Below are 144179 nucleotides of genomic sequence, written 5' to 3'. Positions count from 1 at the left end.
GCCCCCACAATCAAACTCTAAGTTTGATGTTGGGAGGCCACAACCAAACTCTAAGTTTGGTATTGAGAAACCCCCACATTCAAACTCTAAGTTTGGTGTTGGGAGTCTACAACATTGACCTGATCACCTGTGAAGCTCCAAGAGAGCTCACTGTCAAGCTATTGACATTAAAGAAGCACTTATTGGGAGGCAACCCAATTTTTATTTATATATATTTTTATTGTTCTTTTATGTTTTATTAGGTTCATGATCTTGTGGAGTCACAAAACAAATACTAAAATTAAAAGCAGAATAAAAAACAGCAGAAGAAAAAGCACACCTTGGAGGAAGAGCTTACTGGCATTTAAACGCCAGTAAGGAGCATCTGGCTGGCGTTCAACGCCAGAACAGAGTATGAATCTGGCGTTGAATGCCAGAAACAAGCAGCAATCTGGCATTCAAACGCCAGGATTGCACCCTGAGGGAAGCTGGCGTTAAACGCCAGAAACAGGCATGGAACTGGCGTTCAACGCCAGAAGCATGCTGCAGACTGGCGTTGAACGCCCAAAACAAGCATAGAACTGGCGTTTAATGCCAGAAACAAGCATCAATCTGGTGTTAAATGCCAAGATTGCATGCAAAGGGCACTTTACACGCCTAATTGGTGCAGGGATGTTAAATCCTTGACACCTCAGGATCTATGGACCCCACAGGATCTCCACCTACCTCAACTTACCCTTTCTCTTATTCACACAATCCAATAACACTCTTCACCAAAAACCCTTCACCAATCACCTCAATCTCTCTCTTCCCAATTACCCCTTCACCACTCACATCCATCCACTCTTCCCCATAAACCCCACCTACCTTCAAAATTTAAAATCCCTTTCCCACCCAAATCCACCCTAAATGACCGAACCTACTCCATCTCCCTTCACTATATAAACCCCTCTATCCTTCTTCATTTTTACACAACACAACCCTCTCTTCTTCACCTTGGCCGAAACCACACATCTCCCCCTCTCCTTCATATTTTCTTCTTCTTCTTCTCTTCTTTCTTTTTTTGCTCGAGAGCGAGCAAAATTCTAAGTTTGGTGTGGTAAAAGCATAGCTTTTTTTTGTTTTTCCATAACCACTTATGGCACCTAAGGCCGGAGAAACCTCTAGAAAGAGGAAAGGAAAGACAAAAGCTTCCACCTCCGAGTCATGGGAGATGGAGAGATTCATCTCAAAGGTCCATCAAGACCTCTTCTATGAAGTTGTGGCCAAGAAGAAGGTGATCCCTGAGGTCCCTTTCATGCTCAAGAAAAATGAGTATCCGGAGATCCGACATGAGATCCAAAGAAGAGGTTGGGAATTTCTGACCAACCCCATTCAACAAGTCAGAATCTTAATGGTTTAAGAGTTCTATGCCAATGCATGGATCACTAGGAACCATGATCAAAGTATGAACCTGAATCCAAAGAATTATCTTACAATGGTTCGGGGGAAATACTTAGGTTTCAGTCCGGAAAATATAAGGTTGGCGTTCAACTTGCCTATAATGCAAGAAAACGCACGACCCTACGCTAGAAGGGTCAACTTTGATAAAAGGTTAGACCAAGTCCTCATGGACATATGTGTGGAAGGAGCTCAATGGAAAAGAGACTCTAAAGGTAAGCCGGTTCAATTGAGAAGACTGGACCTTAAGCCTGTGGCTAGAGGATAGTTGGAGTTCATCCAACGCTCTATCATCTCCACTAGCAACCAATCCGAAGTGACTGTGGATCGGGCCATCATGATCCATAGCATCATGATTGGAGAAGAAGTAGAAGTTCATGAAATTATCTCTCTTGAATTCTACAAAGTAGCCGAAAAGCCCTCCACCTTGGCAAGACTAGCTTTTCCTCATCTCATTTTTCATCTATGCTACTCAGTTGGAGTTATCATCGAAGGAGACATCCTCATTGAAGAGGACAAGCCCATCACTAAGAAGAGGATGGAGCAAACAAGAGAGCCTACTCATGGATCTCAAGAGACGCATGAGGAAGCTCATCATCAAGAAATCCCTGAGATGCCTCAAGGAATGCATTTTCCTCCAAACAACTATTGGGAACAACTCAACACTTCTCTAGAAGACTTGAGTTACAACATGGACCAATTAAAGGTGGAACATCAAGAGCACTCCATCATTCTCAATGAAATTAGAGAAGATCAAAGAGCTATGAGGGAGGAGCAACAAAGGCAAGGAAGAGACATAGAGGAGCTCAAGGACATCATTGGTCCTTCAAGAAGAAGACGCCACCATCACTAAGGTGGACTCATTCCTTAACTTCCTTGTTCCTATTTCTCTGTTTTTCGGTTTTAAGCTTCATGTTTGTTTATGTTTTGAGTCTTTACTACATGATCATTAGTATTCAGTAACTATGTCTTAAGGCTATGAATAATTCCATGAATCCTTCACCTTTCTTAAATGAAAAAATGTTTTTAATACAAAAGAACAAGAAGTACATGAGTTTCGAATTCATCCTTGAAATTAGTTTAATTATATTGATGTGGTGACAATACTTTTTGTTTTTTGAATGAATGCTTGAATAGTACATATTTTTGATCTTGTTGTTTATGAATGTTAAAATTGTTGGCTCTTGAAAGAATGATGAACAAAGAGAAATGTTATTGATAATCTGAAAAATCATGAAATTGATTCTTGAAGCAAGAAAAAGCAGTGAAAAAAAAAGTGGCAAAAAAAATATAAAAGAAAAAGAAAAAGCAAGCAGAAAAAGCTAATAGCCCTTAAAACTAAAAGGCAAAGGTAAAAAGGATCCAAGGCTTTGAGCATCAATGGATAGGAGGACCCAAGGAAATAAAATCCAGGCCTAAGCGGCTAAATCAAGCTGTCCCTAACCATGTGCTTGTGGCATGCAGGTCCAAGTGAAAAGCCTGAGACTAAGTGGTTAAAGTCGTGATCCAAAGCAAAAAGAGTGTACTTAAGAGCTCTGGACACCTCTAACTGGGGACTCTAGCAAAGCTGAGTCACAATCTGAAAAGGTTCACCCAGTCATGTGTCTGTGGCATTTATGTATCCGGTGGTAATACTGGAAAACAAAGTGATTAGGGCCACGGCCAAGACTCATAAAAGTAGCTGTGTTCAAAAATCAACATACTTAACACTATCTAAACTCTGAGTTCCTATAGATGCCAATCATTCTGAACTTCAAAGGAAAAAGTGAGATGCCAAAATTGTTCAGAAGCAAAAGGCTACAAGTCCCGCTCATCTAATTAGAACTAATATTCATTGATAATTTGGGATTTATAGTATATTCTCTTCTTTTATCCTATTTGATTTTTAGTTGCTTGGAGACAAGCAATAATTTAAGTTTGGTGTTGTGATGAGCGGATAATTTATACGATTTTTGGCATTATTTTTAGGTAGTTTTTAGTAAGATCTAGCTACTTTTGGGGATGTTTTCATTAGTTTTTATGCAAAATTCACATTTCTGGACTTTACTATGAGTTTGTGTATTTTTTTGTGATTTCAGGTATTTTTGGCTAAAATTGAGGGACCTGAGCAAAAGTCTGATAGGAGGCTGACAAAGGACTGCTGATGTTGTTGGATTCTGACCTCCCTGCACTCGAAATGGATTTTCTGGAGCTACAGAACTCCAAATAGCGCGCTCTCAATGGCGTTGGAAAGTAGACATCCAGAGCTTTCCAGCAATATATAATGGTCCATACTTTGTTTGAGCTTAGACGACGCAAAGTGGCGTTCAACGCCAGTTCCATGCTGCATTCTTGAGTAAAACGTCAGAAACACGTCACAAACCGGAGTTAAACGCCAAAAACAAGTTACAACTTGGTGTTTAACTCCAAGAGAAGCCTCTACACGTGTAAAGCTCATGCTCAGCCCAAGCACACACCAAAGTGGGCCCCGGAAGTGGATTTCTGCACTTAGACTTATTTTTGTAAACCCTAGTAGCTAGTCTAGTATAAATAGGACTTTTTATTATTGTATTTTCATCTTCGGACGTCTAGTCTTTGATCATTCGGTCTTTTGATCACTCATGGGGGCTGGCCATTCGGCCATGCCTGGACCACCACTTATGTATTTTCAACGGTGGAGTTTCTACACACCATAGATTAAGGTCTGGAGCTCTGCTGTACCTCAAGTTTTAATGCAAAGTACTACTATTTTCTATTCAATTCATGCTTATTCTTATTCTAAGAAATTCGCTGCCATTCAACCTGATGGATGTGATGATCCGTGACACTCATCATCATCCGTCCTTATAAACGCGTGATTGACAACCACTTCCGTTCTACCTTAGACCGAGCGCATATCTCTTGGATTCCTTGATCAGAATCTTCATGGTATAAGCTAGAATTATTGGTGGCCATTCTTGAGAATCCAAAAAGTCTAAACCTTGTCTGTGGTATTCCGAGTAGGAATCAAGGATTGAATGACTTTGACGAGCTTCAAACTAGCGATTGTTGGGCGTGGTGACAGACGCAAAAGAATCAATGGATTCTATTCCGACATGATCGAGAACCGACAGATGATTAGCCATGCTGTGACAGAGCATTTGGACCATTTTCACTGAGAGGATGGTGATGAGCGGATATTTTATACGCTTTTTGGGGATAATTTCATGTAGAATTTAGTATGTTTTAGTTAGTTTTTAGTATAATTTTATTAGTTTTTAGGAAAAATTCATATTTCTGGACTTTACTATGAGTTTGTGTGTTTTTCTTTGATTTCAGGTATTTTCTAGCTGAAATTGAGGGAGCTGAGCAAAAATCTGATTCAGGCTGAAAAAGGACTGCGAATGTTGTTGGATTCTGACCTCCCTGCACTCGGAATGAATTTTTTGGAGCTACAGAAGTCCAATTGGCGCGCTCTCAATTGGGTTGGAAAGTAGACATTCAGGGCTTTCCAGCAATATATAATAGTCCATACTTTTCGCGAAGATAGATGACGTAAACTGGCGTTCAATTCCAGTTCCATGTTGCAGTTTGGCGTTCAGCGCCAGAAACAGGTTGCAAGTTGGAGTTCAACGCCAGAAACAGGTTACAACCTGGTGTTCAACTCCAGAAACAGCCCAGGCACGTGAGAAGCTTAAGTCTTAGCCCTAGCACACACCAAGTGGGCCCCAGAAGTATATTTCTGCACTATCTATCCTAGTTTACTCATTTTCTGTAAACCTAGGTTACTAGTTTAGTATTTAAACAACTTTTAGAGATTTATTTTGTATCTCATAACATTTTTAGATCTGAATTATATACCTTTTGACGGCATGAGTCTCTAAACTCCATTGTTGTGGGTAAGGAGCTCTGCAGCGTCTAGATGAATTAATGCAATTATTTCTGTTTTCCATTCAAACACGCTTGTTCCTATCTAAGATGTTCATTCGTGCTTCACTATGAAGAAGGTGATGATCCATGACACTCATCACCTTCCTCAATCCATGAACGTGTGCCTGATAATCACCTCCGTTCTACTTTAGATTGAATGAGTATCTCTTAGATTCCTTAATCAGAATCTTCGTGGTATAAGCTAGAATCCATTGGCGGCATCCTTGAGAGTCCAAAAGGTCTAAACCTTGTCTGTGGTATTCCAAGTAGGATTCAAGGATTGGATGACTGTGACAAGCTTCAAACTCGCGAGTGTTAGGCGTAGTGACAGACACAAAAAGATCAATGGATCTTATTCTGACATGATTGAGAACCGACAAATGATTAGCCGTGCTGTGACAGAGCATTTGGACCATTTTCACTGAGAGGATGGGAAGTAGCCATTGACAACGGTGACGCCCTACATACAGCTTGCCATGGAAGGAGCCTTGCGTATGTGAAGAGGAGGACAAGAGAAAAGCTGAAATTCAGAGGACAAAGCATCTCCAAAACTCCAACGTATTCTCCATTACTGCATAATAAGTATTTATTTCATGCTCTTTTATTTTTACAATCGAGGCTAAAGAATCCTATTGGTATCCTGACTAAGATTAATAAGATAACCATAGCTTGCTTCAATCCAACAATCTCCGTGGGATTCGACCCTTATGCACGTAAGGTATTACTTAGACGACCCAGTGCACTTGCTGGTTAGTTGTGCGTATTGCAAAAGTGTGATTGCAATTTCGAGCACCAAGTTTTTGGCGCCGTTGCCGGGGATTGTTTGAGTTTGAACAACTAACAGTGAATCTTGTTGCTTAGATCAGGAAATTTTTTTTCACTAGAATTGCATCTTTATTATCCCTTTTAAAAACTTGTTCAAAAAAATATTATTTTTCTTTATTAATTTTTAGTTTTTCTGTGAAGTTTAGTGTCATGTTTTAAGTTTGGTGTCCAGTGCATGCTTTTCTTTGTCTTTCAATTTTCGAATTGCATGTTCTTTGTTTTTCCTTGATCTTCAAATTGTTCTTGTCAATTTTTCTTATTTGATCTTTGGTTTTTCTTGTTCTGTGTGTTTTCGTGTTTTCCTTGTACTTTTTCAAAATATTAGTTTTCAAAAATATTTTTTATACAATATTAAAACACGTTACATTTATAGCTCAGTTGGCTAAAGCGTTGGCTTATGTTCTTGGCAATTGGGTATCTTCTTTTTTTAAATATTTTCAAAATAATTTTTCTTTGATTGAATCATGTGCTAAACTTTAAGTTTGGTGTTCTCTTGTTAATTTTCTTTAATTTTCGAAAATTTATTGTGGTTTTCTAAAAATTTTAAGTTTGGTGTTTTATTTTTGTTCTTGTTGTTCTTGTGAGTCTTCAAAGTGTTCTTGAGTCTTCCTTATGTTTTGATCTTAAAACTTTTAAGTTTGGTGTTCCTTGGTGTTTTCCCTCCAAAATTTTCGAAAGCAAGGAATATTAGATCTAAAAATTTTAAGTCTTGTGTCTTTTGTGTGTTTTTCTCTTTCATCATAAAATTCAAAAATAAAAAAATTATCTTCTCTAACTAATTTTAAGCCATATTTTCGAATTTTTTTATATAAAAATTCAGATTTCAATTTCAAAATTTTTCAAATCTTATCCCTTTAAATTTTTTTTAAAAAAAAAATTTATCTTTTTCGAAAATATCCTAACCACTTTCTCTCTCCTCACTTTTTCGAAAATCTTCATAAAATATTTTTAAATTCTTTTTATTTTATTTTTTATTTTTATTTATTTATTTTTATTTTTATTGTCGTCTTTATTTTATCTTATTTTATTATTATTATTTCAAAATTTTTATATAATAAAATAAATAAAATAAATTCACATCATCTCCCTTTCTCCATCATGGACCTAAGTGGAAATGAACAGTCCAGAAGGACTATGGGGTCATATGCTAACCCCACTACTGCTTCATATGGGAGTAGTATATGTATACCCTCCATTGGAGTTAGTAGTTTTGAGTTGAATCCTCAGCTCATTATCATGGTGTAGCAAAGTTGACAGTATTCCGGTCTTCCACAGGAAGAGCCTACAGAGTTTCTGGCACAATTTTTACAAATTGCTGACACAGGACGTGACAAGGAAGTAGATCAGGATATCTACAGATTATTACTGTTTCCATTTGCTGTAAAGGACCAAGCTAAAAGGTGGTTAAATAACCAACCTAAGGACAGCATAAAGACATGGAAACAGCTATCAGAAAAATTCCTGAATCATTATTTTCCTCCAAAACGGATGACACAGCTAAAACTGAGCATCCAAGGCTTCAAACAAGGAGATAATGAATCCCTTTATGATGCTTGGGAGAGATACAGAGAGATGCTAAGAAAATGCCCCTCTGAAATGTTCTCAGAGTGGGTGCAGTTAGGCATCTTTTATTATGGGCTTACAGAGAAAGCTCAAATTTCTCTAGACCACTCAGCTGGTGGATCTATACACATGAGAAAGACAATTGAAGAAGCTCAATAGCTCATTGATACAGTTGCCAGAAATCAGCATCTGTACCTAAGCAGTGAGCCTTCCATCAACGAAGAGGCTAAACCAGTAACTGCTGAACTCAGTCCTACAGAACAAGTTACTGAATTCAATCAACATCTAGATTTTCTAACAAAACAGCTAGCCAAATTCAAGGAGATACTACAAGAAACAAGAATGGCTAATATGAATATGGAAATACAGTTGAAGCAAACAGAACAACAGTTGTCAAAACAAATAACAGAAGAATGCCAAACAATTCAATTAAGAAGTGGGAAAATATTAAATACCTCACTTCAAGGCAGCAGGAAGCCAAGAAATGAACAGACTGCTACCCAAAATCCCTCTGAGGACAGTCAGAGCCCAGAGAGGAAAAATTCTGGCGCTCAAACGCCAGAAAATGGGTGGGAAGCTGGCGTTGAACGCCCAACCCATGCTCAGTCCTGGCATTCAACGCCAGAAACAAGCAAGGAATTGGCGTTGAACACCCAAAGGAAGCACAGTTCTGGCGTTTAGACGCCAGAAACAGGTAAGGAGTTGGCGTCTAATGCCACTCTAGCTTCCACCCCTGGCATTCAAACGTCAGTGGAAGATCAGACACATACAAGTGCTGATAGCAACCCCTATTTGTTCAAGAAGTGTGCTGATGGAATCTTGAGAAGGTGTATCTCCCATGAAGAAGGACAGAAAGTGTTGTGGCAGTGCCATAGATCCGCATATGGAGGCCACTTCAGTGGAGAAAGAATATCAGCAAAGGTGCTTCAATCCGGATTTTACTAGCCAATAATGTTCAAGGATGCTAAGGAATTGGTGTCAAGATGTGATGAGTGCCAAAGAGCTGGTAATTTAACCAAGAGAAACGAGATGCCACAGCAATTCATACTAGAGCTTGAACTATTTGATGTATGGGGAATTGACTTTATGGGGCCCTTCCCAACCTCCTACTCAAATAGTTACATATTGGTGTATGTCTCAAGATGGGTAGAAGCCATAGCCACTGCGATAAATGACAACAAGATTGTGATAAGCTTCTTGAGAAGGAACATCTTCAGCAGATTTGGAGTTCCTAGAGCCCTCATTAGTGATGGAGGGATACACTTCTGCAACAAACAACTTGAGACATTCCTTCTCAGGTATGGAGTCAAGCACAAGGTGGCAACTCCATACCATCCACAGACCAACAGGCAAGCCGAGATTTCAAATAGTAAACTAAAAAGAATTCTTGAAAAAACTATTGGAAGCTCAAGAAAGGATTGGTCTAAGAAGCTGGATGATGCGTTATGGGCCTACAGGACAGCCTACAAGACACCCGTTGGGATATTCCCATACCAACTGGTATATGGCAAGGCTTGTCACTTACCAATTGAGCTTGAGCATAGAGCATTTTGGGCTCTAAAAATGCTAAACTATGATGAGCAAGCTGTTGAAGAAAGAAGATTAATGCAACTTAATGAGCTAGAGAAATATAGAAATCAAGCATATGAGAATGAAAAAATCTACAAAGAGAACACAAAAAGGTGAAATGATCAGAGGATAGCAAGGAGAGAGTTCACTGAAGGACAAAAGGTGCTACTGTACAACTCAATACTCAAGTTCTTCCCTGGGAAACTCAAGTCTCGATGGTTAGGACCCTTCACCATACTCAAGGTGTTTCCCTATGGTCATGTAGAGCTCATGGAGGACAAGACTCAGAGAACTTTCACTGTCAATGGCCATAGACTCAAACATTACTTGGGAGGCTCCTTGGGGGAGCAGAGAGTGAGCTACAAGCTCAACTAAAGATGGAGGAGTGTCAAGCTAGTGACAATAAAGAAGCGCTAGTTGGGAGCCACCCCAACACTTTATCCTTTTGATTTATTATTTTCTTAGAAGTAGTTTAAAATTCATTTCTTTAGATAGTTTAAGTTTCAGTTTCACACTTGTGTTGCATTACCATTTAGCATTAGATTGCAATTGGTAGGTTAGGAATTTTAAATATCAGTTTTGGTAATTAGGATACCCTGGTATTCTTTTGTCTCTTTTATTCCGGAATTGCAACTTGATGAATACATTTACTGATGATGAGTAAGTGGGCTGAGAACTAGATAAAATGCTAAGTTTGGTGTGGCCACTCACCCACTTAATCTAGGCTTACAACTATTTTGATAACTTGATTTGTAAGAGTAAGCCCAGAGATTAAGTTTGGTGTGACCACCACCATACAAGGATTACCTAGCAAGCCCAATTCTACTCAATCTGAAAGCACTTAATATTTTGGCAAGAGCATGAACGTGGTTTGATGTGTTCAGAAGAGGTTAGAAACAAAAGAAAATGAAAAGATTGGAGTTATTTCATCCTTATGAACACATTAAATACACAATGATGAAACCAATTTATTAAGATGCAATAGGATTAAGTTTGGTGTCCCAAGGGACACCCATCAGTTGCAATCCCACTTACCCATGATAAGAAGGAATGTGAAGGATTCTTTTGTCATTACTAACGGGGTTTCAGTTTCATTTTCAAGAGAAAAGATGAGACCCACATGGTGAATAACTCATAAGAAGTCAAAGTGTACATACACTTTGGAACTCAGCACATGCAGGAGGCACAGTGAGATAAGGGTTGGTGCTTCTTCCCACGCTAGGCGCCACTCCCCAAGTGGGAAAATATTGAATTCCTTTTATTTCCAACCATTCAAACCTCACTCTTCACCCCCTATAAAAAGCCTCACTTTCCCAACTCTTCTCCCACTTTAAACCCCTAATCACACATGAAAAAGAATCCAAACACTCTTCTTTTTCTTTTCTCTTTTTGTCTTCCATTACCTCTCTTCCCCTACTTCTTTTCCATTTTCTTGATTGGGATAATCAAGTCCTAAGTTTGGTGTTGGAGCAAACTCTGTTTTGCTTGCATTTTCTTGCAACATCCCACAAAAAATTTTTTTTCACAACCTCAAACACACTCTCTCAACTCAATGGCACCACCAAAAAGCTCAGCCTCAAAGAAAAGAAAAACCAAGGAACCAACTTCTAGATCCTCAAGCACATCTTTCAATGAATACAAGTTTCTCTCCGCATTCAACCAAAATCAATTCTATGGTTGGGTGAGTGAGAGGAAAATTATCCCAGAGGTTGGGTTCCAATTATGGAGGAACGAGCATCTTGAGATCAGCATTGAGATTAACAATAGGGGCTGGACACTCCTATGCAACCCACCAAGGAAGGTAGTAGAGAGCTTGGTGAGGGAGTTTTATGCTAACGCTATACCTCAGCCAGGACAACCCTATGGCTACATTAGCTGTGAGGGGGAAGTCCACTGACTATAGTCCCTCCAGCATAGAGAGGACGCTAATGGTAAAAAGAACAAGCTTCACCCGGAGCTATGAAGAAAGAATGAAGCAACAAGACCCTGGATTTGATAAAATCCTGAACGAGATTTGCGTGCTCAATGTGCAATGGATAAATGACAAGGATGGGATACCCAACCAATTGAGAAGAAGGGATCTGAGCCCCCAAGCTAGAAGGTGGCTGGATTTTTTGAGAAGATCCCTAATCCCCACATCCAACACTTTAGAGGTGACCAAGGAGAGAGCTGTGCTCATATATAGCATCATGAAAGGTGAAAATGTCAATGTGGGGGAGCTAATTGCTAACAACATTAACAAAGTGCTGAAAATCACCAGTGACAACACAAGGTTGGCATTCCTCAGCATTATACAGAGGTTATGTGATGAAGTTGGAGTTGAGAAAATTATTGATGAGGTGCTAGTGAAACAAGACAAGCCTATAACTTCCAAGAAGATGGCCAAAGTGTTGGCTGTCAATCCACTTCAGAGGGCCAGAGAGCATAGAGCTCATGCTTATATGCCACAAGAAGAAGAAAAAGAAGAAGAAGAAGAGGCAGAAGAGCAACCACACTTTCTAGCACTTCAACCACCACCACCACACTACCAATACCAATAATTTCCTGAAGGATTCAACTGGGAATAACTGTAAGGAGATGTACACAAAATGAAGGGAGACCTGCATTACTGATGAGCGGATAATTTATACGCTTTTTGGCATTATTTTTAGTGTGTTTTGAGTATATTTTAGCTAGTTTTTATTACATTTTTATTAGTTTTTAGTTAAAATTCACTTTTCTGGGCTTTACTATGAGTTTGTGTATTTTTCTGTGATTTCAGGTATTTTCTGGCTGAAATTGAGGGACCTGAGCAAAAATCTGATTTAGAGGCTGAAAAGGACTGCAGATGCTGTTGGATTCTGACCTCCCTACACTCGAAGTGGATTTTCTGGAGCTACAGAAGCCCAATTGGCGCGCTCTCAACAGCGTTGGAAAGTAGACATCCTGGGCTTTCCAGCAATGTATAATATTCCATACTTTGTCCGAGATTTGATGGCCCAAACTGGCGTTGCAAATCAGCTTCAGAATTCCCGGCGTTTAACGCCGGAACTGGCACAAAAATTGGAGTTAAACGCCCAAACTGGCATAAAAGCTGGCGTTTAACTCCAAAAAAAGTCTCTACACATGAAAGCTTCAATGCTCAGCCCAAGCACACACCAAGTGGACCCCGGAAGTGGATTTTTACGTCATTTACTCATTTCTGTATACCCTAGGTTACTAGTTCACTATTAATATGACCTTTTGATATTGTATCTGTACCTCATGACACTTTACACGTTTCTCATTGTATCTTCTACAGCATGAGTCTCTAAACCCCATGGTTGGGGGTGAGGAGCTCTGCTGTGTCTTGATGGATTTATGCAATTACTATTGTTTTTCATTCAATCATGCTTGCTTCTATTCTAAGATATCACTTGTTCCTAAACCTGATGAATGTGATGATCCGTGACACTCATCATCATTCTCACCTATGAACGTGTGCCTGACAACCACATCCGTTCTACCTAAGATTGAGTAGATATCTCTTGGATTCCTTAATCAGAATCTTCGTGGTATAAGCTAGAATTGATGGCGGCATTCAAGAGAATCCGAAAGGTCTAAACCTTGTCTGTGGTATTCTGAGTAGGATTCAAGGATTGAATGACTGTGACGAGCTTCAAACTTCTGAAGGCTGGGCGTTAGTGACAGACGCAAAAGAATCACTGGATTTTATTCCAACCTGATTGAGAACCGACAGATGATTAGTCGTGCTGTGACAGAGCACGTTGAACATTTTCACTGAGAGGATGGGAGGTAGCCATTGACAACAGTGAAACCCTACATACAGCTTGCCATGGAAGGAGTCTTGCGTGCATGAAGAAGAAGACAGTAGGAAAGCAGAGATTCAGAACATAGAGCATCTCCAAAACCTCAACCTGTTCTCCATTACTGCAAAACAAGTATTTATTTCATGTTCTTTTACTTTTTACAATCAACCCTGATAATTATTGATATTCTGACTAAGAGTTACAAGATAACCATAGCTTGCTTCAAGCCGACAATCTCCGTGGGATCGACCCTTACTCACGTAAGGTATTACTTGGACGACCCAGTGCACTTGCTGGTTAGTTGTGCGGAATTGAAAAAGTGTGATTGCAATTTCGTGCACCAAGTTTTTGGCGCCGTTGTCGGGGATTGTTTCGAGTTTGGACAACTGACGGTCTATCTTGTTGCTTAGATTAGGACTGTTTTATTTTTGTTGGTTTAGAGTCTTTTATTTGAGTTTAGTTTCATATTTTAAGTTTGGTGTCAATTGCACGGTTTTGTTTTCTTTTAATTTTCGAATTTGCATGTTCTTAGTTCTTTCTTGTTCTTTAAAAATTCTAATTTTGGTGTCTTCTTTGTGTTTCTCCTTTAAAATTTTCGAAAATTTGTGTTTGATTTTCTAAAAATTTTAAGTTTGGTGTCATTTTGTTGTTTTTCTCTTTCCTCATTTAAAAAAATCAAATCTTTTTCAAAATAATTTTAATCATATATTTTCAATTGCTAATTCCAAAATCTTTTTAATTAACTAATTGATTTAGTTTTCAATTTGCTTTGATCTTATTTTCTTTTAGTTTTCGAAATTTGATTTTATTTTCCATTTGTTTTATTTTATTATTTTCGTCAATAAAAAAATACTTTACTTGTGAATCCATGTCATATTCCCTTTCTCCATCATGGACCTAAGTGGAATTGAACAGTCCAGAAGGACTCTGGGGTCATATGCTAACCCCATTACAGCCGCATATGGGAGTAGCATCTGTATACCTCCCATTAAAGCAAGCAGCTTTGAGCTAAATCCTCAACTCATTATCATGGTGTAGCAAAATTGCCAGTATTCTAGTCTTCCACAGGAAGAACCTACTGAGTTTCTGGCACAATTCTTACAAATTGCTGACACAGTACGTGATAAAGAGGTGGATCAGGATGTCTACAGACTATTACTGTTTCCATTTACTGTAAAAGATCAAGCTAAGAGGTGGTTGAATAACCAACCTACAGCAAGCATAAAGACATGGAAACAGTTATCAGACAAATTCCTGAATCATTTTTACCCTCCAAAAAGGATGACACAGCTAAGGTTGGACATCCAAGGCTTTAAACAAGAGGATAATGAATCCCTTTATAATGCCTGGGAGAGGTATAGAGGTATGCTAAGAAAATGCCCCTCTGAAATATTTTCAGAGTGGGTACAGTTAGACATCTTCTACTATGGACTTACAGAAAAAGCTCAGATGTCTCTAGACCACTCAGCTGGTGGATCTATACATATGAGGAAGACGATTGAAGAGGCTCAAGAGCTTATAGATACTGTTGCTAGAAATCAACATTTGTACTCTAGCAATGAGTTCTCTACAAAAGAAGAAGTTATGGCAGTAGCCACTGATCCTAATCCTCAAGAACAGATGGTTGAGCTTAATCAGCAATTACACCTGATGACAAAACAGTTAGCAGAATTTAAAGAGATGCTCCAAGAAACTAAAATTGCTAACAAGAACATAGAATCACAGTTGAATCAGGCAAAACAGCAGTTATCTAAACAGATAACAGAAGAATGCCAAGCAGTTCAACTGAGGAGTGGGAAGACATTGAATAACACTACTCAAAGTAGCAAAAAGCCAATAAAGGAACAATTGACAGAGGATAACCAAACCACTATCCAAAATCCCTCTGAGGACAGTAAGAGCCCAGAGAGGAATACTCTTGGCGTCCAAACGCCAGAAAGGGGGGAAAAGCTGGCGTTAAACGCCCATTCCATGCCCAGTTCTGGCGTTCAAACGCCAGAAAAGGGGGAAAAGTTGGCGTTAAACGCCCATTCTTCACCCAATCCTGGCGTTCAAACGCCAATGGGGAATCAGACACCTGAGAGTGCTGATAGTAACCCCTCTAAAAAGGCTTCTCCAACCACCTCTGTAAGGAATAAACCTGCAGCAACAAAGGTTGAGGAATATAAAGCCAAGATGCCTTATCCTCAGAAACTCTGCCAAGCGGAACAGGATAAGCAATTTGCCCGCTTTGCAGACTATCTAAGGACTCTTGAAATAAAGATTTCGTTTGCAGAGGCACTTGAGCAAATACCTTCTTATGCTAAGTTCATGAAAGAGATCTTAAGTCATAAGAAGGATTGGAGAGAAACTGAAAAAGTGTTTCTCACTGAAGAATGCAGTGTAGTCATTCTGAAAAGCTTACCAGAAAAGCTTCAAGATCCAGGAAGCTTTATGATACCATGCACATTAGAAGGTGCTTGCACCAAGACAGCCCTGTGTGACCTTGGAGCAAGTATCAATCTAATACCTGCATCCACTATCAGAAAGCTTGGGTTGACTGAAGAAGTCAAACCAACCCGGATATGCCTCCAACTTGCTGATGGCTCCATTAAATATCCATTAGGCATAATTGAGGACATGATTGTCAAGGTTGGGTCATTCGCTTTTCCAACTGACTTTGTAGTGCTGGAAATGGAGGAGCACAAGAGTGCAACTCTCATTCTATGAAGACCTTTCCTAGCAACTGGACGAACTCTCATTGATGTACAAAAAGGGGAAGTAACCCTGAGAGTCAATGAGGATGAGTTCAAGTTGAATGATGTAAAAGCTATGCAGCATCCAGACACACCAAATGACTGCATGGGCGCTGACATTATTGACTCTTTGGTGGAAGAGATCAATATGACTGAAATTCTAGAATCAGAGCTAGAGGACATCTTCAAGGATGTTCAGCCTGATCAGGAAGAACCAGAGGAAACAAAAGAATTTTTGAAAATTCCTCAGGAGGAGGATAAGCCTCCCAAACCTGAGCTCAAACCACTACCACCATCCCTGAAGTATGCATTTCTGGGAGAGGGTGACACTTTTCCAGTGATCATAAGCTCTGCTTTAAATCCACAGGAAGAGGAAGCACTGATTCAAGTGCTAAGGACACACAAGACAGCTCTTGGGTGGTCTATAAGTGATCTTAAGGGCATTAGCCCAGCAAGATGCATGCACAAGATCCTATTGGAGGATAATGCCAAACCAGTGGTTCAACCACAAAGGCGGCTAAATCCAGCCATGAAGGAGGTGGTGCAGAAAGAGGTCACTAAATTACTAGAGGCTGGGATTATTTATCCTATTTCTAATAGCCCCTGGGTGAGCCCTGTCCAAGTTGTCCCCAAGAAGGGAGGCATGACAGTAGTTCATAATGAAAAAAATGAACTGGTTCCTACAAGAACAGTCACAGGGTGGCGTATGTGTATTGACTACAGAAGGCTCAATACAAACACCAGAAAGGATCATTTTCCTTTACCATTCATAGACCAAATGCTAAAAAGACTAGCTGGTCATGATTATTACTACTTTTGGATGGCTATTCAGGTTACAACCAAATTGCAGTAGATCCTCAAGACCAAGAGAAAACAGCATTCACTTGCCCTTCTGGCGTGTTTGCCTACAGGAGGATGCCTTTTGGTCTGTGTAATGCTCCTGCAACCTTTCAGAGATGCATGCTATCCATCTTCTCTGATATGGTGGAGAAATTCCTGGAAGTCTTCATGGATGACTTCTCAGTATATGGAGAATCATTCAGCTCCTGTCTTAACCACCTAGCACTTGTCCTGAAAAGGTGCCAAGAGACTAACTTGGTTTTAAACTGGGAGAAATGTCACTTTATGGTGACTGAAGGAATTGTCCTTGGGCACAAAATTTCAAGCAAGGGAATAGAGGTGGATAAGGCAAAGGTAGAGGTAATTGAAAAATTACCACCACCTGCCAATGTTAAGGCAATCAGAAGCTTTCTGGGGCATGCAGGATTCTACAGAAGGTTTATAAAGGATTTTTCAAAAATTGCAAAACCTCTGAGCAACCTGCTGATGTGCGGAAAATGATCCGACACAAAACTCACCGGCAAGTGTACCGGGTCGCATCAAGTAATAATAACTCACATGAGTGAGGTCGATCCCACAGGGATTGAAGGATTGAGCAATTTTAGTTTAGTGGTTGATTTAGTCAAGCGAATCAAGTATTGGTTGAGTGATTTGTGTTTAACAGGAAGTAAATAACAGTAAATGTAAAGGGGGAAGGGTAGAATTGCAGAAATTAAAAGAAACTGAAAGTAAAAGGACAGAATCTTAAAGAACAAGAAAGTAAATGACTGAAACTTAAAGTGCAAGAAATGTAAATTGCAGTAACTTAAATTGCAAGGAATATAAATTGCTTGAATGTAAAGGGGAATTGAGGACAGGGATTTCAGAATTTAAGCAAGAGAATGTGAATTGCAACAATCAATAGAGCAGAAATTGAATTAGAAACAATTAGGATTCAAACAGTAAGGAAATAAAGTGCAGCAGAGGTTCACAGAGGAACCAAAAGTAAATTGGGATCTCAGGTCTCCAGAGACTAGGTAGCAAAGCCTAGATCTCAATTGCCTTCCCAGATCCAAGTTCACAAAGCAATTGACAAGAAATTGAGGAAGAAGCAATAAAGGAAATTGAAATTGAATTTAATTGTGCAGAAAGGAATTAAAGAGATTTTGAATGGAGGTTGAGACAGAATTTCCTCAACTCTTCACACCCAAAACTCAAAACAAGAAAAGTAAAAATGCCCAAGCAAGAACGAGGAAGAAGAGAGATCAATTCTCCTCCCCAATTCTCTGAAATCTCAGTGAAGTCACCAAGAGAAGTTGCCAAAGCTCAAAATAAAAGTCAAGGTTCAAAGGAAAATTCAAAATTCAAAAGTAGTGTAAAAGGTGAAAGTCCAGGTTTTAATTACATCAAACTAACTCCTATTTATACACTTTCTATTCTTGGATCTTGGGATTTGGATGGGCTTTTGATTTGGTGAAGAAATGAATTAAATTGGATTTTTAATTCAATTTTTGGCCCAAGATCAATTTCTTCCAGGAGGCTGCCCTGCCCTTGTGGAGGGCAGGGCAGGATTTGGTGCTTGGTGCGTGCGTGGTGCGGGCGTGGTGCAGGCTTGGTGCGCAGGATGCTGCCCTGCCCTCGCGGAGGGCAGGGCAGAAAAAGTTGGTGCGCCAGATTGATGCCTTGGTGCGCTGCTGGTGCTGCCAAATGATGCTGTGGTGCGCCAGAATTGTGCCTTGGTGCGCCAGATTCATGCCATAACAAAATGCTGCCCTGCCCTCACGGAGGGCAGGGCAGTGTTTCCACTTTGACGTCTCGAGTTCGAAACTTGGATGCTACACACGCTACCCATTTTCCTTGGCTTTCTTGGTACCAAAGTGAAGCTTAATTCCTTACTTCCTCATGGTCCCGTGTTCAACTCTTGTGGCAAGCATTGTAGGCATTTTTCTTTGATTTTCTTCCCTTGGTGAGCCCGATACTGCCCTTGTGGAGGGCAGGGCAAGGTTTTGTTCTTCTTGATTCCAAGGCACAAATTTGTGCTCTGCCCTTGTAGTGGGCAGGGCAGAGTTGCCTTTCATGCTTTGTTCCCTTATGTTGCCCTCCTAGAGGGCAGTGTGCCCTTGTGGAGGGCAATGCTTGCCTTCCTCATTTTGTGCGCCACACTTCTTCTCTCTTTGACCACATTTTCTTCTCCTTGGGCCACACTTCCTTAGGCCACGCTTTTCCTTTTTTTTCTTTTCTTCACCTACAATAAACCAAAACAACCACTCAAAGTATCACTAAATTCAATAGGCTTATAAATCAATTAAAAATCAATTAAATTTAGCTTAAAGCTCATGAGTTAACATAAATTTCATGGTGGTTGTTTGATTTAAAGAAGTTATGCATTTTCACTCCAAATCAATTACTTAGGATGCAAGAAAGTGCATAAAGACTAACAAAACAAGTAAAATTAGCTTGAAAAATGGGTATATGATGACTTGTCATCACAACACCAAACTTAAACCTTGCTTGTCCCCAAGCAAGCATCAAAACTAAGAGAAATTGAAATGAACAAGAAAAGAACACATATCCTTATTAGGCATATAGCAGAACTTGATTTTTGGGGTCTTCATGCAGACAATGATAACTCAAGTTATTGTTTGCTGTTACATAGTATACATTTTTCATCAAAGGTTTGCTAAACTTGCTGTTATAAGACTTGCTCTTTAATCACTCCCTTGCTAACTTTTCTTTCTTATAATGCTTAACAAGCTTATTCTTTTGGAGGTTTGGTGTCAAATGTTGCAGTAGTAGCCTTTGGCTTTATTGTTTTCTTTTTTTTACTCAACATCTTTCCACCACAGACACTTGGCTCACTATTTCTTCCTAGGATCATTGATGCCCAGCATCTCTTTGGATAACTAAATGTTCTGTATCTAAGTTGCTCTTTATTGTGGACTTTCAATTGGCCATCCCAAATCAGTTGATCTAAGTGACCGGGTTTTAAAATACCCCTTAGAATTTACTCATCCAAGCATATCTTAGTACAAGAACACCACAGGCATATGTCCTAGGGTCCAAGCTATTGGTGTCCAACCTTTATTCTTTGTTTTTCTTGCCACTTTGGCTTTTTCTTCCTTTTCTTTCTGTTTTTGTTCTCAAGGGCTTATTGATAAGGGTCTTTATAACAATAAGCTAACTCACACTTGAATGAAAATGATATTATGCAGCAGTTATTTCATGAGTTATGCATTTGATCAAACACATATACCACCATTAATTTCCATTCTCCTTATGCAACATTGGATATTTCACTTTTCAATTCAAACCAAATCTCTTTTATTCAAGCATATGGGAAACAAAACAAAATTAAAGCTAAGTGATGAATGACAAGCATTATGTAAATCATTTCTCTAGCTACTTATTGAACAACAGAAAGTACAAGAAAAGGAAATAAAAAGGAAATAAACAGTGGAGGCATATCATGTTTTAGACATGCTTCTCCTTGTTAGAAGAGTGAAAGAAGGTGAATGAAAGAACTTTGCCACCTTCTATTGGTCGTGGCTGCTGCTTGATTCTCCCTTCTTCTTCTTTCTCTTCCCTAGTTTGGAATAATCTCGGATCTCTTCACCAGGACATCTTCTACCCCAGACAGAATCTAAGAGTCCTGAGAGCCCAACATCTTCCAATCTTTTAAAGGTTGCCTCCGTATAGTGACGAGACCTTGCTTGTTGCTTGGCTTCAAATTCAGGGCATTGCTCAAATGGCTTGATCTGAGGATTGAGTGTTGGCAAATTGTGGGTCAAGTACTCCAACCTTGCTTGCATGTTTTCATCATTCTCCATTCTTTGTGCATATCTCACTTCTCCCATGGTGTAATGAATATTCTTCCATTGATACAAGTTGTGACTGTATTCCCCTGCTTTAGCTTGACTAAAATACAGCTTATCATATGATTCTTTGAATTCTTTGTATTGCTCTTTTTGTCCTTCAAGAATCTGTGCTTGAAATTCTTGCTGTTGAGTCATCATTTGCTGTTGCCATCTCTCTTGTCTCTCCTCTATTTGACGCTGCCAAGCTTCTCTCTCCTCTTTGTCTTTCAGATATTGCTCCCTAAACTCTAGATGGGGCTCTAGATATTGCGCTTGGCACCCCTGATTTTGCTCTTGTTGAGTCTGCATGAGTTGTTGAGATAGTTCTTCTATCGCCCTGTGTAGCTGGCTCATGTCTATGGCATCATGGGCTTGATTTCGTCCTTCCTCTCTTTGTGATCTCCTTTGCCTGGGAGCTACCACCCCCTCTGGATCATCTTCTTCAATTATTCCTTCCATACTCTTCTTAGTGATCCCTTTTCCCTTTTTCACTTTTTCTGTGTCCTCATCTTCAAAGATTACTCCAGCTTTGTCACAGAGCCTGAGGATGGTACTTGGATGTCCAAGACCACTTGATTTGCTTGTGCTATTGGCCATCTCTTGAATACTGTCGGCTATGAGTTGTGCGAGGTTGATCTCACCTCCATGCAAGATGCAGTATGTCAAGAGTGCTCGTTTGATTGTGACCCAAGAAGCGTTTCCAGTAGGAAGGATAGATCTCCTCACTATTTCATACCATCCCTTAGCCACAGGAGTGAGATTTATCCTCCTCAAGTGACTTGGAACTCCCTTTGAATCTCTTTCCCAATCTGTATTTTCCACACATAACCCCTGTAAGATCTCATCAGGATTGTTTTCCATCTGCAATCTGGTTTCATAACTGGGCTCTGCATAAGTTATGGTTTTCAACTTGAGGGCCCTTGTGATGGCAGCTGGGCTAAAACTCACTTCAACTCCTCTGACATAACTTGTGTAAGGAGCACTATCTTTGTTTTCTTTTACAGCATTTGCATAGAACTCCCTGATCATAACTGCACTGATGTCAACAAGAGGAGCACATAAAAGTTCCCACCTTCTTTCTTTAGTGATTTGCCTCATGATGGGATATTCCCCATCTCTCAACTCAAGGCCTTTCTCATAAATGACATTCTTTGTCTCCATGAACCTATGATATCTCCCTTCATGGAATTGGGATCTAAATTTGGTTGCATCAAATGATGGAGGTTCGGCTACCATAGGTTCCTTTCCCGGCCTTCTTTTTGAACTTCAGGAGGCCATTGGATTTGAGGTAAGAAGAAAGAAAAAGTGAGAATAGAAGAAGTATGTGTTGTGTTTGGGATGAGTTTTGGTTCGGTTTTGTTGTGTGAGATAAGGGAATTATGTTGGTTTTGGGAGTGGAAGAGATTATGGCTTTCATATGAAAGTGGCTTGAATGAGTGTGTAGACCGTGTTGGTGCCAACGGCTATTTATAGGTGGATTCTTCAAGCTTTCCAACAAAACCATAATGAGTGAGAAAGGGACTCGTTGGTGCTCATGAAGGGTTAAGATTGAGTTGTTCATCTAAGGGATTCATGAAATGGACGGCCTGCATGTATTGTTGAGGCTTTGACGAGGATCCTCCTCCCATTGGCTGCATGCATTTAGGTGTTCAAGGATGCATGCATGCAAATTCTGTTTCCCCATGAGCGCGTTCTTCTAGGCACATGTGACCATCCTCACATAGCTTATCCTAGCCGTGGCCCCTCCTTTCTTTTGTCTCAATCTTTTTCTCCTGCATGAACCAAAACAACTAGCCTTAGATCATCAATATAGTCGTTGGCAATTGATTTGTACTAAAGGAAAAGAATTGTTTTGTTTTGTTTATTACTATTTATTATTTAAAATTTTTTTTGTCAATTGTGTCCTTTAATTAAAGATGCTAAAAGTTGGTGAACACCAAACTTATCTTTTATTGAGGGGACGGCTTAGCAATGCAAACCATTCTTCACAATTGATATATTTTTTAAAAAAAATTTGATGCATGATCCCTTTCTGTATGGTTTTGATTCCATGATTGGGAAATGATCTTCTGAACATTGTTACACATGCAGACACCAAACTTAGTGTTTGGTCATATGCTCCATCAAAAGAATTACGCATATGTTCTAAGAATAGCTCCCTTTCTTTTGAAAAGCAAAAATTAAGTGTGCCTTAAGGGACACCAAACTTAGAAGTCTGACTTATGCTCTAAAATATGCATTTATCAAATATGAAAGTTCAAAATCATACTCAGGAAATCATAGCTTATTAAAGAGAAGACAGAAATCTTAAATCATGGGTTGCCTCCCATGAAGCGCTCTTTTATTGTCACTAGCTTGACATTGGACTCCCTTTAGGGTGGTTGATGCTGGTGATGTCTCAACTTGTCACCTCTCACTGTAAGCTTTCTCTGTGTGCCTTGATGCTCAATTTCAATGTGCTCAAGAGAGAGTACTTGGTTGACAGTGTAATAATCTTTTGTTCCCAGCTGTTGATACACTAGTTGCACCTTGTCACCTTTGGCAAATCCTTCTGTTGGGATTTTCTTATTCTTCCACCCTTTGTAGGCCTTTTTCTTGTTTTTCTTCTTTTTCTTCCTTGTTGATATGCTTCCTTTGACAGTGACTTGAGTTGTGATACCTTCCTTTTTGTTTATTATCCCAGCTTCTTTTTGAATTCCTTTTTCTTCTTGTAGATGCTTGTTTTCCTGTTCTACTACCTTGTCGGTTGTTTGCTTTGGAAGGAAGTCACCACTTGTCTTGCTTGTTTCTTCATTCCTTTGTAATTCTGGAAAGACTTTCAAGGTGATGCTCTCCTCATGCATCCTGAGGGTTAGCTCTCCCTGCTCTATATCCACAATGGCTCTAGCAGTGGCCAAAAATGGTCGACCAAGTATTATGGAGTCATTTCCATTTTCTGAAGAGTCCAGGATCACAAAATCTGCCGGATAGATGAACTTGTCAACCTTAACTAAAAGGTTCTCAATCAGCCCTTTAGGATATACTACTGATTGGTCCACCAACTCCAAGGATATCTGTATTGGTTTCACCTCCTCTATGCCAAGCTTCTTTACCAAAGAAGATGGGATTAGATTTATGCTTGCTCCTAAGTCACACATCCCCTTGTTGATGAATAGGTTTCCAATAGTGCAGGGTAGGAAGAAACCTCCAGGATCTTCAAGCTTGGGAGGGAGTCCCTTTTTGATGAGTGCACTGCATTCTTCAATAAGCATTACAGTCTCCTTCTCATTCCAACTTCTCTTCTTGTTGATGAGCTCCTTTAAGAACTTGGCATACAGAGGCATTTGCTCTAATGCCTCAGCCAAAGGTATGTTGATTTCCAGCTTCTTGAAAGTCTCAAGAAATTTGTGGAAGTGCTGATCCTTTGTTTCTTTGTGGAATCTTTGTGGATAAGGTATTGGGGGTGTCAAGTTTTTCTCCCCTTGAAGTTGTCTTGGAATTGGCTCTTCCATGATCTGCTTTCCCTTCTTCAGATTTTGTGGTTGGTTGTTTTCTTCTGTGAGTTCTTCTGGGACATTCTTGGTTGTCATGTCCTTGTTGATGGCTTCAGCATTCTTTGTTGGCTCATTGTCATTCTCCATAAGTTTCCTGGTTGCTCCTTGGTTACCATCCACTAACATCTTTCCACTTCTTAGTTGCACGACCTTGCATTCTTCCTTTGGGTTGGGAATGGTGTCACTTGGTAGTGAGCTTGATGGTTTTTCAACAGAAATCTGTTTGGAAATTTGCCCAATCTGCCTCTCTAGGTTCTTCATGGAAGCTTCTTGGTTCTTTGTTGTCAATTCTTGGTTCTTCATCATTTTCTCCATGAGCAGCTCTAGATTAGTGATCCTCTGAGAATCTTGTGAGATTGGTTGATTTTGGGATGTTGATGGATGATGGTAAGTGCTTTGGTTAGTTGGGTGGTTATTGGGTAGGTGATGGTTAGAATTGGGGTAGTTATTTTGTGGTTTTCTGTATGTGTTTTGGTTAGTGTTTGGCTGGGGGTTGTGGTTTGTGTTTTTCCAATTGTTCTGACTTGAGTTTCTTTGCCATGGTTGTTGGTTTTTATTGTGGTTGTCTCCCCATCTGAGGTTGGGATGGTTCTTCCAAGATGGATTGTAAGTATCACCATAGACTTCATTTGTTCCAGGATTTTGGTTGTGCATGTATTGGACTTGCTCTTGCTGTTGCTCCTCTTGAGTTTCTTCACTTTGCACCCATGTGGTTGATGGTTGACTTGTGGTGCTCACTGCTGCTACTTGCAGGCCATCAATTCTTTTGGCCATTTGCTCAAACTGTTGTTGAATCTGCTGCTGCATCATTTTGTTCTGAGCTAGAATTGAATCCACTCCTTCTAACTCCATTACTCCTCTTCTCTGTGATGGTTGGCGTTGTCTTTGATGTGCAAAGAAATATTAGTTGTTGGCCACCATATCAATGAGGTTTTGAGCTTCCTCTGTGGTTTTCATGAGTTGTAATGAGCCTCCAGCTGAGTGATCAAGTGCTTCTTGAGCCTTTAGAGTAAGTCCTTCATAGAAGTTCTGCAACTTATCCCATTCAGTAAACATCTCTGGTGGACATTTTCTCAATAGAGCTTTATATCTTTCCCATGCTTCATATAAATTCTCAGCCTCCAATTGAGTGAATGTCTGCACCTCAGTCTTCAATCTTATGATTCTTTGAGGGGGATAAAATTTGGCAAGGAACTTGCTCACCAAGTCATCCCAAGTGTTGATGCTTTCCTTTGGGAACGTTTCTAGCCATTGAGTGGCTTTGTCTCTGAGAGAGAATGGAAAGAGCAACAACTTGTAACTGTCAGGAGGCACACCATTGGTTTTAACAGTGTCACAAATCCTCAAGAAGGTAGATAGATGTTGATTTGGGTCCTCCAATGGTCCTCCTCCAAAAGAACAGTTGTTTTGAACCAAAGTGATGAGCTGTGGCTTTAGTTCAAAGTTGTTTGCATTGACATTGGGGGGAAGAATGCTACTCCCACAGTGTCTAGCATTTGCAAATGTGTAGGAAGCTAGTACCCTTCTTTGTTGTTGGTTATTATTGGCTCCTCCTTCTGGTTGATTGGGATTTGATGGATCTCCTTCTATTTCTTGGAATTCCTCCTCAGATTCTTCCTCTCCAATAACGTTCTTTCCTCTTTCAGCTCTTCTTATTCTTCGAAGAGTTCTTTGGTCAATTTCAGAGAGAATAGGGGAAGATCTTCCTGTACCTGACATACAAACACACAACAATAACACACAGATCCAGAAAGTCAATAAAAACTTCAATCTATGGCTAGAATGAAGTTTCAGTTAGTTTAAGCAAAATTTCAAACAGTTAGTGTGTTAGAAAAACAGAAAAGAAAAAAATGCTTAATCTAGACCTCCACTTCACTTAATCATTGTCAATCTATTTCAATCCCCGGCAATGGCGCCAAAAACTTGATGTGCGGAAAACGATCCGACACAAAACTCACCGGCAAGTGTACCGGGTCGCATCAAGTAATAATAACTCACATGAGTGAGGTCGATCCCACAAGGATTGAAGGATTGAGCAATTTTAGTTTAGTGGTTGATTTAGTCAAGCGAATCAAGTATTGGTTGAGTGATTTGTGTTTAACAGGAAGTAAATAACAGTAAATGTAAAGGGGGAAGGGTAGAATTGCAGAAATTAAAAGAAACTGAAAGTAAAAGGACAGAATCTTAAAGAACAAGAAAGTAAATGACTGAAACTTAAAGTGCAAGAAATGTAAATTGCAGTAACTTAAATTGCAAGGAATATAAATTGCTTGAATGTAAAGGGGAATTGAGGACAGGGATTTCAGAATTTAAGCAAGAGAATGTGAATTGCAACAATCAATAGAGCAGAAATTGAATTAGAAACAATTAGGATTCAAACAGTAAGGAAATAAAGTGCAACAGAGGTTCACAGAGGAACCAAAAGTAAATTGGGATCTCAGGTCTCCAGAGACTAGGTAGCAAAGCCTAGATCTCAATTGCCTTCCCAGATCCAAGTTCACAAAGCAATTGACAAGAAATTGAGGAAGAAGCAGTAAAGGAAATTGAAATTGAATTTAATTGTGCAGAAAGGAATTAAAGAGATTTTGAATGGAGGTTGAGACAGAATTTCCTCAACTCTTCACACCCAAAACTCAAAACAAGAAAAGTAAAAATGCCCAAGCAAGAACGAGGAAGAAGAGAGATCAATTCTCCTCCCCAATTCTCTGAAATCTCAGTGAAGTCACCAAGAGAAGTTGCCAAAGCTCAAAATAAAAGTCAAGGTTCAAAGGAAAATTCAAAATTCAAAAGTAGTGTAAAAGGTGAAAGTCCAGGTTTTAATTACATCAAACTAACTCCTATTTATACACTTTCTATTCTTGGATCTTGGGATTTGGATGGGCTTTTGATTTGGTGAAGAAATGAATTAAATTGGATTTTTAATTCAATTTTTGGCCCAAGATCAATTTCTTCCAGGAGGCTGCCCTGCCCTTGTGGAGGGCAGGGCAGGATTCGGTGCTTGGTGCGTGCGTGGTGCGGGCGTGGTGCAGGCTTGGTGCGCAGGATGCTGCCCTGCCCTCGCGGAGGGCAGGGCAGAAAAAGTTGGTGCGCCAGATTGATGCCTTGGTGCGCTGCTGGTGCTGCCAAATGATGCTGTGGTGCGCCAGAATTGTGCCTTGGTGCGCCAGATTCATGCCATAACAAAATGCTGCCCTACCCTCGCGGAGGGCAGGGCAGTGTTTCCACTTTGACGTCCCGAGTTCAAAACTTGGATGCTACACACGCTACCCATTTTCCTTGGCTTTCTTGGCACCAAAGTGAAGCTTAATTCCTTACTTCCTCATGGTCCCGTGTTCAACTCTTGTGGCAAGCATTGTAGGCATTTTCCTTTGATTTTCTTCCCTTGGTGAGCTCGATACTGTCCTTGTGGAGGGCAGGGCAAGGTTTTGTTCTTCTTGATTCCAAGGCACAAATTTGTGCTCTGCCCTTGTAGTGGGCAGGGCAGAGTTGCCTTTCATGCTTTGTTCCCTTATGTTGCCCTCCTAGAGGGCAGTGTGCCCTTGTGGAGGGCAATGCTTGCCTTCCTCATTTTGTGCACCACACTTCTTCTCTCTTTGACCACATTTTCTTCTCCTTGGGCCACACTTCCTTAGGCCACACTTTTCCTTTTTTTCTTTTCTTCACCTACAATAAACCAAAACAACCACTCAAAGTATCACTAAATTCAATAGGCTTATAAATCAATTAAAAATCAATTAAATTTAGCTTAAACCTCATGAGTTAACATAAATTTCATGGTGGTTGTTTGATTTAAAGAAGTTATGCATTTTCACTCCAAATCAATTACTTAGGATGCAAGAAAGTGCATAAAGACTAACAAAACAAGTAAAATTAGCTTGAAAAATGGGTATATGATGACTTGTCATCACCTGCTAGCTGCTGACACACCATTTGTGTTTGACACACAATGTCTGCAGGCATTTGAGACCCTGAAAGCCAAGCTGGTCACAGCACCAGTCATCTCTGCACCAGACTGGACATTACCATTTGAACTAATGTGTGATGCCAGTGACTATGCCATTGTTGCAGTGTTGGGACAGAGGCATAACAAGCTTCTGCATGTCATTTATTATGCCAGCCGTGTTCTAAATGATGCACAGAAGAATTACATAACCACAGAAAAAGAGTTACTCGCAATAGTCTATGCCATTGACAAGTTTAGATCCTATCTAGTAGGATCAAAGGTGATTGTGTACACTGACCATGCTACTCTTAAGTACTTACTCACAAAGCAGGATTCAAAATCCAGGCTCATAAGATGGGTGTTGCTTCTGCAAGAGTTTGATATAGAAATAAGAGACAGAAAAGGGACAGAGAACCAAGTAGCAGATCATCTGTCCCGAATAGAACCAGTAGCTGGGGCGTCCCTCCCTTCTACTGAGATCTCTGAGACTTTCCCAGATGAGCAACTCTTTGCCATTCAGGAAGCTCCATGGTTTGTAGATATTGCAAATTATAAAGCTGTGAGGTTCATACCCCAGGAGTACAGCAGGGTGCAAAGAAAGAAATTAATTTCAGATGCCAAGTACTACCTATGGGATGAGCCATATCTCTTTAAGAGATGTGCAGACGAAATGATACGCAGATGTGTACCCAGAGAGGAAGCACAAAGGATCCTGTGGCATTGCCATGGATCACAGTATGGGGGACATTTCGGAAGTGAGCGAACAGCCACTAAGGTCCTCCAATGTGGCTTCTACTGGCCTACTCTCTATAGAGATGCCCGGGAGTTTGTGCGTAACTGTGACAATTACCAAAGAGCTGGTAACTTGCCTCATGGATACGCCATGTCTCAACAAGGGATCCATGAGATTGAATTGTTTGATGTATGGGGCATTGACTTTATGGGTCCATTCCCACCATCATACTCAAACACTTACATTCTGGTGGCAGTGGACTATGTATCTAAATGGGTAGAAGCAATTGCTACACCCACTAATGATACTAAGACCGTGCTGAAATTCCTCCAGAAATACATCTTCAGCAGGTTTGGTGTTCCCAGAGTACTAATCAGTGATGGGGCACTCATTTCTGTAATAAACAGCTGTACTCTGCTATGGTCCGATATGGAATTAGTCACAAAGTGGCAACCCCATATCATCCACAGACAAATGGGCAAGCTGAAGTCTCTAACAGAGAGCTAAAAAGAATCCTAGAACGGACTGTAATTGCCCGTAGAAAGGATTGGGCAAAGAGCTTGGATGATGCTCTGTGGGCATACAGAACAGCATTCAAGACTCCAATAGGAACCTCTCCATACCAACTTGTGTATGGCAAGGCCTGTCATCTGCCCATGAAACTGGAACATAAAGCCTACTGGGCAACCAGATTCCTAAACCTGGATGCTAAGTTAGCTGGTGAAAAAAGATTGCTCCAGCTAAATGAGCTAGATGAATTTAGACTTAGTGCCATTGAAAATGCAAAAATTTATAAGGAAAAGGCAAAGAAGTGGCATGACAAGAAGTTGTCATCCAGAGTCTTTGAGCCAGGACAAAAAGTTCTGCTCTTCAACTCTAGGCTCAGACTGTTCCCAGGAAAACTTAAATCCCGCTGGAGGGGTCCGTATGTGATTACAGGAGTATCACCATATGAATATGTTGAGCTTCAGGATACTGATTCTGACAAAAAGTTCATCGTTAATGGACAGAGGATCAAGCATTATCTTGAAAGCAATTTTGAGCAGGAATGCTCAAAACTGAGGCTTGAATGATTCTCAGTGAAGGTCCAGCTAAAGACAATAAAGAAGCGCTTGTTGGGAGGCAACCCAGTCATTAGCAGGTTATCTGTTTTGTTTAATCAAAGTTTGATACATATTCTCAAAGGGCAATTATCAAAATTGAAGGAATTCACAGAGTTACAGAAGGATTCAGTGCAAAAAGCAAAGAAAAAGAGCTTGCTGGCGAAAAAACGCCAGTAAGGGGTACTTTGGGCGTTAAACGCCAGAATGGGCACCATTCTGGGCGTTTAACGCCAGGTGTGCAGCATCCTGGGCTTTTAGCAAAACGCCAAGTGATGAAGGGAATTCTGGCGTTTAACGCCAGCCAGGGTACCTGGCTGGGCGTTAAACGCCCACAATGGCCAACATTTGGGCGTTAAACGCCAGAATGGATACCATTCTGGGCGTTTAACGCCTGAAAGGTGGGGGACAGAGATTTTGCTTTCTAATTAAAATTGTTTCAAACTTTCCTGTTTTGATCCATAATTTTCTACATAAACACATTTTAAACTTTCATCATTCACCTTCAAATTTTCAAAAATTAAAATCATTCTTCAAATCTCTCTCAAATCCTTCCCAAATCTTCTTCAAAAACTCAAATATTTCTCAAATTCTTTCCATATCTTCTCAAATATCCTTCAAAATTTTCGAAATCTCTCCCCCTCCCTTATAAATACATGTTCGGCCATCCCTTTCTCCCCACCATTTGAATTTGCTCTCCTCCTCTCTCCCCTCTTTCCTTTCTTTTGCTTGAGGGCAAGCAAACCTCTAAGTTTGGTGTGCTTTTCTGTGATCACTAAGCTAAGAATCATCAAGATCATGGCTCCTAAGGGAAAACAAACCAATTCAAGAGGCAAGAAAGAGAATAATCCAAAGAGTCTTTGGATTCAAGAGAAGTTCTTAACCAAAGAACATGAAGACCATTATCACAAAATAATGGGTCTGAGGTCAGTGATCCCGGAAGTCAAATTCGATCTAAAAGAAGATGAATATCCGGGGATCCAAGAGCAAATTCAAAATAGAGGATGGGAAGTTCTAAACAATCCTGAGAAAAAGGTTGGAAGAAATATGGTTCAGGAATTCTACTCAAATCTGTGGCTGACAGATAAGCAGAGAATGACTGGAATCGCTTTCCATACTTACAGAACTGATGAGCGGATAATTTGTACGCTTTTTGGCATTGTTTTTAGTATGTTTTTAGTATCTTTTAGTTAGTTTTTAGTATATTTTTATTAGTTTTTAATTAAAATTCACTTTTCTGGACTTTACTATGAGTTTGTGTGTTTTTCTGTGATTTCAGGTATTTTCTGACTGAAATTGAGGGTTCTGAGCAAAAATCTGATCCAGAGACCAAAATGGACTGCAGATGCTGTTGGATTCTGACCTCCCTGCACTCGAAGTGGATTTTCTGGAGCTACAGAAGCCCAATTGGCGCGCTCTCAACGGCATTGGAAAGTAGACATCCTGGGCTTTCCAGCAATATATAATAGTCCATACTTTGCCCAAGATTTGATGGCCCAAACCGGCGCTCAAAGTCACCTACAGAAATTCCAGCGTTAAACGCCGGAACTGGCATAAAAATTGGAGTTAAACGCCCAAACTGGCATGAAAGCTGGCGTTTAACTCCAGAAAAGGTCTCTACACGAAATTCCTTCATTGCTCAGCCCAAGCACACACCAAGTGGGCCCGGAAGTGGATTTTTCTGTCATTTACTCATTTCTGTAAACCTTAGGACACTAGTTTACTACTTATAGGATCTTTTGACATTGTATCCGTACCTTATGACCTCATAACATTTCTTACACGTTTCTTTCCACAGTATGAGCCTCTAAACCCCATGGTTGGGGGTGAGGAGCTCTGCTGTGTCTTGATGAATTAATGCAATTACTACTGTTTCTTATTCAATCATGCTTGCTTCGATTCTAAGATAACACTTGTTCTTAATCCGGATGAATGTGATGATCCGTGACAATCATCATCATTCTCAACTATGAACATGTGCCTAACAACCACCTCTGTTCTATCTTAGATTGAGTAGTTATCTCTTGGGTTCTTTAATCGGAATCTTCGTGGTATAAGCTAGAACTGATGGCGGCATTCAAGAGAATCCGGAAGGTCTAAACCTTGTCTGTGGTATTCTGAGTAGGATTCAATGACTGGATGACTGTGACGTGCTTCAAACTCCTGAGGGCGGGGCGTTAGTGACAGACGCAAAAGAATCACTGGATTCTATTCCGGCCTGATTGAGAACCGACAGATGATTAGCCTATGCTGTGACAGAGCATCAGGGACGTATTTTCACTGAGAGGATGGGAGGTAGCCACTGACAATGGTGAAACCCTACATACAGCTTGCCATGGAAGGAGCCTTGCGTGTTTGATGAAGAAGACAGTAGGAAAGCAGAGATTCAGAAGATGGAGCATCTCCAAACCCCAACCCATTCTCCATTACTGCAATACAAGTAACCATTTCATGTTCTTTTGCTTTTTACAATCAATCCTGATAATTTCTGATATCCTGACTAAGAGTTACAAGATAACCATAGCTTGCTTCAAGCCGACAATCTCCATGGGATCGACCCTTGCTCACGCAAGGTATTACTTGGACGACCCAGTGCACTTGCTGGTTAGTTGTGCGGGATTGCAAAAGTGTTATTGCAATTTCGTGCACCAAGTTTTTGGCGCCGTTGCCGGGGATTGTTCGAGTTTGGACAACTGACGGCTTATCTTGTTGCTTAGATTAGGACTGTTTTATTTTTGTTGGTTTAGAGTTGATGCAAGTGCATATTTGCTATATTAGTTAGTTAGTTTAGTTGGTTTTAGCTTAATTTCACTCATTTTCTCTAAATAAACAAGTCCTTTTATGAGTTTTGTATCCATGCATGAGAATGCCAAGGAACATGTTGATTCTAGCCAAATTCATGCAAATGATTTAAGGAATGCATATATGAATGAGTATGAATGAATCTCATGAAATTTATTGTATGAATTGGTAAGACTTTGAAGCTATTTCCATTGTTGATGATAGGTGATGAAACAAGAAAGCATGGAAGCAAGAATGGTGCAAGCTGGGCAAGAAGAAGTTGGCGTTGCCAACTTGGAAATAGTGGGCGTTGTTCATGACAACGCCAGGCAGCCTTGCAAGAAGAAGTTGGCGTTGCCAACTTGGAGATAGTGGGCGTTGTTCATGGCAACGCCAGGCAGCCCTGGAGAAGCAAATTTGGGCGTTGCCAACTCTAGAAGGGCGTTGCCAACGCCAATTTGTGAAGCAAGCTTGGCAGCCTTGGAAGAGCATAAGTTGGCGTTGCCAACTTGGAGAAGAGGGTGCGTTGTTGAAGGCAACGCCAAGGCAGCCCTGGAGAGCAAATGTTGGCGTTGCCAACTTGGAGGAAGGAGTGAGTTGTTATGGGAAACGCACACAAGCAAGGAACTTGGGCCATGAAGGAGTTTCGAGGGCGTTGCCAACGCCAAGAACTATTGGCGTGTCTCAAGGCAACGCACATGAGTGAGCTTGGCCCAAGAGGGGAAGAAGCTGGCGTTGCCAACGCCAGGAACCATAGGCGTTATTCAAGGCAACACCAAGCAACAAATGGAGCCTTGAAGAGGAGCTCGAGGGCGTTGCCAACGCCAGGAACCAAAGGCGTGTCCCTAGGCAACGCCACACAAGCAAACTTGGCCCAGGAAAATGAGATGCACGTTGCCAACTCCAAGTTATGAAGGCGTGTTCCTTGGCAACGTAGCAAGCAATTTTGGCACCAAAGGGGAGCTCGAGCACGTTGTTGAGCTAGGAAGCATTGGCGTGTTTGGCAACAACGCCAGGAATGGTTGCTTGGCTAGGCACCAAGTCTTGGTGCCAACCAAGTTGTCAATGCCCATAAGCCGCACCAACCAAGTTGCCAACGCCCATAAGCCATGCCATGCACGTTGCCAACGCCCATAAGCCTTGCCATGCACGTTGCCAACGCCAGGAAAGGCACCAATCAAGTTGCCAACGCCCATAAGCCTTGCCATGCACGTTGCCAACGCCAGGAAGCAAACATGGAGCCTTGAGAAAGGCTCGAGCACGTTGCCAACGTGCTGAAGAGAAGGAGTGTTCATCAACAACGCCAGGAAAATTGTGATGCACGTTGCTAACTTGGAATATGGGGGCGTTATCCACAACAACTCCAACAAGACAGCCTGACCATGTCCCCTTCAATGGAAGATATCTTGAGCTACAGAGATCCAAATTGAGTGCTTCCAGTTGCGTTGGAAAGCTAACATTCAGAGCTTTCCAACCATATATGAGAGTCTATGGTGGAGCACAAAATTGAAGCCAAACCAGAGTCATCTTTAGGCCCTAAAAACAAGAACATGAAGTGAAATTCAAGAAGGCTAAAGATGAGCCCTGGAGGGGGGGCACGAGCACGTTGCCAACGTGCTAGAAAGGGGGCGTGTTTTGCAACAACGCCAGCCCCAAGCCCCTGCCTTGGGAGGCTAGGCACGAGCACATTGCCAACTTGGGAGTGAAGGTGCGTTTTTGGCAACAACTTGGCAGCTTAACCTTACCCTCTTTGAGGAAGCATAACTTGAGCTAGGAAAGTCCAATTGAGGTGATTCCAGTGGCATTGGAAAATAGACATCACGAGCTTTCCAATGATGTATAATAGTCCATATTGAAGCAGAAGGTTGACACTCAAATTCTGGGCTACATTTAGCATGAAAGTAGAGCCAAGAAGAGGAAAAGCAAGTTGTTAGCAACAACTTGGGCTAGCAACGCCCAAGTCTCAAACTCACTTCCAGGAAATTGTGATGCACGTTGCCAACGTGCATTAAGGCCAGCGTTATTGACAAAAACGCCAAGCCAATGGGCCAGAAGCATGATGAATGAACTCTTCCTTTCCGAGTCTAGCAACACTTCTTCCAATTGAGCCAAGAATTCAACAAAGAGAAGCCCACATTGCTAACCCAAATTGAAGATCTCTGAAGAAGTTTTGGGAGTAGTATAAATAGAAGAGATTGATGTACTTGTGGAGGACTTTTTTACTTTACTTTTTGACACTTAGAGTTTTAGACTTTTAGCAATTTTATTTTGAGCACTCTTTGGTACTTCCGGGAGGATAACCAGAGAGCTATTCTTGGTGTTTCTGGGAACTCTTCTTCTTTATTTTCAAAAGCTTTAAGCATTTCATTATTCTTCTTCTTCTTCTCTTTACACTTAGTTTAATTTTGGTTTATGGTAATTGTTGTTGAAATTGGAGCAATGACTCACTAAACCCCACTTTCATTAGGGGGAAGAGCTCTGCTAGTTGAAATGTATTGGTGAACACATCTTCTCCTCCTCAATTCTAGTGGTTGATCTAAAGAGGAAACTCTTGTTCTTCAAAGATTCAACCACCATCGAGAGAGGGGTTAATCTATATGAATTATGTGGTGAATTTGAGGAATGAGCCACATAATTCAGTTTAGAGTTCATCCTTTCATGATTTCTTTAATCAATACACCTTGGTTAGTAAGGTTAGTATGTGAGATGTAACTCTCCTTGGTTGAGATTATGGAAATTGTGTGGCTGGATTAGATTTGAGCATCATCTCTTCTCATGAACAAATAGATCACGAGAGTGGCATTTGGTTATGTTGAGAGAAATTGAATCACCAAGAGATTGGGATTCAATTACCCACTTGCCATGGATCTATGCCCATGATTGAGAAGGATTTGACTAACATCAATTCATGAACACTAGCATCTCTGATCCCTAATGATCTTCTCTACCATCAATTCTTATTTCTATTGCCTCTAGTTGTTTAATTTCCACAACCCAATTCCCTTTTACATTCGGTCATTTTATTCTTCTTGTCTTTTACATTTTGTTCCTTTAATTCTTGCTATTTACCCTTATGTTCTTTAAATTTCTACAACCTTTAAATTCCTTGCCCTTTTATTTTTGATGTCATTTAAGCTTCCTGCACTTAAAGTTTACTTTCATTTTATTTCTATATTCATGTCCTTAAATTCCTTGCAATTTAAATTCATGTACTTATGTTCAAAAGTCACAATGCTCATAAAAATCAAATCATATTTGCTTGACTAAATTTACCATTTAATTAAAGTTGCTTAATCTACCAATCCTCGTGGGATCGACCTCACTCTAAGTGAGTTTTACTACTTGATACGACCCGGTATACTTGCCGGTTGTACGTAAATCTTAATTTTTACGTATCAAGAGTCTTTTAGTTGAGTCTAGTTTCATATTTTAAGTTTGGTGTCAATTGCATGCTTTTGTTTTTCTTTTGATTTTCGAATTTTGCATGTTCTTAGTCCCTTTTTGATTCATAAAAGTTCTAAGTTTGGTGTCCTCTTTGTGTTTTTCCTTTAAAAATTTTCGAAAAAAAAATTAGTGTTTGATTTTCTAAAATTTTAAGTTTGGTGTCTTTTTGTGTTTTTCTCTTTCCTCTTTTCAAGAATCAAATCTTTTTCATAAAAATTTTTCAATCATATCTTTTCAATTGCTGTTTTCAAAATCTTTTCTTTTACTAATTGATTCAGTTCTCAATTTGCTTTAGTTTCATTTCCCTTTTTGATTTTCGAATTTTTTTTATTTATTTTATTTTATTTTATTTCATTTTAATTTTTTTCGGATATTTCAAAAAAATATATATAAAATAAACAAAATTTATCTCTTTGCAATCATTATCATTTCCCTTTTGTCCATTATGGACTCAAGTGGAATTACTCAGTCCAAGAGGACTCTGGGGTCTTATGCTAACCCCATTACAGCTGCATATGGGAGTAGCATCTGTATACCTCCCATCAAAGCAAGCAGCTTTGAGCTAAACCCTCAACTCATTATCATAGTGCAGCAAAATTGCCAGTATTCTGGTCTTCCACAGGAAGAACCTACTGAGTTTCTGGCACAGTTCTTACAAATTGCTGACACAGTACATGATAAAGAGGTAGATCAGGATGTCTACAGACTGTTACTGTTTCCATTTGCTGTAAAAGATCAAGCTAAAAGGTGGTTAAATAACCAACCTACAGCAAGCATAAAGACATGGAAACAGTTGTCAGACAAATTCCTGAATCATTTTTACCCTCCAAAGAGGATGACACAGCTAAGGCTGGACATCCAAGGCTTTAAACAAGAGGATAATGAATCCCTTTATAATGCCTGGGAGAGGTATAGAGGTATGCTAAGGAAATGTCCCTCTGAAATGTTTTCAGAGTGGGTCCAGTTAGACATTTTCTACTATGGGCTTACAGAAAAAGCTCAGATGTCTTTAGACCACTCAGCTGGTGGATCTATACACATGAGGAAGACAATTGAAGAAGCTCAAGAGCTTATAGACACTGTTGCTAGAAACCAATATTTGTATTCTAGCAATGAGTTTGTTCCAAAGGAGGAAGTCATGGCATTAGTCACTGATCCTAATCCTCAAGAACAGATGAATGAGCTTAATCAACAATTGCTCCTGATGACAGAACAGTTAGCAGAATTTAAAGAGATGCTCCATGAAACTAAAGTTGCCAATAAGAGCATAGAACTACAGTTGAATCAAGCAAAACAGCAAATATCTAAACAAATAACAGAGGAGTGTCAAGCAGTTCAATTGAGGAGTGGAAAGACTTTGAATAACACTGTTCAAAAGAGTAAAAAGCCAAACAAGAAACAAGTGACAGAGGACAACCAAACCTCTGTTCAAAATCCCTCTGAGGACAGTAAGAGCCCAGAGAGAAATATTGGCGTTCAAACGCCAGAAAGGGAAGGAAAACTGGCGTTAAACGCCCATTCCTTGCCCAGTTCTGGCGTTCAAACGCCAGAAAAGGGGGAAAAGTTGGCGTTAAACGCCCATTTTCCACCCAATTCTGGCGTCCAAACGCCAAGGGAGGATCAGACACCTGAGAGTGCTGACAGTAATCCCTCTAAAAAGGCTTCTTCAACCACTTCTGTAAGGAATAAACCTGCAGCATCTAAGGTTGAAGAATATCAAGCCAAGATGCCTTATCCTCAGAAACTCCGCAAAGCGGAACAGGATAAGCAATTTGCCCGCTTTGCAGACTATTTAAGGACTCTTGAAATAAAGATTCCGTTTGCAGAGGCACTTGAACAAATACCTTCTTATGCTAAGTTCATGAAGGAAATCTTAAGTCATAAGAAGGATTGGAGAGAAATTGAAAAAGTGTTTCTCACTGAAGAATGCAGTGCAGTCATTCTAAAAAGCTTACCAGAAAAGCTTCAAGATCCTGGAAGCTTTCTGATACCATACACATTGGAAGGCACTTGCACCAAGACAGCTTTATGTGATCTTGGAGCAAGCATCAATCTAATACCTGCATCCACTATCAGAAAGCTTGGGTTGATTGGAGAAGTCAAACCAACCAGGATATGCCTCCAACTTGCTGATGGCTCCATTAAACACCCATCAGGCATAATAGAGGACATGATTGTCAAGGTTGGGCCATTTGCCTTTCCAACTGACTTTGTGGTGCTGGAAATGGAGGAGCACAAAAGTGCAACTCTCATTCTAGGAAGACCTTTCCTAGCAACTGGACGAACTCTCATTGATGTACAAAAGGGGGAAGTAACCTTGAGAGTCAATGAGGAGGAGTTCAAGTTGAATGCTGTGAAAGCTATGCAGCATCCAGACACACCAGATGACTGCATAGGCGTTGACATTATTGATTCTCTGGTAGAAGAGATCAATATGGCTGAAAGCCTAGAATCAGAGCTTGAGAACATCTTCAAAGATGCTCAACCTGATCAAGAAGAACTAGAGGAGGCAAAGGAATTTTCGAAAATTCCTCAGGAAGAGGATAAGCCTCCTAAGCCTGAACTCAAACCACTACCATCATCCCTGAAATATGCATTTCTGGGAGAGGGTGACACTTTTCCAGTGATCATAAGCTCTGCTTTAAACTCACAGGAAGAGGAAGCACTGATTAAAGTGCTAAGGACACACAAGACAGCTCTTGGGTGGTCCATAAGTGATCTTAAGGGCATTAGCCCAGCTAGATGCATGCATAAAATCCTGTTGGAGGATAATGCCAAACCAGTGGTTCAACCACAGAGGAGGCTAAATCCTGCCATGAAGGAGGTGGTGCAGAAAGAGGTCACTAAACTACTGGAGGCTGGGATTATTTATCCTATTTCTGATAGCCCCTGGGTGAGCCCTGTCCAAGTTGTCCCCAAAAAGGGAGGCATGACAGTGGTTCATAATGAAAAAAATGAACTGGTTCCTACAAGAACAGTCACAGGGTGGCGCATGTGTATTGACTACAGAAGGCTCAATACAGCCACCAGAAAGGATTATTTTCCTTTACCATTCATAGACCAAATGCTAGAAAGACTAGCTGGTCATGACTATTACTGCTTTTTGGATGGCTATTCAGGCTACAACCAAATTGCAGTAGATCCTCAGGACCAAGAGAAGACAGCATTTACTTGCCCTTCTGGCGTGTTTGCCTACAGAAGGATGCCTTTTGGTCTGTTCAATGCACCTGCAACCTTTCAGAGGTGCATGCTCTCTATCTTCTCAGATATGGTAGAGAAATTTCTGGAAGTCTTCATGGACGACTTTTCAGTATATGGAGACTCATTTAGCTCCTGTCTTAACCACCTATCACTTGTCCTGAAAAGATGCCAAGAGACTAACCTGGTTTTAAACTGGGAGAAATGTCACTTTATGGTGACTGAAGGAATTGTCCTTGGGCACAAAATTTCAAGCAGGGGAATAGAGGTGGATAAGGCAAAGGTAGAGGTAATTGAAAAATTACCACCACCTACCAATGTTAAGGCAATCAGAAGCTTTCTGGGGCATGCAGGATTCTATAGAAGGTTTATCAAGGATTTTTCGAAAATTGCAAAACCTTTAAGTAACCTGCTAGCTGCTGACACGCCATTTGTGTTTGACACACAGTGTTTGCAGGCATTTGAGACCCTGAAAGCTAAACTGGTCACAGCACCAGTCATCTCTGCACCAGATTGGGCATTACCATTTGAATTAATGTGTGATGCCAGTGATCATGCCATTGGTGCAGTGTTGGGACAGAGGCATAACAAACTTTTGCATGTCATTTATTATGCTAGCCGTGTTCTAAATGATGCACAGAAGAATTACACAACCACAGAAAAAGAATTACTTGCAGTGGTCTATGCCATTGACAAGTTTAGATCCTACTTAGTGGGATCAAAGGTGATTGTGTACACTGACCATGCTGCTCTTAAATACTTACTCACAAAGCAGGATTCAAAACCCAGGCTTATAAGATGGGTGTTGCTTCTGCAAGAGTTTGATATAGAAATAAGAGACAGAAAAGGGACAGAGAATCAAGTAGCTGATCATCTGTCCAGAATAGAACCAGTAGCTGGGGCGTCCCTCCCTTCTACTGAGATCTCTGAGACTTTCCCAGATGAGCAACTCTTTGCCATCCAGGAAGCTCCATGGTTTGCAGACATTGCAAATTATAAAGCTGTAAGGTTCATACCCAAGGAGTACAGTAGTGTGCAAAGAAAGAAATTAATTTCAGATGCCAAGTATTACCTTTGGGATGAACCATATCTCTTTAAGAGATGTGCTGACGGAGTGATCCGCAGATGTGTACCCAGAGAAGAAGCACAAAGGATCCTATGGCACTGCCATGGATCACATTATGGAGGACATTTTGGAAGTGAGCGAACAGCCACTAAAGTCCTCCAGTGCGGCTTCTACTGGCCTACTCTCTACAAAGATTCCCGAGAGTTTGTGCGTAACTGTGACAGTTGCCAAAGAGCTGGTAACTTGCCTCACGGATATGCCATGCCTCAACAAGGGATATTAGAGATAGAATTGTTTGATGTATGGGGAATCGATTTCATGGGACCATTCCCACCATCATACTCAAACACTTATATTCTGGTGGCAGTGGACTATGTATCTAAGTGGGTAGAGGCAATTGCTACACCCACTAATGATACCAAAACCGTACTGAAATTCCTCCAGAAAAACATTTTCAGCAGATTTGGCGTTCCCAGAGTGCTAATCAGTGATGGGGGCACTCATTTCTGCAATAAACAGCTATACTCTGCTATGGTTAGATATGGAATCAGCCATAAAGTGGCAACTCCGTATCATCCACAGACAAATGGGCAAGCTGAAGTCTCTAACAGAGAGCTAAAAAGAATCCTAGAACGGACTGTGATAGCCCGGAGAAAGGATTGGGCAAAGAGCTTGGATGATGCTCTGTGGGCATACAGAACAGCATTCAAGACTCCTATTGGAACCTCTCCATACCAACTGGTGTATGGGAAGGCCTGTCATTTGCCTGTGGAACTGGAACATAAAGCCTACTGGGCAACCAGATTCCTAAACATGGATGCACAGTTAGCTGGTGAGAAAAGACTGCTCCAGCTAAATGAGCTAGAGGAGTTCAGACTCAATGCCTTTGAAAATGCAAAAATTTATAAGGAAAAGGCAAAGAAGTGGCATGACAAGAGATTGTCAACCGGAGTCTTTGAGCCAGGACAAAAAGTTCTGCTCTTCAACTCCAGGCTCAAATTGTTCCCAGGAAAACTCAAATCCCGGTGGAGGGGTCCGTATGTGATTACAGGAGTCTCACCATATGGATATGTTGAGCTTCAGGATACTGATTCTGACAGAAAGTTCATTGTAAATGGACAGAGAATCAAGCACTATCTTGAAGGAAATTTTGAGCAGGAATGCTCAAAACTGAGGCTTGAGTGATTCCTAGCAGAAGTCCAGCTAAAGACAGTAAAGAAGCGCTTGCTGGGAGGCAACCCAGTCATTAGGAAGTTGTATGATTAGTTCTTACAGAGGCAAGAATCAAAAATGAAGGAATTCACAGAGTTACAGAAGGATTCAGCTCAAGAAGCAGAGAAAATGAGCTTACTGGCGAAAAAACGCCAGTAAGAGGCATTTTGGGCGTTAAACGCCAGAATGGGCACCATTCTGGGCGTTTAACGCCAGTAATGGTACCATTTTGGGCGTTAAACGCCGGAATGGGCACCATTCTGGGCGTTTAACGCCAGGTGTGCAGCGTCCTGGGCGTTTTGTAAAAAACGCCCAGTGACAAAGGATTTATGGCGTTTAACGCCAGCCAGGGCACCTGGCTGGGCGTTAAACGCCCAAAAGGGGTAGCAAATGGGCGTTAAACGCCAGAATGGGTGCCATTCTGGGCGTTTAACGCCAGAAAGGTGGGGGGACCACAATTTTGTTTCCAACTCAATTTTTTTCAAACTTTCCTCTTTTTAACCATACTCTTCTACATAAATGCACTTCAACCTTTCATCATTCACTTTCAAATCTTCACAAATCAAAACCATTCTTCAAATCCATTTCAAATTAATCCCAAATCTTCTTCAAAAACTCACCCTTTTCTCAATTTCTTTTCATATCTTCTCAAATCTCCCTTCAAATTTTTATTTTTTCGAAATCTCTTCTCCCCTCCCTTATAAATTCACGTTTGGAACCCCCTTTACCCACACCATTCGAATTTCCTCTTTCTCTCTCTCTCTTCTTTCTTTTCTTTTGCTTGAGGACAAGCAAACCTCTAAGTTTGGTGTGCTTTTCCGTGATCACTAAGCCAAGATTCATCAATATCATGGCTCCTAAGGGAAAACAAACCAATTTAAGAGGCAAGAAAGAGAATAATCCAAAGAATCTTTAGAATCAAGAGAAGTTCTTAACCAAAGAACATGAAGACCATTATCACAAAATAATGGGTCTGAGGTCAGTGATCCCGGAAGTTAAATTTGATCTGAAAGAAGATGAATATCCGGGGATCCAAGAGCAAATTCGAAACAGAGGATGGGAAGTTCTAACCAATCCTGAGACAAAGGTTGGAAGGAACATGGTTCAGGAATTCTACTCAAATCTGTGGCTAACAGATAAGCAGAGAATGACTGGAACCGCTTACCATACCTACAGAACCATGGTCAGAGGGAAAGTTATGTACTTCCATCTGGACAAAATAAGAGAAATCTTCAAGTTGCCTCAACTGCAAGATGATCCTGATTCCTTTAATAGGAGGATGGTGAGAGTAGATAAGGGGTTGGATCAAGTTCTAGAGGACATATGTCTCCCTGGAACTAAGTGGATAACCAATTCAAAGGGTGTCCCAAACCAACTCAAGAGGGGAGACCTCAAACCAATTGCAAGAGGTTGGTTAGACTTCATTGGGCGTTCCATATTGCCCACTAGCAACCGTTCTGAGGTCACCATCAAGAGAGCAGTGATGATTCATTGCATTATGCTTGGAAAAGAGGTGGAGGTCCATCATGTGATTGCTTGTGAGATCTACACAATTGCAAATAAGAATTCCACTGAAGCCAAATTGGCTTATCCAAGCTTGATTTCCTTGCTCTGTAAAGAGGTTGGGGTGAAGATGGGAGTAGATGAGTTCATACCCATTGAACACCCAATCACCAAGAAGTCAATGGAAGGACAAGTGCAAGACAACTCCATCAAGAGGAGGGCGCAGGAATTCCTCCCTGAATTCCCAAGAATTGACTACTGGTCCAGCCTAGAAGCATCTATCACCAAGTTGCAAGAGACTATGGATCAACTGAAGGAAGAACAGCAGAATCAGAACTGCATGCTCTGCAAATTGCTGAAGGAACAAGAGAAGCAGGGGCGTGAACTCCAAGAGTTGAAACGCTAAAAGCTCTCCTCTCAAGCTGAGGGAGCATCCACTTCTCAAAATCAAGGTTGTTGAGTTCTAACTCTGTGAAAACCTCTATCATTAGGAGCCTATTTTTTTGTTTTCTTGTCTTATTTTCTATTTTTATTTTTAGTTTCATCTTATATCTATATTTGAGTCTTGTTCTTAGATCATAATTAATAAAATTTATGCCTTAAAGTTATGAATGTCCTATGAATCCATCACCTCTCTTAAATGAAAAATGCTTTAATCACAAAAGAACAAGAAGTACAGGATTTCGAAATTTATCTCTAAAACTAGTTGAATTAGTTTGATGTGGTGACAATACTTTTTGTTTTCTGAATGAATGCTTGAACAGTGCATATGTCTTTTGAATTTGTTATTTTTAAGAATGTTAAATTTGTTGGCTCTTGAAAGAATGATGGAAAAGGAGAACTGTTATTGAGGATCTGAAAAATCATCAAAATGATTCTTGAAGCAAGAAAAAGCAGTGAATCCAAAAAAAAATATTTCGAAAAAAAAAAAGAGAAGAAGAAAAGAAAAGGAAAGAAATAAAGTGGTGATCCAAAGCAAAAAGAGTGTGCTTAAGAACCCTGGACACCTCTAATTGGGAACTTTAGCAAAGCTGAGTCACAATCTAAAAAGGTTCACCCAATTATGTGTCTGTGGCATGTATGTATCCGGTGGTAATACTGGAAGACAGAGTGCTTTGGGCCACAGCCAAGACTCATACACTAGCTATGTTCAAGAATCAATATACTTAACTAGGAGAATCAATAACAATATCTGAGTTCTGAGTTCTTATAGATGCCAATCATTCTGAACTTCAAAGGATAGAGTGAGATGCCAAAACTGTTCGGAGGCAAAAAGCTACTAGTCCCGCTCATCTGATTGGAGCTATGTTTCTTTGATATTTTGGAATCTATAGTATATTCTCTTCTTTTTATCCTATTTTGATTTTCAGTTGCTTGGGGACAAGCAACAATTTAAGTTTGGTGTTGTGATGAGCGGATAATTTGTACGCTTTTTGGCATTGTTTTTAGTATGTTTTTAGTATCTTTTAGTTAGTTTTTAGTATATTTTTATTAGTTTTTAATTAAAATTCACTTTTCTGGACTTTACTATGAGTTTGTGTGTTTTTCTGTGATTTCAGGTATTTTCTGACTGAAATTGAGGGTTCTGAGCAAAAATCTGATCCAGAGACCAAAATGGACTGCAGATGCTGTTGGATTCTGACCTCCCTGCACTCGAAGTGGATTTTCTGGAGCTAAAGAAGCCCAATTGGCGCGCTCTCAACGGCATTGGAAAGTAGACATCCTGGGCTTTCCAGCAATATAATAGTCCATACTTTGCCCAAGATTTGATGGCCCAAACCGGCGCTCAAAGTCACCTACAGAAATTCCAGCGTTAAACGCCGGAACTGGCATAAAAATTGGAGTTAAACGCCCAAACTGGCATGAAAGCTAGCGTTTAACTCCAGAAAAGGTCTCTACACGAAATTCCTTCATTGCTCAGCCCAAGCACACACCAAGTGGGCCCGGAAGTGGATTTTTCTGTCATTTACTCATTTCTGTAAACCTTAGGACACTAGTTTACTACTTATAGGATCTTTTGACATTGTATCCGTACCTTATGACCTCATAACATTTCTTACACGTTTCTTTCCACAGTATGAGCCTCTAAACCCCATGGTTGGGGGTGAGGAGCTCTGCTGTGTCTTGATGAATTAATGCAATTACTACTGTTTCTTATTCAATCATGCTTGCTTCGATTCTAAGATAACACTTGTTCTTAATCCGGATGAATGTGATGATCCGTGACAATCATCATCATTCTCAACTATGAACATGTGCCTGACAACCACCTCTGTTCTATATTAGATTGAGTAGTTATCTCTTGGGTTCTTTAATCGGAATCTTCGTGGTATAAGCTAGAACTGATGGCGGCATTCAAGAGAATCCGGAAGGTCTAAACCTTGTCTGTGGTATTCTGAGTAGGATTCAATGACTGGATGACTGTGACGTGCTTCAAACTCCTGAGGGCGGGGCGTTAGTGACAGACGCAAAAGAATCACTGGATTCTATTCCGGCCTGATTGAGAACCGACAGATGATTAGCCTATGCTGTGACAGAGCATCAGGGACGTATTTTCACTGAGAGGATGGGAGGTAGCCACTGACAATGGTGAAACCCTACATACAGCTTGCCATGGAAGGAGCCTTGCGTGTTTGATGAAGAAGACAGTAGGAAAGCAGAGATTCAAAAGATGGAGCATCTCCAAACCCCAACCCATTCTCCATTACTGCAATACAAGTAACCATTTCATGTTCTTTTGCTTTTTACAATCAATCCTGATAATTTCTGATATCCTGACTAAGAGTTACAAGATAACCATAGCTTGCTTCAAGCCGACAATCTCCGTGGGATCGACCCTTGCTCACGCAAGGTATTACTTGGACGACCCAGTGCACTTGCTGGTTAGTTGTGCGGGATTGCAAAAGTGTTATTGCAATTTCGTGCACCAAGAACCATGGTCAGAGGGAAATTTATCTACTTCCATCTGGACAAAATAAGAGAGATCTTCAAATTGCCTCAACTGCAAGATGATCCTGAATCCTTTAATAGGAGAATGGTGAGAGCAGATAAGGGGTTGGATCAAGTTCTAGAGGATATATGCCTCCCTGGAACTAAGTGGACAACTAATTCAAAAGGTGTCCCAAACTAACTCAAGAGGGGAGATCTCAAACCAGTTGCAAGAGGCTGATTGGACTTCATAGGGCGTTCCATATTGCACACTAGCAACCGTTCTGAGGTTACTATCAAGAGAGCAGTGATGATTCATTGTATTATGCTGGGAAGAGAAGTGGAGGTTCATCATCTGATTGCTTGTGAGATCTACACAATTGCAAACAAGAATTCCACTGAAGCCAAACTGGCTTACCCAAGCTTAATCTCTTTGCTATGTAAAGATGCTGGGGTGAGGATGGGAGTAGATGAATTCATCCCAATTGAGCAACCAATCACCAAGAGGTCAATGGAAGGACAAATGCAAGATAACTCTATCAAAAGAAGGGCGTAGGAGTTCCTCCCTGAACTTCCTGAAATTGACTACTGGACTCGTCTAGAAGCATCTGTTATCAAGCTACAAGAAGCTATGGAACAAATTAAGGAAGAACAGCAGAATCAAAACTGCATGCTCTGCAAATTGATGAAGGTACAAGAGAAGCAGGGGCGTGAGCTACAGGAGTTGAAGCGCCAAAAGCTCTCCCTGGAAGGGTCAGATACCCCACAAGTTGAGGGAGCATCCACTTCTCAAAATCAAGGTTGTTGAGTCCTAACTCTGTGATAACCTCTATCATTAGGAGTCCATTTAAATTTTTGTTTTCTATTACTATTAGTCTTATCTTATATATTTTTGAGTCTTGTTCTTAATTCATGATTAATAAAATTTAAGGTTCATGTCTTAAAGCTATGAATGTCCTATTAGTCCATCACCTCTCTTAAATGAAAAATGCTCTAATCACAAAAGAACAAGAAGTACAGGATTTCGAATTCATCTTTGAAACTAGTTGAATTAGTTTGATGTGGTGACAATACTTTTTGTTTTCTGAATGAATGCTTGAACAGTGCATATGTCTTTTGAATTTGTTGCTTTAAGAATGTTAAAATTGTTGGCTCTTGAAAGAATGATGGAAAAGGAGAAATGTTATTGAGGATCTGAAAAATCATCAAATTGATTCTTGAAACAAGAAAAAGCAGTGAATACAAAAAAAATGAAAAAAAATAATAATAAAGTTGTGATCCAAGGCAAAAAGAGTGTGCTTAAGAACCCTGGACACCTTTAATTGGGGACTCTAGCAAAGCTGAGTCACAATCTGAAAATGTTCACCCAAGTATGTGTCTGTGGCATGAATGTATCCGGTGGTAATACTGGAAAACAGAGTGCTTTGGGCCACAGCCAAGACTCATAAAGTAGCTATGTTCAAGAATCATCATACTTCACTAGGAGAATCAATAACACTATCTGAGTTCTGAGTTCCTATAGATGCCAATCATTCTAAACTTCAAAGGATAAAGTGAGATGCCAAAACTGTTCAAAAGCAAAAGCTACTAGTCCCGCTCATCTAATTGGAGCTAAGTTTCTTTGATATTTTGGAGTCTATAGTATATTCTTTTTTTTATTCTATTTTGATTTTCAGTTGCTTGGGGACAAGCAACAATTTAAGTTTGGTGTTGTGATGAGCGGATAATTTATACGCTTTTTGGCATTGTTTTTAGTGTGTTTTGAGTATATTTTAGTTAGTTTTTATTACATTTTTATTATTTTTTAGTTAAAATTCACTTTTTCTGGGCTTTACTATGAGTTTGTGTTTTTTTCTGTGATTTCAGGTATTTTCTGGCTGAAATTGAGGGACCTGAGCAAAAATCTGATTTAGAGGCTGAAAAGGACTGCAGATGCTGTTGGATTCTGACCTCCCTGCACTCAAAGTGGATTTTCTGGAGCTACAAAAGCCCAATTGCCGCGCTCTCAACGGCGTTGGAAAGTAGACATCCTGGGCGTTTAACGCCGGAACTGGCACAAAAATTGGAGTTAAACGCCCAAACTGGCATAAAAGCTGGCGTTTAACTCCAGAAAAAGTCTCTACACATGAAAGCTTCAATGCTCAGCCCAAGCACACACCAAGTGGACCCCGAAAGTGGATTTTTACGTCATTTACTCATTTCTGTATACCCTAGGTTACTAGTTCACTATTAATAGGACCTTTTGATATTGTATCTGTACCTCATGACACTTTACACGTTTCTCATTGTATCTTCTATAGCATGAGTCTCTAAACCCCATGGTTGGGGGTGAGGAGCTCTGCTGTGTCTTGATGGATTAATGCAATTACTATTATTTTTCATTCAATCACGCTTGCTTCTATTCTAAGATATCACTTGTTCCTAAACCTGATGAATGTGATGATCCGTGACACTCATCATCATTCGCACCTATGAACGTGTGCCTGACAACCACCTCCGTTCTACCTTAGATTGAGTAGATATCTCTTGGATTCCTTAATCAGAATCTTCGTGGTATAAGCTAGAATTGATGGCGGCATTCAAGAGAATCCAGAAGGTCTAAACCTTGTCTGTGGTATTCTGAGTAGGATTCAAGGATTGAATGACTGTGACGAGCTTCAAACTTCTGAAGGCTGGGCGTTAGTGACAGACGCAAAAGAATCACTCGATTTTATTCCAACCTGATTGAGAACCGACAGATGATTAGCCGTGCTGTGACAGAGCACGTTGAACATTTTCACTGAGAGGATGGGAGGTAGCCATTGACAACGGTGAAACCCTACATACAGCTTACCATGGAAGGAGTCTTGCGTGCATGAAGAAGAAGACAGTAGGAAAGCAGAGATTCAGAAGATAGAGCATCTCCAAAACCTCAACCTGTTCTCCATTACTGCAAAACAAGTATTTATTTCATGTTCTTTTACTTTTTACAATCAACCCTGATAATTATTGATATCCTGACTAAGAGTTACAAAATAACCATAGCTTGCTTCAAGCCGACAATCTCCGTGGGATCGACCCTTACTCACGTAAGGTATTACTTGGACGACCCAGTGCACTTGCTGGTTAGTTGTGCGGAATTGCAAAAGTGTGATTGCAATTTCGTGCACCAATCACCTGAGAGAAGATGTCAACCAATTCAAAGACTATCAACAAAAGAAATGGGACCAAGTCAACGAGAACATACAACAACTCCAAGGAAGCTTTGAGCACCTGAAGAAGCAGCAGGACCATATCAACTGGGGAGAATTGCAAGGCAGCTTGGGGATGATGTTGGAACATCAACAACATCAAATGGAGAGCCTTGCTGAATTCAGGCACCTATATGAAGCCAGAAATGTATCAAGAGGGGAATATGACTGCTATGCACAAACTAATTTGAGCTACTTGTATAATGCAGTAGCCAACATGAATCCCAATTATCCCACCTATTTGTAGAAATTAGAGGAACTCAGCGCACGGTAAGAGGAAATCGCATACCAGCACAAAGAAAGTGTGAAGTCCTACATGAGAAGGCTTGGATTCTGGAAGCCCAAGGACAAGAAAGCACAAGAAGGATCCTCCAAGAAGGAAGAAGATGACTCCTCCCCTTCCAAGAAGAAAGACAAAGGAAAGGGGCCAATGAACTGAAGATTTAAGCTGCTCAAGGTTGTTAAGTCACATGGTTGACACTCTCTAATTTCTGAATCATGTTTAAGCTTTGGTTTGATTTACTTTCTGTCAAGAATAAATAGTCATGCTAGGGTAGTTTATGTTTTCTACTTAGTTTTATTTCATGCTTGAAGTCCTTTATGAGTCCTTTAAACTACAAGAAAGAAAATGCAATGTATTTCAAGTCTTCATTTTCAACATAAATAAAGTAGAGCTTGTCTCCATAAGAGTTGCTGTGAGCTGTGAAAAAACAAGAGTAAGAGAGACCAAGGCCAAGAGAGATCATTCAATAAACTAAGAAACAAGGAACTAAGTGTAGAACCCTGAATGAACTAAAAAAAGAAAATGAGTCATGGAAAGCAACTAGTCTTAGAAGGTATAACATGAAAAAGTTAAGGGGTACTCCATGAATATCCATAGAACCAAGAAGTAGTAAGCAATAAAGACCCAAGGCTCTGAGCATCAACTACTAGGATGGGAAAGAAACATTAAAAAGCTCAAAAAGAGTTAAAGATCCTAGTAGATGCTTGTGGTGAAGATGTGTCAAGAAGAGACCTGGGCAAGTAAATTCTTAGGGGTGTTTCAACATCTAATACCCTAAAACCAACTGGTTTGGGAGTGCTAATTGAAAGCCTAATTGTAGGGTTGTCTTGAAACAAAACACTTAGAGTCGTGGTCAAGAAAGCACAACCAAAAAGAAAGTGAAACAACTCTTACTACTTCAAGGTGACAATCAATAGAAAGGACCCCTGAAGCTTATACTTGAAAGAACCCTCAAAGATCTAAGAGTTCTTTATGACATTAAAACATTCATACATATGTTGAACACTTAGTCCTACCCTTAGTCATGTTGCATTCATTCAAGGCCAAGGTCTCAATTCATAACAGACCTACTCACATTAATTTTCTTGGGACAAGCAAAGCTTAAGTTTGGTGTTGTGATGACTTGCATCATCTACCCTTCTTTCTTGAATAGGAGAACCATAAAAGAGCATAAATCTCATTTGATCATTGAAATTCATGCATTATTTGATGAATATTATGGTATATTACTTTGAGATGAGTTGTGCTGAATTTCAGGTGAAAAAGACTCCAAAAAGGGGAAGAAAACAACAAAAATGAGCTAGGCGTGTGAAGCGGGCATGCCACTTAGAGCAAGTGCCACAAAAATGAACTAGCGTGCCACGTCAAGAGCTGGGCGTGGCATGCCAGTACTAAATTCCAGAGGAGGATTCTCGAGCATTCATATGGGCGTGGCACCCCAAGAACTGGGCGTGGCACGCTAGTACAAAGTTCCAGAGAGCAACAATGAGGACACTAAAGGGGGCGTGGCACGCCAGGTTGGGCGTGGCACGCCTAACCCATCACTTTCTATGGGTGTGCCACTTGAGCCAAGGGGCGTGGCATGCCAACTCATCATCCCAGGAGGAACACTTACCATGGGCGTGCCACTTGGTATCGAAGGCTGATGAGTGGATAATTAATACGCTTTTTGGCATTGTTTTTAGGTAGTTTTTAGTAGGATCTAGCTACTTTTAGGGATGTTTTCATTAGTTTTTATGCAAAATTCACATTTCTAGACTTTACTATGAGTTTGTGTGTTTTTCTGTGATTTCAGGTATTTTCTGGCTGAAATTGAGGAACCTGAGCAAAAGTCTGATAGGAGGCTGACAAAGGACTGCTGATGCTATTGGATTCTGACCTCCCTGCACTCAAAATGGATTTTCTAGAGCTATAGAATTCCAAATGGTGCACTATCAACGTCGTTGAAAAGTAGACATCCAGAGCTTTCCAGCAATATATAATGGTTCATACTTTGTACGAGCTTAGACGATGCAAAGTGGCGTTCAACGTCAGTTTCATGCTGCATTCTGGAGTAAAACGCCAGAAACACGTCACAAACCAGAGTTAAATGCCAAAAACACGTTACAACTTGGCGTTTAACTCCAAGAGAAGCCTCTGCACGTGTAAAGCTCATGCTTAGCCGAAGCACATACCAAAGTGGGCCCCGGAAGTGGATTTCTGCACTTAGACTTATTTCTGTAAACCCTAGTAGCTAGTCTAGTATAAATAGGACTTTTTACTATTGTATTTTCATCTTTGGACGTCTAGTCTTTGATCATTCGGTCTTTTGATCACTCATGGGGGCTGGCCATTCGGCCATGCCTGGACCACCACTTATGTATTTTCAACGGTTGAGTTTCTACACACCATAGATTAAGGTGTGGAGCTTTGCTGTACCTCAAGTTTTAATGCAAAGTACTACTATTTTCTATTCAATTCATGCTTATTCTTATTCTAAGATATTTGCTGCCCTTCAACCTGATAGATGTGATGATCCGTGATACTCATCATCATCCGCCCTTATGAACGCGTGATTGACAACCACTTCCATTCTACCTTAGACCGAGCGCATATCTCTTGGATTCCTTGATCAGAATCTTCGTGGTATAAGCTAGAATTATTGGCAGCCATTCTTGAGAATCCAAAAAGTCTAAACCTTGTCTGTGGTATTCCGAGTAGGATTCAAGGATTGAATGACTGTGATGAGCTTTAAACTCGCGATTGTTGGGCATGGTGACAAACGCATAAGAATCAATGGATTCTATTCCGACATGATCGAGAACCGACAGATGATTAGCCGTGCTGTGATAGAGCATTTGGACCATTTTCACTAAGAGGATGGGATGTAGCCATTGATAACGGTGATGCCCTACATACAGCTTGCCATGGAAAGGAATATGAAGAATTGGATGAAAGCAGTAGGAAAGCAGAGATTCGACAGGAACAAGCATCTCTATGCACTTATCTGAAATTTCCACCATTGAATTTCATAAGTATCTCTATCTTTATTTAATGCTTTATTTATTATTATTTTCAAAAACCATTATAAACCATTTAAATCCGCCTAACTAAGATTTACAAGATGACCATAGCTTGCTTCATACTAACAATCTCCGTGGGATCGACCCTTACTCACGTAAGGTATTATTTGGATGACCCAGTGCACTTGCTGGTTAGTTGTGCGGAGTTGTGACAAAGTGTGATTCACGTTTGAGAGCGCTACCAAGTTTTTGGCGCCATTGTTGATGATCACAATGTCGTGCACCAAATTTTTGGCGCCGTTGCCGGGGATTGTTCGAGTTTGGACAACTGACGGTGCATCTTATTGCTCAGATTAGGTAATTTTTCTTTCAAAAATTTTTCAAAAATCTTTCAAAATTTTTTTGTTTATTTTCGTTTTTCTAAAAATAATATTCAAAAAAATCCAAAAAAATAATAAAATCATAAAAATAAAAAATGTTTTGTGTTTCTTGTTTGAGTCTAACGTCAAATTTTAAGTTTGGTGTCAATTGCATGTTTTTTTTTTTGAAAAAAAAATATGCATTTTTCAAAAATTCATGCATGTGTTCTTCATAATCTTCAAGTTGTTCTTGGCAAGTCTTCTTTTTTGATCTTGATATTTTCTTGTTTTGTGTCTTTTGTTGTTTTTCATATGCATTCTTGAATCCTTAGTATCTAAGCATGAAAAATTTCTAAGTTTGGTGTCTTGCATGTTTTCTTTTCTTGAAAATTTTTCAAAAATATGTTCTTGATGTTCATCTTGACATTCAAAGTGTTCTTGGTGTTCATCTTGACATTCATAGTGTTCTTGCATGCATCATGTGTTTTGATTCATAATTTTCATGTTGTGAGTCATTTTTGTATTTTTCTCTCTCATCATTAAAAATTCAAAAATAAAAAATATATTTCCCTTATTTCTCTCATAAAATTCGAAATTTTGGGTTGACTTAGTCAAAAAAATTTTAAAATAAGTTGTTTCTTGTTAGTCAAGTCAAATTTTCAATTTTAGAAATCCTATCTTTTTAAAATCTTTTTCAAAAATCAAATCTTTTTCAATTTTTTATGATTTTCGAAAATTTAAAAATATTTTTCAAAATCTTTTTCTTATTTTTATCTCATAATTTTCGAAACTTTACTAACAATTAATATGATTGATTCAAAAATTTGAAGTTTGTTACTTTCTTGTTAAGAAATGTTCAATCTTTAAATTCTAGAATCATATCTTTTAGTTTCTTGTTAGTCAAGTAATCAATTTTAATTTTAAAAAAAAATTAAATCTTTTTCAAAATAAAATTCAATCATATCTTTTCTATCATATCTTTTCAAATAATAGCTTTTTCAAAAATTTGATTTCAAAATATCTTTTCTAACTTCTTATCTTTTCAAAATTGATTTTCAAATCTTTTTTAACTAACTAATTGACTTTTTTTGTATTCTTATCTTTTTCAAAATCACCTAACTGCTTTTCTCTTTCTAATTTTCGAAAATCACCTCCCTCTTTTTCAAAAATCTTTTAATTAACTAATTGTTTCAAATTTTAATTTTAATTTTACTTCTTCTCTTAATTTTCAAAAATCACTAACCTGTTTTCAAAAATAATTTTCGAAAACTCTTCTCTCTCATCTTCTTCTATTTATTTATTTATTTACTAACACTTCTCTTCTACTCAAGAATTCGAACCTATTCCTCCCCCTTATGTTTGGATTCTTACCTTTTCCTTCTTCTATTCCTTTCTTCTTCTACTAACATAAAAGAATCTCTATACTATGACATAGAGGATTCCTCTTCCTTTTTTGTTCTCTTCTTTTTCATATGAGCAGGAACAAGGAAAAAGGCATTATTGTTGAAGTTGATCCTGAACCTGAAAGGACTCTGAAGAGGAAACTAAGAGAAGTTAAAATACAATAATCCAGAGACAACCTTACTGAAATTTTCGAACAAGAAAAGGATATGGCAGCCGAACCTAACAACAATAATGCAAGGAGGATGCTTGGTGACTATACTACACTTACTTCCAAATTTGATGGAAGAAGCATCTTAATCCATGCCATTGGAGTAAACAATTTTGAGCTGAAACCTCAACTAGTTGCTATAATGCAACAGAACTGCAAGTTTCATGGACTTCTATCAGAAGATCCCTATCAGTTTTTAACTGAGTTCTTGCAGATCTGTAAGACTGTTAAGACTAATGGAGTAGATCCTGAAGACTACAGGCTCATGCTTTTTCCTTTTGTTGTAAGAGACAGAGCTAGAACATGGTTGGACTCACAACCTAGAGATAGCCTGGACTCTTGGGATAAGCTGGTCACGGCCTTCTTGGCTAATTTCTTTCCTCCTCAAAGGCTGAGCAAGCTTAGAGTGGATGTTCAGACCTTCAAACAAAAAGATGGTGAATCCCTCTATGAAGCTTGGGAAAGATACAAGCAGATGACCAAAAGGTGTCCTTCTGACATGCTTTCAGAGTGGACCATTTTGGATATATTCTATTATGGTCTATCTGAGTTCTCTAAGTTGTCACTGGACCATTCTACAGGTGGATCCATTCACCTAAAGAAAACGCCTGTAGAAGCTCAAGAACTTATTGACATGGTTGCAAATAACCAATTCATGTACACTTCTGACAGGAATTTTGTGAATAATGGGACGCCTCAGAGGAAGGGAGTTCTTGAAATTGATGCTCTGAATGTCATATTGGCTCAGAATAAAATATTGACTCAGTAAGTCAACATGATTTCTCAAAGTCTGAATGGATGGCAAAATGCATCCAACAGTACTAAAGAGGCATCTTCTGAAGAAGAAGCTTATGATCCTGAGAACCCTACAATAGCAGAGGTGAATTACATGGGTGAACCTTATGGAAACACCTATAATTCCTCATGGAGAAATTATCCAAATTTCTCATGGAAGGATCAACAAAAGTCCCAACAAGGCTTTAATAATGGTGGAAGAAATAGGCTCAGTAATAGCAAGCCTTTTCCATCATCTTCTCAACAACAGATAGAGAATTCTGAGCAGAGCACCTCTAGCTTAGCAAACATAGTCTCTGATCTGTCTAAGGCCATTTTAAGTTTCATGAGTGAAACAAGGTCCTCCATCAGAAATTTGGAGGCACAAGTGGGCCAGCTGAGTAAGAAAGTCACTGAAACTCCTCTTAGTACTCTCCCAAGCAATACTGAAGAGAATCCGAAAAGAGAGTGCAAGGCCATTGACATAATCAAAATGGCCGAACCTAGAGAGGAAGGGGAGGACATGAATCCCAATGAGGAAGACCTCATGGGACGTCTCCCAAACAATAAGGATTTCCCTAGTGAGGACTTGAAGGAATCTGAGGCTCATATAGAGATCATAGAGATTCCATTAAACCTCCTTCTACCACTCATGAGCTCTGAAAACTATTCTTCCTCTGAAGAGGATGAAGATGTAACTAGAGAGCAAGTTGCTCAATATCTAGGAGCTATCATAAAGCTGAATGCCAAGTTATTTGGTCATGAGACTTGGGAAGATGCACCTCCCTTGCTCATTAGTGAACTAGATACATGGGTTCAACAAACTTTACCTCTAAAGAAACAAGATCCTGGTAAATTCTTAATACCCTACACCATGGGCACCATGACCTTTGAGAAGGCTCTATGTGACCTGGGATCAGGTATAAATCTTATGCCACTCTCTGTAATGGAGAAACTGGGGATCTTTAAGGTACAGGCTGCCAAATTCTCATTACAATTGGCAAACAAGTCAGTAAGACAAGCTTATGGATTGGTAGAGGACGTGTTAGTAAAGGTTAAAGGCCTTTACATCCCTGCTGATTTCATAATCCTAGACACTAGGAGGGAGGAGGATGAATGTATCATCCTTGGAAGACCCTTCTTAGCCACAATAGGAGCTGTGATTGATGTTAACAGAGGAGAATTAGTCCTTCAATTGAATGGGGACTACCTTGTGTTTAAGGCTGGTGCACGAAATTGTGATCACTACAACTTCGCACAACTAACCAGCAAGTGCACTGGGTCGTCCAAGTAATAAACCTTACGCGAGTAAGGGTCGATCCCACGGAGATTGTTGGTATGAAGCAAGCTATGGTCACCTTGCAAATCTTAGTCAGGCAGACTCAAATGGGTATAGATGATGAATAAAACATAAAGATAAAGATAGAGATACTTATGTATATCATTGGTGAGAACTTCAGATAAGCATATGAAGATGCCTTCCCTTCCGTCTCTCTGCTTTCCTACTGTCTTCATCCAATCCTTCTTACTCCTTTCCATGGCAAGCTTATGCAAGGGTTTCACCATTGTCAGTGGCTACCTCCCATCCTCTCAGTGGAAATGTTCAACGCACCCTGTCACGGCACGGCTATCCATCTGTCAGTTCTCGTTCTGGCCAGAATAGAATCCAGTGATTCTTTTGCGTCTGTCACTAACGCCCTACCTGCTAGGAGTTTGAAGCACGTCACAGTCATTCAATCATTGAATCCTACTCAGAATACCACAGACAAGGTTAGACCTTCCGGATTCTCTTGAATGCCGCCATCAGTTCTTGCCTATACCACGAAGACTCTGATCTCACGGAATGGCTGGCTCGTTTGTCAGGCGAGCACTCGGTTGTCAGGCGATCAACCATGCATCGTGTATCAGGAATCCAAGAGATAAACACTAGAGCCTTGTTTGCTTGTAGAACAGAAGTGGTTGTCAGTCACTTTGTTCATAAGTGAGAATGATGATGAGTGTCACGGATCATCACATTCATCAAGTTGAAGAACAAGTGATATCTTGGACAAAGAACAAGCGGAATTGAATAGAAGAACAATAGTAATTGCATTAATACTCGAGGTACAGCAGAGCTCCACACCTTAATCTATGGTGTGTAGAAACTCCACCGTTGAAAATACATAAGAACAAGGTCTAGGCATGGCCGAATGGCCAGCCTCCCAAAGTGATCAAAAGATCTAAAGAAAAAGGTTCCAAAGATCAGAAGATTTCAAATACAATAGTAAAAGGTCCTACTTATAGAAAACTAGTAGCCTAAGGTGTACAAAGATGAGTAAATGACATAAAAATCCACTTCCGGGCCCACTTGTGTGTGCTTGGGCTGAGCAATGAAGCATTTTCGTGTAGAGACTCTCCTTGGAGTTAAACGCCAGCTTTTATGCCAGTTTGGGCGTTTAACTCCCATTTTTGTGCCAGTTCCGGCGTTTAACGCTGGGATTTCTGAGGGTGACTTTGAACGCCGGTTTGGGCCATCAAATCTTGGGCAAAGTATGGACTATCATATATTGATGGAAAGCCCAGGATGTCTACTTTCCAACGCCGTTGAGAGCGTGCCAATTGGGCTTCTGTAGCTCCAGAAAATCCACTTCGAGTGCAGGGAGGTCAGAATCCAACAGCATCTGCAGTCCTTTTCAGTCTCTGAATCAGATTTTTGCTCAGGTCCCTCAATTTCAGCCAGAAAATACCTGAAATCACAGAAAAACACACAAACTCATAGTAAAGTCCAGAAAAGTGAATTTTAACTAAAAACTAATAAAATATACTAAAAACTCAACTCAAACTACTAAAAACATACTAAAAATAATGCCAAAAAGCGTACAAATTATCCGCTCATCACAACACCAAACTTAAATTGTTGCTTGTCCTCAAGCAACTGAAGATCCAAATAGGATAAAAAGAAGAGAATATGCAATGAACTCCAAAAACATCTGTGAAGATCAGTATTAATTAGATGAGCGAGGCTTTTAGCTTTTTGCCTCTGAATAGTTTTGGCATCTCACTCTATCCTTTGAAATTCAGAATGATTGGCTTCTTTAGGAACTCAGAATCCAGATAGTGTTATTGATTCTCCTAGTTATGTATGATGATTCTTGAACACAGCTACTTATTGAGTCTTGGCTGTGGCCCAAAGCACTCTGTCTTCCAGTATTACCACCAGATACATACATGCCACAGACACATAATTGGGTGAACCTTTTCAGATTGTGACTCAGCTTTGCTAGAGTCCCCAACTAGAGGGGTCTAGGGTTCTTAAGCACACTCTTTTTGCCTTGGATCACAACTTTATTTCTTTCTTTTTCTTTCTTTTTCGTTTTTTTTTTTCACTGCTTTTTCTTGCTTCAAGAATCATTTTTATGATTTTTCAGATCCTCAGTAACATGTCTCCTTTTCATCATTCTTTCAAGAGCCAACAATCATAAACCACAAATTCAAAAGACATATGCACTGTTCAAGCATACATTCAGAGAACAAAAGTGTTGCCACCACATCAAAATAATTAGACTATTATAAAATTCAAAATTCATGCAATTCTTATCTTTTTTCAATTAAGAACATTGTTTATTTAAGAAAGGTGATGGATTCATAGGACATTCATAACTTTAAGGCATAGACACTAAGACACTAATGGTCATAAGACACAAACATAGATAATATAAGCACTAAATTCGAAAAACAAGATAATAAAGAACAAGGAGATTAAAGAACGGGTCCACCTTAGTGATGGCGGCTTGTTCTTCCTCTTGAAGGTCTTATGGAGTGCTTGAGCTCCTCAATGTCTCTTCCTTGTCTTTGTTGCTCCTCTCTCATGATTCTTTGATCTTCTCTAATTTCATGGAGGAGAATGGAGTGTTCTTGATGCTCCACCCTTAGTTGTCCCATGTTGGAACTTAATTCTCCTAGGGAGGTGTTTAGTTGCTCCCAATAGTCTTGTGGAGGAAAGTGCATCCCTTGAGGTATCTCAGGGATCTCATGATGAGAGGGGTCCCTTGTTTGCTCCATCCTTTTCTTAGTGATGGGCTTGTCCTCATCAATGGGGATGTCTCCTTCTATGTCAACTCCAACTGAATAACAGAGGTGACAAATGAGATGAGGAAAGGCTAACCTTGCCAAGGTGGAGGACTTGTCCGCCACCTTATAGAGTTCTTGGGCTATAACCTCATGAACTTCCACTTCTTCTCCAATCATGATGCTATGAATCATGATGGCCCGGTCTAGAGTAACTTCGGACCGGTTGCTAGTGGGAATGATTGAGCGTTGGATAAACTCCAACCATCCTCTAGCCACGGGTTTGAGGTCATGCCTTCTCAATTGAACCGGCTTCCCTCTTGAATCTCTCTTCCATTGGGCGCCCTCTTCACATATGACTGTGAGGACTTGGTCCAACCTTTGATCAAAGTTGACCCTTCTAGTGTAAGGATGTTCATCTCCTTGCATCATGGGCAAGTTGAATGCTAACCTTACATTTTCCAGACTAAAATCCAAGTATTTCCCCCGAACCATAGTAAGCCAATTCTTTGGATCCGGGTTCACACTTTGATCATGGTTCTTGGTGATCCATGCATTGGCATAGAACTCTTGAACCATCAAGATTCCGACTTGTTGAATGGGGTTGGTAAGAACTTCCCAACCTCTTCTTCGGATCTCATGTCGGATCTCCGGATATTCACTCTTTTTGAGTGAAAAAGGGACCTCGGGGATCACATTCTTCAAGGCCACAACTTCATAGAAGTGGTCTTGATGCACCCTTGAGATGAATCTCTCCATCTCCCATGACTCGGAGGTGGAAGCTTTTGCCTTCCCTTTCCTCTTTCTAGAGGTTTCTCCGGCCTTGGATTCCATAAATGGTTATGGAAAAACAAAAAGCAACGCTTTTACCACACCAAACTCAAAAGGTTTGCTCGTCCTCGAGCAAAAGAAGAAAGAAGAGAGTAGAAGAAGAAATGAGGGAGAAGGGAAAGGCTTTGTGTTCGGCCAAAGAGGGGAGAAGTGGTGTTTATGTTGTGTGAAAATGAAGTGGTGAAGGAGGGTATATATAGGAGAGGGGGGTCATGGTTCGGTCATGTATGGGTGGGTTTGGGAGGGAAAGTGGTTTGAATTTGAAGGGTGAGGTAGGTGGGGTTTTATGAAGGATGGATGTGAGTGGTGAAGAGAAAGATGGGATTTGATAGGTGAAGGGTTTTTGGGGAAGAGGTATTGAGGTGATTGGTGAATGGGTGAAGAAGAGAGAGGGTGGTGGGGTTGGTGGGGATCCTGTGGGGTCCACAGATCCTGAGGTGTCAAGGAAAAGTCATCCCTGCACCAAATGGCATTCAAAATCACGTTTTGAGCCAATTCTGGCGTTAAACGCCGGGCTGGTGCCCATTTCTGGCATTTAACGCCAGGTTCTTGCCCTTTTCTGGCGTTTAACGCCAGTCTGGTGCCCCTTTCTGGCGTTAAACACCAGAATGGTGCCAGACTGGGCGTTAAACGCCCAACTGCTAACCTTACTGGCGTTTAAACGCCAGCAACATCTTCCTCCAGGGTGTGCTGTTTTTCTTCCTATTTTTCATTCTGTTTTTGCTTTTTCAATTGATTTTGTGACTTCTCATGATCATCAACCTACAAAATAAAATAAAATAACAAAAGAGAATAGACAAAATATAATCATTGGGTTGCCTCCTAACAAGCGCTTCTTTAATGTCAGTAGCTTGACAGAGGGCTCTCATGGAGCCTCACAGATACTCAGAGCAATGTTGGAACCTCCCAACACCAAACTTAGAGTTTGAATGTGGGGGTTCAACACCAAACTTAGAGTTTGGTTGTGGCCTCCCAACACCAAACTTAGAGTTTGACTGTGGGGGCTCTACTTGACTCTGATTTGAGAGAAGCTCTTCATGCTTCTTCTCCATGGTGACAGAGGGATATCCTTGAGCCTTAAACACAAAGGATTCTTCATTCACTTGAATGATCAGTTCACCTCTATCAACATCAATCACAGCCTTTGCTGTGGCTAGGAAGGGTCTGCCAAGGATGATGGATTCATCCATGCACTTCCCAGTCTCTAGGATTATGAAATCAGTAGGGATGTAATGGTCTTCAATCTTCACCAAAACCTCCTCTACAAGTCCATGAGCTTGTTTTCTTGAGTTGTCTGCCATCTCTAATGAGATTTTTGTAGCTTGCACCTCAAAGATCCCTAGCTTCTCCTTTACAGAGAGAGGCATGAGGTTTACACTTGACCCTAAGTCACACAGAGCCTTCTTGAAGGTCATGGTGCCTATGGTACAAGGTATGGAAAACTTCCCAGGATCTTGTCTCTTTTGAGGTAATTTCTGCCTAGACAAGTCATCCAGTTCTTTGGTGAGCAAAGGGGGTTCATCCTCCCAAGTCTCATTTCCAAATAACTTGTCATTTAGCTTCATGATTGCTCCAAGGTATTTAGCAACTTGCTCTTCAGTGACATACTCATCCTCTTCAGAGGAAGAATACTCATCAGAGCTCATGAAAGGCAGAAGTAAGTCCAATGAAATCTCTATGGTCTCATTTTGAGCCTCAGATTCCCATGGTTCCTCATTGGGGAACTCAGTGGAGGTCAGTGCACGCCCATTGAGGTCTTCCTCAGTGGCGTTCACTGCCTTTCCTTCCTCTCCAAATTCGGCCATGTTGATGGCCTTGCACTCTCCTTTTGGATTTTCTTCTGTATTGCTTGGAAGAGTGATGAGCGGATAATTTGTACGCTTTTTGGCATTGTTTTTAGTATGTTTTTAGTATCTTTTAGTTAGTTTTTAGTATATTTTTATTAGTTTTTAATTAAAATTTACTTTTCTGGACTTTACTATGAGTTTGTGTGTTTTTCTGTGATTTCAGGTATTTTCTGGCTGAAATTGAGGGATCTGAGCAAAAATCTGATCCAGAGACTCAAAAGGACTGCAGATGCTGTTGGATTCTGACCTCCCTGCACTCGAAGTGGATTTTCTGGAGCTACAGAAGCCTAATTGGCGCGCTCTCAACGGCGTTGGAAAGTAGACATCCTGGGCTTTCCAGAAATATATGATAGTCCATACTTTGCCCAAGATTTGATGGCCCAAACCGGCGTTCAAAGTCACCTCAAGAAATTCCAGCGTTAAACGCCGGAACTGGCACCTAAATGGGAGTTAAACGCCCAAACAGGCATAAAAACTGGCGTTTAACTCCAAGGAGAGTCTCTACACGAAAATGCTTCATTGCTCAGCCCAAGCACACACCAAGTGGGCCCGGAAGTGGATTTTTATGTCATTTACTCATCTTTGTACACCTTAGGCTACTAGTTATCTATAAGTAGGACCTTTTACTATTGTATCTGTAGACTTTGGTAGCTATCTTCGTTTTATGCTATCTTAGATCATTGGGAGGCTGGCCATTCGGCCATGCCTAGACCTTATGCTTATGTATTTTCAACGGTGGAGTTTCTACACACCATAGATTAAGGTGTGGAGCTCTGCTGTACCTCGAGTATTAATGCAATTACTATTGTTCTTCTATTCAATTCCGCTTGTTCTTTGTCCAAGATATCACTTGTTCTTCAACTTGATGAATGTGATGATCCGTGACACTCATCATCATTCTCACTCATGAACAAGGTGACTGACAACCACTCTTGTTCTACAAGCATATGAGGCTTAGTGAATATCTCTTGGATTCCTGATTGCACGATGCATGGTGATCGCCTGACAACCGAGTGCTCGCCTGACAAACGAGCCAACCATTCCGTGAGATCAGAGTCTTCGTGGTATAGGCGAGAACTGATGGCGGCATTCAAGAGAATCCGGAAGGTCTAACCTTGTCTGTGGTATTCTGAGTAGGATTCAATGATTGAATGACTGTGACGTGCTTCAAACTCCTGAGGGCGGGGCGTTAGTGACAGACACAAAAGAATCACTGGATTCTATTCCGGCCTGATTGAGAACCGACAGATGGATAGCCGTGCCGTGACAGGGTGCGTTGAACATTTCCAATGAGAGGATGGGAGGTAGCCACTGACAACGGTGAAACCCTTGCATAAGCTTGCCATGGAAAGGAGTAAGAAGGATTGGATGAAGACAGTAGGAAAGCAGAGAGACGGAAGGGAAGGCATCTTCATATGCTTATCTGAAGTTCCTACCAATGAATTACATAAGTATCTCTATCTTTATCTTTATGTTATTTTCGTTTATCACCATATCCATTTGAGTCTGCCTGACTGAGATTTACAAGGTGACCATAGCTTGCTTCATACCAACAATCTCCGTGAGATCGACCCTTACTCACGTAAGGTATTACTTGGACGACCCAGTGCACTTGCTGGTTAGTTGTGTGAAGTTGTAGTGATCACAATTTCGCGCACCAAAGAGTAATTAGAGGGAGTTCAGTAATTTTCTTGCTCAGCTGTCCCACTTGTGCCTCCAAATTCCTAATGGAGGACCTTGTTTCAGTCATGAAACTTTGAGTGGTTTTGATTAGATCAGAGACCATGGTTGCTAAGTCAGAGGTATTCTGCTTAGAATTCTCTGTCTGTTGCTGAGAAGATGATGGAAAAGGCTTGCCATTGCTAAACCTGTTTCTTCCACCATTGTTGTTGTTGAAACCTTGCTGAGGTTTCTCTTGATTCTTCCATGAGAAATTTGGGTGATTTCTCCATGAAGAATTATAGGTGTTTCCATAGGGTCCTCCTAGGTAATTCACCTCTTCCATTGAAGGGTTCTCAGGATCATAAGCTTCTTCTTCAGATGAAGCATCCTTAGTACTGCTTGGTGCATTTTGCATTCCAGACAGACTTTGAGAAATCAAATTGACTTGTTGAGTCAATATTTTATTCTAAGCCAAAATGGCATTCAGAGTATCATCTCAAGAACTCCTTTCTTCTGACTTGTTCCATTGTTCACAGGATTCCTTTCAGAAGTGTACATGAATTGGTTATTTGCAACCATTTCAATTAGCTCTTGAGCTTCTGTAGGCGTCTTCTTCAGATGAAGAGATCCTCCAGCAGAGCTATCCAAAGACATCTTGGACAGTTCAGAGAGACCATCATAGAAAATACCTATGATGCTCCATTCAGAAAGCATGTCAGAAGGACATTTTCTGATCAATTGTTTGTATCTTTCCCAAGCTTCATAGAGGGATTCTCCATCCTTCTGTCTGAAGGTTTGGACTTCCACTCTAAGCTTACTCAATTTTTGAGGTGGAAAGAACTTTGCCAAGAAGGCATTGACTAGCTTTTCCCATGAGTCCAGGCTTTCTTTAGGTTGTGAGTCCAACCATATCCTAGCTCTGTCTCTTACAGCAAAAGGGAATAGCATAAGTCTGTAGACCTCAGGGTCAACCCCATTAGTCTTGACAGTGTCACAGATTTGCAAGAACTCAGCTAGAAACTGATGAGGATCTTCCAATGGAAGTCCATGGAACTTGCAATTCTGTTGCATTAGAGAAACTAATTGAGGCTTAAGCTCAAAGTTGTTTGCTCCAATGGCAGGGATAGAGATGCTTCTCCCATAGAAGTCGGAAGTAGGTGCAGTAAAGTCACCCAGCACCTTCCTTGCATTGTTGGCATTGTTGTTGTTTTCGGCTGCCATGGGTTCTTCTTCTTTGAAGAATTCGGTTAGGTCCTCTACAGAGAGTTGTGCCTTAGCTTCTCTAGCTTTCGCTTCAAGGTCCTTTCAGGTTCAGGGTCAGCTTCAACAAGAATGCCTTTGTCTTTGCTCCTGCTCATATGAAAGAGAAGAGAACAAGAAAATGTGGAATCCTCTATGCCACAGTATAGAGATTCCTTGAGGTGTCAGAGGAAAAGAAAAATAGAAGAAGGAGGTAGAGGAATTCGAACTTAATCAGATAGAGTTCGAATTGTGCATTGAGAAGGAGTAATACTCCATAAATAGAGGATGTGGGAAGAGGGGAAGAGAATTTTCGAAAATTAATTAAAAGATTTTAAAAACATTTTGAAAAATTGATTGATGATTTTCGAAAACTAAAAGTGGGAAAGAAATCAATGATTTTTGAAAAAGATTTTGAATTTAGAAAGAAAAAGAAAAAGATATGATTGAAAACTGTTTTGAAAAAGATGTGATTAAAAAGATATGATTTAAAAGTTATGGTTTTAAAAAGTTATGATTGAAAAGATATGATTTGAAAACAATTTTAAAAAGATTTGATTTTAAAAATAAATGACTTGCCTAACAAGAAAAGATATGATTCAAACATTAAACCTTTCTCAACAGAAAAGGCAACATACTTGAAATGTTCAATCAAATCATTAATTGTTAGTAAGTATCTTTGAAAAGGAAAGAAATTGATTTTGAAAACATTTGAATGAAAAGATTTGATTTGAAAAAGATTTGATTTTGAAAAACTTTGAAAACTTGAAAAAAATTTGATTTGAAAACAAAATCTTCCCTCTTGTGCCATCCTGGCGTTAAACACCCAGAATGATATCCATTCTAGCGTTTAACGCCCAAAATGCTACCTTTTTGGGCGTTAAACGCCCAACCAGGTACCCTGGCTGGCGTTTAAACGCCAGTCTATCCTTCTTCACTGGGCGTTTTGAACGCCCAGCTTTTTCTGTGTAATTCCTCTGCAGTATGTTATGAGTCTTCAATTCTCTGTATTATTGACTTGAAAAGACACAAATTAAAAATATTTTGGATTTTTAATAATAAGGAATAATCAAAATGTAACTAAAATCAAATAACAATGCATGCAAGACACCAAACTTAGCAGTTTGTATACTACTGACACTAACAAAATGTGAATGCATATGAGACACATAAACACTCAAGTCAAGAGAATTAAAAATCATAGTAATAAAATCATCAAGAACAACTTGAAGATTAATGAAGACACATGCATGAATGCAAAAGAGCAAAACATGCAATTGACACCAAACTTAAGATGAGACACTAGACTCAAACAAGAAACATAAAATTATTTTTGGTTTTTATGATTTTGTAATTTTTTTGAATTTTCGAAAATTATATGAAAATAGAAAATGAAGGTTCAGAATTCTCAATTTGAATTCCAGGAAGCATTGCAATGCTAGTCTAAGACTCCGGTCCAGGAATTAGACATGGCTTCACAGCCAGCCAAGCTTTCAAAGAAAGCTTCGGTCCAAACACTAGACATGGCCAATGGCCAGCCAAGCCTTAGCAGATCATTGCTCCAATAGCAAGATTGATAGAAATCAACAAGCTATTGTGATGATCAGTTGAAACCTCGGTCCAATAAGATTAGACATGGCTTCTCAGCCAGCCAGATTTCAACAGATCATCATGAAATTCTAGAATTCATTCTTAAGAACTCTGAAGAAAAATACCTAATCTAAGCAACAAGATGAACCGTCAGTTGTCCATACACAAAACAATCCCCGGCAACGGCGCCAAAAACTTGGTGTTGTTGCCGGATCAAAACTTGGCACTGTTATTGCAGGGAACAAATGCGAAACTGTAGTTAGGCATTTAATTCCCCGGCAACGCGCCAAAAAACTTGGTGCACGAAATTGTGATCACTACAACTTCGCACAACTAACCAGCAAGTGCACTGGGTCGTCCAAGTAATAAACCTTACGCGAGTAAGGGTCGATCCCACGGAGATTGTTGGTATGAAGCAAGCTATGGTCACCTTGCAAATCTTAGTCAGGCAGACTCAAATGGGTATAGATGATGAATAAAATATAAAGATAAAGATAGAGATACTTATGTATATCATTGGTGAGAACTTCAGATAAGCATATGAAGATGCCTTCCCTTCCGTCTCTCTGCTTTCTACTGTCTTCATCCAATCCTTCTTACTCCTTTCCATGGCAAGCTTATGCAAGGGTTTCACCGTTATCAGTGGCTACCTCCATCCTCTCAGTGGAAATGTTCAACGCACCCTGTCACGGCACGGCTATCCATCTGTCGGTTCTCGTTCAGGCCGGAATAGAATCCAGTGATTCTTTTGCGTCTGTCACTAACGCCCCGCCTGCTAGAGTTTGAAGCACGTCACAGTCATTCAATCATTGAATCCTACTCAGAATACCACAGACAAGGTTAGACCTTCCGGATTCTCTTGAATGCCGCCATCAGTTCTTGCCTATACCACGAAGACTCTGATCTCACGGAATGGCTGGCTCGTTTGTCAGGCGAGCACTCGGTTGTCAGGCGATCAACCATGCATCGTGTATCAGGAATCCAAGAGATAAACACTAGAGCCTTGTTTGCTTGTAGAACAGAAGTGGTTGTCAGTCACTTTGTTCATAAGTGAGAATGATGATGAGTGTCACGGATCATCACATTCATCAAGTTGAAGAACAAGTGATATCTTGGACAAAGAACAAGCGGAATTGAATAGAAGAACATAGTAATTGCATTAATACTCGAGGTACAGCAGAGCTCCACACCTTAATCTATGTGTTAGAAACTCCACCGTTGAAAATACATAAGAACAAGGTCTAGGCATGGCCGAATGGCCAGCCTCCCAAAGTGATCAAAAGATCTAAAGAAAAGGTTCCAAAGATCAGAAGATTTCAAATACAATAGTAAAAGGTCCTACTTATAGAAAACTAGTAGCCTAAGGTGTACAAAGATGAGTAAATGACATAAAAATCCACTTTCGGGCCCACTTGGTGTGTGCTTGGCTGAGCAATGAAGCTTTTCGTGTAGAGACTCTCCTTGGAGTTAAACGCCAGCTTTTATGCCAGTTTGGGCGTTTAACTCCCATTTTGGTGCCAGTTCCGGCGTTTAACGCTGGGATTTCTGAGGGTGACTTTGAACGCCGGTTTGGGCCATCAAATCTTGGGCAAAGTATGGACTATCATATATTGCTGGAAAGCCCAGGATGTCTAATTTCCAACGCCGTTGAGAGCGCGCCAATTGGGCTTCTGTAGCTCCAGAAAATCCACTTCGAGTGCAGAGAGGTCAGAATCCAACAGCATCTGCAGTCCTTTTCAGTCTCTGAATTAGATTTTTGCTCAGGTCCCTCAATTTCAGCCAGAAAATACCTGAAATCACAGAAAAACACACAAACTCATAGTAAAGTCTAGAAAGTGAATTTTAACTAAAAACTAATAAAAATATACTAAAAACTCAACTTAAACTACTAAAAATATACTAAAAACAATGCCAAAAAGCGTACAAATTATCCGCTCATCAAAGGCCCAAGGCTATCCTTCTGTAACAATGGAGAGGAAGCATGAAAAGCTTCTCTCAGTACAGAGTCAAACAAAGCCCCCACAATCAAACTCTAAGTTTGATGTTGGGAGGCCACAACCAAACTCTAAGTTTGGTATTGATAAACCCCCACATTCAAACTCTAAGTTGGTGTTGGGAGTCTACAACATTGACTTGATCACCTGTGAAGCTCCAAGAGAGCTCACTGTCAAGCTATTGACATTAAGAAGCACTTATTGGGAGGCAACCCAATTTTTATTTATATATATTTTATTGTTCTTTTATGTTTTATTAGGTTCATGATCATGTGGAGTCACAAAACAAATACTAAAATTAAGAACAGAATCAAAAACAGCAGAAGAAAAAGTACACCTTGGAGGAAGAGCTTACTGGCGTTTAAACGCCAGTAAGGAGCATCTGGCTGGCGTTCAACGCCAGAACAGAGTATGAATCTGGCGTTGAATGCCAGAAACAAGCAGCAATCTGGCATTCAAACGCCAGGATTGCACCCTGAGGGAAGCTGGCGTTAAACGCCAGAAACAGGCATGGAACTGGCGTTCAACGCCAGAAACATGCTGCAGACTGGCGTTGAACGCCCAAAACAAGCATAGAACTAGCGTTTAATGCCAGAAACAAGCATCAATCTGGTGTTAAATGCCAAGATTGCATGCAAAGGGCGCTTTACACGCCTAATTGGTGCAGGGATGTTAAATTCTTGACACCTCAGGATCTATGGACCCCACAGGATCTCCACCTACCTCAACTTACCCTCTCTCTTCTTCACACAATCCAATAACACTTTTCCCCAAAAACCCTTCACCAATCACCTCAATCTCTCTCTTCCCAATTACCCCTTCACCACTCACATTCATCCACTCTTCCCCATAAACCCCACCTACCTTCAAAATTTAAAATCCCTTTCCCACCCAAACCCACCCTAAATGACCGAACCTACTCCCTCTCCCTTCACTATATAAACCCCTCCATCCTTCTCATTTTTACACAACACAACCCTCTATTCTTCACCTTGGCCGAAACCACACATCTCTCCCCCTCTTCATTTTTCTTCTTCTTCTCTTCTTTCTTTTTTGCTCGAGAGCGAGCAAATTCTAAGTTTGGTGTGGTAAAGCATAGCTTTTTTTTTGTTTTTCCATAACCACTTATGGCACCTAAGGCCGGAGAAACCTCTAGAAAGAGGAAAGGGAAGACAAAAACTTTCACCTCTGAGTCATGGGAGATGGAGAGATTCATCTCAAAGGTCCATCAAGACCTCTTCTATGAAGTTGTGGCCAAGAAGAAGGTGATCCCTGAGTCCCTTTCATGCTCAAGAAAAATGAGTATCAGAGATCCGACATGAGATCCAAAGAAGAGGTTGGGAATTTCTGACCAACCCCATTCAACAAGTCAGAATCTTAATGGTTTAAGAGTTCTATGCCAATGCATGGATCACTAGGAACCATGATCAAAGTATGAACCCGAATCCAAAGAATTATCTTACAATGGTTCGGGGGAAATACTTAGGTTTCAGTCCGGAAAATATAAGGTTGGCGTTCAACTTGCCTATAATGCAAGAAAACGCATGACCCTACACTAGAAGGGTCAACTTTGATAAAAGGTTGGACCAAGTCCTCATGGACATATGTGTGGAAGGAGCTCAACGGAAAGAGACTCTAAAGGCAAGCCGGTTTAATTGAGAAGACTGGACCTTAAGCCTGTGGCTAGAGGATAGTTTGGAGTTCATCCAACGCTCCATCTCCACTAGCAACCAATCTGAAGTGACTGTGGATCGGGCCATCATGATCCATAGCATCATGATTGGAGAGGAAGTAGAAGTTCATGAAATTATCTCTCTTGAATTCTACAAAGTAGCCGAAAAGCCCTCCACCTTGGCAAGGCTAGCTTTTCCTCATCTCATTTTCCATCTATGCTACTCAGCTGGAGTTATCATCGAAGGAGATATCCTCATTGAAGAGGACAAGCCTATCACTAAGAAGAGGATGGAGCAAACAAGAGAGCCTACTCATGGATCTCAAGAGACGCATGAGGAAGCTCATCATCAAGAAATCCCTGAGATGCCTCAAGGAATGCACTTTCCTCCAAACAACTATTGGGAACAACTCAACACTTCTCTAGAAGACTTGAGTTACAACATGGACCAATTAAGGTGGAACATCAAGAGCACTCCATCATTCTCAATGAAATTAGAAGATCAAAGAGCTATGAGGGAGGAGCAACAAAGGCAGGAAGAGACATAGAGGAGCTCAAGGACATCATTGGTCCTTCAAGAAGAAGACGCCACCATCACTAAGGTGGACTCATTCCTTAACTTCCTTGTTCCTATTTCTCTGTTTTTTGGTTTTAAGCTTCATGTTTGTTTATGTTTTGAGTCTTTACTACATGATCATTAGTATTTAGTAACTATGTCTTAAGGCTATGAATAATTCCATGAATCCTTCACCTTCTTAAATGAAAAAATGTTTTTAATACAAAAGAACAAGAAGTACATGAGTTTCGAATTCATCCTTGAAATTAGTTTAATTATATTGATGTGGTGACAATACTTTTTTGTTTTTGAATGAATGCTTTGAACAGTACATATTTTATCTTGTTGTTTATGAATGTTAAAATTGTGGCTCTTGAAAGAATGATGAACAAAGAGAAATGTTATTGATAATCTGAAAAATCATGAAATTGATTCTTGAAGCAAGAAAAAGCAGTGAAAAAAAAAGTGGCGAAAAAAATATAAAGAAAAAGAAAAAGCAAGCAGAAAAAGCCAATAGCCCTTAAAACCAAAAGGCAAGGGTAAAAAGGATCCAAGGCTTTGAGCATCAATGGATAGGAGGGCCCCAGGAAATTAAATCCAGGCCTAAGCAGCTAAATCAAGCTGTCCCTAACCATATGCTTGTGGCATGCAGGTCCAAGTGAAAAGCTTGAGACTAAGTGGTTAAAGTCGTGATCCAAAGCAAAAAGAGTGTACTTAAGAGCTCTGGACACCTCTACTGGGGACTCTAGCAAAGCTGAGTCACAATCTGAAAAGGTTCACCAGTCATGTGTCTGTGGCATTTATGTATCCGGTGGTAATACTGGAAAACAAAGTGATTAGGGCCACGGCCAAGACTCATAAAAGTAGCTGTGTTCAAGAATCAACATACTTAACTAGGAGAATCAATTAACTATCTAACTCTGAGTTCCTATAGATGCCAATCATTCTGAACTTCAAAGGAAAAAGTGAGATGCCAAAATTGTTCAGAAGCAAAAGGCTACAAGTCCCGCTCATCTAATTAGAACTAATATTCATTGATAATTTGGGATTTATAGTATATTTCTTCTTTTTATCCTATTTGATTTTTAGTTGCTTGGAGACAAGCAATAATTTAAGTTTGGTGTTGTGATGAGCGGATAATTTATACGCTTTTTGGCATTATTTTTAGGTAGTTTTAGTAGGATCTAGCTACTTTTGGGGATGTTTTCATTAGTTTTTAAGCAAAATTCACATTTTCTGGACTTTACTATGAGTTTGTGTATTTTTTTGTGATTTCAGGTATTTTCTGACTAAAATTGAGGGACCTGAGCAAAAGTCTGATAGGAGGCTGACAAAGGACTGCTGATGTTGTTGGATTCTGACCTCCCTGCACTCGAAATGGATTTTCTGGAGCTACAGAACTCTAAATAGCGATCTCAACGGCGTTGGAAAGTAGACATCCAGAGCTTTCCAGCAATATAATGGTCCATACTTTGTTCGAGCTTAGACGACGCAAAGTGGCGTTCAACTCCAGTTCCATGCTGCATTCTGGAGTAAACGCCAGAACACGTCACAAACCAGAGTTAAACGCCAAAACAAGTTACAACTTGGTGTTTAACTCCAAGAGAAGCCTCTGCACGTGTAAAGCTCATGCTCAGCCCAAGCACACACCAAAGTGGGCCCCGGAAGTGGATTTCTGCACTTAGACTTATTTCTGTAAACCCTAGTAGCTAGTCTAGTATAAATAGGACTTTTTATTATTGTTTTCATCTTCGGACGTCTAGTCTTTGATCCATTCGGTCTTTTGATCACTCATGGGGGCTGGCCATTCGGCCATGCCTGGACCACCACTTATGTATTTTTCAACGGTTTTCTACACACCATAGATAAGGTCTGGAGCTCTGCTGTACCTCAAGTTTTAATGCAAAGTACTACTATTTTCTATTCAATTCATGCTTATTCTTATTCTAAGAAATTCGCTGCCATTCAACCTGATGGATGTGATGATCCGTGACACTCATCATCATCCATCCTTATAAACGCGTGATTGACAACCACTTTCGTTCTAGCTTAGACCGAGCGCAATCTCTTGGATTCCTTGATCAGAATCTTCATGGTATAAGCTAGAATTATTGGCGGCCATTCTTGAGAATCCAGAAAGTCTAAACCTTGTCTGTGGTATTCCGAGTAGGATTCAAGGATTGAATGACTTTGACGAGCTTCAAACTAGCGATTGTTGGGCGTGGTGACAGACGCAAAGAATCAATGGATTCTATTCCGACATGATCGAGAACCGACAGATGATTAACCATGCTGTGACAGAGCATTTGGACCATTTCACTGAGAGGATGGTGATGAGCGGATATTTTTACGCTTTTTGGGGGTAATTTCATGTAGAATTTATTATGTTTAGTTAGTTTAGTATAATTTTATTAGTTTTAGGCAAAATTCATATTTATGGACTTTACTATGAGTTTGTGTGTTTTTCTTGATTTCAGGTATTTTCTGGCTGAAATTGAGGGAGCTGAGCAAAAATCTGATTCAGGCTGAAAAAGGACTGCGAATGTTGTTGGATTCTGACCTCCCTGCACTCAGAATGAATTTTTGGAGCTACAGAATCCAATTGGCGCGCTCAATTGGGTTGGAAAGTAGACATTCAGGGCTTTCCAGAAAATATAATAGTCCATACTTTTCGCGAAGATAGATGACGTAAACTGGTGTTCAATTCCAGTTCCATGTTGCAGTTTGGCATTCAGTGCCAGAAACAGGTTACAAGTTGGAGTTCAACGCCAGAAACAGGTTACAACCTGGCGTTCAACTCCAGAAACAGCCCAGGCACGTGAGAAGCTTAAGTCTCAGCCCAGCACATACCAATGGGCCTCAGAAGTAGATTTTCTGCACTATCTATCCTAGTTTACTCATTTTCTGTAAACCCAGGTTACTATTTAGTATTTAAACAACTTTTAGAGATTTATTTTGTATCTCATGAAATTTTTAGATCTGAATTATATACCTTTTGACGGCATGAGTCTCTAAACTCCATTGTGGATAAGGAGCTCTGCAGCGTCTAGATGAATTAATGCAAATTTCTGTTTTCCATTCAAACACGCTTGTTCCTATCTAAGATGTCATTCGTGCTTCACTATGAAGAAGGTGATGATCCGTGACACTCATCACCTTCCTCAATCCAGAACGTGTGCCTGACAATCACCTCCGTTCTACATTAGATTGAATGAGTATCTCTTAGATTCCTTAATCAGAATCTTCGTGGTATAAGCTAGAATCCATTGGCGGCATCCTTGGAGAGTCCAGAAGGTCTAAACCTTGTCTGTGGATTCCAAGTAGGATTCAAGATTGGATGACTGTGACAAACTTCAAACTCGCGAGTGTTGGGCATAGTGACAGACACAAAAGGATCAATAGATCTTATTCCGACATGATCGAGAACCGACAAATGATAGCCGTGCTTGTGACAGAGCATTTGGACCATTTTCACTGAGAGGATGGGAAGTAGCCATTGACATGGAGGAGGACAAGAGAAAAGTTGAAATTCAGAGGACAAAGTATCTCCAAAACTCCAACGTATTCTCCATTACTGCATAATAAGTTTATTTCATGCTCTTTTATTTTTACAATCGAGGCTAAAGAATCCTATTGGTATCCTGACTAAGATTAATAGATAACCATAGCTTGCTTCAATCCAACAATCTCCGTGGGATTCGACCCTTACGCACGTAAGGTATTACTTAGACGACCCAGTGCACTTGCTGGTTAGTTGTGCGTATTGCAAAAGTGTGATTGCAATTTCGAGCACCAAGTTTTTGGTGCCGTTGTCGGGGATTGTTTGAGTTTGAACAACTACAGTGAATCTTGTTGCTTAGATCAGGAAAATTTTTTTCACTAGAATTGCATCTTTTATTATCCCTTTTAAAAACTTGTTCAAAAAAATTATTTTTCTTTATTAATTTTTAGTTTTTCTGTGAAGTTTAGTGTCATGTTTTAAGTTTGGTGTCCAGTGCATGCTTTTCTTTGTCTTTCAATTTTCGAATTGCATGTTCTTTGTTTTTCCTTGATCTTTAAATTGTTCTTGTCAATTTTTCTTATTTGATCTTTGGTTTTTCTTGTTCTGTGTTTTGTGTTTTCCTTATACTTTTTCAAATATTAGTTTTCAAAAATATTTTTTATACAATATTAAAACACGTTACATTATAGCTCAGTTGGCTAAAGCGTTGGCTTATGTTCTTGGCAATGGGTATCTTCTTTTTTTAAATATTTTTCAAAAATAATTTTCTTTGATTGAATCTTGTGCCAAACTTTAAGTTTGGTGTTCTCTTGTAATTTTCTTAATTTTCGAAAATTTATTGTGGTTTTCTAAAAATTTTAAGTTTGGTGTTTTATTTTTGTTCTTGTTATTCTTGTGAGTCTTCAAAGTGTTCTTGAGTCTTTCTTGAGTCTTTCTTGTATTTTGATCTTAAAATTTTAAGTTTGGTGTCCTTGGTGTTTTCCCTCCAAAATTTTTGAAAGCAAGGAATATTAGATCTAAAAATTTTAAGTCTTGTGTCTTTTGTGTGTTTTTTCTCTTTCATCATAAAATTCAAAAATAAAAAAATTATCTTCTCTAACTAATTTTAAGCCATATTTTCAAATTTTTTTATATAAAATTCAGATTTCAATTTCAAAATTTTTCAAATCTTATCCCTTTAAATTTTTTTTAAAAAAAAATTTATCTTTTTCGAAAATATCCTAACCACTTTCTCTCTCCTCACTTTTTCGAAAATCTTCATAAAATATTTTTAAATTCTTTTTTATTTTATTTTTTATTTTTATTTATTTATTTTATTTTTTATTGTCGTCTTTATTTTATCTTATTTTATTATTATTATTTCAAAATTTTTATATATAATAAAATAAATAAATAATTCACATCATCTCCCTTTCTCCATCATGGACCTAAGTGGAAATGAACAGTCCAGAAGGACTATGGGTCATATGCTAACCCCACTACTGCTTCATATGAGTAGTATATGTATACCCTCCATTGGAGTTAGTAGTTTTGAGTTGATCCTCAGCTCATTATCATGGTGTAGCAAAGTTGCCAGTATTCCGGTCTTCCACAAGAAGAGCCTACAGAATTTCTGGCACAATTTTTACAAATTGCTGATACAGTACGTGACAAGAAAGTAGATCAGGATATCTACAGATTATTACTGTTTCCATTTGCTGTAAAGGACCAAGCTAAAAGGTGGTTAAATAACCAACCTAAGGACAGCATAAGACATGGAAACAGCTATCAGAAAAATTTCTGAATCATTATTTTCCTCCAAAACGGATGACATAGCTAAGACTGAGCATCCAAGGCTTCAAACAAGGAGATAATGAATCCCTTTATGATGCTTGGGAGAGATACAGAGAGATGCTAAGAAAATGCCCCTCTGAAATATTCTCAGAGTGGGTGCAGTTAGGCATCTTTTATTATGGGCTTACAGAGAAAGCTCAAATTTTTCTAGACCACTCAGCTGGTGGATCTATACACATGAGAAAGACAATAGAAGAAGCTCAATAGCTCATTGATATAGTTTCTAGAAATCAGCATCTGTACCTAAGCAGTGAACCTTCCATTAACGAAGAGGCTAAACCAGTAACTGCTGAACTCAGTCCTACAGAACAAGTTACTGAATTCAATCAACATCTAGATTTTCTAACAAAATAGCTAGCCGAATTCAAGGAGATACTACAAGAAACAAGAATGGCTAATATGAATATGGAAATACAGTTGAAGCAAACAGAACAGCAGTTGTCAAAACAAATAACAGAAGAATGCCAAGCAATTCAATTAAGAAGTGGGAAAATATTAAATACCCCCCTTCAAGGCAGCAGGAAGCCAAGAAATGAACAGACTACTACCCAAAATCCCTCTGAGGACAGTCAGAGCCAGAGAGAAAAAATTCTGGCGCTCTGATGAGCGGATAATTTGTACGCTTTTTGGCATTGTTTTTAGTATGTTTTTAGTATATTTGGTTAGTTTTTAGTATATTTTTATTAGTTTTTAGTTAAAATTCACTTTTCTGGACTTTACTATGAGTTTGTGTGTTTTCTGTGATTTCAGGTATTTTCTGGCAGAAATTGAGGGATCTGAGCAAAAATCTGATTCAGAGACTGAAAAGGACTGCAGATGCTGTTGGATTCTGACCTCCCTGCACTCGTAGTGGATTTTCTGGAGCTACAGAAGCCCAATTGGCGCGCTCTCAACGGCGTTGGAAAGTAGACATCCTGGGCTTTCCAGCAATATGATAGTCCATACTTTGCTCAAGATTGATGGCTCAAACCGGCGTTCAAGTCACCTCAAGAAATCCCAGCGTTAAACGCTGGAACTGGCACCAAAATGGGAGTTAAACGCCCAAACTGGCATAAAAGCTGGTTTAACTCCAAGAAGAGTCTCTGCACGAAAATGCTTCATTACTCAGCCCAAGCACACACCAAGTGGGCCCGGGAGTGGATTTTTATGTCATTTATTCATCTCTGTACACCCTAGGCTACTAGTTTCCTATAAATAGGACCTTTTACTATTGTATTTCATCTTGGTTCTTCTGGTTCCCTCTCTGGGGCCGAAACCAATGATCACTTTTGTTCTTATGTATTTCAACGGTGGAGTTTCTACACACCATAGATTAAGGTGTGGAGCTCTGCTGTACCTCGAGTATTAATGCAATTACTATTGTTCTTCTATTCAACTCCGCTTGTTCTTTGTCCAAGATATTCATTTGCATCCAAGAACATGATGAATGATGATTATGTGACGCTCATCATCATTCTCACTTATGAACAAGGTGACTGACAACCACTTTTGTTCTACAAGCAACCAAGGCTCTAGTGAATATCTCTTGGATTCCTGATTGCACGATGCATGGTTGATCGCCTGACAACCGAGTGCTCGCCTGACAAACGAGCCAACCATTCCGTGAGATCAGAGTCTTCGTGTATAGGCAAAACTGATGGCAGCATTCAAGAGAATCGGAAGGTCTAACCTTGTCTGTGGTATTCTGAGTAGGATTCAATGACTGAATTACTGTGACGTGCTTCAAACTCCTAGCAGGCGGGACGTTAGTGACAGACGCAAAAGTATCGATGGATATTATTCCGGCCTGACCGAGAACCGACAGCTGAATTCCGCTATGCCGTGACAGGGCATATGCAATCGCTTTCACTGAGAGGATGGGAGGTAGCCATTGACAACGGTGAAACCCTACACGAGCTTGCCATGGAAAGGAGTAGGAAGGATTGGATGAAGACAGTAGGAAAGCAGAGAGACGGAAGGGAAGGCATCTTCATACGCTTATCTGAAGTTCCTACCAATGAATTACATAAGTACCTTTATCTTTATCTTTATGCTTTATTCGTATATCACTATATCCATTTGAGTCTGCCTGACTAAGATTTACAAGGTGACCATAGCTTGCTTCATACCAACAATCTCCGTGGGATCGACCCTTACTCACGTAAGGTATTACTTGGACGACCCAGTGCACTTGCTGGTTAGTTGTGCAAAGTTGTAGTGATCACAATTTCGCGCATCAAGTTTTTGGCGCCGTTGCCGAGGATTGTTCGAGTATGGACAACTGACGGTTCATCTTGTTGCTTAGATTAGGTATTTTTCTTCAGAGTTCTTAAGAATGAATTCTAGTGTTTCAAGGTGATGTTTTTATCATCACCAAAGCTGATTGATTCTCATCAATTTAGCTCTTGAATGCAATGTCCTGCTGAAGCTTGGCCGGCCATGTCTAATTCCTTTAGACTAAAGCTTTAGACAAACATTGCATGATTCCTGGAATTCTCATTAAGAATTTTGATACCTTTATTTTCCTTTTCACTTAATTTTCGAAAAAAGCACAAAAAAATTACAAAATCATAAAATCCAAAAATATTTCTTGTTTGAGGAGAGTCTCATCTTAAGTTTAGTGTCAATTGCATGTTTCTGTTCTTATTGCATTCATGCATGTGTCTTCATTGATCTTCAAGTTGTTCTTGATGATTTCCTTTTTTGATCTTTGAATTTTATTGACTTGAGTGTTTTGTTGTTTCTCATGTGCATTCTCATTAGTGTCAGTAGTATACAAACTGCTAAGTTTGGTGTCTTGCATGCATTGTTATTTGATTTTAGTTGCATTTTGATTATTAAAATCCAAAATATTTTTAATTTGTGTCTTCTCAAGTCAATAATACAGAGAATTGAAGATTCAGAACATACAGCAGAGGAATTGCACAGAAAAAGCTGGGCGTTAAAAACGCCCAGTGAAGAAGACAGACTGGCGTTTTAAACGCCAGCCAGGGTGCCTGGCTGGGCGTTTAACGCCCAAAAGGGTATAGTTTTGGGCGTTAAACGCCAGAATGTGCACCATTCTGGGCGTTTAACGCCAGGATGGCACAAGGGGGAAGATTTTGTTTTCAAATCAAATTTTTTCAAGTTTTCAAAAATCAAATCTTTTTCAAATCATATCTTTTCAATCAAATGTTTTCAAAATCAATTTCTTTCTTTTTTAAAGATACTTGCTATCAATTAATGATTTGATTCAACATTTCAAGTATGTTGCCTTTTCTGTTGAGAAAGGTTTAATGTTTGAATCATATCTTTCTTGATAGCCAAGTTATTAATTGTTAAAATCAAATCTTTTCAAAATTGTTTTCAAATCATATCTTCTCAATCACATTTTTTAAAACCAATCATATCTTCTTAACCTCATCTTCTTCAAAATAGTTTTCAATCAAATCTTTTTGACTTCTAATTTCAAAATCTTTTTCAAAAATCACTTGATTTCTTTCCCACTCTTATTTTCGAAAATCAATTAGTGTTTTTCAAAATGTTTTCAAAATCTTTTACTTAATTTCGAAAATTCTTCTTCCCATCCTTCTGTTTATGGACTAACACTATCCCTTAATGCAAAATTCGAACTCCATCTTCTTTGATAAGTTCGAATTTTCTACTTCTGTCTTCTATTTCTCTTCTTCCTCTGACACCTCAAGGAATCTCTACTGTGACATAGAGGATTCCACATTTTCTTGTTCTCTTCTCTTTCATATGAGCAGGAACAAAGACAAAGGCATTCTTGTTGAAGCTGACCCTGAACCTGAAAGGACCTTGAAGCGAAAGCTAAGAGAAGCTAAGGCACAATTCTCTATAGAGGACCTAACAGAAATCTTCAAAGAAGAAGAACACATGGCAGCCGAAAACAACAACAATGCAAACAATGCAAGGAAGGTGCTGGGTGACTTTACTGCACCTACTCCCGACTTTTATGGGAGAAGCATCTCTATCCTTGCCATTGGAGAAAACCACTTTGAGCTTAAACCTCAATTAGTTTCTCTAATGCAACAGAATTGCAAGTTTCATGGACTTCCATTGGAAGATCCTCATCAGTTTTTAGCTGAATTCTTGCAAATCTGTGATACTGTCAAGACTAATGGGGTAGACCCTGAGGTCTACAGACTTATGCTATTCCCTTTTGCTGTAAGAGACAGAGCTAGGACATGGTTGGACTCACAACCTAAAGAAAGCCTGGACTCATGGGAAAGCTAGTCAATGCCTTCTTGGCAAAGTTCTTTCCACCTCAAAATTGAGTAAGCTTAGAGTGGAAGTCCAAACCTTCAGACAGAAGGATGGAGAATCCCTCTATGAAGCTTGGGAAAGATACAAACAATTGATCAGAAAGTGTCCCTCAGACATGCTTTCTGAATGGAGCATCATAGGTATTTTCTATGATGGTCTCTCTGAACTCTCCAAGATGTCTTTGGATAGCTCTGCTGGAGGATCTCTTCATCTGAAGAAGATGCCTACAGAGGCTCAAGAGCTAATTGAAATGGTTGCAAATAACTAATTCATGTACACTTCTGAAAGGAATCCTGTGAACAATGGGACTAATCAGAAGAAGGAGTTCTTGAGATTGATGCTCTGAATGTCATTCTGGCTCAGAACAAGATATTGACTCAACAAGTCAATTTGATCTCTCAAAGTCTGTCTGGAATGCAAAATGCACCAAGCAGTACTAAGGATGCTTCATCTGAGAAAGAAGCCTATGATCCTGAGAACCCTTCAGTGGAAGAGGTGAATTACCTAATGGAAACACCTATAATTCTTCATGGAGAAATCATCCAATTTCTCATGGAAGAATCAAGAGAAACCTCAACAAGGTTTAACAACAATAATGGTGAAGAAACAGGTTTAGCAATGGCAAGCCTTTTCTCATCTTTTCAGCAACAGACAGAGAATTCTAAGCAGAACCCCTCTGACTTAGCAACTATGGTCTCTGATCTAATCAAAACCACTCAAAGTTCATGACTGAAACAAGGTCCTCCATTAGGAATTTGGAGGCACAAGTGGGACAGCTGAGCAAGAAAATTACTGAACTCCTCCTAGTACTCCCAAGCAATACAGAAGAAAATCCAAAAGGAGAGTGCAAGGCCATCAACATGGCCGAATTTGGAGAGGAAGGAGAGGAAGTGAACGCCACTGAGGAAGACCTCAGTGGGCGTGCACTGACCTCCATTGAGGGAGGCACAAGGGGACAGCTGAGCAAAAAATTACTGGAACTCCTCCTAGTACTCTCCAAGCAATACAGAAGAAAATCCAAAAGGAGAGTGCAAGGCCATCAACATGGCCGAATTTGGAGAGGAAGGAGAGGAAGTGAACGCCACTGAGGAAGACCTCAGTGGGCGTGCACTGACCTCCATTGAGTTCCCAATGAGGAACCATGGGAACTGAGGCTCAAAATGAGACCATAGAGATTCCATTGGACTTACTTCTGCCTTTCATGAGCTGATGAGTATTCTTCCTCTGAAGAGGATGATATGTCACTGAAGAGCAGTTGCTAAATACCTTGGAGCAATCATGAAGCTAAATGACAAGTATTTGGAAATGAGACTGGGGAAGATGAACCTCCTTTTGTTCACCAAAGAACTGGATGATTGTCTAGGCAGAAATTACCTCAAAGAGACAAGATCTGGGAAGTTTTCCATACCTTGTACCATAGGCACCATGACCTTCAAGAAGGCCCTGTGTGACTTAGGGTCAAGTGTAAACCTCATGCCTCTCTCTGTAATGGAGAAGCTAGGGATCTTTGAGGTGCAAGCTGCAAGAATCTCATTAGAGATGGCAGACAACTCAAGAAAACAAGCTCATGGACTTGTAGAGGATGTTTTGGTGAAGATTGAAAAACCATTACATCCCTGCTGACTCATAGTCCTAGAGACTGGGAAGTGCATGGATGAAACCATCATCCTTGGCAGACCCTTCCTAGCCACAGCAAAGGTTGTGATTGATGTTGATAGAGGAGAGTTGATCATTCAAGGAATGAAGAATCCTTGGTGTTTAAAGCTCAAGGATATCCCTCGGTCACCATGGAGAGGAAGCATGAAGAGCTTCTCTCAAATCAGAGTCAAGCAGAGCCCCCACAGTCAAACTCTAAGTTTGGTGTTGGGAGGCCACAACCAAACTCTAAGTTTGGTGTTGAACCCCCACATTCAAACTCTAAGTTTGGTGTTGGGAGGTTCCAACATTGCTCTGAGCATTTGTGAGGCTCCATGAGAGCCCTCTGTCAAGCTACTGACATTAAAGAAGCGCTTGTTGGGGCAACCCAATGATTATTTTATCCATTCCTTGTTTTATGTTTTTGTAGGTTGATGATCATGAGAAGCCACAAGATCAATTGAAAAAGCAAAAACAGAATGAAAAACAGGGAAAAACAGCACCCTGGAGGAAGAACTCACTGGCGTTTAAACGCCAGTGAGGCTAGCAGTTTGGGCGTTTAACGCCCAGTCTAGCACCATTCTGGGGTTTAACGCCAGAAAGGGGCACCAGACTGGCGTTAAACGCCAGGAAAGGGCAAGAACCTGGCGTTAAACGCCAGAAGGGGCACCAGCCCGGCGTTTAACGCCAGATTTGGCACAAAACGTGATTTTGAATGCCATTTGGTGCAGGGATGACTTTTCCTTGACACCTAAGGATCTGTGGACCCCACAGGATACCACCCCCCACCACCCTCTCTTCTTCTTCACCCATTCACCAATCACCTCAATACCTCTTCACCACTCACATCCATCTCCTCTATTCTTCTTCTTCTACTCTTCTTTCTTCTTTTGCTCGAGGACGAGCAAACCTTTTAAGTTTGGTGTGGTAAAAGCATTGCTTTTTTTGTTTTCCATAACCATTTATGACATCCAAGGCCGGAGAAACCTCTAGAAGAGAAGGAAAGGGAAGGCAAAAGCTTTCACCTCCGAGTCTGGGAGATGGAGAGATACCTCAAGGGATGCACCTTCCTCCATAAAACTACTGGGAGCAACTGAACACCTCCCTAGGAGAATTGAGTTCCAACATGGGACAACTAAGGGTGGAGCACCAAGAACATTCCGTCCTCCTCCATGAAATTAGAGAAGATCAAAAAATCATGAGAGAGGAGCAACAAAGACAAGGAAGGGACATTGAGGAGCTCAAGCACTCCATAAGACCTTCAAGAGGAAGAACAAGCCGCCATCACTAAGGTGGACTCGTTCTTTAATCTCCTTGTTCTTTATTCTTCTGTTTTTCGAAAATTTATGCTTATGTTTATCCATGTTTGTGTCTTATGATCATTAGTGTCTTAGTGTCTATGCCTTAAAGTTATGAATGTCCTATGAATCCATCACCTTTCTTAAATAAAAACTGTTTTTATCACAAAGAACAAGAAGTACAGGATTTCGAATTCATCTTTAAAACTAGCTTAATTAGTTTGATGTGGTGGCAATGCTTTGTTCTCTGAATGTATGCTTGAACAGTGCATATGTCTTTTGAATTTGTTGTTCATGAATGTTAAAATTGTTGGCTCTTGAAAGAATGATGAAAAAGGAGACATGTTACTGAGGATCTGAAATCATAAAAATGATTCTTGAAGCAAGAAAAAGCAGTGAATACAAAAAAAAAAGGAGAAAAACGAAAAAAAAAAAGGGGGAGAAAGAAAAAAAAAAGAAAGAAATAAAGTTGTGATCCAAGGCAAAAAGAGTGTGCTTAAGAACCCTGGACACCTCTAATTAGGGACTTTAGCAAAGCTGAGTCACAATCTGAAAAGGTTCACCCAATTATGTGTCTGTGGCATGTAGTATCTGGTGGTAATACTGGAAGACAGGGTGCTTTGGGCACGGCCAAGACTCAATAAGTAACTGTGGTTCAAGAATCATCATACTTAACTAGGAGAATCAATAACACTATCTGGATTCTGAGTTCCTAAAGAAGCCAATCATTCTGAATTTCAAAGGGTAAAGTGAGATGCCAAAACTGTTCAGAGGCAAAAAGCTAACTAGTCCCGCTCATCTAATTTGGAGCTAAGTTTCATTGATAATTTGGAGTCTATAGTATTCTCTTCTTTTATCTTATTGATTTTCAGTTGCTTGGGGACAAGCAACAATTTAAGTTTGGTGTTGTGATGAGCGGATAATTTGTACGCTTTTGGCATTGTTTTAGTATGTTTTTAGTATATTTGGTTTAGTTTTTAGTATATTTTATTAGTTTTTAGTTAAATTCACTTTTCTGGACTTTACTATGAGTTTGTGTGTTTTTCTGTGATTTCAGGTATTTTCTAGCTGAAATTGAGGGATCTGAGCAAAAATGATTCAGAGACTGAAAAGGACTGCAGATGCTGTTGGATTCTGACTTCCCTGCACTCGTAGTGGATTTTCTGGAGCTACAGAAGCCCAATTGGCGCGCTCTCAACGGCGTTGGAAAGTAGACATCCTGGGCTTTCCAGCAATATATGATAGTCCATACTTGCTCAAGATTTGATGGCCCAAACCGGCGTTCAAAGTCACCTCAAGAAATCCCAGCGTTAAACGCTGGAACTGGCACCAAAATGGGAGTTAAACGCCCAAACTGGCATAAAAGCTGGCGTTTAACTCCAAGAAGAGTCTCTGCACGAAAATGCTTCATACTCAGCCCAAGCACACACCAAGTGGCCTCGAGTATTAATGCAATTACTATTGTTTCTATTCAACTCCGCTTGTTCTTTGTCCAAGATATTCATTTGCATCCAAGAACATGATGAATGTGATGATATGTGACGCATCATCATTCTCCTTATGAACAAGGTGACTGACAACCACTTTTGTTCTACAAGCAACCAAGGCTCTAGTGAATATCTCTTGGATTCCTGATTGCACGATGCATGGTTGATCGCCTGACAACCGAGTGCTCGCCTGACAACGAGCAACCATCCGTGAGATCAGAGTCTTCGTGGTATAGCAAGAACTGATGGCGGCATTCAAGAATCCGGAAGGTCTAACCTGTCTGCGGTATTCTGAGTAGGATTCAATGACTGAATGACTGTGACGTGCTTCAAACTCCTAGCAGCGGGGCGTTAGTGACAGACGCAAAAGTATCGATGGATATTATTCCGGCCTGACCGAGAACCGACAGCTGAATTCCGCTATGCCGTGACAGGGCATATGCAATCGCTTTCACTGAGAGGATGGGAGGTAGCCATTGACAACGGTGAAACCCTACACGAGCTTGCCATGGAAAGGAGTAGGAAGGATTGGATGAAGACAGTAGGAAAGCAGAGAGACGAAGGGAAGGCATCTTCATACGCTTATCTTAAGTTCCTACCAATGAATTACATAAGTACCTCTATCTTTATCTTTATGCTTTATTCGTATATCACTATATCCATTTGAGTCTGCCTGACTAAGATTTACAAGGTGACCATAGCTTGCTTCATACCAACAATCTCCGTGGGATCGACCCTTACTCACGTAAGGTATTACTTGGACGACCCAGTGCACTTGCTGGTTAGTTGTGCAAAGTTGTAGTGATCACAATTTCGCGCACCACGCTCAAACGCCAGAAATGGGTGGGAAGCTGGCGTTGAACGCCCAACCCATGCTCAGTCCTGGCGTTCAACGCCAGAAACAAGCAAGGAATTGGCGTTGAACACCCAAAGGAAGCACAGTTCTGGCGTTAGACGCCAGAAACAGGTAAGGAGTTGGCGTCTAATGCCACTCCAGCTTCCACCCCTGGCATTCAAATGCCAGTGGAAGATCAGACACATACAAGTGCTGATAGCAACCGCTCTAAAAAGGCTTCTCAACCCACATCTGTAGGCAATAAACCTACAGCAACTAAGGTTGAGGAATACAAAGCCAAAATGTCTTATCCTCAGAAACTCCGCCAAGCGGAACAGGATAAGCAATTTGCCGCTTTGCAAACTCAGGACTCTTGAAATAAAGATTCCTTTGCAGAGGCACTTGAGCAATACCCTCTTATGCTAAGTTCATGAAAGAGATCTTAAGTTATAAGAAGGATTGGAGGGAAACTGAGAAAGTTTACCTCACTGAAGAATGTAGTGTAGTCATTCTGAAAAGCTTACCTGAGAGCTTAAAGATCTCGGAAGCTTTATGATACCATGCACATTAGAAGGTACTTGTACCAAGCAAGCTCTATGTGATCTTGGGGCAAGTATCTACCTAATACCTGCATCTACTATCAAAAAGCTTGGATTGACTGATGAAGTTAAACCAACCCGGATATGTCTCCAACTTGCTGATGGTTCCATTAAACACCCATCAGGCGTGATTGAAGACATGATTGTCAAGGTTGGGCCATTTGCCTTTCCCACTGACTTTGTGGTGCTGGAAATGGAGGAGCAAAAGAGTGCAATTCTCATTCTAGGAAGACCTTTCCTAGCAACTGGACGAACCCTCATTGACGTCCAAAAAGGAGAAGTAACCCTGAGAGAATAGGACGAGTTTAAGTTAAATGTTGTCAAAGCTATGCAGCATCCAACACCTAAATGACTGCATGAGCATTGATATTATTGACTCTCTGGTAAAAGAGGTCAATATATATGACTGAGAGTCTCGAATCAGAGGATATCTTTAAAGATACTCAGTCTGATCTGGAGGAACCAGAGAGAATAATAGAACCTCTGAAAATCCCTCAAAAGAGGAGAAACCTCCTAAACCCGAGCTCAAACCATTACCACCATCCCTGAAATACGTATTTCTGGGAGAAGGTGGCACTTTTCCTGTAGTCATAAGCTCTACCTTAGAGCCACAGGAAGAGGAAGCACTAATTCAAGTGTTAAGGACACAAGACAGCTCTTGGGTGGTCCATCAGTGATCTTAAGGGCATTAGCCCAGCCAGATGCATGCACAAGATCCTATGGAGGATGACGCTAAGCCAGTGGTTCAACCACAGGTGGCTGAATCCAGCCATGAAGAGGTGGTGCAGAAGGAGGTCACTAACTTACTAGAGGCTGGGATTATTTATCCTATTTCTGATAGCCCCTAGGTAAGCCCTGTCCAAGTCGTCCCTAAGAAGGGTGGCATGACAGTGGTTCATAATGACAAAATGAACTGGTTCCTACAAGAATAGTTACAGGGTGGCGTATGTGTATTGATTATAGAAGGCTCAATAGAGCTACCAGAAAGGATCTTTTTCCTTTACCCTTCATAGACCAGATGCTAGAAAGACTAGCAGGTCATGAATACTACTGCTTCCTGGATGGATATTCAAGTTATAATCAAATTGCAGTAGATCCCTAGAATCAAGAGAAACAGCATTCACATGTCCATCCGGAGTATTTGCATATAGAAGGATGCAATTTGGTCTGTGCAATGCACCTGCAACCTTTCAAAGGTGCATGCTCTCAATTTTTTCTGATATGGTGGAAAAATTTCTGGAAGTCTTCATGGATGACTTTTCAAGGCCGTACCCAACAGACACGTCTGAGTCGCTGGATTTGGAGCCATTATAATCAATGCCAAGGCCTCCTCCGATGTCTATGACTCTCATGTTAGCTCCCATACGAACCAGCTCACAGTATATCTGTGCAGCCTCCGAAACTCCATCGGCAAGGAGTGAAGTGGATGGGATCATAGAGCCAATGTGAAAGTGCAACAACTGCAGGCAATCAAGCATGCCCAAGATTTGAAGCTTCTTCACAACCCTCACAATCTGAGCGGTGGTTAACCCAAACTTGCCTTCTCTCCCGAAGTGACCCAAAGTGCCCGAATGCTTGGTCCTCAGCTTGGCCCGGAAGCCAATCACTGGTCTGATGCATAGCTTTTTGCTGAGATCGATGATCATGTCAAGCTCTTCCTCTTGCTCCAGAACAATCACGGTGTTCAAGGCAAGCTTCCTTGCAACCAACGCAAGGGAAATGTACTCTGCGTCTTTGAATCCGTTGCAAACAAGAAGACCTTCTGCGCTGCCTTTGCACAAACAGCTCATAGCCAACAACAGCTCTGGCTTCGACCCAGCCTCCAAACCGAACCGGAACAATGAACCGAATTTCACGATGTCCTCCACGATGAACTGGTCCTGATTGCACTTCACCGGGTAGACCCCCTGATAGAGAGAGCCGTATCCGCCAGACTGGATCGCGTAGTCGAAGGCCGATTGAAGGGATTCGAGGCGGTGCTTGAGGATATCAGGGAAGCGAACCATGAGAGGCAGCTGTAGGCCGAGACCGCCACATGAGATGGAGTCGGTGGCTTTCTTCACGATCTTGAGCAGATCAATCTCCTGGTGACCCAGCGTTGCGGAGCCGTGGGGGCACACCGCCACGTTCCCGGAGGAGTTCACCGTAAAATACGGAGCACCCCCCCACCCGTTGATGTTATAGAGCTCCGCCGACATGGATGGAGACCAATGGGAATTGATCTCGCCGGTTGTGAAGGGAGGTGCGGCAGCTGGAAAGGTGATCGGTGCTGGAAAAGAGAGGCCCCCGGTGAATGCAAAGGCGGGACATGGTAGAGGTGCCGCATCAACACAACACGCCAAGGCCGGCATCTCTGTTTTAGCGATGATAAAAAAAATATTTGTTTAATGTGGGGGCTACAATAATAGCCGCCGAGGCCACCGCCACTGCCTCGGCCTCCCACTTGGAAAAGTAAAAGTGAAGATATAATGAGAATGGAGAGGTTTGTTCTTGTTAACAAACGAAGTAAATAGATATATGATAAATAATATAAGGTAACTGATGAAAGAGGTTGTGATGGGTTAGGTTTAATAATGGATGATTTATTGAAAGTGGAAAGGGACGAATGAACCAAAAAGGGAGAGAAGAGAAAGAGAACCGAATCCGAATATTGTGGAGAGATCAAAATGGTGTGAATTCTGAAAGATAATGTAGAGAGAAATGAAGGGAGGCAATAACCGAAAAGGAAACACACACAACACAATCAAATTAGTAACTTTTATGTATAGCAAATGAAATGAGTGATTCGAATTACACAACCAGCATTGCTAAGGGGTTAATATATTTTGTAATTTATAATAATTAATTAGTGATTATTAATATTTTTAATAATATAAAAATATATAATGATATTAAATTATACATTCTTTTTTATTGATTAAATACTATTGGTAAAAATAATTGAATTCGAGAAAAAAAATTATTAAAAAAAAAGTCAAGTGGACTAATTAGTTTGATCCTCAAGTCCTAGTCAATCCCTGTGGGAAGACTAGCTTTAGAGGGATTTAGATCAATTAGAATCTGCCAATTTCAACCACTGCTGAGTTTGACAACTCAAGAGTTACCAATTAATCAACCAAAGCCAAAAGGGAATAAAATCTACTTGAATGAAAATAATTTGGATAGAGCCCAAGCATCAATAACATAAATTAGAGAAAACAATCATAAGTCTGAAATACCTTAAATTATATTAATTAAGAAAATCCTAACATGAATGTCATTAAACCAAATTGGCAACATATATAATTAAAAATAAGAGAAGTCAAATAAAGGAATATTAAACCTGGAGCTCAGAAAAATTGTAAGTTGAAAAATAATAAATCCTAAATCCTTTAAGAGGAATCCTAATCCTAAATCCTAAGAGAGAGGAGAGAGCCTCTCTCTCTAAAAACTACATCTAAAACCTAAAATTGAGTAATGATTGAATGATCTGATTCTGCTCCACTCCCAGCCTCTAATCTGTATTTTCTGGGCTGAGAACTGGGTCAAAAACAGCCAAGAAGTCACTAATTGTGAAATCTGGTCCGTACAGGTCGCGGCAAAGTGACGTGGAGGCGTCATCCATGCGTTTGCGTGGAATGAGATTCGCAGATGCGACGCGTCCACGTAGAGTGCGCGTTCGTGTCATCTATCTGTATGGCCACTATGGCAAATTATATATCAAATCGAAGCCCCGGATGTTAGCTTTCCAACGCAACTAGAACCGCATTATTTGGACCTCTGTAGCTCAAGTTATGATCGTTTTAGTGCGAGAGGGTCAGGCTGACAGCTTTGCAGTTCCTTCAACTAGAGTATTCCTTCCACTTTTGCATGCTTCCTTTCCATCCTCTAAGCCATTCCTGCCCTGTAATTTCTGAAATCACTTAACACATATATCAAGGCATCTAATGGTAATAAGAGAGGATTAATATTAGCAAATATAAGGCCAAAGAAGCATATTTTCAATCATAGCACAAAATCATGAAGGAGAATGTAAACCCATGCATTTAGTATGAATAAGTGTATGAAAAATCGATAAAATCCACTCAATTAAGCACAAGATAAACCATAAATAGTGGTTTATCAATCACATTTTGGGGCTGGCCTCACGGCCATGCCTACCTTATTATCACTTATGTATTTTCAACGGTAGAGTTTCTACACACCATAGATTAAGGTGTGGAGCTCTGCTGTTCCTCGAGTATTAAAGCAAAGTACTATTGTTCTTCTATTTAATTCATGTTTATTCTTATTTTAAGATATTCATTCGCACACAAGAACATGATGAATGTGATGATTATGTGACACTCATCACCATTCTCACTCATGAACGCGTGATTGATAACCAGTTCCGTTCAACATGATGAATGTGATGATTATGTGACATTCATCACCATTCTTACTCATGAACGCGTGATTGATAACCACTTCCGTTTTACATGAAAACAAGCTTAATGTATATCTCTTGGGTTTCTAATCAACGATTCACATTGACTCCCCTCTGACAATGGGGCATCTGAATCTGAGATTGGAACCTCCGTGGTATAAGCTAGAATCAATTGGCAGCATTCTTGAGATCCGAAAAGTCTAAACCTTGTCTGTGGTATTTCGAGTAGGATTTGAGATGGGATGACTGTGACGAGCTTCAAACTCGTGACTGTAGGGCGTGGTGACAGACGCAAAAGGATAGTAAATCCTATTCCTACACGATCGAGAATCGACAGATGATTAGCCCTACGTAACCCGTAACTGGACCATTTTCACTGAGAGGATGGATGGTAGCCATTGACAACGGTGATCCCCCTACAAACAGCTTACCCTGGAAAGGAGTCTGAAGGATTCGATGAAGGCAATAGGAAAGCAGAGATTCAAAAAGAATGAGGCATCTCCATACACTTATCTGAATTTCCACCAATGAATTACATAAGTATCTCTATCTTTATTTTATGTTTATTTATCTTTTAATTATCAAAACTCCATAACCATTTTAATCCGCCTGACTGAGATTTAGAAGGTGACCAGAGCTTGCTTCAAGCCGACAATCTCCGTGGGATCGACCCTTACTCACATAAGGTTCATTACTTGGACGACCCAGTGCACTTGCTGGTTAGTTGTGCAAAGTTGTGAAAAGAGTTGAGATTACAATTGTGCGTACCAAGTTGTTGGCGCCATTGTGTATCACAATTTCGTGCACCACCTTTCCAAGGGAAAGACTAAGACTTGAGGATTCATATTGATTTATCCACCTGACTTACCTTCGTAGTTAGAGGTTGACTAAGTTGGAGCAAAAGCCAATTCTCATCACAATTGATAAGGATAACTAGGATAGGACTTCCAATTCTCATACCTTGCCAAGAGTTTTCTTAGCTATTGATTTATTACTCCTGCAATTTATTTCTCTTGTTCAAACCTTTCAAAAACCCAAAAACACTGTTTTCCATAACCAATAATAAAACACACCTCCCTGCAATTTCTTGAGAAGACGACCCGAGGTTTGAATACTTCAGTTATTTATTTTTATTGGGTTTGCTTAAGTGACAAACAAAACTTTTGTACGAAAGGATTTTTGTTGGTTTAGAAACTATACTTATAACGAGAATTTATTTGTGAAAATTCTTTACCGGCAGAAATCAGTTCGTCACATACTATTTGCAATGATAACAGTGACTTCTTGTAAATTTTCTTGGTCAATCCCAATTGTGTTTGTGATTGAACTAGAATTGTTTTTTGCCTGAGAGAGTAAACAGCCTTCATGATCCTTCTAACAATGAAAAACCTAATAAACAAACTTTCACATTTGCCAATTCCTGCAATGATAATATACGAATTAAAGAAAATAAAAATTAATTACAATTAAAATTATTTAATGGGTATTTTTATTATTATATCATTTTTTATTATTAGTCCTTATTGTATTCTTAAATATACCATTCAAATTATAAAAGAAAATATTAAGTAGTGATTACAAGAATGCCTAATAGTTAGGGATATGATATTATAATTATATTATTATTAAGTGAAACTGATAAAAATATGATAAGTGGATTGATAGGAGAGTGAGATAAAAATTAAAATGTTATTAAGTTATATAAATAAAATAAACAAGTGTAATAACCCGTGCCATGCACGTGATAAAATTAAAATTATAATTTTAAATTATTTTATTAAAATTAATTTAAATTATAATAATTTAATAAATAAATAAATAAATAATGTACATTGTTCGTGTTTTTTTATATATAATATTAAATGTATCAACTCAAATGTAGCTTTAAATGTTTAAAAATTATGTTTGAATTATGAGTTCTCTAAATGAAAGTATCCCCTTTAAAATATTTAAATTATAATTTCAATCATAAATTACAATTATAATTTCAATTTAAAAAAATTCGTTTGATATAATATTACATTTTTTCTCCACTTTACTATTAATATTGATATTGCAAGTCTAAATTACAGTATTTTACTGAATCTTGACTGAAAAAGAAAATAGTTATGTGTTTCTATCGTTTAATTATTTAATACACCATGTGCTAACACTAACGGTATTTTTTTAAAAAATATATTGATAAAAATAGATATAATATAGTTACAAATATAACATGAATCAATAAAATATATAAATAAATGCGAAACCAATATATTTACCAATGTCTTTGTTAAATTTTATAAATTAAAGAATAAATTATGTATTCGGTTGCTTGGTGATGACATAGATAATCAAGTAATTGGATTGTATAAATTGATCTTATAGTGCACATCTTATTTTTTTTTCTCATTTTTGAATGAAAGCAGGAATTCAGAGAGTAAGAAGTAATACATAAAGAAAAAAAATTGCACCACAACACATAATTATTACCAAAAGAAATATTCATATTAAAATTTTACATACTGCAAATCATGAAGATCAATCACAATGTACTGCTCACTTCCCTCTATTTTTGACCATAATATAAGTTTTTTTATTCTTGTCAAGAATCAAATAACATCTAATTGAACAAAAAAAATTAAATTAAAAGTACCAAATTAAGGACAAATGAGTGAATAATATAAGAAATTATAACTTCATACGTGTATAAAATAAAGAGAATTTACTGATTTATTTTATGTTAAACGATAAAACTAACAATAGTATATTAATAAAAGGATATACCTTTAAGAAAAAGTCACAATACGATTTCAAATATTTTCATAAATAAACTGTTAAAATTTTTGTTTTCGATAAAATGATGCTATTATACAATCTTTTGGCAAAACTTAAAATCAAAAGAAAAATAATTTTGTGTGGGTTAATATAAATTAATTACATACCAAATAAGTAGAATCGTTCATTTGTTTGTTTCAATATATCAGCATGGGCAAGCAAATTAAAATGATTATCCAGAATTTTACGATCATCAACCGTATGTACTATACGTAACTCCATCTTAAAAGATATTTTGCACGTGTGTATAATTAGAATATATATTCCGCTTGATTTCTGAATCTCAAAATTTGAGAAGACATAAACCTTCCTTTCTACCAATTCATTCTCAAATATTTTTGTCAAATAATTCTTGATTGAACAATGACTTTTATCGTATTGCAAAATAAATTAAATGTAAAAGCTATTAGCATTTACAAAACTATTAAAAAGAATTGTCTTTGACTTGTGAAATGGTGTACTTATAAAATTAACTTAAAATATGAACTACAAATATTTATAAGAATTTAATTTTGATGCATTGACAGTGTAAATAGTTCTACGTGCATCCGTAATGACACATCAATAAAAATAAATACCTTTCACATTGACCACGTAAATGGTCATCCAAAAGAATGGATGTGATTGCTCGACAGTGTAAAATACTTTATACTATTAGTGCATCAAAATTAAACTCTATTTATAAATTGAATTTAGCATTAATTGAAAAAATTTAGTAAATGAATCAACTAATCTTATCATCTATTAGAACTATTTCTATGTAAACTGTCTTACTCTTGTCAAACTTGAATACTATAGCCTTATAATTCTTGTTTTTATTTTCCATACTTTTTCTTCGTATAATCTATTATAGGTAATACTATGGATAGGATCGTAGTCAATAGTCATTAGGTATGGAAAAAAAATAGTATAAAGACTATGTGAAAATTATAAATTTTTTAAATGATAAACATGAAAGAAATTTTATTATTACTTATATACTAATAATATGTCAATAGTTTTTAAAATTTACTAATAACACTAATAGTTTAAAGATAATTTTACTATAGTTATAATAAATTTAGTTATTACTCTAAATAAATAAATAAATAATATATTTGAAAATTAAAGAAAAAAAATTATCGATAATTATGTTTGGAATATTTCCATGTTTTTTTATTTTTTTGCTTGTCATTTTTTCGTTGCCATGTTAGATCAAAGAAACTCTAAATTTGAAATATAATAATAAATATGTCATGTGATAGAAAAATAATAAACTAAAAAGATATATATATATATATATTATTGCTATATAAGAAGTCAATACACAAAGATATGTTATCATAAAAATATCACACTATGAATAATTATATTTGTCAGATAAATTTATTTATACTCTATATTATATTATTTTATGTAAAATTAGAATTTACTCTTCTAATTTAATATTATATATATTTGCTTCTGACATCGTCCAAAATTAAATTGGGATTATGTCTAAAATCTTAACACAGTAAATGGAATATAATTAATATCTAATATTTTAATAATTAAATATCTAAAATAAGTTAATAAATAATAATAATTAATACCTAAAATATATATATATATATATATATATATATATATATATATATATATTTGTTTTTGATATTGTCCAAAATTAAATTGAAATTATATTCAAAGTCTTAATATCGTAATTGAGGTATAATTAATACCTAAAATTTTAATAAGTAAATACCTAAAAATTTAATTAAATAACAACAATTATACCTAAAATATTGAAAAAAAAAGTTTAATAAATGTGAGAAATAAAAATAAAAAAATTAATAAATAATATTAGTGTTTAAATGAAACAATTGATAAAGAATAATAATTATAAGTAAAATAGTATTTATCAAAAAAACATGAGAAATGTTTAATAATCCATGTCATGTACATAATAAATTGTTCAATAATTCGTACTATGCATGTGATAAGATTGAAATTATAATTTTAAATTATTTTGTTGAGATTAATTTAAATTATAATAATTTGATTAATAAAAAAGTAACATGTTATGCGTTTATTTTTTTCAAATCTAGTATTATGTATATCAACTTTAATATAGTTATTAATCGTTTTTGTTTATCTACTTTTTTTTCTAAATTTATGATTTAAAATAACAATTATAAATATTAATAATTAAACAAATTATTATATTATAATTATTTACATTTTATTCCCAAAATTAAAAACATACTATTTCTTTTTTATTTAATGGTTTTTTATTTATACTACCAGTATATATTAATCGATTAGTTAATGATTTTTTTATTCGTAAGATATATTATTTATTTTGTTTAATTAATTTTAAATCTTTTCTTATTTAAGTATACATATATTAAGTCACATATAATAATTATTTTTATTTTTTATTATAAATTTTTTTTAGCCTACAATCATTTAATAATTTAATTATTTCATTAATATCATCATACGCGTAATAATATTCATAAATCATACTAATTTTCGTATATATATATATATATATATATATATATATTAATTGTATGTAAATATATTTAAATTACATATTTATTATTTTTTATCATAATTAATTTTTTTGAACCAACAATCATTCAATAATTTTTTATTCTTTATTAATAATGTCATGTATAATTTTATAAATTATAATAATTTTTTATTTATCTATTTATATATTAATTTTGTTAAATAATTTTAAATATTTGTTTATATATATATTAATTGTACATATAAAAATTTAAGTCACATATATTAATTATTTTTTGTTATGATTATATATATATATATATATATATATATATATATATATGATTATTTTTTATTCTACAATCAAGTAATAATTTTTTATTTTTTATATCCATGTATATTTCTTTATCTTTTTTCATATGCATAATTAACAATTTTTTTAAATGGTGATATTTTATTTTTCTTTCACGTATTTTTATATATTAGCAAGAAAGTAAAATCACGTATTGTGATTCTTTTTTCTTTTTCACGGTTTAATCTTAATTAATCAATCATGTATCCACACAATATAATTAAACTTTTAATCATTCTAATTTATTGATGAATTACATTTCTCTTAATAATTGCATTACTAATTGGAAATACAAAAAAGGTGATATATATCCAAAAAGAAAACAAACTTAAAATAAAAAAATCATATTAAAAAGTTAAAAAATAACATATCCAAAAAGAATAGTCATAATATATAAATTGAGACAACAATTTAAATTTCTCTAAAACTAATTTAATCAATTACCTATATTAGAACTAAATTATTTAAATAATATTTAATCTAGTCTAATTCTTAGATTCGTATAGATTAGAGTCATTCTCGTAACAACCAACCGAAATAACCTCATAAGATCGAACACTTAGGATCCGTACAAATTCAGACTATTTTTTTTTGTTAAAATTGTCAAATTAAATTGACTTTTATTCTCCTCAATAACATTGCATTAATGCACCAGAAGGCCGGTAGTTTTTGAAAAAAATCACAATATGTTATAAAATTATTTTTAATACAAAAAGCTTAAGAGAAAAAAAATAAATATAGTACCAATCTTTGAATTGCATCTTTAAGGTTGGCACAAAATTTTCAAAACCGAACCTAAATTGAGGAAATTCAATCTCATTATATGCTCCACTTCGAATATTTTTAGACAAACGTAGAAAACGTGAAGGGGATGTGACTTGAACTTAACCTACAAAGCTCCTTAGAAATAATTGCCCAGTCAAAGAAGAATAATAGATTAGAAAAAAATAATGCTTTGATTCTTATATTTAGACTCACTAACCACAAATAAACACTATATATAGTCTTTAGTAGTACAAAAATAATTATAGAAATTAATTATTGCAATATCAATTTACCACTATGAACGCTAGTATCATATTTTTAGCAATTAGAATTATAAATTTATGATTAATTTTTTATACAATTATAATTAAGATATTTTTTAAATTAGTATAATTATGCAGTATTCATTAAATTCTAATTGTAATATAATTCTAATAAAGATATTTTTAAAATAAATTTAGAAGAGAAAATAGCACTTTTATTTTGAAAAAAATTAATTCATGAGAAATTGACATCTTATTTTTATTAGTTGAGAAAAAATCCAATTTTAGTCTATTAAGTGGATTATTTTATATAATTATAATAAAGATATTTTTCTAAATTAATATAATCATGCATTATTCATTAAATGCTAATTGTAATATCATTATAATAAAGATATTTTTCTAAAAATAATTTTAGAAGAGAGAATAGTGTTTTCATTACATGAGAATAGTACTTTCTAAAAATAAAGATATTTTTTAAATTAGTATAATCATGCATTATTCATTAAATACTAATTGTAATATAATTATAATAAACATTTTTCTAAAAATAATTTTAGAAGAGAAAATAGTATTTTCATTACATGAGAATAGTACTTTCTAAAAATAAAGATATTTTTCTAAATTAGTATAATTATACATTATTACTTAAATGCTAATTATAGTATAATTATAATAAAATATTTTATAAAATAAACTTAGAAGAGAAAATAGTGCATTCATTTTGGCAAAAAATAGATTCATGATGAATCGACACTTTGCTTCCACTAGCGGAAGAAAACCCAGTTTTAGTATATTACATGACTTTAATTAGTATTTGATAAAATATTCATTTAAAATTAAAAAAGTATAATATTATTAAAATAATACATTTTTATGTTTAAAAAATTACATTTAAATAAAATAGTTGTAAAATATAAAATTTAGAGTAACATAGCTTCATGAACATTAATCGTTAATAAATTTTAAACTAACATAGAATCATAATACAATTTATTTACCAAAAAAAATCAACAATTAATATTAATAAATATAAAACTCATCCAAAACACTTTGATTTAAAGTATGAGTGGTTAATTATTATTCATTATTAATAATATTTTGTTCATAACAAAAAGTAAAAATATAATTATTCGGATTTAGATTTTAGAAGAATTAACATTATAAGTAATAAATGATCTATTTTATTATGCATATTATAAATTAATGAATTAAACTAATTGATATAATGAATTATAATTAATTAATTGGTATAAATTATAATAAATTATATAACATTTAAAAAGAAAATAAAATGAATAAGAAGAAAATAAAAGAAATAGAACATATAGAAAACTACAATAAAATAAATTGAGTGTGAGAATTTTTTTTAGTAAATTTTATATTACATCCGTTTCAATAATAATAATAAATAAAAATACGTCAACTTAATATCTAAGAAAAAATAATGAGATAAAATCATAATACAGTTCTAAAGTAAAAGCTTAAATTAGAGCATAATATTATTACACAACACAAATTGAAAGTAATTCCATACTAATATACCACAAACAGGTAAATGACTTAAATTTAAATACGAAACATTTTTTATTTATGCATACATGATACATGATAACACCATGGTCTATAAATACTTCATGGATAACATTTCATATATAGCTTTGAATCATGAGCACGGGAGTTGGAGAGTGTGGTGGTTTGTGTCAACGATAGTTGCCTTCTTACAACGACGCCTCATAGGAAGAAAGAGAATTGTTGTAAAAGCTATCCAATGAAAGAGTAATTGGTAAATAATTGATATTTTCTTCTAGCATACATGGTCTTTTATAGTGGTAAAATAAAAATGGAAGGAATTAAATTTTATATTTTTATATTAGGAATAGAATTTGATATTTATCCTATTATTATTATTATTATTATTATTATTATTATTATTATTATTATTATTATAAATGGGTTACCATTAAGGTAACAACTTGCTACTAATAAAATCATTGAATAATGAATAAGAATTAAAAGGGTATAATATAATTAAAATGTTTAAAAATATTTTTGATTGATAATTAGTTTAATAATGTATTAAATATTGATTTTATATAATTATAATAAAGATATTTTTCTAAATTAATATAATGATGTATTATTCATTAAAATAATTAAAAATATTTTCGATTAATAATTGGTAAGTAGTTTAATAATGCATTAATATTAATTTTATATAATTATAATAAAATATTTTTCTAAATTAGTATAATTATGCATTATTCATTAAATGCATTCATTTTGAACGAAAAATGGATTCATGAGAAAGTGACACCTCACTTTCATTAATTGAGGGAAAATTCAGTTTTATTATATTAAATAGATTATAGAAAATTTTAGCCAGACTACAAAGACTTTGAAGTTTGATGTCTCTATAATCTCTACAAGTAAACATCTAATCCTAAAACCATGGTTGCCTACCTTAGGTTAACAATCCAAAATTGTAAGGAAGAAAAAACAAAGAAAACCATCAATGCATATCTAACTGAAGCCACGTCGTCAATGTTCATGTCTTTTTCGTCTTCGTCTTCCTTAATTACTTTTCAATTTTACATCCAACCTAAAACCTTCATTCTTAACACTTTCTACTCAAACCTCACATACACCTCTCCCTTTTTTTTCCTTGTCATCAACTTCTTCCCTTCATTATATCGTCAAGCCCATTCTCATTCCCATATTGTTTTCAATTTTAATTTAGAATCTTTTATTCTTTATTTTCTTACATTTGTGCTCTTCTCTCTATTGTTTCTCCAGTTTTTGTTTTGTCATAAACAATGTAAGTACCTATTATCAATTTCTGTGGTGCATTTTTATTTTCAGAGATGAATATCAGTTTCCATTTTTCTTTAGACAAATGCATGCCATGTCATACCCATTATTTATTCCAAGGTTTTTGGATTACAACATGAAAATCTATAATGAATAATTGTTTATTGGAAAGGAATTTTGTTGAATAAAAATTTCTCTTTTTTCCATAGGTAATCCACATTTCCTAGTTTTTTTTTCATCTTTTTTTACTAAATCAAAGTCAAATTTGCAATACAATAAAGGTAAGTATGAACCCTAGTTTATTGATATGGTTAAAAATTATTACCATTTCAATATATTAGATTTTATAAATCATGATTGCGTCAATGCTTATTGATTATAATTTCATATATAAAGAATTACTACATGATGCTACTATGAATGTTGGGGATATAGATTTTAATTTTGTTGTGACTTATGATGTTTCTAAATTTGTGGCAGTTGTAACATTGTCGCATATGGAAATGTGATTTTCCTCTACGTGAAGTAACGTAGGGCCTCCAACTTGTGATGGAAAAGGAGGGGCCAAAAGAATCGAAGGAAATAAATCCTCATGCATTTGAAAGGTTAGAAGAAAACACATTCTCGATCAATAATGAAGGTCAAGTGAAAGAATCAAAGAATAATCTGGAATTTGCATATGATGATGATGATGATGAAGACGTTGGTGGTAATAATGCTTTTGATTTAAACATTGAACAAGAAGAAGATATATCAGACAAGATATATAATTCTCAAAACGAAGATCAATACGTGGAATCAAGGAAATCAGAGAGTCAAAATTTTGTTCATTGTGAACTTGATTATGACAACAAACAAGTTGATGTATTCCCCATTCAGAAGGTTGATAATCAAGATCAAAAGGTAAAGGAGTCAGAAGCTCAAATTATTGGTCATGATAACCGTGAAGAGTTTGACAATGAAGTAGATTCATTAAAAAGATAAACAAGGTCATAGATATAAAGTCCAATGTTCACCATGAGGAAGATGCAAGTAGTTCAACGAGATATGAAACTCAATTCAATGTTGATAATGGAACAGAGTATTTTGGTAGCCAATATATTGGATTTTATAAAGTAGATGAAGAAAACAAAAGTATAGAATCGACGTGGAATGTGGAAAAGAATAACTTGATAATTGTTAACGATGAAATTGAGTATGTTGGTGCTCAACAAAATGGATTCTATAAATCCAAGGAACAAAGCAGAAGTATAGAATCAACATCAAACGAAAACAATGATGTGAAGTTTGAAAACATTGAAATTCAACTCATTGTTGATGGAACAAAGTATTTTGGTGCTCAACATAACGAATTCCATAAATCCAAGAAAGAAACTGAAAGTACAGAGTCAAACGAGAACAGCAACGAAAAGGCAAAAGTTTGTAGAACAACGACCACGGTCAGCAACAACCATAGAAACACATGTTCTACTAATATTTACGATGTAAACTACCCAGAGGAACAATCAAGCATGGTTGAAAAGGCTGTAGCACTTAGAAACTTTGTTAGACAGAAAAGCATGGTAGTAGTGTCCTCTATGTTGCGTCATCTTTCTAGAAAATCCGAGGAAAAAGTAGTAGTAGCTAGTAACTTTGACGATAACGTTAAAGATATTGAATCCAAGAAGGACATTTGTGACAATGATGCAAAAGAAAACAGTGATAAAAAATTGATTTGGTAATCAAAGGTCCACTAGAACCATTAGCCATAAAAGGAAGGGTAATATTGTACACAAAGCTAGGATGCCCTGAAAGCAGAGAGGTTAGACTATTTTTGAACAGTAAAAGGCTTAGATATATTGAAATTAACATTGATGTGTATACTAGTAGAAAGAAGGAATTGGAGAAACGTAGTGGATCTAACTCTGTTCCTAAGGTATTTTTCAATGAAATTCTTATAGGAGGATTACGTGAATTAAAGGCTTTAGAAGAGTCTGGTGAGCTTGGTGATAAGATTGACTATCTTATTAGTGACACACCTTCCTTTCAAGCACCGTTACCACCGTTTTCTGGAGAGGATGATCCATCTTGCAGTGGGTCGATTGATGAATTGGCTCTGATTGTTTGCAATATGAAAAAATCTATTGTTGTGAAGGATCGGTTTTGCAAAATGAGGAGATTCACTAACTGTTTTGTTGGTTTTGAAGCTGTGGACTTCTTATCACAAGATCAATATTTGGAAAGGAAAGAGGTGAGTCATGCCTTATGTCTTAAGCATGATCTAATGGTAATATGGTAAAATTAGCTTTCTGGCTTGCTATTAACTAATGATTTTCTATGTTATCTCGTAATTTAAAATTTTAATTTGGTGCCAATCATGGAAAACACCCAAAATTTTGTTTCATTAATAATAATAATAATAATAAATGGGTTTAATTTTTCATGCAGGTAAAAAGAATTATAATTGTAGTTCTTAACTTCCTTATCATGAATGTTATTTATCAACATTCAACATCCAACTAATAGTATCTAGATAATTTCCTTTTTAAGATATTATTTATTAGATATTTAACCTTTTGTTTCCTTCGTCTTGCTTTGATTTTTTTTTTTAGAAAAAGTATTTACTTATTATAGCTTATTTGCTTATTATACGTACCTTATTTTATTAATTTTAAAAAAAAAATCTTACACACTCATGTCTTGATTTTCTTTCTATCAAAGATATAATGTATAATCTAGTGTTTGGTAATGTTAACCAAATAATAATCTAAAGTTAACCTTCATAATTTCACGCGTGTAAAATTTATAATTACACGCTTATTATATCTGAAACTATTTAATTATTTTAGTAGTAATTAAAGAATATAAAATAAAAATATTTAAAACAAAATAAGATAACTTTATGCTGTTTTAAATTGATTTTTCATTGTCTCCTAAATATTTTTGTTTTGTGACATAACTTGATTAGTTGATTATTGAGTATTTCCTTCCTTTCGTTAATTTCTGCAAACTAATCTTATTGCGTGTGTTTATAGTGATCTCTGTTATATAGTTTTCCTCTTAAGTATTTTGTCCTTTAAATTATAGCAATGGTTTTCAAAGTTGATTTCTATAGTCATGAATTTCATGAGTTATTTTTGGATTATTTTTAGTTTAATGAATAAATACAGCAAATTATCTTTACATAATATAAAATAAAAATTTAGTTTCCATGATATTTCCTTATATCCTATATATTGACAAGCATTTTTAGCATGTCCTTTCGTGGCGAGTAATTAAACAAGCGATAGAATTTATAATCTTCTAAATCTCAAACAATTTATCCTCTTACTTTCAGTACTTGTGAGTAGTGACAATGCATTATTAGTTGTTAAATTAACACGTTTAAACTCAATACTGCATATGAAATTTATGTTTGCCTATAATATTATCTCAATTGAGCAAACTATTGGGGGAGATTTGTGTTACCGCTTGTTAAAATCTAATAACATTTTCACAGAAGCTGTAATTCTATAGACATAAGTTACAATCATGTGGAAGCCAAATTTCATAAGTACGTATTAATATCAATTCTATTAGTGGATAATTTTCTTTCTTACGTTTAATTAGTTCTTGTATGATATTTAAATAATATAATTCTTTCTAAAAATTGGTTCTTAAATTTGAAATAATAATGTTGCAAACATATCATCAATATAATGCTCAATAAAAGTAAGATATGAATACACCATAGTTACATAAGATTGCCATTGTCTTCCTAATATTTATCTGATGGTATAGGCTGTAGAGTTTGGTCGAAAGCTCGCTAGAAAACTATTTTTTCGCCATGTTCTTGAGTGAGTTCCATTATTATATTAGGTGTTTTCAGTTTTCAATGCTTCTTTATTTTCATTACATATTTGACTATTCTAACTTGCTTAATTTATGTAGTGAGCATGTATTTGAAGATAGTAACCACTTATACCGATTTCTAGATGATGATCCAATCGTGGCATCATGCCAAAACATTCTGAGAGGAATAATTACTACGAGGCCTAAGCCTATTGCAGAAATTGCATCCAGATTAAGGTTTCTTTGTTATGCAATCTTTGAAGCTTATGCATCTGAAGATGGACGCCATGTTGATTATAGAAGCATACATGGTAGTGAGGAATTTGCAAGGTTTGGCATTATCTAATTTTTCTTTAAACAAAAAACTTTTCAATTAAGTTGGATTTTTCTAATTTAAGATCGAGGAACTAATTTTAAAGTATTTTAGATGGATTAATCTCTACATACAAGTATTTTGCGCTTACACGTTTTACAAGTCTGAAGAAAACCAAACCCACTAAACGCGCTGCTTATGTTACGTGCCTCTTTAACAAACTTTTAAATCAATTCAAAATAATTAACGCGCAAATATATAACTTCCATTTTTCAAATGATTTCGTTTCTTCTTTCGAATTTCTTGCCAAATTTGTTGGATCTCCTTCTTGCTTCGTTTTTTTTTTCGATTTTCATGATTTCTGAAATCAAGCTTTGAAATTGTTTTGAAGATAATGGAACTTCAGAAATACACCTAAACGATTATAGAAATACCCCCAAATGATTACAGAAATACACTCAAACGGTTACAGAAAGGATTACAGAAATACATCCAAACGGTTACAGAAATACACCCAAAACATGGGGGAGACAGTATATTTATTCTTGAAATCTTTTAATGTTTTGCTAGTTAAGGATGAGGCACATGACAGAGACAATCTAGAAAAAAAATTAGAAGAACAGTAAAACAGTACCTCGAATAATGTTTCTTCGTTTTTTCTGGTGATTTTTTATGGAGATTTGTATCTTTTCTTCTTGATTTCTTTTCCTCTTTGCGAGGAGTTGGAACGTGTCTTTTGTTTTGAATGTTGTTTGAATCTTGACGGTTTGCGTTTTGATTGAGGAAGAAGAGGAAGAGTGTAGTATAATGAACGCGTGTGTTGGACGCTTGATTTTAAAGGAGTGATGCGCGTATTTTTTTCTTGGACTTGGACCAACTTGTATAGCTTATAAGCCAAAAAGACTTGTATGTGTAGCACGCAGGCCTCATTTTAGAAATATAACTTTTGATACTTATGAAAAGTAAATTCATTTAAAATTTAAATTTGAATTAGAATTGATAGATATAAATAAAACTGGCCTCACTTTAGAGAAATAATATCAACTTAATAGAAAATCAATAAAATTGTATCACATATATAATTATCTTGATGAAATAATTAAAAATAATATAAAATTCATCAAATTGAATTCAGCTGAAGTGATGACAGTTCTCATATTTAACTTTTAATCACTATTTATGAAATTTCATAAATACTAATATATTATTTTGTGAGACTTATAATAAATTGAAATGAAATTAAACATGAGAGAGTTGCTATAAAAGAGCAATTAATCTTTTTCACTAACTTTATTTATTAACGTTTGAATAAATGTGTGATAAGCGATGGCACATATGGCACATATTTACATTCAGCACATTTCTTTTTTCCTACATCACTTGATCTTTGAAAAAATAAGTAGAAAATTAATCATGATTTTTGGCAAAAAAATATCAAATATGTACTACAAAAGAATAACAATCTGTATTATTAATCACTTAACTAAAAAATCCGTACACATTTCCATTTTAGTAAAATTTTCATCATCCTTTTAATATAATTTTTATTTCAGGTATCTAAGAATAGTAGAAGAGCTTCAAAGAGTTGAATTATGGGATTTGTCCAGAGAAGAAAAGCTTTCTTTTTTCATTAATCTTTACAATATGATGTCCATCCATGCAATTTTAGTATGGGGTCACCCAGATGGAACACTAGAGAAAAGAAAATTTTTTGCAGATTTTAGATATGTTATTGGTGGAAATACCTACACACTTTTAGCTATTCAGAATGGTATTTTGAGGGGAAATCAACGACCGCCATATAATCTTATGAAGACATTTAGTGCAAAAGATAAACGATTGAAGGTAAATTCTCATCTCTACTCCAATATGTGTTTGCGTGTGTATTATGTTCGTAAGTCTCATTGTGATATATTATTAGATAATTAGATGTTTAGAGTATCAACATGAGTAGATGTTTAGAGTATCATCTCTACTTCTATCATATCTTCCTATTTCATCTATAAATTAGATAAAGTATATCTTTTATCTTTAATATTTTTATAAATTTTTTTATTTAATTTATTTTAATTTTATCCTTAACACTTTTGATAGATTTTAATTTTCTATTTACTTTTTTTGTGCTCAACATATATTTAACTTTTTTTTTCAATTTTATCATCTCTCCAATATATTCATCTCTCTCTCTCTCCATTTTGCCACCCCACTCCCTCATTATTGAACTCACCGTACCTCACTATTGTCATTTCCACTGCATCTTACCCCATCATCATCAACATCAACATACAACAACAACCACCCCTCCTCTTTTTATCTCAAATCACCTTACTGACATGCCAATTCTGTCTTGTTATTTGGCATGCTATGTCTTTCTCTTTTTCTCTTTTTTATCTCCTCCTTCTCTTAAATCATTGCCTCTTCTCCATCCTCTCTTATTGCCATAACCATATGCCACCTCGATCACACATTCAACTCTAACCTTAGTCGAAATCAACAATAATAACATGAACAAGCACACCAACAATCGAGAAAAAGAGAAATTAAAGAGAAAGAAGAACAAATCTAAAAAATAACAAAGGAGAGTTCTAAAAAGAAAAAGAAGGAAACAGATAGTGCCAAGGAGGTAGTTTGATATTTTTTATACAAGTGATGTTGTTCTGTTAGTTTTATGAAATAGTTTTGATTTAGTGTATTATAGACTTATGGACTTAAATATTGTAGCAAGGATAGTTTTGATAAATAAGTAATTTGGATAAATGGTTTAAGAAATTTGATAGTTATATTTTGATGGATTAAGGAGAGAGTACAAAGGCTAGTGGAATTTGATATGTTTGTTAGTTAGTTACAATGAATTTTATGATGGCCTATTTATAGGCTCCATAAGTTGATTCTAGATCATTCTAAATCTTAAATATTTCTATATATTAACTTAGATATTTCTAGATACTAGCCTTAGATATTTTAAGTATTTGATTTATTTACTTAACTTCAAGACTTTTTCATCATAATATCAAGATATTTTATTTTTATGAAACAAAATCATGAAAATTCTAGAAAATTCTACAAATGTGTAGCATCATTAATACTCCTCCTTGATGCACATTTGTGTAACTCCAAGCATCTCTCAAAGGAGTTCAAACTTTGATCTTGGTAGTGCCTTAGTGAAGATGTTTGACAGTTGCTCATCTGTGTTGCAACACTCGATCTTTATCTTTTTCTCAAATATAGCTTCTCGTATAAAATGATACTTGATAGTTATATGCTTGGTCCTACTATGATGGACTAGATTACACATTTGTCATTCGCCTGCATGATCGTTTCGTCTCCAACTTTGATGCCAGATCAAACAGATTTATTGATGTCATTGAATATGCTTTGATCACTTGTGATGTGATTACTGCAACCACTATCAAGATACCATATGTCATCTTTCTTCTTGCACTCTTCTTGTGATGATTAATAGAATAGGCACTCTTTTTCCTCTTTTTCTTCAGAGAAGTTTGTGTGATGATTGATCTTCATCCTACAGTCTTTCTCCATATGCCCAAACCTTTTACAAATGCAGCACTATGATTTTCCAAGATGCCAACAATCCTTTTTTAGGTGATTAATTTTCTTGCATATGTCACAAAGAGAATATTGTTTATTATCTTCATTTTTATTTTCTATTTTTCTAGAAGTGTCTGATCTACTAGAATTTGCTTGTCTTTTTTCTCCTCCTTTTCTATTTAGATTCTGAGATTTTCTATTGAGTTTAGATTGAAATGTATTTTCTATTGAATCTTTATCATCTCGACTTGTTAGTCTTTGTTCAAAAGCGTGTAGTGAGCTTATTAACTCTATTAATATTAGCGTTGATAAATTCTTAGTATCCTCAATTGTAGATACTTTAGGATCGAATTTGGAAGGCAAACTAATGAGTATTTTTTCACTATCTTTTTATTGGGCAAAGTCCTCTCAATAAGATTTCATTTCAGTTACTAAATTTGTTAATCTTGTATAATAATTTTTTATTTTTATAGAATCTTTCATTTTCATATTTGCATATTACTTCCTTAGAGATTGGAGGAGCATTGTGCGTACCTTTGTGTCACCTTTGAACTTTTGCTCTAAGTTTTTTCACACTTCCTTAACTGATGATATTCCTCTTATCCTTCAGAAGATTTTCTTCATTACAGCTTGTTGGAGAAAGCATAGAGCAATATAAATTTTTTTGTTGTTCTTCGTTCAATTTCTTCTTTTCTGCAGCAAAAAGTGTTGCTTGATTCTCTGATATGACGAGCCCTTCATGGACAGCATCCCACAAGTCTTGTGCTTGTTAAAAATATAACACCCTATCACACAGAACTTTACACCTAGGATATAAAACACAAGTGGCGAGGTGCTACGACCTCTAAAAGTAAAATATGTATATATAAGATAGTTGAAAAGGGTTCATATCTAGGAGCCTTTTGAAGGAAAGTTAAACAAAAGCGTTAAACAGAAAAGTGCATCACTCACACAAGCGATAATGTAAACCAGATAGGATACGAGTAAATCGGTATAAATACATAATAGAAAACTTCCTAGGATATAGATAACAAAGCTCTTGACTCGGCTCGTGAAGTTCAAACCAGCCAAAGCATACATATATACATATACAGTGGAGATATATGAGTATCTATATATACATCACTAGGTAAAATAAAGTCCCAAAACACAAAAGTCCTTTGCTTTCTGAAGCTCCCATTATGCCTCAGTGAGGTGTCTCATGTCTTGTATCTGAAAACTACAAATATGTATGGAGTGAGAACCGGAGGTTCTCAGCATGATAATAGTGCCCACATAACTAACGTATAATGTCCTGGGAAAGCCGAAGGCGATCCTAGAACTTTCGACAATAGATTCAAACTTAAAACTAAAATTGAAAACTATAAATAGGGTAGGCTATCTAAGGTTCTTATTTCTAATTTCTTTCTAACTTAAGTCCTAATTTCCACCTTCCTCTAATCCTCCAAAGCAACAGTGCACAGACAAGTCATACAGACAAAGCAAACACAAGTAGGATACAAATACAGCAAACAGAACATATAGCAGTTAAGCATGAATATCAAACAAACAAGACACATCCGGTCATGAGCTCACGCGTCGGTTACTTTGTTAGAATTCGACACATCCGGTAGCTAACCGGGATATCGTCCTCTTGAAATTCGGTGGGCTGTACACCACCACGAACCCCACCATTGCAAGCGGTACACCACCACGAACCTCACAAGATCTTCAATTAAAAAAAAAAACACACACGTGGGCGGTAAATAACCATGATTCTCACCTTCTGTGAGTGGTAAACCACTACGATCCTCACAGACATTTCGACACTGGACAAGCGGTAAACCACTACGATCCTTGCTAGGTCAACCTAAAAAATAGTTTCATTTTCAAATTCATTCATAAATCATAATTAAATCAACTCTTATCATTCTTCATTTTCATAGCCAACCTCCTCCTTCTTAAATTGTCTAACCATCATCTTCACTTTCTTGAACCTTTACTCGGAGTAAGTGGAATACGCTACTGCATCTTACCTAGTGTCTTAAAATGTAGCCGAAGCAAGTGGATCACGCCACTGCATCTTATCCAGAGCCTCAATTTAATCAATTCCAGTCTCATTTATACATCAATTATATTTTCATTAATCATATCTCATCAATAATTTATAATTTCAAAATTGATATCAAGCATTTTCATACTATACTAAATACTCTCCAGCCTTTCCAACATTTAAACATTATTCAAACTTTCCTTTCTCAACCTTTATTTAACAATTCCCATTCAAATGCAACAATTCCAATAATGCTCATTCCAAACATACATCATCATCAATCAATATCACACCAACAATACAATACCCAATCATACATATCAATAATCATCAACTTCAAAATTACCAAGCCTCGTAAATACCAACAAATATCAATCCTCAAAGCATCAACAATCCATTCCTATCTTACACGATCAACTAACCTAAGTTTTCACAATATATTATATTTTAATTATGAGAAACCGAAATTATACCTTGGCCGATTCCTCCCTAAGCTCAGAACACCTCAAGTATTCACCGTTACAATTATCCACAGTCCCAAAATTCAAGCTCAAGCTTGCAAATTTTCCAATTTGCCTTCAATATCACACAATTATTTTCAAATACATAATTTAATCTAAATTTTCATACAACAACACTAGAATTATCTTAGGGTTCACAAATTTAGTAATTTGACAAGGGTTAGAGTTTTCTTACCATTATCCACGAGTCAAATGGATAAAATATGGTGATTACCTGCCGCTAGAGTTCACCTAAACCATCAAAACGCTAAAACCCTCAATATCTAGAACCCAAAAATCACGAATTGAAGAGGGGAGAACTGGCAAAAAATTAGAATCTCCTTACCAAATTGTTCGGTGGATTTTATAGAGAATTCTGAGACGAATGTGTGGCCGCTGACAGCTCGTCAAGCAGAGCTCCGAATAGAAAGTTATGTGAAATTGAATTTGTGGTGAGGGTTTTAGGTTTCTTCCTTGTTCTTTTCCCCTTTCCCAGCGTGATTTCTTGTGTTTGAGAAGCAAATAAGCTGAAGCTCATGAATATTAATGAATTGGGTTGGGCCTTAGGCCCATTATGGATTCAATTTGCTCGGTTCGGTTCATTCACTCCAATTTTGGGGCAAAACTTTTTAAATTAGTGTCAAAATTCATATTTTAATTATCTTTACTTCATTAAAGTATAAAATTAAATTTTTTAATTTCTTTGATTAATAATTAATTTATTAGCTAATTATTCACTAATTACTCGGAGTTTATAGAAAGGTTTTCATTTGAGAATGTCAGTCCTCATAATTATCTTTTGACAATATAGGCACGAAAATATTAATGGTTGAGATAGTCATGGTTATAGAATTTTTTTTTGAGTGGGTTATAATGTGGTGGATCTGTATAGATATCGGTTAGGAAGAAAGATTCTATGCCCAATAACGTAGCTTTGATGCCACTGTTAGTTTTATGAAATAGTTTGATGTTGGTTTTGTGTATTATGCACTTGAATATTGTATCAAGGATAATTTTGATGAATAAGTAATTTGGATAAATAGTTTGAAATATGTGATAGTTATATTATTGATGGGTTAAGGAGAGAGCACAAAGGCTAGCGGGATTTGATATGTTTGTTTGTTAGTTACAATAAATTTTATAGGCTCCATAAATTGATTCTAGATAATTCCAAATCTTAGATATTTCTAGATATTAACCTAGATATTTTTAGATACTAATTTTAGATATTTCTAGTAATTAATTTATTTACTTAACTTCTAGATTTCTCTATCATAATATCTAGATATTTATTTTTATGAAACAAGATCATAAAAATTCTAGAAAGTTCTACAAATGTGTAGCATTATTAATATGTTGGCGCAATGGTAAAGTGTGGTGATTAGAAATGACACAATGTTAAAGTGTGGGATGAGGGTGGTGCAGTAGCAATGTGGTGGGGTGAGGGTGGTGCGACAAAATCGTAGTGGTGGTGGTGGGGTGGGGCAGTCATGGAAAAGGGATGATAATAATGATCATATTGTATATAAAGGAAGGGTAAAACTAAAAAAATAGTTGACTATATGTTTGACCATCAAAAATTTAAAAATAGGGGAAAGAATTGAACTTTATTGAAAATGCTAGAAATAAAATCAAAACATTAAATATTATCATGTTTTTAAAATTTATAGAAAACATTAAGCACAAAAAATAGATTTTATTTTATAAATTTTAATAGAGAAAGTAAATTTCTATATATATTAGAGATGTGAATGGAAAAATTATTTTTGAGATGAGAAGCTATATAAGATCATAACTAAAAAACAAATGGTATGAAATATATTAACAAAGTTTTGTATGTTTGATAATTGATATACACATACTCTCTCTTAAGAAGATATGATAATTTAAAAATTAGTAGAAATTTAATGAATATTCATTGGTTGAAACTTGATTATCAGTCTTTGTCTCCATTTTCTAGTGGTGTATGTAACTCTTAATTTATAGAGCCTAAGTGTATTTCTATTTTAGTCCTGACGGCTGGTATATCTCAATGATTACTCCTCTTGACATAATTTTTAGAGAAATGACCAAATAAATATATTAGTTTGTTCCGTTTTATGATTGGCTACCCAACCTATTTATTTTTTTCAATTATAATAAACATTAAAACTTTAAATTCAATAAATTTATTCCAAAATCTATGATTCATTATTTTGTTCTCTTAAATACACTTTTCTACATATTTTTTTTCTATAAAAAGGAGACGACGTACTAGGACAATCCACCCACCAAATCCCATGGATTATGTTATACAAGTTTGGACTAGTTAATATTTGTTATCAACGGTGTTACCAGTTATTTAGTAGAATATAATTTAAAACTCTAATAACTATATCAATAATAATAAAGTCTTATGGCATTAGATCAATCATATGGATTAAATGATACTATTGTATCTTTTTATATATCACGTTTACAATAAAATTATTTACATAGAGATTTTTTTTTTATTATTTTGTGTATGGTATTTTTATATCTTTTTCTCTCTTTTATCACTTGTCTATTTTTTCAACAATATACTATTCCAACTTTTTCTCTTATATCCTCCTTCTTCATTCTGTCCACACATATTTAGATGCTCTTCTATCTAAGGATATTCTTATCTCTTTGATAATAATTTATGCTCATGCTCATTCTTGTTATCCAACTCTTCCCTCTATATAATATAGCTTGTTTAATGATAATGCGATAAAATTTACTCTTAATTTTTGAAGGTATTTTTTTGTTATAAAATAACCAGACGCACATCTCTACTTTGACTAGATCATGAATCCTGTAGTTTACAACTTCAATTTTTTTTTTTATTATCTTCTATAATACGTCAACAAGAATCTTAAGGTAGAGTGTTTTTTTCAAATTTCACTTTTGTTTTAGTTCTTCTCCTTCAAGGCTCGTGCTAGAGTTAGATCCCACACACACGTGTGTATATATATAAATCATTTACTTCTAAAGATTCTTTCCACAAATCTTGCTTTTTATTTAAATTTTTTATTGATTCTCTCATAAGAATAATGTCATCAGCCAAAAAATTTCACTTACGAGTTTTTAGATATATTAAATAATGACTTAAAAAACTAACGTGAAAAAATGAGTTTAGAGATGACTTTTAATGTAGTAATTTTGCATTAACAAAAAATATTTTTGTCATATCACCTTTGAATCTTTAAATTATTATTCCCTTCTTTTTAAATTTTTCATCAGACGTCTCTTATTGTCCTATTGTATATCTTTTTCAAGTCAATAAATATTATATATAGATTCTTCTTGTTATTTTGATATCTTTCTTTTCTAGTCTTTATCATTATCATTAACAAATATATAACCTCAGTAATAGACCTAACTAACATGAAATTAAATTGCTTTTTCAAAATTTATGCTTTCTCTCTCAATCTTTATTTTATCACCCTCTCCCATAATTTTGAATATGATGATTTATGAGCTTGATTCCCTTATAATTTTTATAATTTTGTATACTCCTTTATTCTTGTAGATAGAAATTATACATAATGTCTTTCTTTCACTGATTTTGTGTTTTTGCATACTTTAAAATTTTATTTAAAAGCTTGGCCAACAAACTAAATTTTTTTTCTTAAACCTTTTCAAATTCGATGAGCATGTACTATAATAACTTCCAATTACATTAATAAAAAATGAGGGGACAATTATGTTCTAAAAGAAAGATGGTTATTCTCTTATTCACATTAGTTAGATAAATGTTACTTGAAGGTAAAATTCTACTCATAATGTCTTTAGACTCAATTCTCCTGGGATAAATGAGAAACAAAATAAAAGAAAAAAAAATCAAGAATTAAAATGAATGTTGTGTAGAGGATTTTTAATAAAACACGACGTTGATTTATGATAACTATCTTTTTTATCCATTTCATTTTAACAAAAATTATTTATTTTTATTTTAAAGAGCCCTAGATGAAAGTAGGGAGATAGAAAAGAAAAACAAAAATGAAAGATTGAATCCATATATAACCCAAGGTTTATACTTTTTAAAAAAAAAAAACTTTTTTTATATTTTAGGTTTATTAAAAAATTAAAATATTTGGATAATTTTTTATTTAAGTAATTAATTTTTAATGAATTTAAAACGTACAGAGACATTTATTTTTAAAATGAATCTATAACTTATTTAAAAGCTATCAAATCTATTGCCACCTCTTGCTAGCCTTTTGTCTTTTAAAACACTATGCGGCTCTTTATTTGATTAGAGTCCTAAGTTACGAATCGTAGTCAAATCAAATACTTCTATAATGCTAAAAACTAGTCATGGACTGAATTTTCTTCTCACTTTTTTCTCATTCTCTCTTATGCATTCATACATCATCACTTCTATATGCAAACATCACATGTGACATGAATTTGAGTTCCTACAATTATGCTTTATACATATATACATCACATGTTGCATGTAACTCTAACTAATGCTTGGTTTTGAATTTAAAGTAGTCAATAAAATTTGATTACATTGAGTAGCTCAATAGCATACATAACACCTTTTAATTAAGGTAAAATTCTAGCTCATTTTTCTTTCATTTTTTTCCTTTGATAGATCTATATTTGTTGTCATAAATCTATATTTGTGGATATTTAATAGACTTATATCTATCTCGGCTTATTAGAACGTGAGAATTTTTTTTATAACATTCTTTCTGTCTGGGAAATAATATATGACCTATAAAAATAAATAATAAAATATTAAAAGATAATGTAAATCCTAATATAATTAAAGTCACCATGTTATAAATTTTAAGTAATATTAAAAAAATTTAAATTCATCAAATTAAATTTAAAAAATTCAAAAATCTTTTTGAAATATCTATTTGTATATGTTCTTGGAGGGTACAAAATGGGTATGGAATATAGCAACCTTTACCCATACCCACCCACATATAAATACTTATTATTAGGTATATATCATTTGTATATACTTCAAAACCTAGTCAAGGATTGAAAAATTGATCCTATTCAAGACGGTTCAGATGGGGTCAGCTCAATTACAATTTATTTGAATTTCACTTATCATTCTTTTATTATAATCATGGTCTTAAGTGAGTGGAAGAATATATATTCTATTTTATTAGAATGAAGTTACTTTCTTACCTTGAGTCTCCCATTTATCTTTTCAGGTATCCCTTCCTTACCCTGAGCCTCTCATACATTTCGCTTTAGTATTTGGTAGTCGGTCAGGGCCTGCTCTTCGGTGTTATTCTGTTGGAGACATTGACCAAGAATTAGTGGACGCTGCCCGTAGTTTCTTGAAAAGTGGGGGCCTATCGATTGATTATTCCGCCAAAGTTGCATATGCCAGCAAGATCCTTAAATGGTAAGTTTTATATTTATGGGATTGTGAATATGAAAAAATGCACTTTAACTTAATGGGATTTTAAATGAACTTTTAATTTATGTTATATTTCTACTTTTCTCACTAGGAGAAAGTGTACTCTGTATACTATAAAACATGGCAATACATATGCTCACTCTTTGCATTGACTAGTGGACGATGAATGGAAATTAATGAGAGCAATAGATTAACTATTCTTTTAAAATTTTTGTAACTAATTTACATGAAAATCATCTTTAAGAAAATTTTTGTAATGAATTAATAGGTCTTACGGATATAAATAATACCAAATTGGGTAAACTACATACTAAAACAATACTTAAAAATTTATAAATTTATCGTAGAATTCTTAAAAACACACGTATGAGATATTTAGTTGATAAAAGTAGCATGCAACCAACTAATGTTTTATTAAGAATTTTGAAAATTGTTGTTGATATATACTCAGGTTTAGTGTAGATTTTGGCAAGAATGAGGTGGAGGTATTGAAGCATGTGTCGAACTACCTAGACCCAAATGAATCAGAAGTATTGTTGGATTTGCTTGCCACATGTGAGTTGAAAATAATATATCAACCTTATGACTGGGGCTTGAACTTCTAATATATGGTATGCAATTGTTGTTACGCGGACTATATTAGACAAATTAGCATTAAGTATTCGATATCATAGTTAAGTTAATTTCTCTGCCAATCATTTATTGATAGTATTTTCAACCTTGTTTGCCGTGAGAACTTACACGAATACGAGCAGTGAAATTTTCCAAAGTCATATCTTAGGATCCTTGTTATATACCATATTGAAAAACATTATTGCCATCAAGGAGAACCATCTATCGTCCGCAAAAGATTAAGAATAGTTCGTAAAATACTATATTTCATAAAATTATATGATTAATGCATTAAAAAATTAGTCTCTTAAAGATGATCATATTGAAAAATCAGCCCATAAATGATAAATGTGTTTCAAATCTGTGTCATCTAAAATAAGAAATGTATTATTTATCTCTCTGGCATATTTTGTCCCCCTTTTAAGCAAAATCTTTTTATCTTTTGAATTAATCGGTGACCTATCATTGTGTTTTTTTTGCATGCGTTTACGTTATTGATCGTTTGTCTCATATGGGACTTGAATTCGAATTAGCGAATTTTCAATACACATCTAAGTGAACTTTTAGTAATAATAGAGGTAAAGTATCGTACAGAGTAAATTATAAAATTATTTTTCATTTAAATCATCCTATTTTAGTACTTAAGTTTTAAAAATTATCTCAATATTATCTTGTCAATAGTGATTTGTTAATAGAATTGATGATAGAACAATGTTGAGATAATTTTAAAATGTTAAAAATTTAATTAGGACTTGGGAACAAAATTAATATATTAATCTTAGAAAAATTACCAAATCAAATAAAATAAAAGTAAATTTTTAATCACATTTAAATAAATTACTCTTAATCACATTATTTTTATTTTAAATTTTTTTTTAATTTTATTCTTAATCGCATTATTTTTATTCTAAGTAAATTTATTATTGATTAAGAGTAAAATTAAAAAAATAAAGTGAATAATTATCTATCGTAAAAAAATTGATATTATTAAAAGATAAAATTAAAATTTATTCTAAAATTAAAAATAAAATTTAATTAAATTAAACATCAAAGAAGTTCAGTATATTAGGCAAAAAAAAGTATTATTTATACTTTATTGTATATGTATCAAACTTTTTTTTTTCAGAAATTTATCCACTAGCCATGCTATAAACATAAGTAAAAATCTTAAATTCTTAATGTAATTCATTTAGTAAAAATTTATTTTTATTTTATTTGATTTGATAATTTATTTTAGAATAATGTATAACTTTTGTCTCCAATGATTTGGTTCTATTTAAATTTTTAATCTTTTAAATTTATTTTAATATTATTTTATTGTAAATTTTGTTAATAGATCACTAATAATAAAATAATATTGAGATAATTTTAAAATATTAGATATTTAAATAGAATAATTTAAATATTAAAAATAATTTTAAAATTTATTCAAAAAACTAGAATAAAGATGATACTGTACTCTAATAAGAATAATAACAAAATTGGATTGTGAACTTTTAGTTCAATATAACATTCATTTGATCGTGTACTAATATTATTGTGATATATATAGAATAAAGGAAATTTTAAAAAAATTATTGACTAACACGTTCTTTCCAGAGCACAAAGTGATACAATGGATGTAGTAATCTTTTTCTCGACACAAGATGATATTTATTTCTACCCCAGTTTTGAAAGCCGAACTAAGCTTGTCGGTTAATCTAGAAAAATCAAGAATCAACGTTAAGTTCGGGGTTGGGTTTAGGAATGTCAATATTTTTCACGTAACGGGATTCTCATAGTTAACGCCTCGAACAGGGCTTTGAAAGTGGAAAATAATACTCGTATAAACTGGATAAGATAAAGTTCTTCCGAAACATGTTCGAAAACTTGAGCAGAGATCTCCACTTCACTTCCAAAATATGTGAAAAAAACTAAATTGTCCTCGATTAAATGTCACACAACTTTATTGACAGATTAAAAGTAAACCAGCTCTGCTAGGGTTCCGACGATAAGAGACTTTTGATTAGCGGTGCGAGATTTTGAGCTCTCAATTATGAGAGGGGTTGATAAAATTCATTTTTAGAGTTTATCTTGAGTTTAATTTGAAAGATTTTATGATTATTTTATCCACATTTATCCAAGAAAATAGCTTAGTTTTATGATTGTCTCCTAATTGTGCTTAAGTGTGAAAACATGATTTTCGAACCCTTAATTAGCTACATTTAATTCACCTTTGATTCCACTAGATGCCTTGATACGTTTGTTAGTGAATTCAGGATGGAAAGGCTAGGAATAGATCAAAAGGATGAAGAGAAAAAGCATGTAAGTGGAGAAATCATGAAAAATCAAGGATTTGGAATGAACTCATCGACGCGCAAACGCAACTGACGCATACGCGTAGAAGTGACGTCGCATGGCAACGCGTATGCATACATGACGCGTACGCGTGTATAGGAAATTGCCAAGCGACGCGTACGCGTACATGGTGCATACGCGTCGATGCTCGCACGTGACTCACATAAAGGCAAAACGCTGGGGGCAAATTCTGGGCTTCCCATGCCCAGATCCAACTCATTTATGAGGCTATTTAAGGCAGAATTCAAGGGAGAGTCAACACATTAGAAGCTTTCATCACATTAGTTTAGTTTTAGTTTAGTTTTGGAGGAAAAGTTAGTTTCTAGAGAGAGAAGCTCTCTCTTCTCTCTAGAATTAGGATTATGTTTAGTTTAATTTCTTAGATCTAGATCTACTTCTTCTCCTTCTTCAATTTTTCTTTTGCTTTATGAATTCTTATGTAGATCTCTATTTCTCTTTCAATGCAACTTATGATTCCCATGTCTTTTTATGTTGCTTTGATTTTCTATTATGGATTTCTTGTTTTTGTAGTTAGATCTCTCTTTAATTCTTGCAGTTCATGTTGTTTACCTTTATTGCCTTTTATGTGTCTGATGAAATGCTTCTATTAGTTATGAGTTAGATTTTGTTCCTCTTGGCCTAGGTAGACTAATTAGTGGTTTTTGAGTTATCTAATTCTTTTGTTGATTGATAAGTAGAAGTTGCTAATTGACTCAAATGCCACTAAAGCTAGACTTCCTTAAGGTTAGGCTAGGACTTGTGCCTCAAGTTGATTACTTTCACTTGACCTTCTTCCATGATTAAGAGGTTAACCAAGTGGGAGCAATGAACAACTCTCATCACAATTGATAAGGATAGCTAGGATAGGACTTCTAGTTCTCACACATTGCCAAGTGTTTTACTAGTTATTAGTTTATTTCCTTTTCAATTTACAATTCTTGTCTCTTATCCCAGAAACTCCAAAACATACCTCTAACCAATAACAAGAACACTTTATTGCAACTCCTAGGGAGAACGACCCGAGGTTTGAATACTTCGGTTTATATTTTTAAGGGTTTGTTGTAGTGACAAACAAATTTTTGTACGAAAGGATTTTGTCAATGGCTACAGTCTCGTCCTCTCAGTGAAAATGTTCAACGCGCTCTGTCACAGCATGGCTATTCATCTGTCGGTTCTCGATCATGTCAGAATAAAATCCATTGATTCTTTTGCGTCTGTCACTAACGCCCCACAATCGCGAGTTTGAAGCTCGTCACAGTCATTCAATCCTTGAATCCTACTCAGAATACCACAGACAAGGTTTAGACCTTCCGGATTCTCTTAAATGCCACCATCAATTCTAGCTTATACCACGAAGATTCCGATTAAGGGATCCAAGAGATATCCACTCAATCTAAGGTAGAACGGAGGTGGTTGTCAGGAATACGTTCAAAGGTGAGAATGATGATGAGTGTCACGGATCATCACCTTCATCAAGTTGAGGAACAAGTGATATCTTGGAACAAGAATAAGCTGAATTGAATAGAAGAACAATAGTAATTGCATTAATACTCGAGGTACAGCAGAGCTCCACACCTTAATCTATGGTGTGTAGAAACTCCACCGTTGAAAATACATAAGAACAAGGTCTAGGCATGGCCGAACGGCCAGCCTCCCAAAGAGGGTTCAATCATAAAACATGATTAAAAGATTTTAAGATTGAAAGATGAAAATACAATAGCAAAAGGTCCTATTTGTAGATAACTAGTGGCTTAGGGTTTACAAAGATGAGTAAATGACATAAAAATCCACTTCCGGGCCCACTTGGTGTGTGCTTGGACTGAGTATTGAAGCTTTCATGTGTAGAGACTTTTCTTGGAGTTAAACGCCAGCTTTTGTGCCAGTTTGGGCGTTTAACTCCCATTCTTGTTCCAGTTTCGGCATTAAACGCCAAAATTCTTGAGCTGACTTGGAACGCCTGTTTGGGCCATTCAATCTCGGGCAAAGTATAAACTATTATATATTACTGGAAAGACTAGGATGTCTACTTTCCAACGCAATTGAGAGCACGCCAATTGGGCTTCTGTAGCTCCAGAAAATCTACTTCGAGTGTAGGGAGGTCAGAATCCAACAGCATCTGCAGTCCTTTTCAGCCTCTGAATCAGATTTTTGCTCAGGTCCCTCAATTTCAGCTAGAAAATACCTGAAATCATAGAAAAATACATAAACTCATAGTAAATTCCAGAAAAGTGAATTTTAACTAAAAACTAATAAAATATAATAAAAACTAACTAAAACATACTAAAAACAGTGCCAAAAAGCGTATAAATTATCCGCTCATCACAACACCAAACTTAAATTGTTGCTTGTCCCCAAGCAACTGAAAATCAAATAAGATAAAAAGAATAGAATATGCAATGAATTCCAAAAACATCTATGAAGATCAGTATTAATTAGATGAGCGGGGCTTTTAGCTTTTTGCCTCTGAACAGTTTTGGCATCTCACTCTATCCTTTGAAATTCAGAATGATTGGCTTCTATAGGAACTCAGAATCCAGATAGTGTTATTGATTCTCCTAGTTAAGTATGATGATTCTTGAACACAACTACTTTATGAGTCTTGGCCGTGGCCCAAAGCACTCTGTCTTCCAGTATTACCACCGGATACATACATGCCACAGACATATAACTGGGTAAACCTTTTCAAATTGGGACTCAGCCTTGCTAGAGTCCCCAATCAGAGGTGTCCAGGGTTCTTAAGCACACTCTTTTTGCCTTGGATCATGACTTTATTTTTTTCTTTTTCTTTTTCCTTTTTTTTCGTTTTTTTGTATTCACTACTTTTTCTTGCTTCAAGAATCATTTTAATGAATTTCGGATCCTCAGTAACATGTCTCCTTTTTTCATCATTCTTTCAAGAGCCAACATTCATGAACAAAAAATTCAAAAGACATATGCACTGTTCAAGCATACATTCAGAAACCAAAAGTATTACCACCACATCAAAATAATTAATCTGTTATAAAATTCAAAATTCATGCAATTCTTCTCTTTTTCAATTAAGAACATTTTTCATTTAAGAAAGGTGATGGATTCATAGGACATTCATAACTTTAAGGCATAGACACTAAGACACTAATGATCATAAGACACAAACATAGATAAACATAAGCATGAAAATTCGAAAAACAGAAAAATAAAGAACAAGAAAATTAAAGAACAGGTCCACCTTAGTGATGGCAGCTTGTTCTTCCTCTTGAAGATCTTATGGAGTGCTTGAGCTCCTCAATGTCTCTTCCTTGCCTTTGTTGCTCCTCTCTCATGATTCTTTGATCTTCTCTAATTTCATGGAGGAGGATGAAATGTTCTTGGTGCTCCACCCTTAGTTGTCCCATGTTGGAACTCAATTCTCCTAGGGAGGTGTTGATTTGATCCCAGTAGTTTTGTGGAGGAAAGTGCATCCCTTGAGGCATCTCAGGGATTTCATGATGAGTGGGATATCTTGTTTGCTCCATCCTCTTCTTAGTGATGGGCTTGTCCTCATCAATGAGGATTTCTCCCTCTATGTTAATTCCAACTGAATAACAGAGGTGACAAATGAGATGAGGGAAGGCTAACCTTGCCAAGGTAGAGGACTTGTCTGCCACCTTATAAAGTTCTTGGGCTATAACCTCATGAACTTCTACTTCCTCTTCAATCATGATGCTATGAATCATGATAGCCCGGTCTATAGTAACTTCGGACTGGTTGCTAGTGGGAATGTGGTGCGCGAAATTGTGAACAATACTTTTTCACAACTCTCATAATCCCCGGTAATGGCTCCAAAAATGTGGTAGCTCAATACCATGGCATTACACAACTTCGCACAACTAACCAGCAAGTGCACTGGGTCGTCCAAGTAATACCTTACGTGAGTAAGGGTCGATCCCACGGAGATTGTTAGCATTGAAGCAAGCTATGGTCATCTTGTAAATCTTAGTCAGGCAGACTCAAATGTATATGATGATGAATGAAAATAATATAGAATATAAAGATAGTGATACTTATGTATATCATTGGTGTAAGAGCTTCAGACAAGTGTATGAAGATGCCTTCCCTTCCGTCTCTCTGCTTTCCTACTGCCTTCATCCAATCCTTCTTACTCCTTTCCATGGCAAGCTCGTGTAGGGTTTCACTGTTGTCAGCAGCTACCTCCCATCCGCGCAGTGAAAGCTAATGCACGCACTCTGTCACAGTATTGCCAATCACCGGTTTGGTTCCCTCCCCTATCGGAATAGAATCACTCTTTTGCGTCTGTCACTAACGCCCAGTAGGTTACAGGTTTGAAGCACGTCACAGTCATTCAGTCATTGAATCCTACTCAGAATACCACAGACAAGGTTAGACCTTCCGGATTCTCTTGAATGCTGCCATCAGTTCTTGCCTATACCACGAAGACTCTGATCTCACGGAATGGTTGGCTCGTTTGTCAAGCGAGCACTCGGTTGTCAGGCGATCAACCATGCATCGTGCAATCGGAAATCCAAGAGATATTCACTAAGCCTCAGTTGCTTGTAGAAAAAGAATGGTTGTCAGTCACCTTGTTCATGGGTGAGAATGGTGATGGGCGTCAATCATCACCTTCATCATGTTGAAGAACAAGTGATATCTTGGACAAAGAACAAGCAGAATTGAATGGAAGAACAATAGTAATTGCATTAATACTCGAGGTACAGCAGAGCTCCACACCTTAATCTATGGTGTGTAGAAACTCCACCGTTGAAAATACATAAGAACAAGGTCTAGGCATGGCCGAATGGCCAGCCTCCCAAAGAGGGTTCAATCATCAAAACATGATCAAAAGGCTCTTTAATACAATAGTAAAAGGTCCTACTTATAGAAAACTAGTACATAGATGAGTAAATGACAGAAAAATCCACTTCCGGGCCCACTTGGTGTGTGCTTGGGCTGAGCAATGAAGCAATTTCGTGTAGAGACTCTCCTTGGAGTTAAACGCCAGCTTTAGTGCCAGTTTGGGCGTTTAACTCCCAATTAGGTGCCAGTTCCGGCGTTTAACGCTGGAATTTCTTGAGGTGACTTTGAACGCCGGTTTGGGCCATCAAATCTTGGGCAAAGTATGGACTATTATATATTGCTGGAAAGCCCAGGATGTCTACTTTCCAACGCCGTTGAGAGCGCGCCAATTGGACTTCTGTAGCTCCAGAAAATCTACTTCGAGTGCAGGGAGGTCAGAATCCAACAGCATCTGCAGTCCTTTGAGTCTCTGGATCAGATTTTTGCTCAGGTCCCTCAATTTCAGCCAGAAAATACCTGAAATCACAGAAAAACACACAAACTCATAGTAAAGTCCAGAAAAGTGAATTTTAACTAAAAACTAATAAAATATACTAAAAACTTACTAAAAGATACTGAAAACATACTAAAAACAATGCCAAAAAGCATACAAATTATCCGCTCATCAGAATGATTGAGCGTTGGATAAACTCCAACCATCCCCTAGCCACGGGTTTGAGGTCATGCCTTCTCAGTTGAACCGGCTTCCCTCTTGAATCTCTCTTTCCATAGAGTGCCCTCTTCACAAATGTCTATGAGGACTTGGTCCAACCTTTGATCAAAGTTGACCCTTCTAGTGTAAGGGTGTTCATCTCCTTGCATCATGGGCAAGTTGAATGCCAACCTTATATTTTCTGGACTAAAATCTAAGCATTTCCCCCGAACCATTGTAAGCCAATTCTTTGAGTCCGGGTTCACACTTTGATCATGGTTCTTGGTGATCCATGCATTGGCATAGAACTCTTGAACCATTAAGATTCCGACTTGTTGAATGGGGTTGGTAAGAACTTCCCAACCTCTTCTTTGGATCTCATGTCGGATCTCCGGATATTCACTCTTTTGAGTTTGAAAGGGACCTCGGGGATCACCTTCTTCATGGCCACAACTTCATAGAAGTAGTCTTGATGCACCCTTGAGATGAATCTCTCCATCTCCCATGACTCGGAGGTGGAAGTTTTTGCCTTCCCTTTTCTCTTTCTAGAGGTTTCTCCGACCTTAGATGCCATAAATGGTTATGGAAAAACAAAAAGCAATGCTTTTACCACACCAAACTTAGAAGGTTTGCTCGTCCTTGAGCAAAAGAAGAAAGAAGAGAGTAGAAGAAGAAGAAATAGAGGTGATGGAGGTGGCTTTGTTTTTCGGCCAAGGGGGAGAAGTAATGTGTAGGTTGTGTGAAAATGAAGGAGTGAAGATGGGTTTATATAGGGGTGGAGAGAGGGGTAAGGTTTGGCCATTATAGGTGGGTTTAGGAGGGAAAGTGGTTTGAATTTGAATGGTGAGGTAGGTGGGGTTTTATGAAGGATGGATATGAGTGGTGAAGAGAATGGTGGGATTTGATAGGTGAGGGGTTTTTGGGGAAGAGGTATTGAGGTGATTGGTGAATGGGTGAAGAGAGAGAGTGGTGGGGTAGGTAGGGATCCTGTGGGGTCCATAGATCCTGAGGTGTCAAGGATAGCTCATCCTTGCACCAAGTGGCGAGCAAAAATGCTCCTTCTGCCAAACCTGGCGTTAAACGTTGGGCTGGTGCCCATTTATGGCATTTAATGCCAGCTTCTTGCCCATTCCTGGCGTTAAACGCCAGTCTGGTGCCCCTTTCTGGCGTTAAACGCCCAGAATGGTGCCAGACTGGGCGTTAAACGCCCATTTGCTGTCTTCACTGGCGTTTAAACGCCAGCAAATTTTCCTCCAGGGTGTGCTGTTTTTCTTTCTGTTTTTCATTCTGTTTTTGCTTTTTCAATTGATTTTGTGACTTCCCATGATCATCAACCTATAAAAAACATAAAATAACAAAGGAAAATAGATAAATATAACATTTGGTTGCCTCCTAACAAGCGCTTCTTTAATGTCAGTAGCTTGACAGTGGGCTCTCATGGAGCCTCACAGATGTTCAGAGCAATGTTGGAACCTCCCAACACCAAACTTAGAGTTTGAATGTGGGGGTTCAATACCAAACTTAGAAGTTGGTTGTGGCCTCCCAATACCAAACTTAGAGTTTGACTGTGGGGGCTCTGTTTGACTCTGTTTTGAGAGAAGCTCTTCATGCTTCCTCTCCATGGTTACAGAGGGATATCCTTGAGCCTTAAACACAAGGGATTCTTCATTCACTTGAATGATCAATTCTCCTCTGTCAACATCAATCACAGCCTTTGCTGGGGCTAGAAAGGGTCTGCTAAGGATGATGGATTCATCCATGCACTTTCCAGTCTCTAGGACTATAAAATTAGCAGGGATGTAATGGTCTTCAATCTTTACCAGAATATCCTCTACAAGTCCATAAGCTTATTTTCTTGAATTGTCTGCCATCTCTAGTGAGATTCTTGCAGCTTGTACCTCAAAGATCCCTAGCTTCTCCATCACAGAGAGAGGCATGAGGTTAATGCTTGACCCTAGGTCACACAGAGCCTTCTCAAAGGTCATGGTGCCTACGGTACAAGGTATTGAGAATTTTCCAGGATCCTGTCTCTTTTGAGGTAATCTCTGCCTAGTCAAGTCCTCCAGTTCTTTGGTGAGCAAGGGGGGTTCATCTTCCCAAGTCTCATTACCAAATAACTTGTCATTTAGCTTCATGATTGCTCCAAGGTACTTGGCAACTTGCTCTTCAGTGACATCTTTGTCCTTTTCAGAGGAAGAATACTCATCAGAGCTCATGAATGGCAGAAGTTAATCCAATGGAATCTCTATGGTCTCAGTGTGAGCCTCAGATTCCCATGGTTCCTTATTAGGGAACTCATTGGAGGCCAGTGGACGTCCATTGAGGTCTTCTTCAGTGGCGCTCACAGCCTCTTTCTCCTCTCCAAATTCGGCCATGTTGATGGCCTTACACTCTCCTTTTGGATTCTCTTCTATATTGCTTGGAAGAGTACTAGGAGGGAGTTCAGTAACTTTCTTACTCAGCTGACCCACTTGTGCCTCCAAGTTTCTAATGGAGGACCTTGTTTCAGTCATGAACCTTTGAGTGGTTTTGATTAGATCAGAGACCATGGTTGCTAAGTCAGAGTGGCTCTGCTTAGAATTCTCTGTCTGTTGCTGAGAAGATAATGGAAAAGCTTGCCATTGCCAAACCTGTTTCTTCCACCATTATTGTTGTTGAAACCTTGTTGAGGTCTCTGTTGATCCTTCCATGAGAGATTTGGATGATTTCTCCATGAAGGATTATAGGTGTTTCCATAGGATTCTCCCATGTAATTCACCTCTTCCATTGAAAGGTTCTCAGGATCATAAGCTTCTTCTTCAGATGAAGCATCCTTAGTACTGCCCGGTGCAGCTTGCATTCCAGACAGACTTTGAGAAATCATATTGACTTGCTGAGTCAATATTTTGTTCTGAGCCAATATGGCATTTAGAGTATCAATCTCAAGAACTCCTTTCTTCTGATTCGTCCCATTGTTCATAGGATTCCTTTCAGAAGTGTACATGAATTGGTTATTTGCAACCATGTCAATGAGTTCTTGAGCTTCTGCAGGCGTCTGAGATGAAGAGATCCTCCACCAGAGTTGTCCAATGACATCTTGGACAGTTCAGACAGACCATCATAGAAGATACCTATGATGCTCCATTCAGAAAGCATGTCAGAGGGACACCTTTTGATCAATTATTTGTATCTTTCCCAAGCTTCATAGAGGGATTCACCTTCCTTCTGTCTGAAGGTTTGGACTTCCAATATAAGCTTACTCAATTTTTGAGGTGGAAAGAACTTTGCCAAGAAGGCATTGACTAGCTTTTCCCAAGAGTTCAGGCTTTCTTTAGGTTGTGAGTCCAACCATATCCTAGCTCTGTCTCTTACAGCAAAAGGGAATAGCATAAGTCTATAAACCTCAGGGTCAACCCTATTAGTCTTGACAGTGTCACAGATTTGCAAGAATTTAGCTAAAAACTGATGAGGATCTTCCAATGGAAGTCCATGGAACTTGCAATTCTGTTGCATTAGAGAAACTAATTGAGGCTTAAGCTCAAAGTTGTTTGCTCCAATGGCAGGGATAGAGATGCTTCTCCCATAGAAGTCGGGAGTAGGTGCAGTAAAGTCACCCAGCACCTTCCTTGCATTGTTGGCATTGTTGTTGTTTTCGGCTGCCATGTCTTCTTCTTGTTTGAAGATTTCTGTTAGGTCCTCTACAGAGAGTTGTGCTTTAGCTTCTCTTAGCTTTCGCTTCAAGGTCCTTTTAGGTTTAGGGTCAGCCTCAACAAGAATGCCTTTGTCTCTGCGCCTGCTTATATGAAAGAGAAGAGAAAGAAAATATGGAATCCTCTATGTCACAGTATAGAGATTCCTTGAGATGTCAGAGAAAAAGAAGAATAGAAGGAGGAGGTAGAAGAATTCGAACTTATCAAGAGAGATAGAGTTCGAATTGTGCATTGAGGAGGAGTGTTAGTCCATAAATAGAAGGATGTGAGAAGAGGGGAAGAAATTTTCGAAAATTAAAGTGAATTAAGTAAAAGAAATTTTGAAAAATGGTACATGATTTTCGAAAAATAAGATTGGGAAAGAAATAAAGTGATTTTAAAAAAGATTTTGAAATTAGAAATCAAAAAAGATATGATTGAAAAATTAATTTAAAAAAATGTGATAAAAGATATGATTGAAAAGATATAGTTTTAAAAAGATATGATTGAGAAGATATGATTTGAAAAACAATTTAAAAAGATTTGATTTTGAAAATTAATGACTTGGCTAACAAGAAATTTAAAGATATGATTCAGACATTAAACCTTTCTCAACAGAAAAGGCAATATACTTGAAATGTTGAATCAAATTATTAATTGTTAGCAAGTATTTTTGAAAATGGAAAGAAATTGATTTTGAAAATATATGATTGAAAAGATATGATTTGAAAAAGATTGATTTTGAAAAATTATGAAAACTTGAAAAAAATTTGAATTAAAAACAAAATCTTCCCTCTTGTGCCATCCTGGTGTTAAACGCCCAGAATGGTATCTATTCTGGCGTTTAACGCCCAAAATGCTACCCTTTTGGGCGTTAAACGCCCAGCCAGGTACCCTGACTGGCGTTTAAACGCCAGTTTTCCTTCTTCACTGGGTGTTTTGAACGCCCAGCTTTTTCTGTGTAATTCCTCTGCTGTATGTTCTAAATCTTCAATTCTCTGTATTATTGACTTGAAAAGACACAAATAAAAAATTTTTAATTTTTTAATGATGAGGAATAATCAAAATGCAACTAAAATCAAATAAACAATGCATGCAATATACCAAACTTAGAAGTTTGTATACTACTGACACTAACAAATTGAGAATGCATATAAGAAACAACAAAACACATAAAACAAGAGAATTTAAAGATCAGAGCAAGGAAATCATCAAGAACAACTTGAAGATCAATGAAGAACATAATGCATGTAATTTTCGAAAATTAGAGGAATAAAAACATGCAATGGACACCAAACTTAAAATTAGACACTAGACTCAAACAAGAAACATAAAATTATTTTTTGGTTTTAAGATTTTATAATTTTTTTGGATTTTTTTTTGAAAATTATATGGAAAAGAAAATAAAGAGATCCAAAATTTTTAATAAGAATTCCAGGAATCATGCAATGTTAGTCTAAAGCTTTAGTCTAAAGAAATTAGACATGGCTAGCCAAGCTTTAGCAGGACATTACATTCAAGAGCTAAATTGATGAGAATCAATCAGCTTTGGTGATGATGAAAACATCACCTTGAAACTCTAGAATTCATTCTTAAAGATTCTGAAGAAAAATACCTAATATAAGCAACAAGATAAGCCGTCAGTTGTCCAAACTCAAACAATCCCCGGCAACGGCGCTAAAAACTTGGTGCATGAAATTGTGATCATCAATGGCGCCATTAACATGGTACGCTCAATTGCAATCTCAACTCTTTATCACAACTTCGCACAACTAACCAGCAAGTGCACTGGGTCGTCCAAGTAATAAACCTTACGCGAGTAAGGGTCGATCCCACGGAGATTGTTGGTATGAAGCAAGCTATGGTCATCTTGTAAATCTCAGTCAGGCGGATTCAAGTGGTTATGGAGGATTAATGACTAAAAGATGAATAAAACATAAAATAAAGATAGAGATACTTATGTAATTCATTGGTGAGAATTTCAGATAAGCGTATGGAGATGCTTTGTCCCTTCCGTCTCTCTGCTTTCCTACTGTCTTCATCCAATCCTTCTTACTCCTTTCCATGGCAAGCTGTATGTTGGGCATCACCGTTGTCAATGGCTACAGTCCCGTCCTCTCAGTGAAAATGTTCAACGCGCTCTGTCACAGCATGGCTATTCATCTGTCGGTTCCCGATCATGTCGGAATAAAATCCATTGATTCTTTTGCGTCTGTCACTAACGCACCACAATCGCGAGTTTGAAGCTCGTCACAGCCATTCAATCCTTGAATCCTACTCAGAATACCACAGACAAGGTTTAGACCTTCCGGATTCTCTTGAATGCCACCATCAATTCTGGCTTATACCACGAAGATTCCGATTAAGGGATCCAAGAGATATCCACTCAATCTAAGGTAGAACGGAGGTGGTTGTCAGGCACACGTTCATAGGTGAGAATGATGATGAGTGTCATGGATCATCACCTTCATCAAGTTGAGGAACAAGTGATATCTTGGAACAAGAATAAGCTGAATTGAATAGAAGAACAATAGTAATTGCATTAATACTCGAGGTACAGCAGAGCTCCACACCTTAATCTATGGTGTGTAGAAACTCCACCGTTGAAAATACATAAGAACAAGGTCTAGGCATGGCCGAATGGCCAGCCTCCCAAAAAGGGTTCAATCATAAAACATGATTAAAAGATTTTAAGATTGAAAGATGAAAATACAATAGCAAAATGTCCTATTTGTATATAACTAGTGGCTTAGGGTTTACAAAGATGAGTAAATGACATAAAAATCTACTTCCGGGCCCACTTGGTGTGTGCTTGGGCTGAGCATTGAAGCTTTCATGTGTAGAGACTTTTCTTGGAGTTAAACGCCAGCTTTTGTGCCAGTTTGGGCGTTTAACTCCCATTCTTGTGCCAGTTCCGGCGTTAAACGCCAGAATTCTTGAGCTGACTTGGAACGCCTGTTTGGGCCATCCAATCTCGAGCAAAGTATGGACTATTATCATTGCTGGAAAGACCAGGATGTTTACTTTCCAACTCAATTGAGAGCGCGCCAATTGGGCTTCTGTAGCTCCAGAAAATTCACTTCGAGTGCAGGGAGGTCAGAATCCAACAGCATCTGCAGTCCTTTTCAGCCTCTGAATCAGATTTTTGCTCAGGTCCCTCAATTTCAGCCAGAAAATACCTGAAATCACAGAAAAACACACAAACTCATAGTAAATTCCAGAAAAGTGAATTTTAACTAAAAACTAATAAAAATATAATAAAAACTAACTAAAACATACTAAAAATATACTAAAAACAGTGCCAAAAAGCGTATAAATTATCTGCTCATCACAACACCAAACTTAAATTGTTGCTTGTCCCCAAGCAACTGAAAATCAAATGAGATAAAAAGAAGAGAATATGCAATGAATTCCAAAAACATCTATGAAGATCAGTATTAATTAGATGAACGGGGCTTTTAGCTTTTTGCCTCTGAACAGTTTTGGCATCTCACTCTATCCTTTGAAATTCAGAATGATTGGCTTCTATAGGAACTCAGAATCCAGATAGTGTTATTGATTCTCCTAGTTAAGTATGATGATTCTTGAACACAACTACTTTATGAGTCTTGGCCGTGGCCCAAAGCACTCTGTCTTCCAGTATTACCACCGGATACATACATGCCACAGACATATAACTGGGTAAACCTTTTCAGATTGTGACTCAGCCTTGCTAGAGTCCCCAATCAGAGGTGTCCAGGGTTCTTAAGCACGCTCTTTTTGCCTTGGATGACGACTTTATTTTTTTTCTTTTTCTTTTTCCTTTTTTTTCGTTTTTTTTGTATTCACTGCTTTTTCTTGCTTCAAGAATCATTTTAATGAATTTCGGATCCTCAGTAACATGTCTCCTTTTTTCATCATTCTTTCAAGAGCCAACATTCATGAACAAAAAATTCAAAAGACATATGCACTATTCAAGCATACATTTAGAAACCAAAAGTATTACCACCACATCAAAATAATTAATCTGTTATAAAATTCAAAATTCATGCAATTCTTCTCTTTTTCAATTAAGAACATTTTTCATTTAAGAAAGGTGATGGATTCATAGGACATTCATAACTTTAAGGCATAGACACTAAGACACTAATGATCATAAGACACAAACATAGATAAACATAAGCATGAAAATTCGAAAAACAGAAAAATAAAGAACAAGGAAATTAAAGAACGGGTCCACCTTAGTGATGGCGGCTTGTTCTTTCTCTTGAAGATCTTATGGAGTGCTTGAGCTCCTCAATGTCTCTTCCTTGCCTTTGTTGCTCCTCTCTCATGATTCTTTGATCTTCTCTAATTTCATGGAGGAGGATGGAATGTTCTTGGTGCTCCACCCTTAGTTGTCCCATGTTGGAACTCAATTCTCGTAGGGAGGTGTTGATTTGATCCCAGTAGTTTTGTGGAGGAAAGTGCATCCCTTGAGGCATCTCAGGGATTTCATGATGAGTGGGATCTCTTGTTTGCTCCATCCTCTTCTTAGTGATGGGCTTGACCTCATCAATGAGGATGTCTCCCTCTATGTTAATTCCAACTGAATAACAGAGGTGACAAATGAGATGAGGGAAGGCTAACCTTGTCAAGGTAGAGGACTTGTCTGCCACCTTATAAAGTTCTTGGGCTATAACCTCATGAACTTCTACTTCCTCTCCAATCATGATGCTATGAATCATGATAGCCCGGTCTATAGTAACTTCGGACCGGTTGCTAGTGGGAATGATTGAGCGTTGGATAAACTCCAACCATTCCCTAGCCACGGGTTTGAGGTCATGCCTTCTCAGTTTAACCGGGCTCCCTCTTGAATCTCTCTTTCCATAGAGCGCCCTCTTCACAAATGTCTATGAGGACTTGGTCCAACCTTTGATCAAAGTTGACCCTTCTAGTGTAAGGGTGTTCATCTCCTTGCATCATGGGCAAGTTGAATGCCAACCTACATTTTCTGGACTAAAATCTAAGCATTTCCCCCAAACCATTGTAAGCAATTCTTTGAGTCTGGGTTCACACTTTGATCATGGTTCTTGGTGATCCATGCATTGGCATAGAACTCTTGAACCATTAAGATTCCGACTTGTTGAATGGGGTTGGTAAGAACTTCCCAACCTCTTCTTTGGATCTCATGTCGGATCTCCGGATATTCACTCTTTTTGAGTTTGAAAGGGACCTCGGGGATCACCTTCTTCATGGCTACAACTTCATAGAAGTAGTCTTGATGCACCCTTGAGATGAATCTCTCCATCTCCCATGACTCGGAGGTGGAAGTTTTTGCCTTCCCTTTTCTCTTTCTAGAGGTTTCTCCGACCTTAGATGCCATAAATGGTTATGGAAAAACAAAAAGCAATGCTTTTACCACACCAAACTTAGAAGGTTGCTCGTCCTTGAGCAAAGAAGAAAGAAGAGAGTAGAAGAAGAAGAAATAGAGGTGATGGAGGTGGCTTTGTTTTTCGGCCAAGGGGGAGAAGTAATGTGTAGGTTGTGTGAAAATGAAGGAGTGAAGATGGGTTTATATAGGGGTGGAGAGAGGGGTAAGGTTCGGCCATTATCGGTGGGTTTAGGAGGGAAAGTGGTTTGAATTTGAATGGTGAGGTAGGTGGGGTTTTATGAAGGATGGATGTGAGTGGTGAAGAGAATGGTGGGATTTGATAGGTGAGGGGTTTTTGGGGAAGAGGTATTGAGGTGATTGGTGAATGGGTGAAGAGAGAGAGAGTGGTGGGGTAGGTGGGGATCCTGTGGGGTCCATAGATCCTGAGGTGTCAAGGATAGCTCATCCTTGCACCAAGTGGCGAGCAAAAATGCTCCTTCTGCCAAACCTGGCATTAAACGTTGGGCTGGTGCCCATTTATGGCGTTTAATGCCAGCTTCTTGCCCATTCCTGGCGTTAAACGCCAGTCTGGTGCCCCTTTCTGGCGTTAAACGCCCAGAATGGTGCCAGACTGGGCGTTAAACGCCCATTTGCTGTCTTCACTGGCGTTTAAACGCCAGCAAATTTTCCTCCAGGGTGTGCTGTTTTCTTTCTATTTTTCATTCTGTTTTTGCTTTTTCAATTGATTTTGTGACTTCCCATGATCATCACCTATAAAAAACATAAAATAACAAAGGAAAATAGATAAATATAACATTTGGTTGCCTCCTAACAAGCGCTTCTTTAATGTCAGTAGCTTGACAGTGGGCTCTCATGGAGCCTCACAGATGTTCAGAGCAATGTTGGAACCTCCCAACACCAAACTTAGAGTTTGAATGTGGGGGTTCAATACCAAACTTAGAAGTTGGTTGTGGCCTCCCAATACCAAACTTAGAGTTTGACTGTGGGGGCTCTGTTTGACTCTGTTTTGAGAGAAGCTCTTCATGCTTCCTCTCCATGGTTACAGAGGGATATCCTTGAGCCTTAAACACAAGGGATTCTTCATTCACTTGAATGATCAATTCTCCTCTGTCAACATCAATCACAGCCTTTGCTGGGGCTAGAAAGGGTCTGCTAAGGATGATGGATTCATCCATGCACTTTCCAGTCTCTAGGACTATAAAATTAGCAGGGATGTAATGGTCTTCAATCTTTACCAGAACATCCTCTACAAGTCCATAAGCTTATTTTCTTGAATTGTCTGCCATCTCTAGTGAGATTCTTGCAGCTTGTACTCAAAGATCCCTAGCTTCTCCATCACAGAGAGAGGCATGAGTTAATGCTTGACCCTAGGTCACACAGAGCCTTCTCAAAGGTCATGGTGCCTACGTACAAGGTATTGAGAATTTTCCAGGATCCTGTCTCTTTTGAGGTAATCTCTGCCTAGTCAAGTCCTCCAGTTCTTTGGTGAGCAAGGGGGGTTCATCTTCCCAAGTCTCATTACCAAATAACTTGTCATTTAGCTTCATGATTGCTCCAAGGTACTTGGCAACTTGCTCTTCAGTGACATCTTTGTCCTTTTCAGAGGAAGAATACTCATCAGAGCTCATGAATGGCAGAAGTTAATCCAATGGAATCTCTATGGTCTCAGTGTGAGCCTCAGATTCCCATGGTTCCTTATTAGGGAACTCATTGGAGGCCATGGACGTCCATTGAGGTCTTCCTCAGTGGTGCTCACAGCCTCTTTCTCCTCTCCAAATTCGGCCATGTTGATGGCCTTACACTCTCCTTTTGGATTCTCTTCTATATTGCTTGGAAGAGTACTAGGAGGGAGTTCAGTAACTTTCTTACTCAGCTGACCCACTTGTGCCTCCAAGTTTCTAATGGAGGACCTTATTTCAGTCATGAAAATTTGAGTGGTTTTGATTAGATCAGAGACCATGGTTGCTAAGTCAGAGTGGCTCTGCTTAGAATTCTCTGTCTGTTGTTGAGAAGATGATGGAAAAGGCTTGCCATTGCCAAACCTGTTTCTTCCACCATTATTGTTGTTGAAACCTTGTTGAGGTCTCTGTTGATCCTTCCATGAGAGATTTGGATGATTTCTCCATGAAGGATTATAGGTGTTTCCATAGGATTCTCCCATGTAATTCACCTCTTCCATTGAAAGGTTCTCAGGATCATAAGCTTCTTCTTCAGATGAAGCATCCTTAGTACTGCCTGGTGCAGCTTGCATTCCAGACAGACTTTGAGAAATCATATTGACTTGCTGAGTCAATATTTTGTTCTGAGCCAATATGGCATTTAGAGTATCAATCTCAGAACTCCTTTCTTCTGATTCGTCCCATTGTTCATAGGATTCCTTTCAAAAGTGTACATGAATTGGTTATTTGTAACCATGTCAATGAGTTCTTGAGCTTCTGCAGGCATCTGAGATGAAGAGATCCTCCAGCAGAGTTGTCCAATGACATCTTGGACAGTTCAACAGACCATCATAAAAGATACCTATGATGCTCCATTCAGATAGCATGTCAGAGGGACACTTTTTGATCAATTGTTTGTATCTTTTTCAAGCTTCATAGAGGGATTCACCTTCCTTCTGTCTAAAGGTTTGGACTTCCACTCTAAGCTTACTCAATTTTTGAGGTGGAAAGAACTTTGCCAAGAAGGCATTGGCTAGCATTTCCCAAGAGTTCAGGCTTTCTTTGGGTTGTGAGTCCAACCATATCCTAGCTCTGTCTCTTACAGCAAAGAGAATAGCATAAGTCTGTAAACCGCAGGGTCAACCCCATTAGTCTTGACAGTGTCACAGATTTGCAAGAATTCAGCTAAAACTGATGAGGATCTTCCAATGGAAGTCCATGGAACTGGCAATTCTATTGCATTAGAGAAACTAATTGAGGCTTAAGCTCAAAGTTGTTTGCTTCAATGGCAGGGATAGAGATGCTTCTCCCATAGAAGTCGGGAGTAGGTGCAGTAAAGTCACCCAGCACCTTCCTTGCATTGTTGGCATTGTTGTTGTTTTCAGCTACCATGTCTTCTACTTGTTTGAAGATTTCTGTTAGGTCCTCTACAGAGTTGTGCTTTAGCTTCTCTTAGCTTTCACTTCAAGGTCCTTTCAGGTTCAGAGTCAGCCTCAACAAGAATGCCTTTGTCTCTGCTCCTGCTCATATGAAAGAGAAGAGAAAGAAAATATGGAATCCTCTATTTCACAGTATAGAGATTCCTTGAGATGTCAGAGGAAAGAAGAATAGAAGGAGGAGGTAGAAGAATTCGAACTTATCAAGAGAGATAGAGTTCGAATTGTGCATTGAGGAGTGTTAGTCCATAAATAGAAGGATGTGAGAAGAGGGGAAGAAATTTTCGAAAATTAAAGTGAATTAAGTTAAAGAAATTTTGAAAAATGGTACATGATTTTTGAAAAATAAGATTGGGAAAGAATAAAGTGATTTTTGAAAATGATTTTGAAATTAGAAATAAAAAAAGATATGATTGAAAATGAATTAAAAAAAATGTGATAAAAAGATATGATTGAAAAGATATAGTTTTAAAAAGATATGATTGAGAAGATATGATTTGAAAAACAATTTAAAAAGATTTGATTTTGAAAATTAATGACTTGGCTAACAAGAAATTAAAAGATATGATTCAGACATTAAACCTTTCTCAACAGAAAAGGTAACATACTTGAAATGTTGAATCAAATCATTAATTATTAGCAAGTATTTTTGAAAATGGAAAGAAATTGATTTTGAAAATATGATTGAAAAGATATGATTTGAAAAAGATTTGACTTTGAAAAATTATGAAAACTTGAAAAAAATTTGAATTAAAAACAAAATCTTCCCTCTTGTGCCATCCTGGCGTTAAACGCCCAGAATGGTATCCATTCTGACGTTTAACGCCCAAAATGCTACCCTTTTGGGAGTTAAACGCCTAGCCAGGTACCCTGGCTGGCGTTTAAACGCCAGTTTTCCTTCTTCACTAGGCGTTTTGAACGCCCATCTTTTCTGTGTAATTCCTCTGCTGTATGTTCTAAATCTTCAATTCTCTGTATTATTGACTTGAAAAGACATAAAGAAAAAATTTTTGAATTTTTAATGATGAGGAATAATCAAAATACAACTAAAATCAAATAAACAATGCATGCAAGACACCAAACTTAGAAGTTTGTATACTACTGACACTAACAAATTGAGAATGCATATAAGAAACAACAAAACACATAAAACAAGAGAATTTAAAGATCAGAGCAAGGAAATCATCAAGAACATCTTGAAGATCAATGAAGAATATAATGCATGTAATTTTCGAAAATTAGAGGAATAAAAACATGCAATGGACACCAAACTTAAAATTAGACACTAGACTCAAACAAGAAACATAAAATTATTTTTTGGTTTAAGATTTTATAATTTTTTTGGATTTTTTTCGAAAATTATATGGAAAAGAAAATAAAGAGATCCAAAATTTTTAATAAGAATTCCAGGAATCATGCAATGTTAGTCTAAAGCTTTAGTCTAAAGAAATTAGACATGGCTAGCCAAGCTTTAGCAGGACATTACATTCAAGAGCTAAATTGATGAGAATCAATCAGCTTTGGTGATGATGAAAACATCACCTTAAAACTCTAGAATTCATTCTTAAAAATTCTGAAGAAAAATACCTAATCTAAGCAACAAGATGAGCCGTCAGTTGTCCAAACTCAAACAATCCCTGGCAACGGTGCCAAAAACTTGGTGCACGAAATTGTGATCATCAATGGCGCCATCAACATGGTACGCTCAATTGCAATCTCAACTCTTTATCACAACTTCTTACAACTAACCAGCAAGTGCACTGGGTCGTCCAAGTAATAAACCTTACGCGAGTAAGGGTCGATCCCACGGAGATTGTTGGTATGAAGCAAGCTATGGTCATCTTGTAAATCTCAGTCAGGCGGATTCAAGTGGTTATGGAGGATTATGACTAAAATATGAATAAAACATAAAATAAAGATAGAGATACTTATGTAATTCATTGGTGAGAATTTCAGATAAGCGTATGGAGATGCTTTGTCCCTTCCGTCTCTCTGCTTTCCTACTGTCTTCATCCAATCCTTCTTACTCCTTTCCATGGCAAGCTGTATGTTGGGCATCACCGTTGTCAATGGCTACAGTCCCGTCCTCTCAGTGAAAATGTTCAACGCGCTCTGTCACAGCACGGCTATTCATCTGTCGGTTCTCGATCATGTCGGAATAAAATCCATTGATTCTTTTATGTCTGTCACTAACGCCCCACAATCGCGAGTTTGAAGCTCGTTAAAGTCATTCAATCTTTGAATCCTACTCAGAATACCACAGACAAGGTTTAGACCTTCCGGATTCTCTTGAATGCCGCCATCAATTCTAGCTTATACCACGAAGATTCCGATTAAGGGATCCAAGAGATATCCACTCAATCTAAGGTAGAACAGAGGTGGTTGTCAGGCACACGTTCATAGGTGAGAATGATGATGAGTGTCATGGATCATCACTTTAATAAAGTTGAGGAACAAGTGATATCTTGGAACAAGAATAAGCTGAATTGAATAGAAGAACAATAATAATTGCATTAATACTCGAGGTACAACAGAGCTCCACACCTTAATCTATGGTGTGTAGAAACTCCACCGTTGAAAATACATAAGAACAAGGTCTAAGCATGGCCAAATGGCCAGCCTCCCAAAGAGGTTCAATCATAAAACATGATTAAAAGATTTAAGATTGAAAGATGAAAATACAATAGCAAAAGGTCCTATTTGTAGATAACTAGTGGCTTAGGGTTTACAAAGATGTGTAAATGACATAAAAATCCACTTTCGGGCCCACTTGGTGTGTGATTGGGCTGAGCATTGAAGCTTTCATGTGTAGAGACTTTTCTTGGAGTTAAACGCCAGCTTTTGTGCCAGTTTGGACGTTTAACTCCCATTCTTGTGCCAGTTCCGGCGTTAAATGCCAGAATTCTTGAGCTGACTTGGAACGCCTGTTTGGGCCATCAAATCTCGGGCAAAGTATGGACTATTACATTGCTGGAAAGCCCAGGATGTCTACTTTCCAACGCAATTGAGAGCGCGCCAATTGGGCTTCTGTAGCTCCAGAAAATCCACTTTGAATGCAGGGAGGTCAGAATCCAACAGCATCTGCAGTCCTTTTCAGCCTCTGAATTAGATTTTTGCTCAGGTCCCTCTGATGACAAGTCATCATATACCTATTTTTCCATGCTTTTTCATACAAGAAATTGATGATTGTGCTTAAATATTGAATGCTTTTGTGCTTAAATGATATATTTTCTTGATCTTTAATTTTATAAATCTTGTAGGAAATAAGAGAAAAGAAGCAAAGAAGCACAAAATAAGCTAAAAAGGAGAAAAAAGAGCTTTGGGGCACACTTTGAAGTTAGAGCACACTTTGGAGCCTTAGGCCACGCTTTTAAAAGCGTGGCCCATGACCAAATCAAAGAAGAAAGCAACCAGCACGCACACTGCTCTGCCCTTGCCAAGAGCAGGGCAATATCGTGATGCAAAGTAAGGTTGGAAGCAAATTTTCGCTAAGTTAAAATCTGGGCGTTCACAGCATGACCATGCTTACTTCAAAGGGCTATAACTTGAGCTACAAATGTCCAATTGATGTGCTTTCAGTTGCGTTGGAAAGCTGACATTCTGAGCTTTTCAATGATATATAGAAATCTATATTTGGCGTACAATTGAGGCATGAATTAAAGGCATCTTTAAGGGCCAAAAATAAGCGAAAATGAACCAAAGTGCTTCCACCAAGGCTCGAAGAGGGAGACACAAGGAAACCAAGGAAATGCTGCTCTCAAGGAGAGCAGACTGCTCTCTTGGAGGGCAGTATCGTGCTCTCTCCAAAGAAAATGTAAGAAAATTTGAGTGGAGTGCTTTCACCAAGGCTTGAACTTGGGAACTCCTCTTGGAAGCACCATTGCGCTGCCCACAAGGAGGGCAGAGCAACATTCCTTGGGCACAAGGCACGCACCATGACACGGCCCAGGGAAGCATGTCACGCACAATTTGGCACAGTCAAGGGGCTTGGTGTGTACAACACACACGAGCAGGATCTCCACACAAGGCTTCACTGCTCTGCTCTCCACAAGAGCAGAGCAGCCTCCTGGGAGCAAATATGGGCCAAAATCAACCAAAATTCAATTTAATTCAATTCCTCACCAAATTGAATCAAGGCCAACCAAACCCATTTCTCCTCAAATCCAAAGCAAGTAAAGCCCACATCATCACTCAAAGGCACACAGAGAAGCTAGATTAGGAATTTCATTTTATGAATTTGTTTTTAATTTTAATTTCATTTTATTTTCATTTTGTAAAAAGCCTATATAAAGGCATCACTCTCATTTTAGAGAGGAAGCTCGATTAGAAAGAGGCTAGCTCCACTAGGGAGCATTAGGATTTGAGATCTCTCTCTCTTAGTTTTCATTTGTTTTGAATCTGGATTGAGAGTGAAGGAATTCTGTTTCCCTCTTGGTCTAAGATTTCTCTTGGTTGTTCTTCTGCATAATTTCAGAGAATTGAGAATTGAATATGAGTTTTCATTTATTGCTTTCATCTTTAATTTCCTGCATCTTGTTTGCTGTTGGATCAAGAAAGGGATTGAGATCTAGACTTGTTTTCTAGTCTCCTCCACCCCTGAGATCTTCAACTTTCCTTTAGCTATTGCAATTGAGCTGCATTTTACTTTCTGTTTGGTTCCTCAATTCAGTTTACATTAAGCTTGCTGCAAATCTCATTTACATTTCCTGCACAATTCTAATTTCTCTGCAATTGCTCTAAGTTCCGATTCACTACAATTTTGCTTTTCTGTTTACATTGCTCCCAATTTACTTCTGCAATTTAAGCTTGCTACAAGAGTTTTGAGTTCTGATCTATTGCTCTATTTAATTTCCAGCACCCCAGCCCCTTTACTTTTCATGCAATTTAAATTTCTTGTCATTTAAGTTTCTGCAATATACATTGCTTGTTCTTTAAGCTTCCTGCCTATTACATTCTGTCATTTACAATTCTTGTCAATTTACTTTCTGTTGGCTACGATTTCACTCAATTTCACTTCAATGTTAGCTTGACTAAACTAATCACCCACTAAAGTTGCTTGATCCATCAATCCCTGTGGGATCTCACTCCCGTGAGTTTTATTACTTGATGCGACCCGGTACACTTGCCGGTTGGATTTGTGTGTTGGAAATTTATTTTTCCACAAAAACACCATCACCCTCAATTTCAGCCAGAAAATACCTAAAATCACAGAAAAACACACAAACTCATAGTAAATTCCAGAAAAGTGAATTTTAACTAAAAACTAATAAAATATAATAAAAACTAACTAAAACATACTAAAAACATACTAAAAACAATGCCAAAAAGCGTATAAATTATCCGCTCATCACAAACCATGTGCCTGTGCTGTGTATATGCTGAGGAGAGACTTGAGTGAGTAAGTCCTTAGGGGTGTCTCAACACTAGCACCTTGAACCAACTGGTTCGGGAGTGTTGGCTTAAAGCTTATCATAAAGAGTCGCCTCAACACAGAGCACTTAGATAAGGAAAGCAATAAGCTCTAAGGAGGAAAAGAAAACAAAAGCAAAGCTAAAATAAGGATCAATAAATAAAGGTCTCATAGAAGGCAATTGGTGCACGAATTTGTAATCCGCACAACTAACCAGCAAGTGCACTGGGTCGTCCAAGTAATACCTTACGTGAGTAAGGGTCGATCCCACGGAGACTATTGGTTTGAAGCAAGCTATGTTTATTTTATTATTCTTAGTCAGGATATTGATTAAAATTATAAGTTGGAATTATTAGATTTGATTGGAAAAATAAAAGAGAATAACAGTGTTGTTGTGCAGTAACGAGAAATATGTTGGAGTTTTGGAGATGCTTTGTCCTTCGAATTTCAACTCTTCCTTAAAATCCTTCAACACACGCACGGCTCCTTCTATGGCAAGCTCTATGTAGGGTGTCACGTTGTCAATGGCTACTTCCCATCCTCTCAGTGAAAACGTTCCTATGCTCTGTCACAGCACGGCTAATCATCTGTCGGTTCTCAATCAGGTTGGAATAGAATCCATTGATTCTTTTGCGTCTGTCACTAACGCCCAGCCTTCAGGAGTTTGAAGCTCGTCACAGTCATTCAATCCCAGAATCCTACTCAGAATACCACAGACAAGGTTTAGACTTTCCGGATTCTCATGAATGCCGCCATCAATCCGGCTTATACCACGAAGATTCTGCGTAATGAATCTAAGAGATACTCATTCAGTCTGATGTAGAACGGAGGTGGTTGTCAGGCACGTTCATGGTTTGGGGAAGGTGATGAGTGTCACGGATCATCACCTTCTCCATAATTAAGCGCGAATGAACATCTTAGATAAGAACAAGCGTGTTTGAATGGAAAATAAAGGAATTGTATTAATTCATCGAGACGCTGCAGAGCTCCTCACCCCCAACAATGGAGTTTAGAGGCTCATGCCGTCAAAAAGTATGTAATTCAGATCTGAAAATGTCATGAAGTACAAAATAAGTCTCTAAAGTTGTTTAAATAGTAAACTAGTAGCCTAGGTTTACAGAATATGAGTAAACTAAGATAATTGGTGCAGAAATTCACTTCTGGGGCCCACTTGGTGTGTGCTGGGGCTGAGACTAAGCTATCCACGAGTAGAGGCTTTTCTTGGAGTTGAACTCCAAGTTATGACGTGTTTTGGGCGTTCAACTCCGGATCATGACGTTTTTCTGGCGTTTAACTCCAGACAGCAGCATGTACTTGGCGTTCAACGCCAAGTTACGTCGTCTATCTTCGCGTAAAGTATGGACTATTATATATTGCTGGAAAGCCCTGGATGTCTACTTTCCAACGCCGTGAGAGCGCGCCAATTGAACTCTTGTAGCTCCAGAAAATCCATTTCGAGTGCAGGGAGGTCAGGATCCAATAGCATCAGCAGTCCTTTTTCAGCCTAAGTCAGATTTCTGCTCAGCTTCCTCAATTTCAGCCAGAAAATACCTGAAATTACAGAAAAATACACACTCATAGTAAAGTCCAGAAATATGATTTTTTCTTAAAAACTAATAAAATTCTATTAAAAACTAATTAAAACATACTAAAATCTACATGAAATTACCCCCAAAAAGCGTATAAAATATCCGCTCATCACAACACCAAACTTAAACTGTTGCTTGTCCTCAAGCAACTAGATAAATAAAATAGGTTTAACAGAGATTAAGAAGTAATAATATTTTAGAGTTTTAAATGAAGCTCAGATTCTTATTTAGATGAGCGGGGCTTGTAGCTTTTTGTTTCTGAACAGTTTTGGCATCTCCCTTTATCCCTTGAATTTCAGAATGATTGGCATCCATAGGAACTCAGAATTCAGATAGTATTATTGATTCTCCTAGTGTAGTATGTTGATTCTTGAACACAGTTATTTTATGAGTCTTGGCCGTGGCCCTAAGCACTTTGTTTTCCAGTATTACTACCAGATAAATAAATGCACAGACACATGACTAGGTGAACCTTGTTCAGATTGTGACTTAGCTTTGCTAAAGTCCCCAGTCAGAGGTGTCCAGAGCTCTTAAGCACACTCTGTTTGCCTTGGATCACGACTTTAACCACTCAGTCTCAAGTTTGTAACTTGGACCTGCATGCCACAAGCACATGGTTAGGGACAGCTTGGTTTAGCCGCTTAGGCCTGGATTTTATTTCCTTGGGCCCTCCTATCCATTGATGCTCAAAGTCTTGGATCCTTTTTACCCTTGCCTTTTGGTTTTAAGGGCTCGTGGCTTTTTCTATTGCTCCTTCTTTTTTTTTTGAGACTGCTTTTTCTTGCTTCAAGAATCAATTTCATGATTTTTCAGATCATCAATAATATTTTTCGTGTTCCTCATTCTTTCAGGAGCCAATATTCATCAAATTCAAAGTACAAGTTATGCACTGTTCAAGCATTCATTCAGAGAACAAAAAGTATTGCCACCACACATAATTAATTATAATTTTATTTAGAACTCGAAAATATATATTACTTCTTTATTAAAAAAAAATTCTACTACTTTATTCATGCCTGATGATGATGAGAAAAATAAATTATAGCTTAATTGGAAATAAAATCAAATAGACATACTAATTACTACTAAATATCTCCTAAGGTAAATTTCCATAATAATACTATCACTAAGTTAAAGC

General features: G+C 37.5%; 1 protein-coding gene, 3 non-coding genes and 1 pseudogene across 4 annotated transcripts; 2 read left to right on the top strand and 3 right to left on the bottom strand.

Moving 5' to 3' along the window:
• Positions 1-54784: 54784 nt before the first annotated feature.
• Positions 54785-54892, bottom strand: LOC130959918 (small nucleolar RNA R71). The gene has a single exon (XR_009078907.1). It is a non-coding gene; the product is annotated as a small nucleolar RNA R71 (small nucleolar RNA).
• Positions 54893-64256: 9364 nt separating this feature from the next.
• On the top strand, positions 64257-64364 carry LOC130959898 (small nucleolar RNA R71). The gene has a single exon (XR_009078889.1). It is a non-coding gene; the product is annotated as a small nucleolar RNA R71 (small nucleolar RNA).
• Positions 64365-80192: 15828 nt separating this feature from the next.
• On the bottom strand, positions 80193-80300 carry LOC130959894 (small nucleolar RNA R71). The gene has a single exon (XR_009078885.1). It is a non-coding gene; the product is annotated as a small nucleolar RNA R71 (small nucleolar RNA).
• A 6733-nt stretch (positions 80301-87033) lies between these two features.
• Positions 87034-88384, bottom strand: LOC130959865 (arginine decarboxylase-like). Its single transcript, XM_057885328.1, has 2 exons — positions 87229-88384; positions 87034-87038 (listed from the first exon to the last, which is right to left on the bottom strand). Exons 1-2 carry the CDS (start codon positions 88382-88384, stop codon positions 87034-87036), a joined length of 1161 nt encoding a protein of 386 aa, XP_057741311.1.
• Positions 88385-101429: 13045 nt separating this feature from the next.
• Positions 101430-116126, top strand: LOC130959860 (uncharacterized; annotated as a pseudogene).
• The last annotated feature ends 28053 nt before the right edge of the window (positions 116127-144179 follow it).

The sequence above is a fragment of the Arachis stenosperma genome, unplaced genomic scaffold (genome assembly GCF_014773155.1).
Source record: "Arachis stenosperma cultivar V10309 unplaced genomic scaffold, arast.V10309.gnm1.PFL2 arast.V10309.gnm1.Scaffold_100025, whole genome shotgun sequence".
NCBI classification, from domain to species: Eukaryota; Viridiplantae; Streptophyta; class Magnoliopsida; order Fabales; family Fabaceae; genus Arachis; species Arachis stenosperma.
Note: the sequence above shows the minus strand (reverse complement) of the source record. Positions and strands in the feature narration are given on the sequence as shown.

Bases quoted from the DNA above. Each gene is read 5' to 3' on its own strand.
- LOC130959865 (XM_057885328.1), bottom strand. From the start codon at position 88,384: ATGCCGGCCTTGGCGTGTTGTGTTGATGCGGCACCTCTACCATGTCCC.